Here is a 121896-nt window from a genome sequence, read left to right on the forward strand (position 1 = left end):
TACGCGGAGATAAAACGGCCTCTACTGTGTGCGGCGAACAGATGAAATGGTGCTGTGAGTAGATAAAAAAGGAAGTGCTCGCCGCTGATCCGTCCCTGTTGATGCTCCATTGACGGAGAGCAGCGGAGCGCACCAAGATCAGCGGGCTTTTTAAAACAACAAAACCAAAGATCACACCAGGTTTAAGAAAATATTATTATGTCTTGTAATTGGCAGGACTGAACCGAGAGGGGAGGGGGGGCTCCATCGAAGACAAAGAAGGAAGGACACGGCAGGAGGAAGGACAGGGGGGCAAATTGAAACGACACCACTTTGCACTTTGACAATCGGATTTGGAGAGTTTGTTTAACCCGACTGGCCCTCACCGAGCCGCCTGCTTTTACACACTCATTAAAACGATTATTCACGACCCGTCGAGTGTTTTCTTGCTCGTTCACATGAACCACCACCACCACCCCTCCCAAAACCTACCAACACACACACACACAGCATTACTTCTTATCTTTATGGTAGTTAATTCATATTTAGACTCCATTTCATATTGACAGTATGTTGTGGGTAGATACAGATTCAGGGTTTCTGTAGGGTTCAGCGAACTCAGTTTAAAACCTTTTTGTTGCCACATAGCTTCAATTTAGTCTCTGGTTCATAATCAAAGCAAACAAAGATCATCAATAAAACCTGCCGGGATAATGAAGCCTTTTGCCCAAGTGTACGAATTTATTGTCATTCATTAAAAAAATGTTTTATGTTTGTGTCAACACTTCTCTGTAGTTTATAACCATCTGAGTTTAAATAATTAGTTAATTAATCTATCAAATGATCACAGACTAACATTTTGTTGCAGCTTCTCAAATGTGAGAATTATTAAATTACATTATTAGATGTATAAAGATTTTCTGACTGGCTGTTAAAAGTTCTCAAATTGTCATTATTGATTACTTTATGGATTAATTGGAAATCATTAATTGCAGTTCAAATAACAATAATTCTAAATAATATCATTAATTCATCATTGAACAAAACTTGGGCTGAATGAATGGATTAATTAACCAATTAAAGTAGAACTAATTAATCTAAAGTCCATCTATGGATTTTATATGAAGCTCAGTCCAAGAAAAAAATATCCACTTTTCAGCCAGTTTTAATTTTTTTTATGAAGAAACTTGTATTTACCAATGAATACATCAGTTTGATTTTCAAACCTATCGGCCAAATAACAGCTTTCTTAGATTTAAACATTAAATACTTTAATTAAGGTATAACTTGCTCCTCCACCATCTTATATTCAGGTCAATACAGTATATCGTCACAGTAAATTTTAGAAATGGCGACCATGTGGATTCTGGTAGGTTACTAACTCTTTAACCTCTAAACATGTGATAATATGATGAATTGTTAAACTGTCCAGCAGCGTATGAAGCAGATATCGTCAGCTTTACGTCAACCAACTCCTACATAAAATGCTGTTTGCACAAATATGCACCAGATCCTTTCTAATAACAGAATATAGAACAACGCATGGGCCATTTAACTTTTACGCCATCCTCTGATGAAGGTCATGAGGCTATGAGCTCTGCAAAAACCAAATACTGTAAGGGCACTGTTGGTGCTCCCAGTCGAAACATAAATGAATGCTACGTTTACGTCATGCCGTCACGAAAAAATGAAGCATCATCTTAAATTTTAGTACCTGAACATTCTATAATCGGCAAAATATGATGATCTATCCATTTTTCATCCACAGAGGGCATAAAACATTCTATAATGCTTCTGCCCGATAATAATGACTGATAAATATCTCAAAATTCATGGCTACATGTGTCCACGAGTGTCCAGGTATCGTAAATTCTGCCATCCGCCTCGAGTGACGGACTGTCTGCAGTGTGACGTCTGAGCACGTGCCGGAAAAGTAAACTGGATGCTCTTTTAATGCTGCGTACATAGTTCATAATGTTTTCACGGTTTTCTTGTTAAGCTGTTGCACAATCTGTTTTCTCTTTTTAACTCTTTGGTGTCGTCCCACCCAACTCGGTAGATAAAGCGGCTCTTCTGAAGTCAGGAAGTCGCTGTCGTGTTTTCTCGTGCGCATTTGTGGAATCTAAACGTGTAGGCACAACCCCGGTTTTAGCAGGTATAGAAGCACTTCTATTTTGAGTCTGTAGACACCGAAGCAACAAATTGGCCTTCAGGCCTGACTTATCATCTTGACTTATCATTATTATGGGGTTTGAAAGTCATAATTACAAGGAAAGTCTCTTTTCTGAGTGAATGCAGCATTCCACTGTTGCTTACAGATTTAGAAAAAATAATAATAAAATGTCGTTTTTGGTTCCTCTTGCAGCTTCTGAAGCTTTTTAAGAGGCCCTGAACTTCCTACAAGGGAGAAGGAGTCACTTTTTAATTTCATTTCTAGGTTGGTGAAGTTTCAGGAAAAGCTTTGGCAGCTTTAAAAGGTTTTCACAACGATCATAGTCTTAAGACGCTTTGGGGAAACAGGCGATGATACTTGAGATGATACTCTTTTCTCCTTTTCCCACAATTTCGTACAAATATCTGCAAAATCTGGCCCTCCATGTGGCCATGCTGTCCAGGTACAGGTGTGAGGTTCAGTGTCTTGCTCAAAGACACATTGGCCCAACTCGAAGAAAAAGGAAAAGTTAATGTGAACTAATGTGTAGTATTTTAAATCCACCTCAAACACCAAGAATGTTAACTGGCCACACTAAGACTGAGCTCCTGCTGCTGCTGCATGCATGCGTGCGTGTGTGTGTGTGTGTGTGTGTGTTTCTCTTTCTGTCTGTCCAGGCCTCTTTCTGGACCAATCAAATCCAGATTAGCCATTTTAAGCAGAGAAAAATGGAGTGGTCGACATTCCCGAATCTTAATCATCGTTGATCGACAACCAGCCCGACGAGGCTGAAGAAAATAATGGAGACCTGGACACTTTCTGAGAGAGACACACATTCACACACCGTGTCCACACAAACACACACATCACTATACACTAATCCTAATCATTTTTCAGTATTTATATCCTGCTCTTTGGCCTCAAGTCAGCTTTTTTTCCACCCTTAGGTCACATAGCAGCAGCAGGCTACACTTAACACTAGAACCAGGAAAAGAGCAGGAAAACTAGTTCAAATTAAAGAGCTAAATGTTTCCCTGGGCAACGGAGAACACAGAGCATCACCAAACAGTCAAGAATCAGTGAAACTTCCTTCATCTCTTTGGAGAAAAATTAGCTGATTTCAGCTACAAACAAGGAAAATCCAACAATATAAATTGTATGTCAAGTGTAATTGCTCCCTCGGTTTCCTCATGCGCTGCTCCAGTTTATTAAAACCGCAGACACAAGTCATCTTCTTCAGTTTCTTAATCCGCATGCACACTTTATGAATCCATTTTCTCAGTTTATTTTCACCAGTTCGCACAGATTTGAACCTATAAATATATTTCTCTATGACCTCTTGGGGGCGCCGTACTATAGAAACAACGTTGTATATAAACATATTTTTTCTCCAGCTCCAACTGTTACACCGAAAATTCAGCTTTAACTGTTTCCTGTTTGTTCAGAATCAATACAAGAATAAGTGCAGCCAGAAACAAAAAATTTCATCCACAGAAAATCAAAAAACTTCATCACAGTCCCGCCCACACAATTTGATTGACAGGTGATCCCTGCTGCTCAGGACACAGTGATGTGTGGCCACTTAATCTTCAGGAAAACATCTGGATCAACTTGCTTTAATGTTTATATTTCAGGGTCAAGTAATAACTTTTGAAGATAGGTTCTACTATTGTACACCTGTCTTGCCGCAGTCTCTGTTTTTATATTTTGCTTTTTGGCCTCAAATCAGCTTTTTTTCTCTCCCGGTCTGAGGTCACATGCTCGATTACTCTAATAACCACAACAGTTACAGTCTTTCATGTAATCTGAGGTGTTTATTGTGCAACCGGATTTGTTTTCCCTGACTTCAGTCTTTAAGGAATCAGGTAAAACTGTCTGGAGTCGAGAGAAAAGCCTGAAGGACAATAATCAGAGGAAAAAATATCACCTCTATCCTTGATCCATAATCTGCCAGTGTTTTAGTACTTGGGTAGAAGTTTAAGTAAAAATACTTCAATAATAGTTTCTATGGAGAACACTGCTTAGGTAGTGAGTACAAAATGTTGCTTATTAACCACTTCACAGTAAAAAAAAAAAAAAAAAAAAAAAAAGAACGTTTCAATTTAAAAAATATGGGCTTCCTTAAGATTTTCTGTTAAGTCAAAAAACAGTGTTAGGCTACATGTTATGTAAATTTTTGTTTGGTTGATTTAGATCTTCTGCATTATTAAACTCTGCTGTTTGAATCTGCAAATCTATTTCAGCTTAAGTGAAATGGTTTGTTGCGTAAACCTCAGGGATTTTTATTTTTATTATTATTTGATTTAAATATGATAATTTATTAAATTAATTTGGTAGTTTTTGGAATTTAAACATCCACTTCAAAATAATTTGAAATTTGTTTTTTAAATGTGAAGACCGCCTTGCAGCTGCAGCACCTGCTAGAGACACTTTAGCACAAAGAAATTGTATAAAAGTTTACAGTTACTGAATTCAGTACTAACTGTGATTAGAGTTCACATTGATTTATTATAATTAATTTTTTTTTTTTAAATTATAAAATTGAACATGTATTGAAAACAAACAGCATGCCACATTCCACTTACGAGAGTTTAAGTCTCAAAGCATGCTGGGGAATAATGCTTTGGTGCTAGTTTCTTTAATAACTTAATTACAAGTTTAATCAAAATTATAATAGTGAACATTTACATTAAGTTCTTTTTTATTTTTATTAATTGACTGCACTAAATTACTGCATGATATTCTGGTATTTTATAAGATGCTTTGCTTTAAAATTGAAGAAATGAACCTGTATTTATAGTCACTATGATGAGGAGTCAGCCCTCTGACACCAGAAACATTCACGGTGAGACGGTTTCTGCGGAGCCTGAGGACACCTCTGAGCTCATGTTCCACGTGGTTTCCCAATAATTTTCTTCTAATGAAAATAAGATATTTATTTTGTAGAAAATGAAATGAAATGATGAATAAAATAAAAAAGTAAAATCGTGTGCAAGTAAAGAGTGAAAAATAAGTGGCATTAAAACTACCTGTACAAGAACAACCTACTGAACAATTACTGGGTTATTTCTGCTAATTTGACTGCTGCAGGTGCTCAAGGTGGAGCACATTTTATAAAAGTGCATCATATATCATCAGCTCATATTTCTTTTCTTGTAAAATAGGACTTATATTAGACAAATTAGAAATACTTAAGTTCAAGTAAAGTACATTTGTGCAGGTTAGGCTGAAGCCACCTGCCAGGACAACACTGATCACAACAGATGCATGTGTTTACTTGTTGACTCAGTTATTTGTAACTATATACTGTATTTTGGTGACAATGCATGAATTAAGAGGGGAGGAGTCCCACTGAGGCTGAGTCTTTGCAGTGAACAAGCAACATCAGAAACCAAGGGTTTTAAGCAAGGATGCATTAACTGAACATGCTGCAATAATAATACCACAATACCACAAAGAATAACCCAATAAATACCGGAATCACAGCCACACCAACTCAAACCTCTAATCAATAAATTAGGTCGCATAAAATTCAGACGTGAAAACTAGAAAAGACAAATGAGCTCCTTCTGAGGAAACCGGGAGCCTTTATTAAGTGATGGAAGCACAGCAGGGATAATGTGAGTCACAAAACGAGTCCGTTTCGTTTTAACTGTTTCTGATCATTAAAAAAACAAATTTAAAAATAAAAACGTGTCCACAACAGCGTGAAGGATGACAAAGCTGAGCGGCCTCAGCCCTCTGCCACTTTTTACTGTTATTCAGTTCCAGGAAGCAAATATTCTGTTTATTTGTTTGTGTAAAAACACCCTGACTTCATCTCTCCATGAGGAAATATTACAGCAAACACAGACTGATGGAGTTTAAGTGGCGCGTAAAGTCGCTCCGAGGACGCACGAAAAGGCTGCTGGATGTCACGTGCTTGGTGGTCACGTCACACACCTCCTCTCTGCGCGCAGGTGTCACTGAGCGACATATGAGCACGTGGTGCTCGAGTCATCGCACCAGACTGTTAATTTTTTGCAATAAATAAGAGAAAAGGAAGAAAACCAGGAAAAAGCGGTAAAGGGAAAAAACAACTTCACAAACCCAAACTGTTCACGTTATTAAGACATAAACACACACAGGCACACGTACACAGTGTCACTCCAGTCAGGCCGTGTTTCTTTCATTTTGCTCTAAAACACGCACATCACTTAAGAAATTATTTATTTATTTATTATTTATTTAGTTTATAATTTTTTGGGGGGGCTATTATACTATCATTATTTATTTTTTCAGATATGAGAATTATTTATAAAACTTAAAATTAAGGTAATCATCAAACCTGCTAATAACCAGACTTAAACGCCATTTCTGCTACTGCTGTCACTCGTATTTAAAAAAAAATAGAACGGCTGTTTTATATCTTTATACAAATAAAGATGAATGGACAGCAGACAAAAACGCCATGTCTTATACTGAAATTACTCCAAAATATAGACATCACTGTGTTTAAAAGAAATAGCCTGGAACATTCTATGTGTTTTAATGAAAATAAAGTTAATAAAACATAATAGCCTTGTTTAATTTAAAGCATTTCAAAAACACAAATCCAGTTGTGAAGAGTTGTGTTTATTTCCTGTTCAGTTTTCTGTCTGAGTGTCAGTGTGGTCAAATTATTGACCACTGATGTTGTCAGACCATCATTCCCACTACAAACACCAAAAACCCATCAGGTTTTTTTTTAATTATTATTATTTTAGTTTTTCTCCACATTTCCTAATTTTTTTCCTGATTTCAGCTGCTTCAGAACATCGCAGCTGCACAACAAATTTTCTCACATTAACTTAGTTTAAATATGCACATTTAAGTTAATTCAACTTAAAATCTAATTTTTTTTTAAATTTTGATTGAATAAAGTTTTTAAAGAATTAAAAAATAGGGAATAAACACTTTCTGTTTCTCTACATTATCAAATTATTTAGATTGTTGACCAGTAATTTTAAGGAATTCATCATTTCAGTACTATTAGCTTAAGTATTAAGCAAAATGTAAGTTACACAAAGATTTTCTGTTTCTCTCCGTTTCAGATGTCAGTAAATTCAGCGTCTTTTTGACTTTTGGTCGGACGAGGCGAGACATCTGAAGACGCTACATTGGAGTCTGGGAAACTAAAGGCTGCTCCAGGAAGTAGCCTGGTCCGGCTTCTGCCCTGACCTATACAGAGACTTCAGCAGGTTTAGTCAGCTGACCTTTTTAACCTCCAGGATTTAACCCTCCACACCCTCTGACTGCCAATCCCTGCAGCCAGAGCCAGTCCTGCCACAGAGACGAATTAAAGGCCAGGAAACCAGCTGGCGAAACAACCAAACAGGCGTGCTGCTTTCAAACTGAAGCTCCTGGTCTTAAGGATCCGTTTCAGGTTAAATCCAGAAGAACAAACATGACATGATGCACTGAAAACATTTACATGTAACTCAGTTCCAGAGGATTTACAGCACTCAATTAAACCTCCACTAAACTCTGGTTTGGACACATGTGGGTCTGTAACAGCTGATGGAACAATATTTATGAAACAACTGTCCCAGATGTCATGCAGTGTCTTTAAAATATGACGAGTCTGTCTGTGTTTGAATATAATTTTCTCCTGGACATGAGGAAAATCTGACGATAGCAACATTCACCTTTGAAATCTGTTCATCAAAAGTGATATTCTAAATCTAATTTGACACCAAAATGTCAATATTTGTTTTTAACTCGTAGTGTTTTTACAGACAGCAGTCTCACTTGTCCCACTGTGTCCTTACGATTTTCCACTTTGGTGCCAAAAAGCGAAGAGTATCAGTGTTTTGGGTGTAGATTTTCCTTCCTAAAGAACTTTCACAAACAAAGATTCATCCCAGGAGGAAACTTTGAAGAGTTCAGGAGCTTTTAATGCTGCCGAAGAAAAAATGTTTTCAAAAAATTAGAAACTTTATCAGCATTTGCAGCTCATACGTGAAACCAGAGTGAACTTCAGAAATATCTAACCGAGAGGACAAAAATCAGAGAGTATCAGAGCTGAGAAACAAGGAAGGAAGGAAGGAAGGAAGGAAGAAAGGAAGAAAAGAGGAGGAAAGAAAAGAAGGAATGGAAGGAAGAAAGAAGGAAAGTTTATCTCCACTTCCTCCCCCTCCTCCCCCGTGTCCTTCTGTTGCTTCTTTTGTCTCTTGACTGCTGGTCACCCCATTTAACATGGGGAAGATAGCATCAGCCTGACAGATATTGGGTTCCCCACAGCTCCATTGTTGGGGGAAGGGGGGTTGGGGGGCTGGTGAGGGGTGGTTCTTGCGTTACAGTGGGACTCGTTTAACTCGCAGCCCTCTTTTAGGAAACGAACAAATTGCCGCTGAAAGTCTGTCTTTGTTGTTCGGTCGGGCTGATCTGAGAGCAGCCAAGGTGTCCAACAGTCTGCAGAGAGAAAAGCAGCGCTCGGATCAGACGACGTTCTGCTGAGAGCCAAAACATCTGCTGGTGCTGCTGCTCCTGCAAACTTCACTGTGTCCACAGTTTCACTCTCTAAGAGCCTCTGAAGCTGAATTTAAACTTCTGATCCTGTACTGATAGTTTTAAGACGATGCAACATCCAGATTTCTTTTGGAATTTTGGACTAATTTCAGTTTTTGAAGGCTCATTCTGATCTTCTGAGGTCAAAAATCACAAATAAAATGCTATTATTTCTTAAATGTCCCTATTTGGTGCCAAAAAGGATTTAGAGCATCATGAGACACTAAGTTTCTCCACTAAAGGACTCAGTTTGGGATGGTTTTAAGGCGAATGTACTGAGCCAGTAGTCAAAAGCCAGAAAAGGAGCCTGTGAAATGGGATTTAGAGCATCATTGGACAATAAATCTCAACTGAAATCTTGAGCTACTGAAGATACCTTAGCATAACAATCACCAATGACTTGCATTTACTGTTTTCAATTTTCTGTTTTTGGAGTTTAAGAGCTGCAGGACAAGAGGCGTCTCAAATGAAACATTCATTTGGGTTTTGAAGACCAAAATATGTGAGATGGGAGTCACCATTGTTTTTGAAATCTTCTAATTTGGTGCCAAAAGTTCAGATTTCTTCTGTAAGAGTGAAAGTGGATTTAAAACAACCCTCAACACAAAAATTAGAAAGGAAAAAGGACATCCTGATTTATTTTAGGCCTGATGTTATTTATTTCAGTCAGCTTGTAAATGTTCCTTTTTGATGCCAAAGAAAATCCTCCAGAAGAGCCTTGGTTTAGTTTTAAATAAATTTTAAAGGAGAATCCTCCAATAAAAATATGTTTAAAAAAAAATACAATTTAGTGCCCAGATTTCTAATGTTTCCTTCAGGTGTGTTCACCTTGTCAGGGCTAAAAAAAACTGTATAATTTTCCAAATCATCATCAGTTTTGTGTCTGTGAAACAGTGTATGGAGCATTGAGTACAATGTGCCCAAAAATTCAAAATATCAAAGTTTTCTGATTACAAGAAACTATGAAACTGGATTTGGAGCATCGTGTGACAAAAAAAAAAAATTTGTAATCAAATTTGGTGCCAAAAATTCTAATATTTTTTATTTCTTTTTAAGTGTTTTCTTCTGGCCAGAGCTGAAAAACATCTTGCATGTTATGAGTCATATGTTTTTGTACCTATAAAACAGCATGTAAAGCACTGTATTGTGCATTTTGTGGTGTAGGAGATGCTTGAAATCAGCTGAATATCTCCTCTGAAAACAGAGACCGGATCCTGCTCTCTGATTTCTGTGCATTTTCTTCTCAAACGTGAAGAAAAAGCATTTGAAAACAAAAATCCACCTCAGCAATGTGTCTGGATCTCCAGCTGCAGCTCACCAAAACATTCAACCTGAACGTGCAACAAGTTTCCACTAAACCAGGCCACAGAGCATCATGGGAAACAGAGCAGCTCACAACACATGATGGTGCTTGGACCCCTGATATTAATAATAATGATGATAATATTGACGGTAACCAGGAGCCACTTGAAGAGCTTCTACTGGATGAAACCGACTCGAGCAGAACTGCGATTATTGATCTGAGATACAAATCTGATGTTTCAGCACCAACGCTGCAACAAAACACAACAAAGGGATGATATAGGTGGATAAAAAGGATTCTCAGCTTCAGTGAAACTAAACTCAGCTTCTTTCAAACGTTCCTCTGTATGAACGAAGGAGACCCTGAACCATCTGACCGATTCACAAACAAAAATAGAAACACAACGACACAAACATCCCCATCACATCATTATCATCCCCATCACATCATTATCGTCTTGTTGGACTTCAGTGTCTCCTCCTCTGACTGCACATTCAACACAAGCAGCCTCCAAACTGGGGTTGCACTTGCTTCGCGTGCAAACTGCACACAGACAGGAAGTTTGACCTTTGACCCCCAGCTTCAAGTGGGCTTCAAGATATTTAGTAAAAATAGAAGAACTCAATTTCTGCAGACCAAACATGCAGTGTTGTTTTTAGCTGAAGATAAGCTGTTATTTAGTATTTGGGGGGGAATACATGGTGGAATGAAGTGAATTTAAAAAACATGAGGCTTTTTTTTTTTTTTTTTAAAGAAGAAGAAGAAGAAAAAGAGAATGTGTGTTCGTTTGCAGAAACAGGAGGGTTTGACCTTTGACCTGCAGCCTGCAGACAGAAATCAGGACCAACAACCCCCAAGGTAAGAAACTGAATCACTCATGTGGTGCTGCAGCCAAAGAAGGCTACTTCAAATGAGAGATTTATTATGATTTAGATATTTAAATTAGTCTCAGTTACTGCTGAATATTTTTATTTGACCAAATGGAAGGCAGAATTTCAGATTGAATAAATAAATAACACTAAACTCGATCGGTTTCTACCTCGCAGCCTGTTTCCGCCATTTCAACGTCGTCACGGACAGAAAACGTGCACCTGCCTATGAATTATGAATTCAATTTCCAAGAAAGAACGAGAGGAGACGGAAAACAACATCCAGCACCAACAACAGTACAAGCAGACTGAGACACAGTTCAAATGTTAAAACAAAGACTCACATTTTCTGCGTTTTTTTCTGAGACAAAAGTGCAGTTTTAAAATAATGCCTGTGATGGAGCGGAGTGTGGTGATATTTTAGGCTGAAGATGTGTTCACATTTACCAAAAAGATAAGCAGGGACGCACTCAGGTGGGGGGCGGGTGGGAGAAGTCTGAAACCCAGCGGGGGTTCCTGCACGTAAAATGTATTTCACTTTGTCCAAAAACAGCCTGAAAAAAAATATAAAAACTCGTTTTTTTTTCTTCTCGCAGGGAACAGAATTTGGATTTAGCAACAAATAAACAAGCAGGAGGCTTCAGTTCGTCTGAACGTGAATTCTGGAGAATTTAAACACCTGAAAATGCTGCATTTACGCAAAAACGCGGAGAGGAGCTGGGAGGACGCGCAGCCTGCAGTCACACAGACAGGGAAGCGGCTCAGTTTACAGCTTTTCGCCACAACCTGCAGGAAAAAAAATATGAGTTGGTGATCAGAGCAGACAAGTGAGGATAGAGCGAGTCTTGATAAATCAAAAACCCTGCAGGCCGCAGATCAAAATCACATCATCTGCAACGACAACCATCACAGTGACGTCTGAAAACACACCGAGAGTCCTCACAGGCTACAGAAACGACACACAGGAGGAGGATGCAAACAGAAACACCACGTTTAAACCTTCAAAAAAGACGCAGGATTAAAAGTACACTTAAATTTTCAATCTGAGATTACAACAGCTGCACAAGGAAGGAATCACACGTGGATTACAGCAGCTTGAAGTCTAAAACACCAGAAAGGACAAAACATGCGCTGAAATTAAACCTTAAAAACTTTCTGGGGAAAAAAGGCAAATCTGCAGGTATTTTAATGCGTAAACACAAATCACAAACTAACACACGAAAGCTGCAACCAAGAAACGGTCAAATGCAGAACCCAGCAGCAAGACACGAAGACAGAAAAAGGTCCGCAGGTATGACAAAGAGGCTCATCTGTTGTTGGAATTAAATTCACAGCCTACAAATGCATCTCTGCTGCAGTTAAATGAATGTTTGTTCTCCATAAAACCACAAAAGTGTTGAAATCCAAAATGGGAAGCTGAATAGAGAAGAAGCCCAATAACAAAAGTCTGAAATTTAAGCTAAAATCCAGAAAAACATTAAATTCTGCAAAAAAAAAAAAAAAATCTAAAAAAAAATTAATGTTAAGAAAATAATAAAAATCAAACCAAACAAGCTGCACCCAAAAAATAAACCATTCAAATCCCAGAAGCATTTGAATGCTGAACAGACACCACAGACTGAAAACAACTGACAGGATCGAAAATATTCACGTTTAAGGTCTAAATTTCTGTCGTTTTCAGCCCTGTTTGGTTCTCAGCTGTAAAATAACACCAGAGAAGGCGGTATACCAACCACCTACGTCTAAAACACTCAAATCAGGATTACAGCAGCATCAGAAATAAAAAGAAAGAAATGAAGACACAATGTCTTCTCAAACTGCAAATAAGCCAGACTGGAGAAAAAACACATTTGGCTTCTGTTCAAGAAAATGCACAAAATATGCAAATTAGGGAGGAGGAAACTTCAGGTTTGAGCTTTAAGAAGTACAAAATCCACCAGATGCACCAAAATATTTCAATCAGTATCACAGCAGCTTCTAAAAAAAAGAGAAATAAAGTCTCTTCCACAGATAATACCACATGAAGGTGCAACAGGAACCAGAAAAATGGAAAATACAAAAGTCAGGGAAGGTTTCTGATTATTTCCAAACCAGTTGAATGTTTAATGTTTAAAAGCAAACCAGTGGAGACAGAATGAGGCAAAAACAAACCAGCTGCACCGGAAAAATCTGATCCCAGCACCAACTAAATATATGTTACCACAGATAAAGCGACAGGTTGAAGAAAAGGCAACTCGGAGCCAAAGCAGCGATATCAACGCTCAAAATCAATCTGAAAATCTGACTTTGTTCAAGTAAGAAAAAAGTAAAAATGTCCAAAAAGCTTCAAGTTTGAGGCATAAATAAACAAAACAAACAAGGTAGGGTGGAAAAATGAAAGTAGCTGTACCTAAAGAATTATTCACACACTCAAACATGACAAAAAGCTTAGATGTGGACTGATTTCTATGCAATAAATCTGCAAGTCTAAAGGACTAAATTGGACCTGGTTGCAGCGTAGTTTAAGGTTTGAGCTATGAGCAGCGTTGAAATGAACACATGATGTTAAAACAGTGCAAACATGACATTTGGGGAGGATTTCTGCACATAAACCAAGAGGCCGCAGCCTGCACCGCCTCAGATTTCACTGTTCAAACGCTTCAGCAGCCTGAACGCGACCTCTTGGTTGCATCATTTGACACAGTTTTTCCACCCAGACGCGCGTAAATCTTCATGCGTAAAAAGCTATACGCGCTGGCGCTGCGGTGCATTTTTCACTGTGTGCGTAAACAAAAACAACCAAAACTCCCAGGCACATAAACACACGACACTCATGTGGACGAGGTGGATTACTGATGTGGGAATTCAAATGACGGCCCTCAAATAAACCTCTGGTGATGTTTGCGCTCCATTAAAACCATAACAACGTAACATAGTAAAGAATCGCATCAACAAAACCCTACATTTAAGCAAAAATCCAGAATAACGGGAAAATTTAAATTTAAAATTTAATTGTAGAATTTTAAGATGAAGCCTGAATTAATTGTTTTTGTTGATAAAATCAGAGACAACACGGACGGCAGAAGTGAAGAAAGACAAAAGGATTTGCTTTAGTTATGAATGTAACCTATTCTTTTATTTTTTATGATTAAAACATTTTTTTTCTCTTTTTTTAACTTTTGTAAGCGACAAACACGGGAATAAGAATAAGACCACAATAGTATCACAACCATGAAAAATTGTTTTAGAGACGACAATTAAAGGACAATCATTCCAAGTAGTATTAGATAATGAGGCATTTTTTCTTCTGTCAAACAAACGGGTTTTTACATTGTTCCTCCTTTTCTAAATAAAAGAAAAGCAAATACCCAAATTCAAATTACAAATAGACATTTTTCTGTTTCTTTTACTAATTATACAAAAGAATAAAATTAGAAGAAGAAGCGTGAACGTCCGGTTTTTTTTTTTTTACGGCGATCACATTTACAGTCAAAGAAAGCACATCACGGGCTGCATTGCGGAAAATATCCACAAAACGAGACATTTACGCTCAAAATTCAGCCTTCAAATCCGAATTTTCACATGAAATGAGGAGTTGAATTCACAAAGTTTGACAAACCAAGCGAATTAAGGCAAAAAAAAAAAAAAAAAAAAACTCCAGCTGCACCAACAAACACTCGCCGAATTTTTTTTAAATTCGGCGCCACCAAACTCCATTCACATTTCCGTATTTTTAAGAAAATAAACTGATTAACAGCAATAAAAATCTCGTTAAATGGACATTTTCTGCATGAAGGAGGCATCATTCAGTCCTTCATTCACTCATTCATTCATTCAGTCACTCAACTCCTGCTTCATCAGGCCTGTCATGCTACGCAGCTGAATACTGACTCTAAATTTCCTAAAAACCGATTCTTTGGTCTATAAAAAAGTACATGAACAGTTTTTAAACTGGGAAATGAAGGAATGGAAAAACAACATCGGGACTTTAACTGCTAGAGCCAGAGTCGCTTTGCTTTCTGCTTTAAAAAAAAGAAAAGAAAAAAAGACACGTTTCACTGTATAGAAAATAATAATAAAAAATTAGTGTTTAAATGTTGTAAAATAAAATCGCTCTCCGCCGCTTCTTTTCTAACCCACATGATACCTGATAATACTGCAAACATGCGGGCAAAACCGGCTATTAGAGATATTATTATTATTATTTTTACCTTTTTTTAAATCTCAAAAATTAGACAAAACTATTTTAAATACACATTCTATAAAAGTAATGCCTCCCCCAACAACAACAGAAGAAAAAAAACAGCCTACAGCTCTCATCATTCTCGCTCTTTTTTTTTCTTTTTATCTCAGATCACATTGCACGTCGCTGACTGACAGTACTATATAGAGACAAACTCCGGACACTTATAGTAACAGACATTATGTACACAGAAATTAAAACTGCAGGAGAAGATGGAGCAGAAGAAGAAGAAGAAATAATAATATTAAAAAATACCTGGAAACTTCAGGGCTGCTTTCTGTGAGTTTCTCAGTGCTGCTCTTTTTTGTTTTGCAGTTTCCTCTTTTTCTATAGTAGGTAGTTTATAATATTTTGCCATTTTTTACAATGTAAATGTTCAGTGTAAAATGTTCGACTTACAGTTCCAGTCATTTTCACTCCTTCAGGGGTGGAATGAGAGGATGGATGGATGAAAAGGTGAGGTAAGGTGGAGAGGTGAGGCAGGGGGTGAGGGTTCGGGGGTGTTAGTGTATAAGCGGGTTGGAGGTCGACCCCTGGTTCTGATGCGTAAAATAGTCAGACAACCCCCCGGAAAGTCCCGAGGAGAAGGCCGGCAGAGAGCCGGACAGAGCCGGCCTTAGAGAGTCACAGGGCAGCGAGGTGGAGGAAGGCGCCTGCGGGGAATTGGAGGCCGAAGCCCGGGCAGCCTGCAAGGAGGCGACGCTGCTGCCGGTCTGCGTGGTCATGGACGGGTGTGGGACGTGGGGGAAAAAGTAACTCGTCTGTCCGGCAAGCAGGTTCACTGAGCACGGGTTGAGGGAGTAAGTGGCCCCGGAACAAGGCACGGAGAGGCCGCAGGGCACCGCCGAGGCCGCCAGGGCCGCCGCCGTCAGGTGATGCGTCGCATAGGGGAGATCCCCGCCGACCAGCCGGTCCATGCTGAGGCCGTTGGAGGACGGGAACGACGAGTGGTTGTTACTCATGTTCTGGGTGAGCATGGTGCTGTAGGACATGGGATGACCCGGGTATCCCGAGGAGGTCCCGTTGTAGCCCAGTGCGCTGCTGGCCCTCGGGTGGTGCAGGGAGAGGAATGGGGACATGGGCCAGTACAAGGAGCCGGCCCTGTCCATGAAGGTCAGCCCAGAAGTCAGCCGGGCACCACGCTTGAAGGCCAGCTTGGCCCGTGACGTGGTGGACCGCCGCCGAAGTTTCCCGGTGGTGCCGCCGATGAAGACGTCGTCGCTGCTGGGGTCCAACATCCAGTAGTTCCCCTTGCCCGGGTCGTCATAGTGCCGCGGCACCTTGACGAAGCATTTGTTCAGGCTGAGGTTGTGCCGGATGGAGTTCTGCCAGCCCTGCTTGTTTTCCCGGTAGTACGGGAAGTTTTTCATGATAAATTCATAAATGCCGTTGAGCGTGAGCCGCTTCTCCGGACTCTGCCTGATGGCCATCATTATCAATGCGTTATAACTAAAAGGGGGTTTTTCGTACTTGCCGCTTTTCTTTTCTCCGTCCTTCCCTCCGGCGCCGCCGTCCCCGTCTTTTCCGTCTTTTTTCTCCTCCTGCTTCTCCTTCTCGTCCGGGCAGCTATCCTGGCTCGACGAGTCACTTTTAGGGTCGGCTTTGCCGTCCGACTGTGCAGCCGGCAGAGGGGCTTTCTGCTCGGCTTCCTCCGCACCGCCGGGCCGGTGGTGGTGGTTCTGGTGGTGGTGGTTCTGGTGGTGATGCTGGTTCTGGTGGTTGTTGTTGTCGCTTTGCACAGCCTCGGGCACCAAACTGTTTATACTGAACGACGATTTAGGAATCATTTTCACCTCTTTGCGCTCTCCCATATCCAACATCACCGGGCAATGAGGGGGGAAAATAGCAACGACCAAAAGCGACGAACACAGCTGGGTTTCAATCTGTCCGGTCTCTGCCTGCGAACCAGGATGGGAAGGATGGAAGGGGGGATAGATAGGAAGAAAGAAAGTATAGCCCAACAAACTATTTCATGTTCGGTTTGGGGAGAAAAAAGGAAACACACACACACAACACACATGTACACACACATCGATAGGAGACAGATAGCTGCAATTAATTAGGGAGCCACAGCCACTAAAGCAAGTAAAAAACATTGGTTGGACCTTTCCAGTCCTCAACCAACCAGGGGAACATTAGTATTAAATATTAAGGCGTCCTCTGCGCTTTCAGCCAATCATGACGCACAGGGAAACACACACATCCACCAATGCCGTGCACGCTACAAAAAATGCCCACCTCCACGTGTTTTTACACGGATTCTCGAGTCGTAGACATTTTTATTTTTATTAAAATATAGCTAAAAACATGACAGCAAAGATCCAGTTTTTATAGTTTGTGAAGAGAATCGTTTGTTCTGGAGTTTTGTTTCATTTTCGTCCCTTAATTTCGAAATTAGTGGCCTCAGCTCTCATTTAAGGTTCATTTGGAAAAATGAACACGGGATTTGAATAATAACTTAAACTGTATTTTAAAAGTCAATAATTTTCGAAGCATATTGTGTATTTTTATGATATTTTTTTAAAGGGAAATCTGACTTTTAGAGCGTCTTACACGCCCTAATGCCTCTTTCAACGTGGACACTTTTTGCAGTGGAGAAAACACACTCACCCTTCTCAATACTGCTCTGCCTTCCCCTCATCCCTCCCCTCTCTCATTTTCTCCCCCCACCTAAACCAAAGAACCGTAGCTGAAAAACACACACCATGTATGCGTAAACCCAAATTCCCGCCGCTCCTCATATTTACACTCCTCTGATTCAAATATTTTCCCCATCGACGTCTCCAAAACTGTTTACATCCCGACTCGGAGGAAAAATAAACAGAGGAGAGGGGATCTGGAGGGCACGGTCAGGACACGAGGAAGTGATTTGTGTGTCAAGATCGCAGCAGAGTGCACGGCGCAGAAAGGCTACGAACAGTTTCTCCCAAACCGCTTCCCCGTGCGTAAAATGTGCGTAAAGTGTGCGCCGGGGAGGCGTAAACACGGTGTCATGTCAGTCTGCCGCTTCCAGGAAGGTTTCTGTAGTTACTTACTTTCCTCCCAGCAGAGGAGAATTTGACAACAACACAAACTGAACTGGAGGCAGAAACAGACTCCGTGAAAGTGAGACGTTGGAGATCCGGAGGCCGCCTGAGGACTAAAAACGATTCCCTGAACATTTTACCATTATTCATATTTAGAACAGCATGACATATTATGTGACTCATTTTTTTTTATTATTCGAACGCTTTATCAACAGGTTGTAGTTGAGTTTTTCTTTTGGAAAAACATATTGCAGCGTCATCTTCACGCCTGATATCACAAATATTGCTGCATCGTTTTAGTTGTGCCGTTTTAGGCACAACAACTTCCCCATCTCGTGTTACGGAGGGTTATACACTCAGGTCACTAAATGCTTATATTCTGAGGAATATAAGTTGTTGTTTTTTTCAACCTGAGGCCACTTTATGTTCATTTTAAAAACCAAGACGTGGTGGGTGTTTGACAGGCTGATTTCTATTTTATTCACAGTCAATAGACTTTCATTTGACTCTATATTAAAAAGCAAACTGTGAAAGCAATTGTACATCCTGATGATGTTAACGTTGGGAATTATTGGAATATATAATACACTCAAATATCCATCTACCTCTGCTCATACACTATCAGCTAAATATTTTATAGTATTATCTGATATTACTGGCTTTACCACCAACACTGCGGTACCACTTTCACCACCTCTGCTGCTGTTACTGCAGCTGTCACACACACGCCACAAATAAATACAAACACTACACAGATAAGACTCGAAACATGTTTGCAGACATTTATGTCGGTGCTGACTGTCAGGAAAATGTCAGATATTATTTACAGCCTCGTTAGAATTTTTTTTTTTTAAATTCATGCCACGACAACTACAACAATAACTGCACGACTACCCACTGCTGTAGTACCACCAACAGAACTGCAGCTGCTTCTGCATCTGAAACTGCAGTACTACAGCTTGTTACTGGCACTGCTGTTTATTATTGATTCAGTGACACACGTGTTGCAATGGCCACAAATACACCACGAGTAATCGTACTGTAAACGCCAGGTGATTCTATACGGATATCACTTGTATTGTTGCTGCTACAGTGAAGATTTTAACTCCACATCTGAAATAAATATAGCACGTTCCCCCTCAGCAACATCTTCACGTGTTGTCTGGAGCAGATAATTACCGAAAAAAACAAAACAAAGATCTGTGAAGTCTACCAAATAAAAGCCAGTCAGGATGCCATTCCACCTTAAATAGTTAAATGGAGACACAGGTATACAGATCTGTCAGTCTGTAAGAGCACAACAGTTGATTTAACACGTTTAAGGTGGTATGAGAGTCACAATCAATCTGTGTCCGCGGAGGAACAATCGACATTTGATTTCCATCATTTAACATCAGTGGAGCATCAACATGTCCCAAACCAAACCGCAGACAAATCTGCACCAGCAGAGCTAATTGAACACTTTTCCTATTTCTGTGTCTCAGTTATTTCAAGTCAAATGGAAATCTGCCAACAGCGAAAGAAAAACGAAAATTGTTTCCATCCAAAAAGAGATTTTTGTCTAGAAATGCGACTCAGCCATACTGACACAAAGAAAAATCCATCATTTAAGAAGAGAAAGCTCTTCACAAAACGCTGAAAGGATTTAATCCAGTTTAACAACAACTGAATGTATTTTTGGCTTCTAATAAAATTGCTCGTTGGAAACAGCAGCTCGGACCCACAGTGTGGGTTTTACCCAGCGAAACACTGAAGCGTCACGGAGCAGTTTGAGCTTCAAAGACCCACAGTTGACTTTATTTTCTGAGAGAGGATGTCTGTCAGTAAGAATGCGCTGTTAAAGAACATTTATTAAAACGTGTTTTAACGTTGAAATGAGGTGGAGGAACACTGAATTTATCTCAGTTTTAGAGGAAACTGAACACTGAGCCTCAGTGACCTGCAGGTCACGTTAACAAGTTTTAATACTCACTTTGTCTGAATTTCCATCCTGTGACACGTTTTATGAATCTTTTCCGTGTAATTTCATGATGTTTTGTAAAATGTTCCATTTAGATTAATTCCCATCATAATTACGTTTTTTTTATATACTTATAACGGGATTGATGAGGTTTTGTCTGGTGTCTGTTTTAGTCTTTTAATGCAAGAAATTTAGAATTGGTGTTTTTTTAATATATATTTTTTTTAAATAAACTTGCTGTAGTAACAGATCAAATAAATACAATTCTCTGACATAAAATTCTTATGTAAAGCTCCTTTTATTTGGCGTTTCTTTAGCTTTCAGCCATGGTCTTTACCAGACAGTGATTTGATCTTGCGATAAAATATACAAATTCTGTGTGTTGCTCAAGAGCACGCCGGCAGCAGAAAACAAACACCGTCTTTTTTTCGTGCGTTAAAACGTGCGCGTAAAAATGTATGCATTTAAAGGAATAATCACTTTTCTTCTGATATGCTTTTATCTTGATAGCGTGGTTCCGCTTGGTGGTGTTTGTTTTTCACATTCTCTGTGACACTCTGTGAACTAAACATACTGGTTGTTTACTGTTGTTGCTCTCAGAAGCTGAGGATGTGAGCGGAGTCTGGACCGTTCAGCTCCGCTTGTACGTTTTCTGCAGCGCGCTCGTGTTGCTGCCCGTTTCCTTGTTGTGTCTGCATGTGTTGAGGTAAATTCCTGCTTGTGTCTGTCGGGCTGTGAGACTCTGCAGCATCCAAACAGACCTGAAGAGGGGGGGGGGGGGGGGGGGGGGGGCGGTGCAGAGAAAAACCTCCATCCAGCCTCAGAAAGACAAAAATGTAAAAGAAGCTTTCTGCTGCAGGTTTGTCCAGGATCATCTGAGTGAAGCGCCTGATTCAGGATTTTAAGAAAAGATTTCACAGGATTAATTAAACTAAAACTAACTAACTAAAGCAGCAGGTGGATCCATCAGAGGGAAGAGAAGAGAGACGGTTCAGTGGTTGATTAAAAAAGAAAAATGTTGATACCCAGATCAAATTTATATTTTTTGAAGTGGAACAGCTAGGAGATTCAAATATATGCAAAACTTTTGAAGTTGTTTTTTGTTTGGACAGCTAACAGCTGGGATTTAAAAATCAAACCAAAATGTAATAACTCATCAAAATGCTCAAATGAATAGTGAAAACAAATAAAACCTAAAACCACACAAACATAAAAATTTGCAGGGCAAAGGAAGAGAAACAGGCTGACTAAAAACCTGGACCTTAAATGACACCAAACCAGATTCAGTTCATCTTTTGAATTTCAAAACATTTCAACACACAAATTTGCAGTGAAGAAGCCGGCAAACTCAACTGTTGGTTCAAATAAACTTAAACCAAACCAGACAAAGTTGAATTTTTGCCATTTGTAGAGCATAATTCAAATATTTTGAAAGGTAAAAAAAAAAGATGAAGCTCGAAAGTTATGCTACAGCTAAAGAGAAACATCAGTTTTGAGAACAATTTCAACAAAGAAACTTTCACATCAAAGTGATAAAAAATGTACATAAAATGCTTTGTTTTAAAAGTCGTCCAAAAATGAGCCACCTTTAATGAATTCTATAAGGAACTATTTTATATCTACAGCCTCCACATGTACATCAACATGACATAGTTTGCTAGCAGATTTCAACATTTGTATGTAACGAATGAATTTGGGAAATATTATGTACTTTATTTGTTTAACAGTCATTTCATGACAATCATTTAGACAATATGTGAATTAAAAGAAATCTGAGAATGTAATTATGACTGTAAAAACTTTCAACTTTCTACTTATTGGGGTCTATGAGTTGTTAAAGTTATTCTAGTTTTATATGTATATCTATATATCTATATATCTATATATAGATAGATATACAGTGGGTACGGAAAGTATTCAGACCCCTTTAAATTTTTCACTGTTTCATTGCAGCCATTTGCTAAAATCAAAAAAGTTAATTTTATTTCTCATTAATGTACACTCAGCACCCCATCTTGACAGAAAAAAACAGAAATGTAGAAATTTGCGCAAATTTATTAAAAAAGAAAAACTGAAATATCACATGGTCATAACTATTCAGACCCTTTGCTGTGACACTCATATTTAACTCACATGCTGTCCATTTCTTCTGATCCTCCTTGAGATGGTTCTACTCCTTCATTGGAGTCCAGCTGTGTTTAATTAAACTGATTGGACTTGATTAGGAAAGGCACACACCTGTCTATATAAGACCTTACAGCTCACAGTGCATGTCAGAGCAAATGAGAATCATGAGGTCGAAGGAACTGTCCAAGGAGCTCAGAGACAGAATTGTGGCAAGGCACAGATCTGGCCATGGTTACAAAATAATTTCTGCAGCACTCAAGGTTCCTAAGAGCACAGTGGCCTCCATAATCCTTAAATGGAAGAAGTTTGGGACGACCAGAACTCTTCCTAGACCTGGCCGTCCAGCCAAACTGAGCAATCGTGGGAGAAGAGCCTTGGTGAGAGAGGTAAAGAAGAACCCAAAGATCACTGTGGCTGAGCTCCAGAGATGCAGTAGGGAGATGGGAGAAAGTTCCACAAAGTCAACTATCACTGCAGCCCTCCACCAGTTGGGGCTTTATGGCAGAGTGGCCCGACAGAAGCCTCTCCTCAGTGCAAGACATATGAAAGCCCGCATAGAGTTTGCCAAAAAACACATGAAGGACTCCCAGACTATGAGAAATAAGATTCTCTGGTCTGATGAGACCAAGATTGAACTTTTTGGCGTTAATTCTAAGCGGTATGTGTGGAGAAAACCAGGCACTGCTCATCACCTGCCCAATACAATCCCAACAGTGAAACATGGTGGTGGCAGCATCATGCTATGGGGGTGTTTTTCAGCTGCAGGGACAGGACGACTGGTTGCAATTGAAGGGAAGATGAATGCGGCCAAGTACAGAGATATCCTGGAAGAAAACCTCTTCCAGAGTGCTCTGGACCTCAGACTGGGCCGAAGGTTCACCTTCCAACAAGACAATGACCCTAAGCACCCAGCTAAAATAACAAAGGAGTGGCTTCGGAACAACTCTGTGACCATTCTTGACTGGCCCAGCCAGAGCCCTGACCTAAACCCAATTGAGCATCTCTGGAGAGACCTGAAAATGGCTGTCCACCAACGTTCACCATCCAACCTGACGGAACTGGAGAGGATCTGCAAGGAAGAATGGCAGAGGATCCCCAAATCCAGGTGTGAAAAGCTTGTTGCATCATTCCCAAGAAGACTCATGGCTGTACTAGCTCAAAAGGGTGCTTCTACTCAATACTGAGCAAAGGGTCTGAATACTTATGACCATGTGATATTTCAGTTTTCTTTTTTAATAAATTTGCACAAATTTCTACATTTCTGTTTTTTTCTGTCAAGATGGGGTGCTGAGTGTACATTAATGAGAAATAAAATGAACTTTTTTGATTTTAGCAAATGGCTGCAATGAAACAGTGAAAAATTTAAAGGGGTCTGAATACTTTCACTGTATATAGATATATATGCTTCCAGCGACCTTTAAATGGTTCTTTAAGTTCTTAAACAGGTTTGTAGTTCCATTATAGGATCTGTTTGTTTTTTTAGTTAAGTGGAAGCCCAAGAGATTTAAGGAAGTTCCAGGGCTCCATTAGAGGAAATGCTTGCTTATTAAGTCTTAAGGAGGATTGTTAAGGGTGTTCTAGGATACCTCAACCTCTAAGGGTTTCTTAATTTGAGTCCAGAGTTTTGATAAACCCTGAGAGCTTCTTTGGGGCTTTTTAGGGTTCTTTTGGTTCTTCCAGAGGTTTCTGGTTCTATAAAGGGGAACAATCAGGTCTTTTGGAGTTTCTGAGTGGGATCCAAGGCGTTCTTAACTTCTTACAAGTTAGAAACCAAGACAGAATGAAGACAATGAAGAAGAAAAACCTTGGACACTGAGCAAGCATTTAGAGGTTGAGGGGCCTTCCTTGAAGCATTTTAGCAATTCTCAACCAATTTTTGGCATTCTTAAATTGAAACTAGCGCTTTGGTTTCTATATGGAGGATCTAGGACTTCTTTTCGAATTGTTGAGAATCATCAAAAGGGTTTAAGAAGTTCCAAAGGGGAACGCAACAGCTTAAGTAGGGTTGTTATTGGAGGTTCTAATAACGCCTGAGCGCTTCTTAATAAGGTTGATGACTTGTTAAACACATTCCTGTTGTTTATAAATGGGTTTCCAGTAACCTTCAAATGATTATTTTTGGCCTTAGATAGGTTTGTGGTGGTTCCATAAGAGGATCAATGAGTTGTTTAGGAATTACTGGAAGATTCAGGATCGCTAAGGAGGGTCAAAAGGCTCAAGTGGTTCTTAATAGGGTTCATAGGGAAGTTTTCAGGGTTCTTAGTTGGGGTGCATGAGGGTATTACATTTTTCTTGTGGTTCCACCTACCTTAAAGTGGTTTATTTGGAGTCTTTAGGGAGTTGTTCTGATTCCTACTAAGATTCTTGAGGTGGTTCTATGAGCAAAGACTTTCAAAAGGTTTTGAGTTACTGATGGGGTGACAGGGCTTCTTAAAAGGTTTAATGGGATCCTTCAGAGGGGTTCTCTGGCTGTTAACAGATCCTAGGATTTATTAAGGGGGTTCTTTGGGTTCTCACAGAGATCCCAAGGGATCTTAATTAGGAGGATTTACAAGTTCTTGGGGAGTTCCAGATAGTTAAAGTTAGGTCGGTGCGATTGTTCAGAGGGTTCATGAGGGTTCTAAGGGGTTTAAAGGGATCACAAGTGGGTTCCTGGGGAAGGTGTAGGGGTTATTCCAGGGGATTTTGAGAGGGAGGCCCCAGAATTATTGTAGGGTTCCTAAAGAGTTCTGCAGATTGTTCAGGCTCCATACAGAGTTATTAATTCTTTAGGGGTTTTGTGGGGTGTTTAAGGGGTTTCTTGAGGTTCCAACTGCCCTCAAGGGTTTTCAGGGACTTTTGTAACAATTTTTTTTTTTTTGGTTTTCAACTGAGATTGCAAACTATTTAGGGGGATTTCTCTGAGGTTACAGGGATTAACGGGGTATTAAGGGCCATCTGGGTGTTCTGCTTTTTTTTTTTAAGGGGGTCTCAGGGACCCCTGAAGACAATGATAAAACCAGAATTAATTTTTACACTGAAATTAGCTTCCTATTCATATTTGATGCTGTGTTTTTAAAAATGAAATCTGAACTTTGTTCTCTGGCTGCTTCAGATGAGAGTCCTGTGACCTTTGACCCCTGGACAGCCCTATAGAAGGGAAACGACAGAGTAAAGACCAACCAAAATAAACCCTTAGTGTTCCCTCAACGCTGCACAAAGACGAGAGGAGCGAAGACGTTAATGTTCAGAGTTTACAGCCTTCGAGTCTGAATGTTTGAACACAGGGAAGCTGTCATTTCTCAACATCAGTATCAATATTACTCTTTAAAGCTCAGAGGACAGAGGGCGCCCCCCAGCTGCAAAGACTGGAACTACACCCACACAAATCTCAGATTTCCTGCTCACATTTACATTCAGCCAATGAATTTTTAAGGTTTAATCCTTCATCAACTGGTGATTGTTTATACATGTGCAGACAATAGTGTGTTGTATTGATTTAAAAACAAAAAAACAAACAGACACTGTGATCAGCTACAAAAACCTGACATTTTCTTTGTTAAAAATTAGACATGTTAACACAAACTTTTGACGGGGCAAACTGTTTTTATTTCTTCACGAGCTCTCAACTCTTCAACATATTCCAACCAATAAAAATAGTATTGTGAGTATTGTGTGTGAAATAAGGATAATTTGTGACCAATAACTATAAAATGCTGACAGTGATAAATGTTTCTGTGGGTCCCAATCTGATTTAAAAAAACAACTCACTGTAAAAAAGTTTAACATCACTGAAATAACATTCATAAATGGTAATTTTCTTCATTTTTAAGTTGATTTCTTCTGGGTAAATAAAATCCTGACATTCTTTTTGTGGAAGCTTTGCGTTTTGTTGTTTTACAGTAATCTGATTATTTGTGTAATATTCACACCGTTTTTTGGTGCCACATTGTCGTTACATTTATTATGATCTTTATAGTATTTTTGTTTAAACCAGTAAAATGTTTCCTTTACAAAATTTTAAGATATTAGACCCTTCAGTTTATTAAAAGGAAAATTAAAACAAAACCTTTAATGAGCTCATGAGAATTCAAATTAAAAACAGAATACCTGTTTTTAATTCATATTCAGCCCCACATAACCAACAGAAATAATCATAAACTAAATTATTTTCCTGTAAATATTACCTCAATTAATGTTTCTCCACGTCAAGAAACATGAAGAAGGAACATGTTGTTGCTGTTGTTTTTGCATTCAAATTGTATTTTGTGGTCTAAAACAATTAACAACTCGACCCTGACTTTAAATATATTTAGCAACATTTAAGAATGGCCTGTGTGTAATTTCAGGTTGTTAAAAATCCGCTAAAAAACGCCGAAAATAGAGGCTAGTTATTACTATTTTGCAAAAGAAATGTGCGTTTCTTCTGCAAAGTTTGAAAAGTGGGAAAAAAAAAAAAAAGAATAAAAATCCACCAAGAAGCAGCTTCAGTCTGCAGAAAATAATCAATGAGAAAATCTTATTTCTTAAGTAAAAAACACTTTTTTTTTTTTTGCTTAAATTTGTCCTTTCTTAAAAATCTCTGTTATATTTTGGCACATTTAACTGGTTGAACTGGTTATTTTGAGCAGAAGGTGGACTAGTTTGTCACGGGGTCCCTGCTGCGCCTTTTCTCTGCTCGTTTCTGTTTCTTCTGTCGCCGTGAGCTGAATGTTGAAACGCAAATCAGACGGGGGGAGGGGAGGGGGAGGCCTGGAGGGACAAAAATGTGCCTGACACCGCAGAAAAATAGACATTAACAGTAAAGCCTGGCGGTCACGCACATGTTTCTACACTGACGCTCAAATTCAGCAGCACAAAGAGCCTCAGGAACGAGCAGGGGGCCCGAATAATGCTTCAAAACTCCCGCAACTAAAACTGCATTTAAAGCCTTAAATTCTCCTTAAATGTGCAGCATGAAGGGACATTTTACACCTTTTAATAGGCTATAAAATAGTTATCTTAAAAACAGAACTCAAGGTGGCGTCTACAAGATAACATTTGCATTTTATTAATTCATATTAAGGAATAACTACTAGATGTTTCCAGGTTTTATTCGATTCTTTTTACTTTGCTGTATTTTTTTTAATAGTTTTAGTGCCTTTTATTTCCTTATTGAATCTAATCGCGTGTATTTCCATATTAATCAAACCTATTTTTTTGAGAACATTTGAATTACAAATTCACTTTGGGATCACAATAAAACACATGCCTGTTGGTAAAGGTGCGTAGATTTCCTCACGTTTGTTTGAGTTTGATTTGAAACCGAAATCCAGTTGATATGTGAAAACAAATTAAAGAAAAACTCCAGCAGAATAAAAAAATAAAAATAAAACTTGAATTCTCGATGGTTAAGTCCCTGTTTCAGAACAAGATGATGAAAATAAAGGGCATCAGAAAAGTGAGAGGGGAGGCCGACAGACAGAAGTGCCTGCTGTCCTGCGCCTCAGCAACAAGCAGCAAAAATCATTAGCTGTGTTGGCGCCGCGGGGTTAATGGTTCAATCAATGTCAAGCGCTGAAAATAAACTTCTGAACCAGACAATCTGCTGGCTGGAGGCCGCAGGTTCAAACCGGGAGCACCGGGAGGAGGACCGGAGGCTCATTCCTGCACCGACAGCGACGCCATGAGGCAGAGAGGAGGTACTACACATGTTTACACACGCAGGTCTGGCAGAACCCGGTTCAGCTGATTTATTAAGTAAGATTCCACTTAAGGAGCACTTAATTAGGAACAACAGACCACCACCGGGTCTGGCTTTACTTGTCTCGCAGTTCTTTGATGAAGAAACCATCTGAGACTCTGCTAAATGTTGATGCTTTACAAAATTTCCGCAGAATTGTCAGCTGCACAATCATGCTGCTGAACTTACTGCCATGTTCATGAAAGCAGTCAGTGTGACCTGGTGCATCATCCTGCTGGAAGGAGGCCATTAGAAGATGTTCAACTGTGGTCACAAAGGGACGCACAGGGTCTCCGTCAACACTTAGATAGGCTGTGGTATTCAGACCATGACTGCTGGTGTTATTAAGGGGCTCAAAGTGTCCAAGAAAACATTTACAACATTACACTGTTGACAACAGGCAGGTTGTCTCCATAGATACCATCTGCAGCCTCAGCAGAAATGGAGATCCATCAGACCAGACTCCATTTTTCCACCTTAAACAGTCCAGTGTTAATGAGACTGTTCCCGCTGCAGCCTCAGATTTCTGTTCCTAGCTGACAGGAGTGAAACCTGAGGCAGTTTCCTGCTGTTATAGTCCATCCACCTCCAGGTTTTTTTTTTTTAAGCCTGGGTCAACAATTCGCACCACATCAGACTAATCATCCCCCCCATGAAGGAGTTTTGCTTTCTGGGCCACAGTGGAAGTGTCCTTGCAGTACCACAAGTGGCCACTATGACAAAGTGGCAGCGCAACAGCGTGTGAAATCCAAAATGCTCCCGAACCAGTGGTCACAAAAACGTGCAACTCAGGTGCTGATTGTTAATCAAGAGACGCAACTTGGAATACTTACTCGTGATATTTACAGCTTTCTCCTGCGTTGTGAACGCCACGGTGCTGCGCTCCGTTTGTGCACAACAGGAACTGTCTCTGAACTTTATGATTGCCCCTCGTAGTTGTTAGGATGATGATACTTGGTGCAGCTTTGGGAGTGAAGCCTGACATTGCGATTGCAGGCTCACTCGGACGGATGACCTCTGACCCCTGAGCATGAACACTCCACATTCTGGCTCCATGAATCAATATATTGACTGTTTTCACACGAACAGGATGAGGAGGTCAATTATGCAACATGGACATTTTTTTTTATTAAAGCAATCCAATCAGCTGTAAAGTTCTGGAGTTGAACAATCTGGTAGAACGTAAATGCAAAGCAGGAATTTCAGTAATCAATAAAACAGATAAAATATCTGTGCCGATCTGATCTGCAGGAACAGCAGCAGATGAAATGTCGGAGTTACATCAGATGTTTTTGACTCCTGAGCTGGAATGAGTTTAACTGAACGACTCTCCCTCAAACACTTCAATTGACTTTCATTTCATTTCCCAAACGATTTCTTCTCGTCTCAATCGAACTCGTTAGTTCTAATGATTCACTTATTGATCTGGTTGAATGTAGGAGAGGATGAGTCTGAAGATGTTTGGATTCGTCGCTCATTAATAAATAAATGGCATTCCTTCAGACAAAGGAAAACAACAACACTGATTCATTAAGCAAAGTTCATCTTTAAAAAACGTGTAGCATCATCCCCGCTAAACAACGTCTCCACAAACCTTTTCTCCCGCTAAATGTGACAAATTTGCTCGAATTGATTCGCTGTCATTTAGAGAGAGTGTCACTTTTGAAAAGGCAAAGATCGCGAATTCTTCTCGCGGAGTCACTTCAGACTATTTCAGACCAGGCGGGGAAGCAGATTCTCATTAGAGCCAATGTAAACACATCATTAAGATCCGTCTGTCGCTGCTGCAGAGACGATGACCCGTCGGCAGCCTTCAGGACTTTGGATCAGAGACGGCAGGTTTTCTGCCTTTCGACCCCGATCTGAGGGGACGTTTCGGAAACGACGTCGAGCCGCGATGCTCTGCGACTGTGCAGATAGTAACCTCTTGGTCTCAAACTGGGGCTTTAAAATCACCTCTGCACTCCACGGTTCTGTTGGGTCTCTGCTCTCATTCGTCATCTTGTTTTTTGGAAAGGTTATTTTGTGATGCCGCCGCGCTGTCCGAGTTCGTGAACGCGATATCTCAAGAACACCTTAAGGGAATTCGTTTAAATTCGGCAAAACCATTCACTTAGTACCAACGATGACCTGATTGAATTTTGGTGCTTGAAAGGTCAAAGGTCAAGGTCCCTTTCACCTCACATTAAATCTTGCCTGTGAACGCAATTTTTCAGGAACGCCTTGAGGGAATTTCTTCAAATTTGTCACGAATGTTCACTTTGGATCATTCCTGAGTCAATTCTAGTTTCCAGTAACATCAGACGGTTCAGATTAAGGCAAATTACAAAGCGACAACACATCATTCAGTTCTCTGTTTTCTGGAAGGCATCCTGTGAAACTTTGCTCAAAGCACTTCATAATCAAAGACATTTTTTTTTACTTGGCATCTGAAACAATTTTTATGACACCCCCTGTAGAGACATGTCAAGATGTTGTGTCACCATTGTCAGTGTTAAAACAAATTATTTTGATATTAATGTTAAAAACTGAATGGTGGGCGGGACGGTGAGGAAAGGAGAGGACTACTTCTTATTGAAAAACTTTCTGAAGACGCTGCTCCTTGGCTTGTCTCTGGTTATGGTGTCCTCTGTTACCTGGGGGTTCACGGTGGACGGGTCCTGGGAGTTGGGGGGGGGGAGGGGGAGGAAGAGGCGGCACTGACGGAGGTTGAACTTGGCGGCTCAGTGAACCTGCAGTGAAAAAAGTTCCAGTCAGAACAAATATCCACACAGATTCATCAGAATCAAATTCTCACCGATGATCCGGTCGTTGATGGTTTCATTTTCTGCTGTGTAAAAAGCAGGCGTCAAGTTTTAGCCTCGTTTGTCATAAATCTGCTTTTGATTTTAGGTTTCTCTGCGCTTCCTCTGACACTTGACTAAAAGCGGTTATTGGATGCTTTGTCGTCTCACCTGCAGTCCTGACCGCCCCTCCGTCAGGGTAGGAGTGTTGGTTGTAGTAGGTGTGGGGGGGTTTAGGAGGAGGAGGGCCCTCCGTGGATGACTGTCTGTCCAGGCTCTCTGCTCTCCTGCTGAGAGGTCGGGGCGAGGACAAATCATCCGGAGCATCAGCCAGCTTCTCCAGACTGAGGTTGACGGACGACGCTCTCCTGAACAACAATGAGCTGTCATTCATTTTTGAGTTTCCATCGTACAAACTGTATTCTGACTGCCAATTTATTTTAAGTGGTTCATCAACTGCAAAAGCTGCTAGTTTAGCTGACAGAGGAGTTAGGACACAGCTCTCAAACCAGCAATCCCACCATGAGCTCAGGACTTCAACATCTGGTCAGTCAACCAAACATCTCCGATGCCGAGTGCTGTGAAAACCACAGCGTCTCCTTTTCACAATTCTATTTCTACACCTCTTAAATAAAAACACCATATCCGTGCTGCGGAAAAAAATCATTTTATGACTGCTGTGTTCACGTTGCCGCCGCAGCCCTGTACATTTTATCTCCACGCCGCAAACTAAATCAGCGCATGCATGAGAGCCGACTAGACCTGTAGCTGCGTCACGGAGTGTTTCCCCACCATTGTGCTCCCGCTGAATGTAATTCACCTTGTCAAAGTACGTCATTAAAGAAAAATCCCGCTGGCAGCGAGTTTCATTTCTACGGCCTCTCACCCACCCGAGAGGTGCCCGCCGTCCCCCACAGTGCTCAGTGTGAACAGGTAGATGTGAAAGTCGAAGTCAAATTACCTGACTCAGTTATAAGGAAACCACTGCAGGCAGCCTGGGACCTCATCAAAGTCTGGTGACTGACAAACGTCCTCGGCGACCTCGAAAAATGCTTTTGTAGGAGCAGCTTTCCGTTGGACGCATTTTGTTTCTTGAGACCAAAGCAGGAATAATAAGGCTGCGAATATGGCAAAGATATTGTTGCGCAAAACCTCAAGTTGACACTGAACAAAATTACTAAATTTGTCTTGTACTTTCTTAAATATTTAAATAAGTATTTTTATTTCTGGTTGTTGATTAAGTTTTTTTTTTAATTTATTTTTTTGACATCTTTTAATGGTATTTTCAGGAGGCACATTTTGTAGAAGACTGTCCGTAATTAGTTTAACTCCTGTTAATTGACCCTCAGCTTTTCAACAGTTAGGCCTCACAGAAAATCTCTACATAAGAACATAGTCAAACCTTTTTTTGTATTTTTCATGCTCATCATATTTAAATGTTCTTTGTAAAGTATTGCATGTTTGTATGGTTTAGTCAATACATTTATTAAAACGTTGAAATGTTGAACCGTCCGACCAACAGACCAATCCTGATCGCGCTTTTATCGATTTGCTAACAATTTCCCCGAGTCTCCACTCAGGAAATTGACCTTCAGTCCGTTTCTCGCCTTTTTACTCTCGCTGCTGTACGTTCATGATGTCAATTCATAAAAGCCCGGGAAGCACAGGAAACAGGGTCTTTAAAGTGTACTGAGGTACGATGTTGGGTCTGCGCTCACCCAGAGTCGTCCGAGTCGCTGCTGGCAGATTTGGGGCAGTTCTGGAGCTTCTTCACCCAAAGCAGCTGGAGCTCCCTGCTGGATGCTGCGAACAGATACTGACTGCCATCCTCTAGTCTGAAGAAGAAAAAAAACCACATCACAGGTAAGGCAAAATAAACCTTTCACCAGAAAAAAACATATACAATTTAGTAAAAAAAAAAAAAATACAACATTAAACTAAAATGCTTTTGAAGAAAATGTATGTCGAGTTCCAAAGTTTCCAAACAAAATGGTGCAAAAGACAAGCACATTAATTCCAACTGATGAAACCGTGCAGCCGCGAGTGTAAACATCTTTCAGTTTTAATAATGTGCTGGAATATCCTGTATATCAAACACCGTCGTACAACATGCATGAGATGTTATTTCTAACTGGAAACTCGAACATGTTTACTTTGCGTAAAGAGTCGGTGGCGTTTGCAGCTCTTACATCAGTTTAAAGGTGTTCTCCTTCCTCCTGTAGAAAGTATTCTCTTTGCAAACCGCTCCAGCCATGTTGATAGGAGGCCACCTAGAGGCCCTCTGTGGAAACACAACACACAGTCACTGTTTCGAACCTTGGTGAGATCAGAGGATAGGAATCGTGGTGTTTGGGCCTCTTTTTTAAAATATTTTTGATGATTTGTGTTTGTTTGCATTTATTTTGTGGTCCATGAGGAACAACATTTCCTTTTCCTGTGTTGACACGCTTTAAATTAAGCGATATTAAAACCTTTTGCCAACTATATTTAATTATTCTTCATTTAAGGACTCCACAACTATCAAAATTAAAGGCAAAAAAGTATTTTTTTGTCTGGAAATATTGTGAACCACGATGCTGTGAATTTGTAACACTACGACCAAGATGGCATCAGCCTGAGACACTTTGAGCTGAGCTTCAAAACCGCTCTTCATGAAAGCTATGTGCGACGTCGCTGCTTATCACAGTAATACTGCTTCTACGCTACACATCTGTTATATGTCATTTCTATCACTCAATAAAAGAATACAGGTGCGTGTTAGTGTTTATGATGCGCTGTGTTTTATATTCGGTCTATGGTTTAGTGTTTCCTACCGCGGCGGCAGCTGCGGTGTCATTAAACAGGCTCAGAGTTTCTCCCTCCAGAACAGCAATCACCTCCTCCCAGTGCTCCAGACCCTGCAACAAATAGAGGAGTCAGCCGGCGCCTCACCTGCTTTCTTTGTTCTGTTTGAGTGTTTTTTTCAAGTGCACTGAAGAAGCGATAGTTCCCTACTGATTTCTTTTTAAGGGTAATTTAGTCTGATAAATACGTACAAACTTTGCTGCGGCTTTTCTCAAATGTCAAAGTTTTTCTTGACGTTGCTGAAGTTATTTTACTTGAACTTCAAATTAAAAGCATTCTTTGTGGAGTTTTCAGTCTATCCATGAAATTCCGTTGAATATGAAAACCGTTCATTAGTCATATCTGATGAGACACACAAAAAGTTTCCCACCTTGTTTGCTCCTTGTTTCAGCTTGATCTCCAGCTTCCCCTCCATCCTGATTGGCTGTACCGCCATCACCTGACACCATCACAGCTGTGAGTACATGTGGGTGACGATAATGATTCATGTAAATGATTATAACAGTTTTTTACCTCATGTTCCGGTTGTTCCTCTGGCAGATTCGACTTCCTGTGTCGCCACGGAGAGGAAGGAGGAGCAAAGTCAGGTGATTCAGTCTCCTCCTTTGTGATTGGTGCATCTTTCAGGGAGTCGGGTGGCATAACCTGTCGAGCAGCAGGTGCAGTTGGAGAATTAGGAACATCAGGCAGCTCACTTAGTTCATGTTTTCTCATCGAAAGCGTTGCCAATTTCGGAGGAATACGTCGTTCTGCGACAGGTGGAAGTGGCGGTTGAGTGGGAGCAACAAGAGGTCTGATCAGTGGAGGTGAGTCGGACAGTGTAGTGGGTCTCTCCGGTTGGTGTGGAGGTTCAGAGTCGAGTTTGAATGTCCGCTCCAGGGAAGTGAGTCTGGGCCAAACAGGAGGTTTGGATCTGGGATGAGGAGGTGTGGGAGACGAGGGTGGAGGAGACTGAGGAGGCTTCGGAGAAGAGGAGTCAGCTGATGATCTAAGGACGGAATCCGGATTTAGGCTGGAGTGTCTTATTGGATTTCTCCAGGTCTTTACAGTCGCGCTGGGACTAACAGGAGGACTGTCAGCTAATTCTTCTAGACTCTTTCTGGTAATTCGTCTTTTTGATTCTGGTCCGGGGTCCGGAGACGGGCTCGAAGGGGGGCTGACAGAGGCGGTGAGACCGTCTGTTTTCTTGTCCAGCGTGGACGGTCTGATCGTTCTGTCTGTCTGCCTGCCACTGCTGACCCCACGTACGATGTCTCTGGACGAGGACGTCCGCGGGGTCCTCGGTTCCAATGGTTTACTCCTCAGGGAGGACACTCTGGCTGGAGGCCGTCTGTACTGGAGGTCCTTCTCCTCGTCTCCATGAAGACCCAGTCTCTTTTCTCTCTGGCATCAAAAACAAAACACAAAGTTTGAGGATGAGAAAATTGTGTTTTACAGCTTCAGGTTCAACCTCCATTCTCTGCCGTTGTAAAAAAGTAAAGCAGCTAAAGCATGGCATTTATATGTACATTTAAGTTACTTATTTTACAATGAATATTTAAAATTCAAGTTCTGTTAAAATCAAAAAAATTAAAAACAGGAGAGGAAAAAAAAAAAAAGTGTATAAAACATTAAGACCAGAGTGAAATGCCTAAGGAATGGAAGCTCGGCATTTTCTGAACCTGTAGAATGACTGAGTCAACAATGAAAATGTCATTCACTGTAACATCTTTGTGTATCTCAATAAAGACAATATGGCACCCTTAACATTTCATTGTGAGGCACTTTCTTTTGTGAAGAAACAAAAGTTGGTGAACTGACCTGTGTTTTCTTCTTCTGCAGTGCGATGAAGCGCTCGCTCTGGGCCTGGATCATGGCCTCCAAGTCCTCCTGCCTCTTGAGGAGCTCCAGAACATCAGACACGGAGTCCTGCAGGAACCAGAAGAACAACCTGATTCTGAAAATCTTCTAGTAACGATAAGTTTTAATGCCACATGTTATGAATGTTGTATTTGAAACCTGCAGTCCTACTGTGTTCCCACAGTAAAGAACAGTATGTTTATTTCAGCCTGCTGTATTTCCTATTAATGTAGCTCGTTTCTCTATGGGTCGTCCAAACTTTTTCAACCTCCTTTGTACAGATTTTGTTCAACAAATAGTTGAACAAATAGTTGAACAAAACAGCATATATTGGGGCAAAATCCCTGAGCTTCCTGCAGATTGAACTATTTTATCGTACCCCGTAGTCCTCAGCCATCAGCGTGCTTTCATAGGAGCTCAGCCAGCGCTCGGCCTGCTCCAGCTCCCTCTGCAGGAGTGAAATCTCCAGCTCCTCCTCATACAGCAGCCTGGTCTCCTCCCAAACCTTCTCCACCCGTACCTCCAGCTCCTCCAGCTCACAGATATGCTCCTTCACCTGGGGGACGAAGAAGAGGAGGAATGCGAAATAGGATCGGATAACGACTGTTCTGCCTTCTTCATATGATACATGTGGCTGTGTTACCTCCTGGGACATGAAATTTCCGTCCTCAATCAGCCTCGTTCCTTCGTCTTTCACAGCCTGTGATTTGCTGAGCTGCCTGTCAATCTGGACCCGGTGCTCCTCGTGTTTTTTAATGAGCTGCTCCAGGTCGCTTCCCTCCCCGCTCTGAGCATCTCCTCGCACCAGAGACAGCATCTCCCTCAGCCAGGCCCTGGGACACCAGACAGGAAGTGATCTATAAAATACTGAACATCCAAGCCTACAAAACTGTTCCGGTACTGACATAAACATGCAGATTTAGTTCCGTTAAATGCATTTACTGATATAAAAATGATTTGCTTATTCTAGAGCTGAAATGATTATTTGATCCAAAAGTCAAATGTTTAGAGAACCTACATGAGTTCAGTCCACTGGGAAAGGTATCTCTGCACGTCTTCAGCCTGGCCCAGTCTGGCCCGGCGCTGGGAGGCCTTGTCCTGGATGCTGGTCCAGCAGGCCTCCAGCTCCTCCAGCCGCTGAGTCACGGAGGATCTGGCCTGAGGCTGCTGTCGGCTCAGGGCCCGGCCCTCCTCTCTGCTCTTGGTCACCTCCTCAGAGATCAGAACCAGGTCTCTCTGATGGGAGACATTGACAACAAGGCAGGTAAATTCTTGTTCTGCTGTCATGCCTCTGTGTTTGGGTGCCTGTTCCTACCTCCAGAGCCTCGTGTTGTCTCAGTAGAGTCAGGATGGAGTGCAGGTCGTGGCCCTGGTCCTCCGAATCCAGTACAGCCTCCTTCTCGGCCATCCAGCCCTTCAGCTCATCCACGTCGTGATTAAACTGATGAACTTCCCTCGCCGCCTGCAGATTCTGGAGGAAACAAGACAAGCCATCGCTCTCACCATCTCAAACCAAAACTGTGACTCATCCTGAAGTACCCTGCTCATCACATCTATACCTGCTCTCTGGTCCTGATGCTGCTGTTGAGCTCTTCCCACAGTCGGCTGAGGGCATCATCCCTCCTACGTGCCTGACCGTCCTGCTGCAGGCCCCGACCCAGCTGCTGCACCGAGGTCAGCCTGCTGCGACCCAAACCAGACACCTCCGACACCAGAACCTCCAGCTTCTTCTGAAGAACCTGCAGAACGAGGGAAGGGCAGATGAGAACATCAGCTCGGTTCAAACTTCAATAAAGTCATTCTTGCTGTCATGAGACTCACTTCTACATCCTCCAGATCCTGTCCGCAGTCCTCAGACTCTGCCACCGTCCTCTTGGATGTCAGCCATGTTTGTAGTTCTTTGGCTTCCCTCTCAAACACGTAGAGACGGAGTTGATCTTCCAGAGCAGCGCGACGAGATGCGGACAGTTTGAGGAGAGTCTCGAAGTGTTTGAAGACAGCAGGGAGAGAGTCGCAGATCAGGCGGCTGAAACGGGGACATTCTTCTGTTCTGTCAAGTTAATATTTAAAAAAAAAAAAAAAAAAAAATGGAAATATTACCCGGGATATTACAAACCAGTTGGGGTGTCCGAGGTGCTGCAGCGACACGCCGCTCTCCCGCAGCCTCTCCACCGTCCTCCTTTGGTTCTCCAGCTCCACATCCACAGAGTCCAGCTTCCTCAGCAGAGCCTCCGTCACCTCCTCGCTCCTCCCACAGTCCCGAGACTCCAAACCTGCCCGCTGCTCCTCCAACCACAGCTGCAGCTCCGACACCTCCACACACACAAACGCGCACACGCGCACGCACACACACACACACACACACACACACACACACACACGAATAACCAAATCTACTACATACCTCCAGACATTTCTATTAATTTGTTCAGTTTGAGGACAGTCTCCCACACGCTTCACCATTCATTATTAGATGATATGATCACATCTTGTCTGTCTTGCTGCTGTTACCTCTGCGAGGAAGGTGTGGATGCTGACTGCCTCCTGCAGGAGCTTCCCCTTCTTCTCTGCCTCCATGGTCAGCTCCTCGTGGAGACTCTTTAGGTCCTCCAGACGCTCCCGGATGTCGTGAGATGCAAAGTGACGACCTCTGACCTGAGGGCGTCGATTATATTATAAGATTCACAGTGCATATCCAAGAGGTTGCAGCTTTAGCAATGGCTAAATCTGGCACTGAAACTGAAGAGCTGATGCTCACTCACCAGACTACGCCCCGCCTCCTGGACGGCCTGGACCAATGGGGCGCGGCTTGAGATCTCTTGCATCATAGCCTGACAAAATAATTATGTAGAAACATTTCCTTCAATGAACAGAACATAAACAAGCCTAAATGTGGATCATTTAAATTTTTTTAGATGTTTTAACTACTCTCTGATCATTTATAGACCAAACAACTAATGAGCAGCGTCACTGAGCTGTCCGTGGTTTACCTGGTGTTTGTGGAGCAGATGCTGGCTGCTGCTCAGGGAGCTCCCCCAGTCTTTGGCAGTGATGGAGGGCAGCCTTTCGCTCAGCCAGGCTACCTCCTCCTCCAGGTCTCTGTAGAACTGGAACAGAACCTGCCAGGCCTCCAGGGTGTCCCTACGACTCTGCATGGGCCCCGACAGATTGTTGTACCTGACAGAGCAGATACAACTGATGTGAGTACATCTGGTGTTTTAAAATGAATATACACACTACAGTGACTTTATTGAGACAGAGTGTATATTTCCTGTTAGCTGGTATGCTAAGGGTATTTAAAAGAACAACAAAAAGGCCACCAGACAATACACTGATACCTACCAACTTTAAACATCATTAGTATGACTGTATGTAAGACGCTGCTGTTAAGTGAAACATTGTTAAATAGGCTTCAAACATTTGCTGTTTCTCCATTAGTGACATATTTTTCCTTTGTATAATATTAGGTCTTTTTTGCATCAGTCTTTTGAGTTGCAGCATGATGAGATCTAATGTGATCCATTCACTTAAGCAAGAAATGATGTTCCTCTTGAAGTACAGAGACAAACAACTGATGTTTATACATTACATATACAACCCAGTCAAATGTATCTTAGCTCAAACAACAACCAATTAACTGTTAGCAGACCTGTTGATGGTGAGCGCCACTCTGGTCTGGATCTCCTCAGCCAGAAAGTTTCCCTGAGAGTGGAAGCTCTTCGCTGTCTCCACCAGACCCTGATGAATAAAATGCACAGATTTATGGAAAATGAACTCCTTCCTGCTTCTCAGTTTCGCTATAGAAGAAGCAGACCTACAAAAATATTTACAGAAATACTCTAATCTTAATCTTTTGTGTGTACTGTATGTAACTCTAGTAGGAACTCTGAATGGCTGTTTAACTTTGGTGTCTTTAAGGAGTCAGATTTTGTCATGAATGCACGGGGGGGAAAAAAAGACGGGATGGTTTTGCATGTCTGCTTTGACTCTAATTAATAAAAGTCGACCACCTGGATTCGGTCTCTGTGTCCGTCCACTTCCTCCTCCAGCCCCTGCAGAGCCTTCAGCAGCCTGTTGACGGAGGGCAGGTCGCTGCCACAGTCCTCATTGGTCAGCTCCTTCGCCACCGACCCCACACACTGCTCCATGTCGTCCAACGAACGCTGGAACTGCAGCGCCTGAAAACACAAATACAACACTGAATACTTTCAGCAGTTTATGGCCCCCTCTGCTGACAACGTTCCACTGATCTTAGGGTCTCTGGTGTTAGTGTCTCTACATGCAGTACTCAAGTTGAGGAAACAAAATGCAAGTCCCCATTAAGTAAATAGTTCCAGTTTAGCAAGGTTTAAGTTAGGTAAGTTTAGGTTCAGGTCTAAGCCTCTGAAGCGATGGATACATGACCGTGTGGGAATGTGTACCTGGTAGGCCTCCTGCAGTCTGGTTTTCTTCTCCTTGCAGTTGTTGATCAGAGCGTCCCAGCTGTCCGTCAGCTCTCCGAGTCGAGGTCGAACCTTCATGTCCGCTGGCCGAGACTCCGACAGCAGCTTCTCTCCTTCCTGAGAAACATGGAGGATCGGATCAAACACACTTCCTGTCAGGTCCAGTTCAAATTCTACTGTCCCATCCCAAGAAAGTAAACAAACAAAGGTGTCCAAAGTGTTGGAAAAAAAAAAAACACGACTGTGAATTATGCCGCTTGTGCTCGTATTGCTCATTTTCACGTGCACAACGTGGAAGTCGTCAAACAAAGCAAAAGAACGCAAGAAATTCGGACGTCTTTTGCTCGTGAAGTCATGAAGCAGCACCGGTTGACGTCCACTATTATACACCAAACAGGATGAAATCATCAACGGTCCTGCTGACATCCTTTGTCCTTTCTGGCCGGGCTGTGATCATGCAGAATGTGAAAACACACCTTGGTGAGGGAGTCCACTCTGTAGCGGTTGGCGAGGATCTCGGCCTCGAAGCTCTGATGTTTCAGCAGCTTGGCCTGAAGATTTGTTGGTTCCCTCCAGCTCTCATCCAGCGCCACAGCGTTACGCTCGTTCAGCCAAACACAAACCTGAAAAAAAAAACAAAAAAACATTTACTACAGATACTTGGAGAACAATAGATATTAGACTACAGCAGCGTGCTGTGGATAAGAGGAGAGTCCAGTAGAGTACCTGGTAGCTGCTGGATAAGAACTGCTGCAGCTGCAGGGATCGATCCAGAGCTTTGTGACGAGATCTGCTCTGCTGCTGCAGCTGACTCCGCCTACACAGGTTATCAGGCAGACAGGTAAACACAAACAGACAAACGCAACAGCATTTTTGACTGGAAAAGAGTCTGACTGAGAAGTCTGATAATTACCTGGTGGCCAGCGCTCTGCTCTTAGCTCTGATGTTCTCCGCATCGTAGTGCTTCTGCTGGATCATCTGCTGGGACAGTTTCTCCACCTGGTCCAGCTGGTCTCCCCGAGCCTCCAGAGACTCCTCAAACTGAATCTGCTTCCTCTGCAGAGTCTCCACCTCCATCAACGAGGTCTAAAAACACAAACACAACAGTTTTAAAGAAGGTGGTGTCTCCCCACGCTGGCTAATTTCCTAAAAGAAAGCCCTCCTTACACCCAGGTCCTGATTGGCCAGGAAGGCTTCGTTGTTGCTCAGCCAGCTCTCACACTGCTCCACAGAGGCAAGGAAGACCTGCGGGACGGAGAGAAAAGTGACAATCAGCATGAGTCAGTCTCATCGCTGAAGTTGTGTATGAAAATTACAGATCCATCCTGTTCAGCCAGCAAACGTTTCTCAAAATGTCACAAATGTGTTGCATCACTATGAATTATAGAAACACAATAGAATGCAATTCAAATTTTGAGATTGTTGTTCTCGGCAATCACAGATATAAAGTATAAGCACATAATAATTTCAATATTAATAGCATTCATTGAATTCATTGCTTATATTAAGTAAATTTTTTGTCTGTAAATTTGTTTTGAGACTGATTTTCTTATTAATCTTAATATGATATAATACAATAATAAATATGTTTGGGAACAACTGTTCTAATTTGTTGAAGTTAATCTGAGATCATCACCTGCAGCGTGTGGGCCTGCTCCAGGGCCACGTTACGGTCCAGCCAAGCTCGGTCCAACCCGGCTTTAGCTTCCTCCAGTTGCTTCAGAGCATTCTGGATCTCTGCCTTTGAGCTGTGACCGGACCGGATCAGACCCAGACCGAAGTCCCGCACGGAGTCGATGCGCTCAGTGCGGGCGTCGATCTCCGTCTGGAAAACAGCAGAGTTTGTTCACAGTTTACTGTTACATGAAATGCAGCAAGTACTGAACGGATCTCACCTTCCAGTCCTGATGCTCCACGATGAGCCGGTCGGCCTCAGCTCTGGTTTTCGGGAGTCCTTTCTCTTTCATGTCATTGCTCTGTTTGACGCCCCACTCCAGCAGGAGGCGCTGGTTGGCCTTAAACAGCTGCAGCTGGTGAGCCTCATCCAGCTTCTCCTTCCTAAAACAACATTTTCCATGAGTCCATCTGCTCAACATCAAAGAAGATTTCCTTTTATATCAAAATCCCAATTGGAAAGAGCTATTTTCAAACCTTTAGTGTCTGGCTGTACCAAAATTTTCAACATTGACAACAATTAAAATTTGAATTACTGTTGCTTCTGCTAGTAATAAAATAATCACCGGTGTTGGACTTCCTTGTCCAGAGTCTTCAGAGCCTTCTGGACCTCCTTCTGTTTGACCTTCAGCTTGTCGCTCATCACTGATCGAGCCTTCATGTGATCTGAGACCTCTTCCTCCAGAGACTGGAGAGGCGGAAAGGGTCAGGGGTGTTATTTGTGTACAAATATAATAGAAAAAAAATTGTTTTAATTTTAGTCAAATTATATTCTTTCGCTGATTATTTTTGTCAGTTTTAATAACTAAAACTAAAGTTTTAAACAAATTGTTATATCTTCAAAGAATTTTGAGGCTGTAGTTGTCTTCATCTTTGTGTATGGGTACCATGGTTACAGGTGTTACCCTGGTCTATTGCAGGTTGATAAAAAAAAAAGGCTCCATATCCCTCTGCTCTGCACTGAAAATAGTCTCTTGGCATCAAACTCTGAACAATGATCGTTCAGCACAGTGAAGCTCAAACATCCAAGAGACGAAATGCCGACAGTTGCAGCCCTGCTTGCCTCACCTTTGACCTCTCCTGGATGACCCCGACCTCCCTCTCCGTTTCCTCATGGCGTCTGATCAGGTTTTCTACGCTCTCCACATCAGAGCCACAGTCCTGATCCTGCAGCTGCAGCATCTACAGGGAGAGGAGAGGTTCTTCGTCGAAATACAACAAAGAAACATCTTGATAGAAGTGTACTATGAAAGTATAAACAGGTGACGGACCTTCTCGTTGGCTCTGTCTCGGACCTCCTCCAGCTCTCTGATGAGGCCGTGGACCACCAGAGCCCCCTCCAGTTTCTTCTTGTAGTTGCTCAGATCTCCGTGAAACTTGCTCCACCTGGAAGAGACGAGAAGTTTAAACACGGACTGAGAAAAAAAAGAAAAAAAGAAGAAAACCCACAGATGTGAGATCACGGTAGAAGTGTCACCTGTCGTTGAGCTGCTGCCTCCTCTGTCTCACAGTCACCAGTTCATCAGCGCTCTGTCTTTTCTCCAGTCGGCCCGCCAGTCTGTTGATGGCTGTGATGTGAGCGTCGTCCACTGTTGCTTCCTGCAGATTAAATACACCTTCATCATTATCTCTGGCTGTCAGTCTGAAGCAGTTTGACCTACTGCTGCCCTTTTAATCAGTAAACCATGTTATTGAATAAGATAGAGAACACTGGAGAGCAAATGTAAGCAAACTGGATAATCATAATAATAATAATAAATGTAGACAATATTTCACTCTGGTTCTTTGACAGATATTCTGTCCGCCTCATTTCTGCTGTAAAGACGCCGGAGACACTTTGCACTTGTTTTTAGTAGTTGTGAATTAATCTGTGGCAGAAAAACACATTACAGGAGCCTTCAGAAACTCCTGCAGGTAAAACTGGTCTAACCAAACACCTTCAGTCATTGCCACCAGTATTATAGCAATAAAAAAAGCATCATTTTGCAGCATCTTTTTTTCAAAAACTGCATTGCAGTTTGGAGAGTTTTTGCTGTAAAATTGCGTGAACTGAAAAAATGTCAAGTCGAGGAAAAAATTTGAAGGAAAAAGTTGTAGACTCTGTATGCCTTAATAAAATGACACCCAACTAATTTGGCAGGAGTGTTCATGGTTGCTCACAGCTCAGTTCTGCCTGACATCCATTACTCACCCCGTCTCCACTTCCCCTGAACTCGTTGAGCTTCTTCAGCAGCTGAACTCCATGTTCATAGTCTTTTCCAACATCTCCAACATTCACCATCACCTCCTGACACACAGACAGGTCAGAGAGAACGGACGTTACAGACTGGAAACACAATCCAATACTGATCTAGTTTCATGTATGTCAGCAGAGTGATCAGTGTGTGGCTTTCCATCTGTCTTCTACCTTGTGTCTGATCCAGGCCTCCACCTCTTCCACCTTCTGCAGGAACTCCAGGAAGTCTCTGTTATCTTCCAGAGCTTTCCCTCTGGTGGCCACAGCCTTCTTCAGCTCCTCCCAGTGGAGCTCCAGCGTCGCGGCGCTCCTCTTTACCTCTTTGGCCCGCGGGTGGTGGAGGGAGACCAGCTCTCCTCTGGCCTGGAGGCACAGAAGGCACAGCCTGATCTCAACAGATCTCTTCACATTTCATTAAATCTCTTCATAATTAATTGTATCTGAACATGTCTTCACCTCTTCACTAAACTCATGTCTTACACCTCATCAACTCATCTCACCACGTGATCTCCACCAAACTTCATCTACTTGTCATCTCATCTGTCTCCACCGTTTCAGGTCGCATCATTATATTTATTACAGATCATGTTACCATCTTACCAGCAGCACAGAGCTGATGATCTCGCTGTGAGCCAGGATTTCGGCCTCGAACACCTGATGTTTCTGGAGGAGCTTCATCTTCGTCTGCAGGTTGCTGAGGTCGGCTTTACCGTCCTCCGCCATCTTCTGCATCCGCTCAGACACCCACTCCTCCGCCTGACAGGAGGACAGAAACAAGGACAGACATAGAGGAAACACGTGTGTGAAGAACTAAACCAGAATAGGGAAATACGGTCTTTGATTGGTCAGTCGATTACCTCTGCAACATCTCGGTTGAAGATGCACAGAAGCCTGGACAGTTCCAGCTCATCCCCGCGTTTGACGGACAGCTCTCTGATCCTATCACGTCTCTGGAAGAGAGCTTTGAGTTTGGTTTGGACGCGCCCGCTCTTCTCTCTGCTCAGCTGCTTCTTCAAACGGTCGGCCAGCTCCTTTAGAGAGAACAGCTGGACAGACAAGACGAGTCAAAATCTAGATCTCTTTTTGGGGTCCTTAGAAGATCCTGTCAGCTAATACGGGCCATAAATCAGATGTATCAAGTATTATATGACCAACTACTGAAGCTTCAATGACACCACGTCTGTTTTGCACACCTTGTCCTCCTGCGAGCTAAGCAGCTTCTCAAAAGCTTCATGGCGTTTGATCAAACCCTCCGTCTCATCCACCGTGTTTCCCAGAGTGCTGCTCTGCAATAGGATCTGTGGACACACCGCAGAGGTTTCACCGCCAATGACACAGAGTTATTCCTGCGGTGTTTTGCTTTTAAGAAATAAAACAGAGAATGCGTTCACCTCCTGTGAGCCGGAGGTCTTGTCCATGCTGTTCACATCTCTGTAGAAGACCTGCTCCAGGTGGACCGTTTCTAACCAGCGTTGCTTCTTGTTCCACTGCTCCTCCAGTTTATCTTTCTCGGCCTGCAGAGCCCCCAGCTTCTCAGACACCTGAAAGAACAAGACAAAGTTTAACATCTCTGACATCTAACGTCAACTTTATTCAATACCTGGTGTTGATGCACACTGTTCCTCTCAATAAAACGTTTGACATTTGTTTATGAACTGTCCCCCCCAGCTCCTCTGCACCTCCTTCCTGTTGCTCCTGTCCTGTGTCTGCAGCTCCTCTCCCATGTCCAGAGCCTGCTGGTAGGTCTCCTGTCTGGCCTCTATCTCGGCCCACAGCTGCTGGTGTTGAGCCAGCTGGAGGTCGGCGGTCGCCACGTCGCTGATGCTCTCCTCGGCCGCCATCGCGCCAATCAGCTGGCTGCACCACAGGAAGTAGTCCTGGGCCTGAAGGAGACATGTTGTTCAGGTATGAGAAGCAAGGGCAGTGAATTCAGTTTTTCAGAAAACCTGCAGACGCCCTGCGTCCATTCGTTTGTTCTCACCGTGTTGAGGAATAGATATCGCTGGCTGGCCAGTTTAAGCTCCTCCTCCCTCTGCTCGCTGTGAAGTCGGAGCTCCTCCCACCGCTCCACCACCTCCTGCTGCATTTCCTGTAGGCGGAGCTTCAGCTGAGGAGTGCAGAGGTCCAGCATGGAGTCGATGGCGTCCAGCTGCTCCTGCAACTGTAGAGAAAGAGATGCGGTAATACTTTAAACCCAAGTTCGTGCATCATCTCTCTGACTCACTCTCATTCTCTTCTTGAGCTGACTAATTTTTTCCCCACTTATTCACACCTATTGTGATAACAGTCATTATTCTCAGTTTGTACCTGTTGCTCTGTGAGGGCGAGCTCGTGAAGCAGAGCTTCATGTTTCCTCAGCTGTGACATCACTCCTCGCAAATCCTTCGCCACGTCATCAGGGATGCTCTTTTGTCGCTCCTACAGAGAGAAGTGGAGAAATTTTAGTGATACTAAGCAGGAACATACTCAGTTTGGTTGTATGATGTTTGTAGCTATGTACGGAGGAGTAGATGGATACCCGGATGAGAGTCAGCGCATCACTCAGGTCTTGGTAGAAGCGGTGACATTCCTCGGCTCTCTGCAGCTGATCCTGACGCTCCTTGGCCATGCCCTTCAAGTCCTCCCAGCATGCACTGCAGAAACAGAAATAACAAACACAAGACGACAAAGCTAAGTCTGTCATTTGTGTAAAACTGCCTTCAACAAGTAAAGTACATTTTCAAATCATCCCGTATTACAGTGGGATGGTCTGGCTGACTATCGTTGCTGCTGTGTGAATACCTGAGCTGCTGCAGTATCTCTCTGACTGCGGAGCGCTGTGGGTGTTTGTTGCGGATCAGTCGAGCAGCCAGGTCGCTGCAGCTCTGCAGTCTGTCCTCTCCGACCTCCAGCTGCTTCAGGAAGCCTTCAAACTTCCCACGAAGCAACTGAAACATCGCCCACAGACACAGTCTTTACCCTCACAAAAAGTATGTTTTTAACTATATTTATAATATTAACAATCAGTGTGTAAAGACATGTAACCTGAACATGTTGGTAGTCATTGCCCAGGTCCTGAGACTCCACTGTCTGTCTCTGCTGGTTCATCCAGTCCTCGAACTCCGAGGACTCTCGTCTGAACTCGTGGAGATGAAGGACTTCCTTCAACCTCTGACCCCTGACAGGAGGCACATGGACAGTTAGACACACAGGAACACAGACAGGTGGAAAATAAGGCCAAGAACAACAGAAAATGTTGAGGCATCACCAGAAAATAAAAAAGAATATCAACCATCATTTATCACTGATCAATCAGCAAAGATAACAATGTGGATCACATGATCACCCTTACAGAAATCTGAGCTATGATCCAGCAACAGGGCTTTAATATCACATATAATTCAAATCAAAACCTTTTTTCAACGTTATACCAGCCCCCAAAAAAACCAATAAGGCCTCTGGTTATTTATTAAGTACATTCTTGTGTAGTATGAGTGTGGATTTACCGGAGTGCAGCCTGGTGCTGCAGCTGTTGGTTCAGGCTGCTGAGGCGACTGAAGGGTCTGCTGAGCTCCTCCAGGCTCCAGTTCTGACACGCCTGCTCCACCTGGTCTCCCAACTCCTCCACCTCCACCTCCAGCACCTCCAGCTGGCCCTCCAACACCTGCAGGACCACGAGGGTACAGTTAACCGATTCGCTGAATGCACGTTTTGACGAAAAAGTAAAATACCCATAAATTTCTCTGATCCCACAATGCTGTTTACTTACTTTCTGTTGTTTCTATTAAGATGGAAACTGAAATAATTTCCACAGGGCACAATTACAGGTCCTTTATCGATTAGGTGAGCTGGAGACCAATCAGAATGTGTGTTGTACCTGGTGTTTGGTGAGGAGGCTCTGTGTGGCCAGCTGGTCTTTGCCGTAGTCGTCGGTGTTCACCAGACTGAGCATCTCAGTGAGTCTGGACTCCAGCTCTGAACAGTCCAACAGCAGCTGGATACCACAAGTATCCAGGGACAAATTAGCAATTTTTCAGCACAAAGTGCTTTCAAATAAAAAACTAACCGGTCAGTGAGGTAGCTGAAGTATTAATTGCCTTCTTTAAGGGTATTTTTGATGAGGTGGGACAAGAATCAGAATTCTCCTCTAAAGGAAATTTTGCTTTTTGTCTCACCTGTTCTCGGGTGACGGCCTTGCTCAGGTGAGCTGCTCTCCTGTTGCAGGCCTCCTCGAGCTCCTCCCACTCTGTACTCAGGTGGTTGCACCTGCAAAACCAAGAGAAATCTACACTTTCTTACAGAGCCAAAACACAGGAACTACAAATTTGGTCAACACCAAGTGAAGACTGAGCATTACACTTTTATCAACAATCGACCCTAAAGATAGACAAATAATGGAACCTCTGGAGCACTTCCTCTCTGTCTAATTTGCTGGATTTGGCCAGGCTCTGTCCCTTCTTCAGGACATGGTTCATGTGTTTTCGGTGGGCGTTCATTTCGGCCTGCAGCTCCTGGGTGAACACACAAACATGCCTGGCATGAGCATGAGCTTCGGTAAAGAAATACACCTTAAAAACAGACCTGCACGTGTCATAAATCATCCTTCTGTTTGTTTTCACCACATTAAACCCTGAAATGCTTCAATGAACAAATAGGAGAAAAGTTGACTTTTTACAGGTTAGTAAAGAACTGAACTCCAACTGGCACCTTGTGTTTCTGCATGAGGCTGATGGCTCCAGCCAGAGACTTGTCGTATCCTGTCGATCCGGAAGCAGGAAGGTGTTCAGAGATCCAGCTGAGCTCCAGGTCCACGTCATGATAGAACCCAAACAGCAGCACTGACGCCTCCAGCTGAGCTCGACGCTGGTCCAGAGGTTTCTGCAGGGATTTGAACCTGCAGCACACAGCTCATCAAGTTTACATCATCAAGTGTAATTATAATATTGACAAATAATAATTTGGCCAACAATTAAAAGCTGATTCGGATCAGCTAACACTCCTCCCCTTCAGTGTGTGCAGAGTGACTTACAAAGTGAGGTAAGTGTCTGTCTCCTGGAGGATCCGGTGAGAGTCGAAGTGGTTGGACGCAAGGTGTTTGGCCCTGCTGACGATGGAATTGATCTTCTCCGCCAGCTCCTTGGCCTCCTGCTCCAGCTGCTGATGCTCCTGCACACAAAACCACAGCACTTACTGACAGTTAACTATCAAACCAAAGCGTTACTTCAATATTACACTTAGCTCTTACCTTCAGCAACTGCCGACTGGAGCGGAGGTCGTGACCTTTAGCTGCGTTGTTCAGCATCCACTGGATGGCCTCGATCTTCAGCTTCGCATCCTGAGGAGGAAAGAAAACATTTTCTCAGACAAAAGCCCGATTTAGACGGGATGTGTGTCTCCAGGGAGGGTGGGGTGATTTCAATATTACCTGTACCCTCCTCAGTAATGATTAATTACTTAATTTCAATTATTCACATTTATCAGGCTACTCACTGGACCCCCTGTAGTTAAAAGTTTTTACTGCACTTGGATGGATGTTAGTTTCTCATCGAGTGATTTACCTGCAGCAGCTCCATCAGCTGCTCCTGCTGTCCCGCCTGTCTCAGCTTGTCCCCCCTGTCGGCCATCTTGTCCTGCAGTCTCTTCCACCGGCTGCTGAGCTGCGAGGACTTCCTGCTGATGCTCTGGCTGTTGTGGTGCTTTTCAGCGATCATATCCTGTCCAATCTGAACACACAGGACACACAAATGCACTCGAGGTGACAACTCAGTAAATGTGTCCTTTTTGTGTGCGTCATGCCTTTGAAATCCGGTAAACAGCTGTCAGACGTAACTATTTTTCTCCTGCAGAAGTCATCACACTGAAAAACCAAGAAGTTCTAGTTTACCTGAACCAGGCCGTCCAGCCAGACCTGGTTGGCCTGCATCTCTTTCTCCGCAGCCTCGTGTTTCTTCAGCTTCCGGAGGATGTTGGTGGGGTCGCGGTACGACTCGTCCTCGGCCACCTTAAACTTCTCCTCCATCCACAGCAGCAGCTCGTCTGCATCTCTCTGGAACTCCTGCAGCACAGAACACCAGGAAATGTTGAACTCTAGACCCTAGATGTTATGTTCAATGTAGGAGCTGAACAGTACAAACAACATGCAACAGCCTTCTTTGAGTAGCAGAGCTAAAGATCTATGGCCACACTGTTGTTGGTAAGATGATAATTATAATAATAATACCTGATATTTCTTGGAGGCCAACAGCAGATTCCTCCTCTGCCCGCTGCTCGCTTTCAGCCTTTTGTTGGCCTTCTGGATGCTCCTGCTCTGCTCCTTGATGCTGAACGATAAACTCAGTGGTTTGACAACAGTTTACAAGGACTGTGTGTGACCCCAATTTAACATTTATTTCACTGAGAAGCTGCATATTTTCTTTCCATTTAAACAGACGAACTGCTGGAGACATTTATCTCTTACTTAAAAAAAACCCCCCAAAAAACCAGACGGCTGCTAACTAAAGGCAGAGCAAGTATATGAAATTCGACCAAACTGAGAAAACTCAGAGGTTCTGTATTACAAGACACGGTTTAAATCTTACATATTGCACCCATATGTCATCATTTCTGCTTTGCTCTCTTACTGTTTTGATGCGTAGTGTTGCTGGTTGATGAGCTCCTGGCTGCGTTCCACAAAATGTTCCACTCGCTGGTCCAAAGCCTTCAGGAGACCTTCGAGCTCGTCCTGCCGGCCGAGCAGGCTGTGAACGCTGTCCACCGAGTCCTGCATCAATAAACACAAATGTGTTCATCAGTATCTGCATGTTTTAATGGCAAAACATATTTAGAGCTTCTGGATCTCACAGATTACTGCAAATGTATGTTTAAAGATTCATAGTCAATGGTTAAAATTTGAGGTTCAGAGGAGATGGACAATTGAGAGAGGAGCATCCTCACCCCGATGTCTTTGACCCTCAGTCGGGCTTCGTGTCCGGACAGCGCCGCCTCGATCCGCTCCCCTTCCTGGTTCAGCCTCTGGAGTTCCACACCCTGCTCCAAATGCTGCTTCCTAAAGGCCCACAGGTCGTCCAGCTTGGACCAATCAGATTTGAGATTATCCAGAATTTCTTGGATGTCGGTGCCACCTGCCTTCCCATTGGAGGAACCCTGCTGAAGAGATTTCCCCAACTTCTCCATCTCCTTCAGCCTGACAAACACAAACACAGTGGACACACACAGCTTATAGAGATAATAAACAATGGCTTCATACAATTAATTATTAAGAATAATAAGATACTGCTAAGTAAAATCAGTCTGAACAATGATGAACATCAGGCTAAACTCAGTTCAATTGCCTGGCCAGCAAAATTGAAATAAAAAATTTACAAATTGTGCATAAGATTGATTTTTAAAACAACAATTTTAGCAAGGATAATTACTCTGGTAAAATAGTATTGACAAAAAATGCACTAACATTAAAAAATGAAATTAGAAACTAGAATTTTGCATTTAGATTTTAAGTATTCCCTCAGTTCAGCTAGTAAAAAAATAAAAAATAAAATAATTGAATTTAAAGTCAATTTAAATTCCTTGTCATTACCGACTAACAATTAAAGCATCAATATATATTTTCTTGAAAAATCTAAACCCTGCCTCATCCTCTTTACCTGCTCCTCTGCGCCTCCATCTCCATCCGGAGCTCCTGGTGTTGCTCCAGCAGAGTGACGGCCGAGGCCACGTCTCCGGCCGTCTCCTCCTGCAGGAGGCGCTCCTGAACCGAACCCGCCCAGTGCTGCAGCTCCTTGGCCTGCTGCTGGAAGCGCTGCAGCCTGCGGGCTTCCTCCAGGAGGCGCTGTCTATCTCTGGCCTGCTGTTTCACCTGAGCAACAATGGAGGAGAAAAACTCTTACACCATTTAATAATACACTTTGGTGATGCCCACTCGCCGGAGTCGACTGCCCTGTGACTCCTCACCTGCTTCAACATGGCCTCCAAAACTCGAACCTCCTCCATGATGGCTGCACTCTCTGCTGGACTGCAGTCCTGCTTCCTGTAACACAGGAAATGACATCATGAACTGCAAGGTGTTCTGAAGCATCTTTGGGAACTCAGCTGGTGAACTCGAAAAAGACTGAATACGAAAATTAAGGAATTTCAGTTGATGCGTTTTTGTCCAAAACTTAATACAATTTGTTAAATAATACCAGAAAACAATTAATAAAGTATTTACAGTTTCCTCTCAGTCTTTTTTAAAGTCCTTAACCGCTCTTAAATTAAATAAATAAATAATTAAATTAAGAACATTTCTTTATACTGAAATTACCATATCGAGTTTGAATGAATTGTTATTAAATCATTTTCTTCAGGAAATTGTATTCAGGTTTTTTTTTATGACAGATACCCTTGTTTCAGCCCAAAGTCCTACAGTCTAATTCAGACACGTACATCTTGGCAACGCTCTTCAGGTAGGCGATCTTGCCCTCCAGCGTCTGGATGTCTCTGAGGGCCTGAGCCTGGTTCTTCTCCTCGGCCAGCAGGGTGAAGGAGCTGCAGCCCACGTCCACGGTGTCGAGCCGGGACAGCTGACCCTGCAGCTGAACTTTAGCCTCCTCGCAGCTCTGCAGGAAGGACTGAACGTCCGCTGTGCTCAGCAGCTCGTGTCCTTTTTCATCCTTCAGCTGCTGGATCCGATCCCACCTGCAGGACACGAGGAACCAGACTACCATGAACTCCTGGTGATTGCAGATACATCTTCATTTGGAGAGCTTCCGATATCGGTAAATGTAAACTCATATACCAGGCTTCTTTATCGCCTTGTCTGCATTTATTCATACCAAAAGTGAGAAAATCATTTTTGGGGTGTGTCACCGAGAAATTTTAAATCTGTATTATCTGTGTCACTTTTTAACCACATGTTAGTTTGTGGTTGTTTTATTTGGACTGTTGATGTTTTGTTTGCACCTGTTGGAAACTCTCTTCTGTCTGGCCTGGATCTCTCTCTGTTTCCTGTGTCGACTCTTCACCAGCTCCTCTGCCGTTTTAATGATGTCATCCAACTGACCACGCCCACTCACCAACTCAGTCAGGAAGTTCTTAAAAAAAATTAAGAACAGGAGGACATAGTCAAACAAGTCAATATTTTATTTTGAAAAACATCAATCAGACTTGCAGTGATGTGCCAGTCAAATAGAGGAATACCAAGGAATTAAGAGCTTCATTGAAATTGAAATACAGGTTTTGGACAAGGTTTGATATGTCCAAAGAAACACCATGTTAATCAGTGAACTTTAGAGCTATTGATGAGTGTATTTTGAACTTTGGAGAGAGCCAGACTATCTCTTTCTCACATTTCCACGTCTTTAAATCATAGGTTTCGTTTATGTGTCATTCCAGGTGAAATCCTCACCTCATATTTGGCTTGAACCACTCCCAGATTGTCGCCGTCAGTGTTGAAGGTTTTTAGGATGTTCTCCTTATCTTCCATCCACGACTCAAACTCCAGGCAGCTATTGTAGAATCGATGGAGACGCAGCATCTCCTCCAGACTCCTCATCTTCGACTGAAAACACAAACCAATATCAACAAATCTTCTCTGACCATGTCCATCTTTAAAGCATCTTAATAAAAACTCTGCAGCATTGACAGACTACATTTCCCATACACCCGCTCACTCACCTTCACCAGGTTGTACAGGGAGTTGTAGTCGTGGTCCAGGCTGGCCTGCGTGCTCTCCACAGTGTCTCTCTGGTACTGTGGGTCCGGCAGCCATGTTGTTTGGATCTCAGCTGTTCCACGACGCATCGAGCGGCTGCGCCGAGGACAACTCAGCTTCCCGCTCGGGCTTTCTGGCACGCCATTGGTGGAGACGGATGGAGTGGGAGGAGGAGCCTGAACAGGGCGAAAAATTATTTTTTGGTTGTTTAATGCTAATTATCATTCATTATTAAAACTGTACTTATATATATCAGACTGAAAAGTTGGTGATTATATATCGTACGGTAGCTGGCAGCAGGGCAAGGTAGGTTTTGGGAATGTGCTGCTGGTTTCCTCGACTATCTCGGGCCACAACTCGGTCTCCGTCTGGCTCATCGCTGACGATGGTCACAATCTCATTGCGATCCCATTGAAACTGACCTAAAATCAGTTCAAATGAAAGTCTATATTTTTAACATACCTGTTCATCTTTTCTTTTAATATCTTTGCATTTCCTCTCTTCTGAAGCACACAAATCATTCAAATTTAACTATTGTTAATCTCGTACAGAACTAAATGTCAGATCACAATTCTCAAGTCATCAGATTATTTGATTCAGTACCTCTGCTGTATCTGAAGCGGACCTTGGCCTTGCTCTCCTCACGCTGAGGCGGGGAGCTCACAGAGCCCCTGCCACCTCTGGCACAGGGTGGTGATGTCACCGCTTTTGGCCCCTCATCCTCCTCTCCGGAGGAGTCGCTGTATTGGGTCATCTTACTCTGCTGAGGCTCCGCCTACACAGGAAGAGAACATTACAGACAACTTTAGCTGTTTTCTCACGCTCACTGTTTTAGGTATGCTTATTTATCTTTCAATAAATTTGGAAACAAAAAAGTGTAAGTCCAGCTATCAACATACACTTGAAATTCAGCTTTTATTTAATGAAGCTATCTGATGAGCATTTTTAAACAATTATAAACACGTTGGTGCGTCTAAACTCACAGTCAGAGCCGTTAGCTGCGCCGCGCTCCTCGCCTGCTCTGACAGTCTCTTTATCTCTGAGGCGTAGGCCGCCATCTCCTTCTCCATACGCAGGTGTCGCTGCAGCAGCACCGCCGTGCTCGAATCATCCTTCCCATGATCCTCACTGGTCAACAGCGGCTTCCTGTCGCCCAGCCAGGAGTTGGCCTCTGCCACATCTGCAAAGTACTGGTCGGAGGAGAGGTAGTTACTTAATCTGTCTTAACCTACGGAGGTGAATGGAAACCTGGATCCTCTGGTGAGGATACCCGATTCAGTTGCACAAAACTATTTGTGACACCCTCACACTACATGAAAATCAATAAATTGGTGAAATGTGAAAACATAAATGACCTGAAAACTAAACAACACTAAAGAAAAAATGTGTGACAAAATAAACACTCTGCATTCAATACATTTGCAAGCATTAAAATCATTTTTCTGCCTAAGAAAAAGAAGTTCTGATAATTCTATATTTACCTGTTTTATGTTGGCGGCGGCCTGCAGTCTGTTACGGTGTCCAGTCACCTCCTCGGTCAGGTGGCTCCACTGCTTCTTCAGGGTCTTGACCCACTTCTGGACGGCTCGATGGTTGACCTGACTCTGTTTGGAGAGCAGATCCTGACCTCGACCCAGAACGCCCTGGTACAGAGACTCCTGGGCCTGAAGCTCCGCCTCCAGCACCTGATAAAATGTGGTCTGATTAATGTATTGAACTGATCGACTCAATAAACATGTTTTCAGATGGCCCAGGCTTCAGTTCAGGAAAATTATTTTTTCTGTCATGCATCACCGGGTAAACAATGATCAATTATCTTGGTAGTAATTCAAGCCTTCAAACTACAAGTTATGATGTTAAATCACTTATTTTTACACTTCAAATACTTTCATTCAGTCATCTGTACTCATAACTTTTGAAATGTCTCCCCTGTAATTAGTAAATCAAACAAAGTCAAGTGACACATTTGCACGTATGTGAAACAAACACAAGTTTGACCACAGCAAAGAGCCAAAACTCCACAGGTAACCTTTAAGGGCACACAAATGTATTGTGTGTGTGTTTATGTGAAAAGCTGCGTGGCTCACCTTGTGTTTGTGTTGGGCCAGCTGGATGTGGGTGAGGTCTCGTCCGAATCCACTTGTCTGCAGCCTTAACCAGCGTTCATACAGCCAGGCCTCCAACTCCTCACAGTCAAAGAAGAATTCGAACAACCTCAACTGGGCCTCCAACTGCCTCCTCCTGCAAAAGAGAGTGGGGACGAGGAAACAAGAAAGGAAAGGAAAAACAGAGGGAGGGATGTAGAGATAAATAAAGAGAGTAAGATGATGGAGGAGGAAGAGAGAGGAGGATGAAGAAAAACAGAGGTGTAAAGGAGTGGTGTATATTTCTATCTGCTATTTGATAGACAATCTTGAGAGAGAACCTGTTGCTGCTGAGAGACACCAGAGATTTGTACTGTGCGTCGAGAGCTCTCACTCTGCTCTGAATCTGCTGACTGTCTCTGACTTTTCCCTGAGAGAGAGAAAAGAAGAGAGAGGCCGGTCAGTTTGACTAACAGGCGAATCAATCACTACCTCCTCCTAAAAAAATAGGACACAAGATGGTCATCATAATCCTACCTTGAGAGCTGTGCTGCTGATGGCAGTGATGGCTTCACCGTGAGCAGAGATCTGAGCCTCCAGGAGATCCTGTTTCTGGAGGAGAGACTCCACCTCAGCCAGCTGCTTCCCCAGCTCAGAGGAATTGGCCTGGGACTGGAGACAGAGGGGGGGGGGGGGGGGGGGGGGAACGACATTCAGACAGTCATATCAATTTTATCTACAAATACAACAGATTGTAAACTTTGTAAAATTAGGACATGGTGTAACAGGCTTGGAAATGTGCAAGAAAATAATCAACAGCCTCTTGATGGCTTTATTTCCTCCCTCCATCATATTGGTTCCCAAACAGGCCTATACATTGGTATTATCAGATTCACAACAACATTTTCAGGTTTCCCCATTTTCACATTGAGCTGGTAAAATGCAGGAAGAGGGAAAGAAGATCTTCCTGCTGAGATTCACTTTCAAATACAACAAAAACTTAGCAGAGAGGTGATAAAAAAAATAACAAAAATGTTGCGCATGTGAAAATCACCCCGCCTTCACATGAGACACGTCTGAATGACGCTTCGGTATTTTTCCTTGATAACAAAATGTGTTGTTAAAGTCTAAACTCACCTGCAGCTCTTTCAGTTCCTGTGAGATGAGCTCAATGTCTCCGAGGATGCTGAGAGTTTCGATGATATTTCCCAGCAGCAACTTCTGCTCTTGGAGCTGCTGCAGCAAGTCCTTCCATCGATGACTGATGCTCTCCTCCCTTACAAACATAACATGAGTATAAAGACCCAGTCTTAAACCACTTCAGTCCATCCATCAGTATTGTTTATCTCACCTTCTCATGACCTGCTCCTTGCTGTGGTAGTTTCCTCTCTCGATGGACTCGGCCATGTCTCTGAGGGCTGTGAAGCGCGGCTCTCTGGCCAGAGCGTCGGCGGCCAGAGCCTCCAGACGCCGGCCGGCCGCCTGAGCCTCGGCCAGCATAGACAGACCTCGGATGTCCTGCCTCCGGATCAGACGCAGCGTGTCCTCCAGATAGCCCTCCCGGAGAGCTGCCTGAGAAGCCAAAACTGACCGTTTCAGATCTGAATATGCGAGTTTCCCTCCAAAGGATCAAAGAGCAACGTTAAGGTTATTCCAGTATATTTATTTTTCTGCATAAATCGATTCTTGTGGTTGGAGCCCAAAAAGAAAAAAAAAACACACTGTTTTTATAGTCGTATGGATACCCATATCCACAATATGATCAAAACCAGAAAAAAAGGCTCATAATTGAGATAGCCAGGTCCATGTAAACACACCAATTGTAGAGTAGATTTCATCATAGTCACAAGATCACAAAAAAAACAAAAAAAAAACAAGGACAGGTGTGTTTACCTTCCTGCCAAACTTCTGGGCGAGCTGCTCCAGGTTCTCCAGGCGGAGCAGCGCCTCCTGCAGGGCTCGTTCTCGCTCATGTTCAGCTCTCTCCAGCAAAACCCAACTCTTCTCTATGTCACTCAGGGTTTTACCTTCATGAACACACAAATAAATAAACTGTAAGAAAAGTGTTTTTAAACCCGTAACTTAATACCGCACATGACTCGCATCAACATGAGGACAATTATTTTTTATTTTTTTTGCAAACACAGCGAAGGTACACTCCTTATACTGCGATTGATTAGATGTGTTCAGTACCCTCTGGAGGATTGTAAGCCCATTGGTTGTTGGCGGCCAGCTGAGTCTTCAGACTGAACAGGTGAGCCTCGATCGCACCGCGCTCCTGAAAAAAACAAAAAACAAGATTTATACTGAACCCTTAGAGGTGAATCAAGGTGATGGTTGAAGTTTTTAGTGACGTCTGACCTGGTATTTGGGAGGTTTCTCCACAGTTCTGTAGGTCTTGAAAGCCGTCATCAGCGGCTGCATCTCCCTCAGAGAGTTTGGGAATCTTCTGTCATTCAGCTGCACCACCTGCAATCAGTCAGATGACAATCAAGAAGGTCAGCTCGGACAAACTGTCTCGTTTTCTTATCCAATATGAAGGTCTTGGATGTAAATCCAGTTCGTGCAAAAGTCGTGATTTGTGATATCGGGTTAATGTAACCGACTTATTACCTTGGTTTTGATCCAGTGAAGCAGATCGGAGACCATCCTCTCATATTGGACTTTCATGTCATCCAGCTCCATCAGCATCCCAACAATCTGAGGAAGATTTGTGAAAGAGAAGTAAACATGCATCACTCTGCTGCTTCACTGAACTCTTCTGAAACAAACGTTTTAGCACAAAACTCCACAGCAACATCTCTCAGCTGCAGACAGACTGAGTTTCAGAGTTTGGTTTTGATATATAATGATGAGATTTGGACTGGTGAATCAAAGAAATAAAAAGTGTCGGAGGATATTCCTTCCACGTGATTACAACTGCAGGACAGACTGCACAAACCTTGTGGAAGCATCTGCTGGACGACTCTCTCCTGTAGTCCCTCTTCATCCACAGCCCACTAAGACTTCCTCCTACTGACATACTGTTAACTCTGCGCACACCTACAGCACAACAACCAGCTGAACCCCTGCATACAACCTTCATAAAGCTTTTCTTTTCGCCACCAAAGAGAAACACTGTGAGCCACTAGAGATGCTTCTACACAACTTTGGTGCATTCTTCCCCACATGAAAGAGCTAGACCACCGTTATGTGACTCCAGACAAACCACTGGACCTGGACCTACCTGGTTTGCCAGCTGCATAAACATAAGCAGGCAATGTTGCCTGAACTCCGTCCATCATAACACAACATAGATCAATTGCACTGATTGATAAGAAAACCTTAGAAAAGCTACTTGAAAAGCTTTGTTCTGCATTTATAAGCAGCTATTCTGCATATCAAAAGGTGCTACGCCATGTGTCCAGTCACTTCTTACAATCCATCAATGAAGAGGCACTTTCACTCCTGCAGCTACGACAAAGACAACCAACAAATGACAACGACCCGAATGAGGCCTCAAGTTTCTGCTGCTGCTGCCTACAGCAGTGTCTCTGTCTGTGCTCTGATCTGATTAGCTTAGCGTCTGTAGCCCCTCCCACAGTGAACCACACAAGATAGACAGGTCAACAGCAGGCAGAAGGGTCCATGTTTCACCTGACTGACATCCAGCTAGAAGTATTCATGGTACATGACCCTGTGATATCATAGTAATGCTAAAGAAGAACAAAGGCTAAACAACACATTGCTGTCGCTGCATTAAATGATAAATATATTTTTGAATCGAGTCATGTCTGTCCTCATGACTTTTATTGTCAGAAATCAATGAAATCAAGTTCGATTCTCCTTTCAGCGACTACCTCCTCCTCTACCAGGAAGAATCCCATCAGCTGTATTACAATGTCAGAGTCGTGGTGGAGAAAGTGGTGCGTGTCTGTTCTGTGTGTTGTAGCTCTGTCAGCAGGTGACTTCCTGTCAGTCCTGAATCTAATCCAGCAGTAATCCTGACCAACAGGCAGACACAGAGGGGCTGGAGGGGGAGGAACCTGCTGGATTACAGCAGGTTATAGGAGTACTAAGAGCAGCCAGCAGAGGGCAGAAGAGTCCAACAGATGGACAGTGCCAATAATAAACTGTGTGGTGATGTAGGACAATTTTTGGATGGAAATTCAAGACAAACATATTTGATAAATGTTTGTAAAAACCCCTTTAGATCACATTTTCAATTAAATGGTATCAGCTGTATTGTAACCAGCATGTTTCTCTGTTATAAATGATCAGTTATGAGTTATCATAATTGAATAACAAGTCTGAAAGTTGGATAAATAATCTGCACAATAAATCAGAGACCCTTACACTTCTGATTCTTGTTGGAAATTAGAAGATAAAAACTATTCGTAAACAACTAATCGTTTCAGCTCTACTTTGTGTTGATACATGTTACAGCAGGGGTGTCAAACTCATTTTAGTTAAGGGGCCACATACTGCCCACTTTGATCTCAAGTGGGCCAGACCAGTAAAATCATAGCATACATAACGACAATATTTCTCTATGTTTAAATCATTGGTGAAGGTTTTTGGTTGATAAACCCTATTTTAAGGTCTTTCTACAATAAACTAGAAACATAAAGACCAAAAACTCAGACATCAGCCCACTGTTTATCTGCCTGGGCTCTCCTCTGCAGATTCCTTCGCTTTGTGACGCGTTTGACGTCAAACGCGTCACAAAGTGAGCAGCGAGCACTGCTGCCTGTGGCAACGAGCGCTTCTGCCTCCGAAGCAGACATCGCATTTACGCTGTTTTTGAAGCAATTACTGGATCGATTAAAAAAAATTACAAAACGTTTGTACTCATAAACCTCCATATTCTCATAGAAATGTAATTTATGTCTTTCTGTAATTTTCACACTTAGCAAAGTCATCCGGCGGGCCGATCTGGACCCACTGGTGGGCCGGATCCGGCCCGCGGGCCGTATGTTTGACATCCCTGTGTTACAGGGTCCAGTGCTGCTCCCTTCTGATTGGTTCGCACCTTGGCGAGTCTCTTCTGGATGGTCTGTCCCTGCTTCATCTTGGAGAAGTAGTGGTAGTACAGGGACACGTAGGTCATGACGGACTTCTCGTCAGGATGAGCCACCACCATGTCGTCCACCTCCAGCAGCTGCATGATGCCGAACTCCCGCTCCGCCAGAGTGAAGGCGTGCTCCAGGTTACGGGGGGCGTTATCGCCGTGGAAACGGCGGTAGTCAAAAAGGTCAGGGCTGAGACAGAGAGAGACGCGGAGCAGATTGAAGGAAGATAGAAACAAATTTAGGTGTGCTTGTATCTATGTGAGGGCCATGTTTTGGACACTTTGAGGGTCCTCACAAAAACAGAAGTACAAACGTGTGTGTGTGTTACCGGTGGGCATGGATGAGGGCATTGAAGGCGAGCCCATCCCTCCAGCTGGAGGAGAAGTCCTGCACGTTAACACCAGCGTAGCCCGCCGTTTTCCTCTGACACCAGATCAGCAGAGCCTCCTTCGCTGAGCGATGAGCCACGCTGCCTCCGCTATCAACCTTATCAGGAGGAGGAGAGAGGGAGGAAGGAGGAGGGGAGGACATGGGTATGGTCAAAAAGCGAAGGTGAAGGACAGACAAAGACGGCAAAGAGAAAGAAAGAAGATGACGCAGAGATGATGAGATAACATGAAAATATAATTTAGTTTGTCAGCAGCTGCACTTCAGATGAAAACAGATCACTGATTCTGTTGTGGGTTCTCCTCCCCACCTCGTCCAGGGTGATAGGTCCGATCTGAAACCTGAGGATGATGATCCACAGCAGACCCAGGATCAGCGTACGGTCGCCGTCCACCACATTCTCTGGACCAATCAGATCCACCCGAATCTGAAGGAGAGGAAATCAAGTGCAGACCAGTGTAAACCTGATGTTCATGAGACTGTGACTCAAACTCATCATGTGACAACTAGTAGCCTTCATCAGAACATAAAACCTTTGTGCAGAATGAGGCTTTAATAAATTCACTCCATATTCTTGAAATAATTTGACGTTAAAGTTTCAGTGCAGTTGGAAGGATGTAATACATAAACTTCAACACTAGATGGACCCAAACAAACACATTAAACCCATACATTACTGCTGTGAAGACAGTTTCTATTCTGGGTCCGGACTTTAAAGTCTGGTTCAGCCATAAAAACAGACGGCAGCAGGGTGGAGCTGGAATCTCTTATTCATGGTCTGTGAACTGTACGGCCCTCTGTGCCCAGCCTGCAGTCATTCATTTAAACAGCTAGTTTGAGCTGACAAACAATAAACAACTCCCCAATTTTTTTCCGTTTACAATCAGACACTGGCCCTCTAGAAGTCTGTTGACAGCACGGCGGACAGTCATAAGACAGTTCCCGGGGTTTTGAGGAGGCTGATGGGCACGGACAGGCGAATTACCTTGGTTTTGAGGAAGTTGATGGCGATGCTGTTGTTCTCCAGCCAGTGGACTCTCAGCTTTCGCTGGCTGGGCGGCGGCAGCTTCACTCTGGAGATGAGCTCCAGCAGACGAATCAGAGCCACTCCCGTCTTCAGCTCCGTGTAGACGTCGGTCAGCTCCACGCTCTCCTGCAGGAGACCGGGACAGATTAGTTATGACCGAAAAAAGTGTCCTTCTAACTGCAGGTCACCCAAAACCTCGATTTGGATCAATAACTGCCATTAAGTTTCTGTCATCAGATTATTATTTTGCTTTTATAGATGGTTAAAATGGAGATTGTACAGAATTGAAACATTTGCTTGGTTATTATGTGCCCCTCACAATTACCCAGAGCCTAAACCAAAACCTTCACAGAGCTTGTTTTTGTACAACTAAAAGTAAAAAATTCACATCTATTAAAAATATTCAAAGTGAAAATACGTTCAAGACAAAAGCAGCAAAAGCTGTGAGAAGCTGAAACAATGTCAAAAACGTTTTCAGTTATCAACTAATTGTTTTAGCTCCACTTGTATTGAATGTTGGAAAGTTTAGTTAATGTGAACAAATATTCATATTTTGCAATAAAATTTGCACTCAAGTAAAGCACTTGTGTAAAAGCACTTTGTTAAATTCCAGGACTGGGAATGCCAACACATTCAGGGGAAATATGAACACATACACACCCAATCGTACATAACGGTTGGGTGTAAACAACTGTCACAGAAAATATATTTGAAAGTCTTTAACTCACAGGAAGTTAAGTTTTTCACAAATCATTCTGCTTGTAAAGTGCTGCTTCCCTCTAAAGTGTATTGTATAACATCTCTGTCCAGTCAAGTTCAGGACTTCCAGGTTATCTGGGGGTCAGGGGCCCAGTTCACTCACCATCTTTAGGTATGAGCAGCTCAAGAAGTGGAAGAATTCCTACAAACAGCTTGAGTGTTTTTCCTGACTGATGCTATATTTCTATTTAACTTTACGTGTCTAAAAATATCATGTGTTGTCCCACCAACAGTCCGACACTCAAAGATATTCGGTTTACTGTGACATAAAACAGAGAAAAGGTCCACAATACTGAAATGATCAGACCAGTAATCCGATAACTGAAAGGAGAATTATTAAAAACAACTTTACATTAATAAACTGTTTAATTTACTAAAGAAAGAAATACAAAGTCTATGAAACGTGAGAAATTAATGATAAATGCCTTTAATAATTTCCCACAGACCACAGTGATAACTTCAGGTAACATGTATGACAATATAAAACAAAAACCGAACAGAAATTGATAGGTTACACAGGTTAGGTAACTTTATAGTGACGTAAATTAACACGAGTGTGCAAACTCAGATTATTTACAAAATGTTTCTGCTGTTAGTTTAAAATAAATTAGCATGTTAGCAGCTAGTTTAGCCTGACAGCGACCATTCTCATCAGTTTAGACTCAATCGGTGGGAAAAACTGGATTTACTGTCGATTTCTTTCTGGGCAAACATTTGCCTACTTTAAGCGGACTTGAAGACTCCAGCAGAATCACAAAAAATACTTTATAGACGCAACCTGTCGCTGCGTAACAACTGAAAATAACGTTTCTAACACAAATACTTCCGTCACTCATGCATTCATATTATTCGTTACGGGAACGACTTTTAAAATATAGACTCACCGTAGAAAAGGCAGCACTTGCCCTCGCACGCTCGCACGGTTAAATTCCTTTTTTTTTTTTTCTTTTCTCGATCTTGTTCCTTATCATTCTTTAAAGAAATTGCTTTTTTTTTTGGCGGCTTTAACATCTTCAAAAACTCATGAAAGTTGGTGCCTGACTAAAGTTTTGTGAGGTTTGGAGCATCGTTTGACCTTAAACATCAACTTCCTGTATCTTTTTGGCCGCCACGGGCACACCGATCTACGAAAACAAATTATTTTGATAACTTTTAATTTCAAACATGTTAAGAGTGCATAGACTAAATTTCAAGTCTGTCCGACAAAATCTGTAGGAGTTCGTTAAAGTACGTTGGACTCGCCAAAATGGCGACTAAATTGAAAATGGCGGACTTCCTGTTGAGTTGACGTAATGGTGCAATGTAACTTTTTTGTACGTCTAGGATGATACACATGTTCACCGAATTTCGTGCATGTACGTAAATGTAGCCGCCGGGGCATCTGTTTAGGGGGCGCTAGCGAGCCATTTAGCCACGTCCACTTGCGACTCCACTAAAATACGAATTTTTTTCGCCGGGAGAGACGCGTGTACCAACTTTCATGAGTTTTTGAGTATGATAAAGCCTCCAAAAATGCAGTTGTTTACGGAGAATAATAATAATCGCTTGAATAACAATAGGGCTTTCGCACCTTTGGTACTCAGGCCCTAATTAAACCCAGCTGTTGGCCGTCAGACTAAACGACAGGTAAATCCAATGTGGTGCAGGAAGTCTTCTACACAGGCCGAGTGGAGTTCTACTGCGCTGCCACGCGCTCAGTGCTGCCACTGGGGTCCGGAAGAGATATTACACTACGTGTACGTATTTCCAAAAGTATTTGGACAACTCCAGACACTTCAGTGTGCTTTTTGGTCCTCGTAGTTCCATTAAAAGAAAATCTCAGTGCAGCAGTTTACAGTGTCTTTGTCAGGGAGGGCCTTCTCCTGCTTTAGTATGACAATGCCCCTGTAGAAACACTAGAATAATCATAAAATAATATTAAAATCTTTGATTGATTTGAATAAAAAAAACAGTTGTAAATTAATTAAATATGCATTTAATTTATAGGCTCTATTATTAGATTATAAAATGGAAATAAATTAAAGACCAAAAACCTCCCTCCTGCCATCTTCCAGAAATCCCTCAGGAATTCAGGGAATGAAGATCAGCAGCAGGACTCAGTACAGCCAACATCTGGCATCGAGTTATCAGACAAAAAAACATGCATGAAATCATACCACAGCTACATGGGTTCTGTTAAGACCCTGTGGAGGCTGAGTTCAGCAGACATGGAGGGTGAAAATATATATCACTTATCATGACTGATGATTAATGTGTGTTTTCATGTCCGTTACCAGCTGATGGACTGCAGTTAATAGGTTATCAGGCAGGAACGTGGCTCACACATAACAAGAGGAATGACAGTGACTTCATTACAGCAATAACAAAAACAAAACAAAACCATGTCTGACCATTTTAAGACCCGATAAAGGAATCTGCTAAATGCTCCATTGTGTCCACTGTGTTTTTCCACTTCCTGTTTATATCATTTCTTTCAGATAAAAAGGTAAAAGGATGCAAGTAAGAGGTTAAATTCCTTTTTTTTTTTTTTTTAAGATAGCACCCCCACAGATTGCACAGAAGATCCAGATTCACTGAAGCTGGGTGGAGCATGGAAACAGCAAAGTGCTGCGTTGTCTGGATTAATGGATTACAGTAATAATAACACTGATGGAACTGCCTGCATGTGACTGCAGACTGATTCAACATCAAACAAACACACGGACAAACCACGAGCATGGAAACATGGCAGCTCGAAACCAAACAGAACAAGAACAAAGAAGGACGGCAGAGCTTTACTTCTGAAATCCAACGTCTACGTTCAGTATTAATAAACTTATTCATAACTAAATCAGGAACTGGAAACAGTTCTGGAAACTGTTGAAAATCACTGTTGTAAAATGTGTAAGTGACCCTCATGATGTACCAGTGTAAAGGTTTAGTTAGGTTTAGGGAAAGATCATAGTTTGGTTAAAAATGAATATTTTGTGAAAGAAAACCATCGATAAAGACAAAAACTTAAATTAATGTAGAGTTAAAATTTGTAAATAAGGAAGTACCAGGAGCTTTTAAGTGAGTAAGTGCACTTATTGAACAACAGATGATTATTTCCTCGTCCCTTTGTCTCACCCCGTTCTTGTAGAGGACACTGTTCATCCACTTGGTGAAGGTTTTCTTCTGGACCGACATCCTCTGCTCCTGCAGCTCCCGGACTCGCCCCGCTCCATCCTCCACGGCCTCCATCCTGATTGGCTGAAAATACACAGCAAATTTCAAACTTGATTAAAAAACTATCAAAGAATAAAAGAGCATATAGAGCCGTTTTGACCCCAAGAAAATCACTTTTGAATTTTTTTTTTTTTTTTTTTTTTTTTTAAACTTATTTAGACAAGTAAATCCCACTCAGATAAAACATCTTTTTTTTTAAATGGAGGACGTCAGCGCTACATGTCTCAGACAGGACAACAAAACATCAGGCACACTCATGAACGGGCCCCTGGACACACATGTCAGAGGATCCTTACACCTCCTTCATAGCGGCAAAAACACAGACTGAAACAGAGAGACACAGAATGACTACAAACATAAATGATGTCTTCTCTGTCTGTTGTTTTATGTCCCTTTGTGGTTGTTTTGTGTCTCTTTGTGACATTTTCAGGCCTCACTCCTAAAATGTCAACTCATATTAACTCTGCATTTCACCTGTGTTAGCGGTGCTGTCAGCTGATTGGTCTGGTTAACATGATAAGTCCAGTCTGAGTTCACTTTCACCGAGTCAGCGGTTACAATGGGACACATTTTATTCTCTTCCATGCTGATAGGAGCGGTCACACCTTTAATACAACACTGCTGTAAAAATTCCTGAGCCACCATAATCCAACCTACCATCAAAGGTGTCAGCACGACATTAATGTGCGTGTATGTGAGAGTGTGTGCGTGCGTGCTCTTTTAAGGCCAATAATCTTGCTGATCTTTGATTTTATTTTTTTTTGGAGCGACACCAGCACTCTGACATTCAGCTTTGAACTCTGAACTGTGAACTTCTGTGAACAGCTAAACACATTTTGATGATATTCTACATGTTTCTTCTTATCACATCTCATCCCCAGACAAGAACCAACAGTGAATGATTGCAAAGTGTAATTTGTTTAGGTCGTCCACAGCAGGCAAAATAGATGGCAAACCTGACAAGGTTGATCCAAAGTTGAAAAGTGAAACCATGTGATTTCTTGACAGAAAAATCACTATTTCCAAGTTTATTTTTTGTAAATTTTTGACTTCTCAGAGAATGAATAGTTTTTTTTCCCTCATAAATATAATTTGATTTAATTCAATCCAGATTTTTTTTTTTCCTGGAATATTTTCCCCTCCCGTGGCTTCGTCATTTTTCTTTTTACCAACAAAGGCCCTGATGCACAGTTGTTAATAAAGTATTTTAATATTTCCTTCCAAAATGTGCTGCTTTAGAAGTGAAAAGATGCTTTAATGTCAAATACTTGGTATACTACCTAAAATAGGAACTTTCCATCACAGCCTTTGGACAGAGACAGGCTAACTCCGTCCCCGTTTCCAGTATTTATGTTAAGCTAGGCTAACTGACTGACATTAGTCTGGTCTCTGAACTCTGTCGAAATGTCAAACTATTCCCTTAACCCTGCTTTGCACTGTAGTTATAGTTTATTTTCAGAATACAAACACTTAAAAAAGACATTTATGACTGTAACCATGCATTGGTTTGAACATTAGGACATGAACAGGAAACACAGACGTGCAGTCCCACAACACGAAAATAACCTGAAGGTAATAAATCCTGCAGAAGAATTTAGAAAGAACAAAAGACAAGAAGCGGAAGAGAAGCTCATTCTTGTAGATACATTGTCCTGCTCACAAAGACACCAGGAGAGGAAACATGTTCTTACCTTGTTTTTCTCAGCTCTGAAATCTCCAACAGAGTGAGAGGTCTGTGCTGGAATAAATACAAAAAAAAAAAAATCTCCTTCTGATCCAAGAAACGGTGACAGTCTGGAGGTGTGATGCTACCGTCTGCTTCCACTGTTACCATAAAAGAAAGGTGTGTGTTTTCATGTGATGTGTGTGTGTGTACATGTATAGCCCGCGTTGTGGGGACATAAATGTGTTTGCACATTGTTTCATGCTGTGGAGACTCGACAAGCAAAGTACATCATTACACATCATTACGTTCAAGGGTGAAAACTTGGTTTAGAATTAGGTCAAAGGTTAGGTTTAAGTTTAACATGATTATTTTGGTGATGATCAATCTGCAGGAAATGAGTGCAAGTTAATGAAATGTCCTCTGAAGTATATGGAAACAACTTTGTGTGTGTGTGTGTGTGTGTGTGTGTGTGTGTGTGAACTTTGAAGCCATTGGATTTACAGCATGAATGAGTCAACTCACCTGACAAGAGCAGAATTCTAAAGAGTTCAAAGTTCGCACAGTATAATACACACACACAGACACACACACACATACAGGCAGACAAACACACACAGACCTGACTGAATACATATATTCCACCATGTGATGCAGCTCTGCTCATTATTATTTACAGACCGTTTACGTTGTACATACCCTTTACGTTGTGTACAATTTTTGTTTTATTTATGTCAATTTTTTTTGGCACATTGAGCAACGACAAATGCAATTTTGTTTTTACATGACAATAAATTTACTTTAAATTTGACGATAGGAAGCAAATCACTTTAAAATTCGCGAGCGAAAGCATATTGTTAAAGAGTTAAAGAGCATATTGTCATGGAATCGATGTAACAATTGCTTTCTTCAGGTGTACGTCCTCAAAAAAAACAAAAACTCTCTCTAGTGAGAGAAAAGTTCTATAAATCAGGAAAGAATCTTAAAAACTGTTTTGGAAAGTGGCAGAAAAGAATCTAAAGTATGTAAAAGGTGCAGTTAAAAGGTCAAGAGTGCAAAACATTTGGCAATGCTCCTTTAAACCACCAACGCATCCTTCCTCCTTCCACCCATGACATCCATTTAAAGTCAAGAGCAGAAACAAAAAACACCTTCAAAGTCCCAGTAAAACAGCCCACATGCGTGTGTGCAGATCCAGCTTAATAGAATATATGCTCCCTGCTGAGTCATACATATGAAAGAGGAGTTATGTTTTCACGATTAATTGTTATTCACAGAATGGACAAAAATTAAACTGTTCTACATCCAATAAAAGCGGAGTTAAGAGTGTGTGTGTGTTTCCTGTGTGAATTATAATCAATGACACACATTCATCCCTTATCCTGCCAACACAACCTGACTGCAGCTCTGTGGGGAAACAGGACATTATGCAACAACCACTGTTTATCATGACTGACACGCCGGAGAAAACAGTCCCTGCTCAAAAGTAACTGAGTGACAATGTCTTAAAAATATTATCAGTTCTCCAAGTTATAGTTCTCAACAACCACAATGATCTATTTTTATGTTACTGAACGACTGGGGCACAAGTCGAAGAGCCCGATGCATCAGGCAATTACACTCTAAAAATGCTATTTTAACTTAAGTTTAGAAATGATCCGTTATTTAGTCCACACGAGGGCAGAACTAAAAACTGGTGAACCTAAACTCTGCAAAATCAAAATGAGCATTTGTTGAGGAAAACAAAGTTTACCAGCTGAACTTTTGCCGACTTTTAACTGTAAAAAAAACAAAAATCGTTTGGTATAAAATGACTGCATATATTAGAGGTAAACTCCAGCTGTCAGAAAACATGTAGTGAAACAAAAAGTGTCCTCAAATTGGAAGAACAGAAACTTAAGTCTAACCATTGCAACCTTGAGTACATGTATCGAATAAACTTTATTAGCCTCCAGCTCTGCTAACAGAATGAGAGGCGCAGCTGTATCTGAGCAGAGTAACGAATGGTTTATCACATCCACACAACAATACAAAATACAGATCAACAAAAATAAAAACTTTTACATTCAGATAAATGAAAGTTGGATTTGAGTTTTTTTTAGTCAGACTGAGAGAAGCATCTGAACACGGAGAAAACCAAAAAAGAGAATGAGATGATTTTCTGTTTTTAAACCACCAAATTGCTGCTTTTTACATGTTTCACTTTATTCACTTAAATGCTGAATTTTATGGACTCACGAACATCAAGGACTTTATAGATATACACTAGTGGAGAGACGACGACACAGCAAATACATTTTGTAGGAAACGTGACGGTACTTATATCATATTTTCTGTGAATATAATGAGGAAATCTTGTGTGTTAACATATTTGGGGAATATGTTCAGAGTGTTTGCACACTTCTAGAAGTAAATTCATGTTTTTTAAGGAAATTTTAAGACCGATTCTTCAGGAGAGAAAATGCACATCAGGGCTGAGTGACATGCTTTAAATATAAAAATAATTTCCAGTGATGAAATGCATCTCTACAGAACTTGCTTGAAATAGTTTTTAAGACATTTTATGGCCCTAAACCATAAAAATCAAATCCGAGACATTTCAAGACTTTTTAAAAATGCAGGTCAGAGCCAGATTTTGCCCTGATTTGTTTAGACAGACCAACAAAACTCAGACTGCCATCTCTCTGCAAGTAAAGGGTCCGTTTTCTGCTCATTTTGTTAAAAAAAAAAAAAAAAAGTATCGATATCGGTGAGATGGGTAAAAAGAGCGGTCAAAGAACTGGAGTTGTTTGCAGAAACTGATATAAAGTTGTGAATCGTCTGCATAGAAGTGACATTTGACATTATGGTTGTTTAGACTCGGCAGCTCTTGGCTTACAAGATTAATTAAAGACTCGGTCATTTTAAAAGGACAATTTAAGCCTTAGTTTTGCATAAATTAATTTAAGACTTTTTAAGAACTTACCACAACACAATTTGGAAAACCATAAAAGTAACAGACGAAGGTCATTTTTAGGATGAAATTTAGATGAAATGCACACAGTTTGACCAAAGTAGATCAAACACTTTCTTTGGATGTTGAAGTCACTGATGTGAAGCGGCGCGGCTGCTGAACCCTCGAGGACGACCACCGTCCCGTCATAGGAACAGAGTCCTTTAAACAACAAGTTCAACTGCAAAAGCACTGAAAGATTAAAGCTTTGAAACGTGCCGATTGAAGTCAAATAGAAACGTCTTCTCTGACAGAAACCAAGAGACAAACATTAACCTGAACACCTTTAGTTTTATCTCGAGAGGCTTTGAGATGGAGAAGAATTGCCATTGAAGAACTGCCTTCAAATGTGAGGAGGATTAAAGCGATGTTGTATTTCGGTTTGTTCTGAAGTGATATTTCAGTTGACTGTTGGTTTGTCATTGGAACCAGAAGCAGCCGGCGTCCTGCAGCTTCTCTTTGGCCTTGACGTTACAGCTTCAAGATGTTTCAATGATGAGGAAAGTCTGCAGTCGGCAGGAGGTCAGAGGTCACGGCTCCGTGCCTCTCCGCTGCCGTTTACAATGCGAGGAAACCGAAGCGAGCGGACGCAAGCTGCAGATTGCAACGCGTTTCAGGACACCGTCCGTCCCCACGGACGAATTTGCGGCGAGCTGCAGACTTTGACCTCTGACCTCACTGCGTCCCGGGTCGGGGAAGGAATCCACATTACCGAAGAATTTCCTGTTTTAAAATACAAGTGGTTTGTGGATTATTATGATGCTGCTACCTTTTTCCTTTTGCGTTTTGATCATCATCACAAGGACCGGCCTGTTGTGTTTATAAGATCTCATTGAAAAGTATTTATTCTTACCTTTTAATCAATCTAATCATTTTTCTTCCCGATAATGTTTGCTTTTATTTGACTTTTAATATATGCTCTATGAAGTGACTTATTCACATTTTACACATAGCTACAGTTTACTTTTTTATCATAATACTTTATTAATATTAGAGCAGAAACGATGAGAAAATAACTCCAGTGCCTACAACTGAATAATTGTTAAAGTTACGGCTGCAAGGATCACTTGGTCAAAAGAAAATTAATCTGCAACTATTTTGATAATTGATTAATAATTTTTAGGCTTCACTGAGGTGAGCATTACTGACATATTTGCTTTGACATATAATTAATGAAATGTCTTAAGGTTTGGACTGTTGGTTGGACTGAAGTTGCTGCTTTTACTTTTATTTTTTATAAATCGAATGTCGATAGATTTCAAATGTTGGTTTGACAAAACAAGTTTTTCAAAGACACTTTCTCAACTAAATAATTCATTAGGATAAAAAAAGAAAAGAAATCAACAGATTGTTTGAAGATGAAAGAGCTAAAATCCTAAATATTTGTCGGTTTCTACTTAAATCAAATATGAAATCAATTTCTGTTTCATATCATCGCGAATTAAAATCCTAAATTCCTTTCAAGGTTCTGTTTTTGTGGCGATGCAACAACCAGCAGAAGTTGGATATTTTGTGATATTTTGGTGAAAAAGTTGATTGAATTAAGGTAATGAAAAATAAGTTTAGAGTCTGTAGTTTGGTGGGAAGTGCGTTTTAGATTTTTGGATGGTCATCAAGCTGCTGCCTCTGATTTTAATCAGAGTCAAAGCAAAGGCACAGAAACAATGGAGTAATGTAATGCTCAGCAGCCAGCAGATGACTTTAAACCTAAGTAGTGCTTCATGGTTTCATGAAAACTCAGTTTGTGCTGGTTGCTGCATGACTTAAAAAAGGTCTTTAGTTTGTACAAGTAAGTAAAAATGTAGGCTGCATGAAGAATAATGCTTCAATACAATGAAGCAGTTTACCTCCACGTTTGACCTGAGCAGTAACTGTCACACACAAAGGACACACAAAGGAAAATGAAGGCAGAAAGTTGGTTAAAAGGTTAAATATGAAGATCTTTCATTGAAACGTTTCCCTTTTTCAAAATCAAAAGTCTCTAAACTGAAACCAGAATTAGTCAAATTTGGCTACATTGTGCAAGAACCTGAACCTCTCTTCTTATGATGCCTTTAAAATCAGCTGAAATAGTTCAATATCGAAAAATATTACCAGAGTAAAAGTACTATATCTGACCGTTTGACCTTTCCTAAGCCACTTGAGTCGTTTGCGTGCTGGCCATTTATTCACCATCTGTGTGATGAGCTTGTCAGCGTGTCCAACGGTAACCTTTGACCTTCTGTAGCCGTCATTTGGCTCAGTTTTTCTCCTGTCAGTCTGAACAGCTGCAGCGGGACCTTTTCCCAGCTCAGTCAGTCTCTTCCACGGCTTGCTCGGCACACTGCGAGCACTCTAGTCCTCGGAGTGGTTGTACAGGGCGTCCGCGGTCGGGTTTTTGCGGTGGGCCGGGGGCACCAGGTGGTCCGGCAGCTCGGTGGGCAGCTCGTAGCCCTCCAGTTTGACCTTGATGAGGTGCTGGGCGAGGGCAAACTCTTCGTCGTCCAGCATGCCATCCCGGTCGCAGTCGGCCAGCTTCCAGATCTTCCCCAGCACGGTGTTGGGCAGCCGCGAGTTCATCATCTCCTTCTTGGCGTTGACGCCGGTGATCTTGCCGTTGACAGGCATCAGCGTGTAGAAGATCTCGTCATAGCGGTGCTTGTCGCGGCTGATGATCCAGTCCTCGGCGTCGGCCCCGGCACTGATGCCCTCGCCGTAGCCCTGGCCGAAGGGCCCGTCTTGGGACCCTTCGAAGGCGCCGCCCGACACCATGGCGGGAGGGTGCTTGGACTCCTCCTCCCGGATCATCGTCATCAGGCCTGCGATCTTCGTGGCCAACATCTTATCCACCGACTCGATCAGCTTCATCTTCAGAGACGGGAACTTGCTGAAGTCGTAGTGCTGCAGCATATCCTGGAGGAGAAGAAGAAGAGACACGTTACAGTCAGCTGGTGGAGTTACAGTCAGTCAGGATCATGATACAGAACTGTTTCAGACACTTTAGACGTGTTATCCTACAGAAACTGGACTGGTTTGAGGTTCTTGAACACATCTCACCTGACATCTAAACGGCTTCTTCAGTTTTGACAAATTAATCTTGTGTCCAACTGGACTCCGGAACATTCAGTTTACAATGACAACTAACAAAGAAAAGCAGCAAATCTAATTTTTAAAATGCTGAAATGATATTTAAAATATTTTGCTGGTAGTTTTCTTTTGATCCAGTAACTGATTAATTGACTGACAATTTCAGTTCCAAATATGAACAAGTACTGAGAGCACTGGAACGATAATACTGGAGGCTTTTCAGACAGCTTTTGCTAAAAACCGGACACAAAAACATTTTGTATCCAACATCAGATCCGCCAGAGGGACAGAAAACAACATTTTAAGTAAAAAATAATCGTAGAACTTTGTGGCTCTTCTTCAGGACACGTGTGCTTGTCAGCTGAGCACACATCTCACCGGGGAGCTGAAAAATCGCAAACATCCTTTCGTGGCAAAAATCCAATAAATACAAGTGTAGCTGGGGAACAAACGAACAAACAAACATGAACAAACACACACACACACACACACACACACACACACACACACACACACACACACACACACACACACACACACACACGAACACACATAAACACCTGCAGTGTAGCATCTCTCTACAGGATTGACAGACCAGCTGCAGTTCAGTTCATTCTGTCCCGGGCCGTTAAAAGACTCCCTGACGTCAGGAAAACTGTTTTGATTTCTTCAGGTCACACATCGTTCTCAGGATGCTTGTGTCCGACACGATTCAGCGCCACCCAATTTCTGTTTACATCTCAATTTGGGCCTCAACTCATTTTTGGTGTGACAACGATTCTGCGGACAGACGACCTGGTTGCTTTTAGACGCGCCTCCGCGTTTGGTTTTGTACCTGCATCTTGGCAACGCTGGGGAAGTCTCCGGGGCTGATGTGGTGCTCTCTCTGCAGGATGGTGTAGATCTCCGGCAGCCTCATGATCAGCTCCTCCTTCTTCTTCTCCCGCCCAAACAGAGATGGCATCTCTTTCTTCAGGTAGCTGATGATGTAGGCGTGCACCTGTAGGGACGAGAACAACAAAGGATTTTAGCTTTTTTTTTAAAATTTATTAATTCTTTTTTTTATATATAATGAAAGGGGAGGCTCTGAACTCAAGTTTTGAAACTTAAAATGTATCTTTTTTGAAGAATACACTGTCTCATTTGGTTCACATGGAAAAATATGTTTATCCTTTCATCACACAATTCAGTATTGACTATGCTAACACAGACAATGTCTGATTAAACAGTAAAACTGAGCGCACAAAAGCAGCTGAAGGTATTTATGCTGACTCGTGAGTTTTTGCTGATCCCCTCCAACTCTGCTTGTTTTTACTCTCCCAGCATGGAGGGCAGAAAGCTGACAGTTCCTCGAAAGGGCGCACGACCCCCCCGCTGTCAGAGCTCCGTTCAACAACACCACTGTTTATACAAAAGTTTCCTCAATCACAGCACTGAGACAGGAAGTCAGAGCTGAGCAGGCTGCAGGTTAACAGAGACAGAGAGCAGGGAGGCAACCATTCAAGGACTTTCTCCCTCATGAGTTTCACTTAATAAATCAAAATGTTACCATTTAAAACTTTTCATTTTGATTTAGCAGAAATGTCACTAGAAACTGAATTTGAATGGTCCTTTAATATTCAAAACATTCGGCTCAGCAACCCATAAACCTTACTGATACATTTATTGCAATACTCAGAATTTAACTTATTATATCAGAAGTTGTACTTTGTTAAATATTTGCAGAAGCATCTACAAATTCTACAGAAAAAGGTAAAAAGAAAAACCAATGACTTGTTGTTGTTTTTTTCCTTTTTCTTAAATAATAACATCTTACTTCAATAGCTGAATTTTTATTTTAACTTTGTTTCTCAAATAATAAACAATTAAACAAACATTTTTCATCACATCTAACTTATGAGTTCTAAATATATTTTTGTTTAAAAACGTATTTAAATTTGTATTTTTGTGTCTTTTCTTGGCAGAACCGGCTTCCATACGTAGTGGAAAAGGTCATGAGGTCAAAGGTCATCAAAATATTTCATTAAAATCTGCCAGGTAGTCATTCAGATTTCTTACTGACAGTCAAAACTCCTCAAACAAGTTTCTTGTTAAATGAAATGTGCAAAAAAAACCACGAATGCATATAAAAACACACTTCACCATGTGAGCCTGTTGTTGGAATAAAAATATATCCTGAAGTCTGGAAACAGAAACGGTGCCGGGTTGCTAATGCTGAAGGATTAGATGAGGAGGAGGAGGAAGAGGAAGAGGAGGAAGAAGAAGAAGAAGAAATGTAGGAGTGCAGTCAGTCCTTCATACCAGCCAAAGACATGATGGGAGGGGGAGAAGGAAGGGAGGGGTAACAAATGGAGGGAGTGAGGTCACTGCATTTCTTGGGGAAAAGAGCCAGAGTACATCGATGCCATTTATCAATAGTTAATTGAGGAAGGAAGAACAAAAATATAACTGATACACGACCGGACGGTGAAAGTAGGAGGAAGCCCCGCCCCCGATTCAGTAACACAAACAAGATGTGTCAAGTTCATGTGAAGGAAAGTCAGAGATTTGTCCCGAAACACATGGTACATGTTCGACAATATAAAATAAAGTATGTAGCTGTGAATCGTGGAGTCAGAAAGTTAAACTGCTTTTCATCATTTTTGTGTTCAGGAGTTTTTTTTCAATTAATTAACAATACTTAGCATGACTCCTCCCCCTTACTATATAACGCTATACAAACTAGAGCGTGTTAGCATTAGTGTTTCTCCAATACGATCGCGAGTTACTACACCTACTGGCTGTTATGACATTCAAGGTCCGTTGAGTGGCTCAGGTTGGCTGAAAATGAACAGAATTCATTGTGTATTTGTTTGTCTTGTCTCCATGATATTGGATCTTCCACACACTCGTGCAAAAACTCAGCTGTTTTTGTCTTGTAAAACACGCACACATGCTCTCTATAGGCCACTTTCTTAGGACAGAGTACTTAATGGCTGGCTAGCTTTGTCTTTGTGCCAGAATTTGCAGAACAACTTGGTTTCCTTATCTAAATTTTCTAAGAACGACAACATGACAAGGAGGTGGACTTATTTTGTGAAGAGCAGAGTTGACGGAGAGCTGCTAATCATCACCTATGCCTGCAAAAATCCTGCGGTGGAGGAGGGTTCAGAAAGTCGATTGAAACTTTGCCCATGAGCAGCTGACCGCCGAGAAGTCCGACTTCCTGTTCAGCACATGAACGCTGCACCGGCGTTTCCACGAGAAGGTGGTCTTTATCTGTCGGTGGACCGTTCATAACTGGCACAATAACACACTGCTGTCCTCACAGGATTGTAAAAGCTCATGTGACGAAACACACATCTGTGTTTAGTGTGCAGCGCCGCTCACACAGGATCGCATCCAACTCGCGGTCCAGCAGCACATGACGGAGCTCCAGGCTGATGCTCCTAAAGCCAAATATTCTCAGCGCTCACGTGAATGGTTCCACCGCGGAGAGGAAGGGGAAGAAAACAATGAATCCTTCATAACAAAACAATCAACAAACAGGGCGTCACTTCACACGAACCCGCCCCCCAGAGTTCAACGATAGTTCGAAGTAAATGTCGTAAATCATTGTGAATTTATGCTCAAAATGATACAAATAAGACCAAACTTTGGTCTCAAAAGATTTGTACTTTATCTTCAAAATCTTACTTTGTTCTAAGATATTATAACTTAATTGAAAAAAATATATATATATATATTATTTTCAGAATATTAGGATTTTCTTTATTTCATTTTTTTTTTTTAAATATTACAAATCTAGTCTCAAAATAAAATATTTATTTTCTGCAGCATTTATGCCCCTAAAGGAGGTAAATTAAGTGTACAGAAAGAAATGAAGTAAGAAAAAGAAGTGAAGTGACCTAGTTTGAAAAACACGCGAGGGAAGAGAAACAGAGAGAAACGTGTGAAGGTGATGGAGGTGAGCAGTTTCAACCATCAGTCGTCATGCTGGTGTGAACAGAAACGCAAGAGAATGAAGGGTTTTCCTTCAGGAAGTTGTTCCGTTTAGAAACACAAACAGCAGAAACATTTAGCTCCGCCTTCTGCACTTCAAACACAACGCTAACACCGAGTGACGGAGCAGAAACAAAAGTCATGTATCCATATAACTTTTCTTCATAAAGAATAAAAACCAAAGCTTTCTGCTCCAGGATCAGTGTTTCAACATCGCCTATAAATTTAGCTCAACTTCTGCTTTCTGTTTCTCGCGAAGAAGAAAAGACTGCCTGTTTCGACTTTTCAAAATAAAACTTCCTGTCTCACCTTGGCCAGCCTCGCTCTCTTGATGAGGTCGTTGAGTTTGCGCAGAGCGGCGTTCCTCGGAAGACTCTGGATGTCCCGGAAGAGGTCCTGGGACTCGGCCTCGAACAGACGCCTGAGGAGGACCACGGATGAATGATTGAATGAAAGAAGGAATGAATGGCTCAGACTGGAATTAATGAATGGATGAATGTTTCCGACCTGTTCTCTGTGTTCTGCAGGGGTTTGGCCCAAAAGGAGCCCAGGTAAACTCTCACCACCTCGGGAGTATTGATCACCTTCCCCAGTGACCACATGAGGGCGCCGTACACCCGCATCAGCTGCTGCGTGTCCACCTGAGAACACAGGTGAGGAAGAGGAGGAGGAGGAGGAGGTCAGACTGACAGAGGAAAACACACTTGATGTCAGGATTGGTGTTGTCCGTCCTACCTGGTCGGCCTTGTTGAGGACGACTCGGATCTTGTCGTCTTGTCCCTTGAAGGCTTTGATGGCCTCCGAGAACTCGTCGGAGATGTCCAGTTTGTGGGCGTCGAACAGAAGGATGATCCGGTCCACGCGCTCCCCGAACCAACGCAGGACCTCTGCGAAGTCATAACCTGACGACAGACGAGAGGATGAGGGTCATTACAGCTCCCGTTTTTTAACTCATCATTTCTGTATTTTATTTGTGATTTCAATTACTTGGAATATGTTCAACTAAAAATCCACCACAGGAGCATGTTAATGGTTTACTTTTTGCTTTACTTTAAATACCATCTAGTCATGTGTGACGTTCAGTTTGAGTCAATTTGCTATCATTTTGTCTCTTTGTGGTCATTTTTTTTATCATGATACAGCAACTCAGAGGCCCATGGGTCCAGTAGGTGTGTGTGATAGGTCCAGTAGGTGTGTGTGATAGGTCCAGTAGGTGTGTGTGGGGGGTCCAGTAGGTGTGTGTGGGGGGGGTCCAGTAGGCGTGTGTGATGGGTCCAGTAGGTGTGTGATGTGTCGGTAAACCATCCACGTCAACATGTCCCATCTTGTGTACACTGTAAAAAAAAAAATCCACTTCCTCCAAATGTAAAGAAAACAAGCAGGTTTCTGAAAGAAGTCTTGCATCAAACTTAGTCGAAATGGGATTGTGAGCTGGAATTATGGGAGCTGTGAAGCTTTCCAACAATCAGCACTCCCACTTGTGCAACCGTGTGTGAGCTATTTTCTGCAGCCACACACACACACACACACACACACACACACACACACACACACACACACACACAACCCCTATAAATGAGCACGAGCACCAAGGGCAGACAGGCTGCTCTGCTGTGGCTTGCTTGTGTGTGTGTGTGTGTGTGTGTGTGTGTGTGTGTGTGTGTGTGTGTGTGTGTAAAGTGATCTGTGGCAGTCTGGGTGTGGTTCCTCTGAAACCGGGTGACACTGAGCTCAGATGTGGAAACTGAACGGACACAAAAGCTTTTAAACTTAAAGAAAGGTCAGACTGCTGTCGACAAGCCAAAGATTTCTATCTGTATTTGACTTTTCTTTACTTTGTCCTCCGACTAACTGCTGCTGCACTGACACAGTTTTCCTCAGCAACAATTTGAAAAATCAGCATCATTTCCTTTTTTTGGGGGACATTTCTGTCCCTCTATTTGACAGTAAACACTGACTGAAAATGAGGAGAGAGCAGAACATACGTGCCCAACACCGGGGCGTGCCCCACTGCTTGTCCAACATCAGCTGAGAAATCTTCCTGGATGGTTTGGAAGTTACCTCATCATAAAAAGTCAGAAGGAAGTTTTTCTGCAACAGCAACTTTCACTCGGGTTTCTTCGTGATAATCACATTCATGATTCGTCTCCTCCGCTCGCCTCACTGCTGTTGACGTCGCTCGGAAACATGTCCGTTTATCCAAGTCTTAAAAAGGTCACCTTTGGAGATCTACAGTTTACACTTCACGCACGCACACACACACGCACGCACACACACACCTGCCAGCCGAGTGTACTGCAGATCAGAGCCGGTCTACGTGAACGCACACATAAACACCTTCAGCAAACACTTCACCATCCTCACTTTCATTCCACACGCGTCAACTTCTAAAATGGCTGCATCACACCCGTTTGAATTCCTCAAGCTCAGGACGAGTTGTTCACTTCACAACCTCAGCTCCATGGTTTAGAGATACTCTGTGTCTCCATCACCCGGCCTGAGTGATATCTGACATACGAGCCTTACAAACTGCAGTTCAGACAGCATCACCACCGTGTTCCCACTCACAACCTCACTGTAGGGCGACACACGCACAAAACTGACTGTTTGTGGACACAACAGACACGCACATGCCCTGATGAAGGGAACAGGCAGGTTGTCATGAGGGAAATGAGGACCGTCACCATTATTTCCAACCCCCCCCCCCCAAAAAAAAATACCCCGACTCAAACAACTGTTCAATTTTCTGCTGACGGATTAATGGTTGTCGCTCAAGCTCAGGCCTTTCTTCCGGTTAATCCCTGTGGTGAATCAGCCACATTGGCGTTTTTCCAGCCTGGAATCATCGCTTCATGAATAAATGATGGTTCCAGCTTCAGGTTACACCGGCAGCTTCAGGTGTTTGGTTCGGGCTGCTCTCGGGAGCGGTGATGCCGAGCGGTAAATACAGCCATCAGGCGGGAAAATCTGCTGCACCTGCGAGACTCATTACAGCCGAACGCACACACAAACACACACGGAAAACACACCTGAGAGGCAGACAGAAAAAACACCCCTGCAGGGTTAAGCAGAGGAAATTCCTCTGATATGAGCTGGAATTGTTCTTCGCTGGTTCTATTACAGGACAAATGATTACTTCACATGTTCCATTTCCTTCAAAAAGGGAAATGCCTCCAGTTGAACAACAATAATACTTCCCCCCGCAGCGTTGCAACACGCTGTATTTACGTCTTCACGGTTCAACCTTGAGATGGAGTAGATGAGGATTGACAGACATTCTCGTTCCCCTCATGATGAACTGTAATAACTTTGTTGTTTACTTTCCAAAGCTGAATTAAATAGTCAAATGTAAAGAAACTAAATCTGCAACTATTTTTAAAACTATTGAAACGAGGCCATATTTTCTCTGATTCCAGCCTTTTGAATTAGAGGATTTCATGCAAAACATTTGAAGATTTCACATTCAGATGAGCATTTTTGAGGATCTTTCTAATGTTTTCACACACAAAAAAAGCCATCGATTTGTTGTTTAAATAATCTTGAATTGATCTAAAGTGAGTGAACTCAAACATTTTAATAAACTTTCTCTGCTTAAAAGTTTCACAAATGTTTTAAACTTTCAGTTTTTCTCTGTTTTGTATCACAGTAAATTTAATTTTGGTAAACTGGTGTTTTTGGTTCCATTTATTCCCAAGACATCACCTTGGCCTCTGGGAGGGAATTTCTACAATTTATTTTTATTGTCTACAGTTAATCAAACAAGACCAAGAACAAACTACACCCATGTGAAATCAGCTCTGTGAGGCACGACTGTGCTTCACATTAAATGCCAACATTAGGAGCGGGTTTATTGGAGGCAACTGAATCGTCTCCATGACAACTGAGCAAACTCCATCCGCTCATGAAAGCCAGTATGCGGACACTGGGCTACAAAGTCAGTAGCAGGAAGTTAAATGTTTCCCTCCGAAGTGCAGTCGGACTCCACCCTCTGATGACAGACTGGCAGCAGATCAGTCTGAGCGGGCAAACGGCAGCTCCACCCTGAAGATAATCTGCAGCCAGCAGCTCTGCCAAACATGCGGCTGTAATGTGTCCGTAAAAACACACACACACACACACACACACACACACACACACACACACACACACACACACACTGTGCTCACTGAAACACAACTAACAGCCACATTGTTGAGACCAAGTTCTCTCAAAAAAAGATTAAATGAAAAATACCTAAACGCACAACAAAACCAAGAATTCCCAGGCCGAACACGCATGTGCTTTTCGTTCTCAACACACGTCTCACATGCAGCTCATACAAAACAAACATGAATTCCAACACGTCTGCACAGCAGGCGCTTTATGACGTGTGTAAAAACAACCACACGCGTGTTGTAGCGCAGCTGCAAGACACAAAACACATTCGGTACCACGCAAACTGCTGAATGTGGCCGAAGCGGACGAAGCATTCCTGAGCAGCGGCGGTGATCTCACCGAGCCTTCGGCGAGTGTGCGTGGTGGAGTTTAATCTGTCGGGCGATGTGTGCGTTTATGTTGAGTCACCGTTGGCCTGTGCAGCGTCTTCAGGAGGAATTCGGCCTCAGCTGAGCAGCTCTAAAATGCTTCCAGATGGAGGGAAAGCACCAGTGCCCTCCGTCCGTCTAAAGCTTCCCCCCCTCCCTCCACCCACCCAGCTGAGGCGTTTTAACTAATGTTGTCATTTATCCAGGCTGACTCAATACGAGGGCAACACGGACACTGTTCTGGAGGAAAAGGAAAGGCTGGTTTCTACAGCAGGACTCAAACCAAAACTGCTCAAAAATACCTTTCTTTTTAGATATGAAGTCTACACATTAACGTTACAATAGCAGGTTTTTGGGATGTATTTCAGTCAGTGGCTGGGGTGCTTGCATGGGTGGAAATCTCCTCAACAGTGAGTCCCTGGTTCAATTCTCAGATGGCCGGACTTTTACTGCACGTCTTAGACATAGTTCTTGTCCAGATATACAATGTTTTGTGCGACTCCTCGAGGGTGCAAAGATAGCATGACCCAAAGATCTACAATAAAAACACGAATAGGAAATACAGCAGGTCTAAATGAAGCCGAATGATCCTTTAAGGGCTCAAAGGTGAAAGACTGCAAGGTCTGTTTTGTTGCATTGCAGTCTAAAGGTTTCATTTCTAGCAGGAGATATTTCTTCAAAGAATACTCACTCGATGCACCTGCTGCTAAACTGGAAATTTTTAGCATTTGATTCTGCACACATCAGTCAGCGCATCACAGTTAACCTGCTTCAGCTGCAATGGCCACAGATTTGGTTTCACCTGGTTCTGAATAAGGCTGACGTCAGTCATACCGAACAGACTCTGCAGGTCCAGCCAAATAATTACTGCAAGAGCTCTTCAACACACCTGACAATGCAAACACTCTGGAGACAGTACAGACGTCCCGAACTGCTGTCAAGCACCTGACAAGGTGTTCTTCCTGAAGGTTTCAGACTGCATCTTGTTACTTAACAGGAGAGCTTAAAATCAACAGATTTTCCAATGAAGTCTGGCACACGAGCAACATCCATATTTCCATTTTCTGCTCATCAGCTGAAGCTTCCTCAGTAAGACCTCGGACAAATCGGCCTTCAATCTGATAAAATGAATCTGGCCTCAGCATCAAAACAGGTTTTTTGTGTTACCAAATGAAATTCCACAATTCACAACAGCAAATTTAATATTAAAGTATAAATCTGAATGTATTTCGACATAAATTCTGCCCACACAGCATTATATTCTGACAGACAGCATGATAATGATGGTAGCTGCTAACAACCTACGAACCTTTGCCTTTGGGACCGCTTTGTGTGGAGCATTTCTCCAACAGATGCAGCTGTCACAGCTCACCAACAATAACAGGAACATTTTAGGATGTGGACATTACGATGAAACGATATTAATATGAAAATGAATAATTGAAACTCTCTCAGCTATGTCCGTCTTTGAGCAGCTCAGATCAGATCGAGGCGTTTCCTCCTTTTAAATGCTCTGACGGTTTGGAGACAGAAGCCCTTTCTGACCGGACTGGTAATCCAGTTTTGCGCGCCCCTCCACATTCGTGATGTCTGGCTTTATCGTTGCTGATTTCCTCAATGTTTGTCTTGGCACTGCGTTCTGTCAGATTTCCCCCCGCTCAAGAAATATCTAAATGCAGCTGCCATCAACCTCACAAATATTCTCTGTTCTCTGCTGACTTTCATTTGCCAAGTTTGTAACAACTTCTCATCTACGGCAGATGGATCTTCCTCTCGGTTTCCCCTCCCCAAGGGCTGCCTTGATTTCGGACAACTTCAGCATCAAGGAAAAAAAAAAAAGACCACTTTTGATACTTCACAGCACCATAACATGCAAACTTAAAAAGTAAAAGGTACGTTTGAGGACTTTTTTTCTTTATAAAGTTCCTCAGTGAAAACTGAAGGGAACCCCTGATGATTCCCTAAGGAACTCCTTTGTGATGGTTTATGAGCACGAACAGGACCGTTTCCCACAGAATCAAACAGGACTGTGCCAATAGGAATGCAGCGTTAGAAAGCTCAGAATGTGGTCTGAGTTATGTGACTGTAACCGTTTGGCTCCACACCCAACATCCCACTGCTGTCGTATAAAACCTGCAGCAAAGACTGCAAAACTGTGGGAATCATCAAAAACAAACAAAAAAATCATTTTAAAAATGAAACTACAGTTATACAAAAACACAAACAGACAAATTCTCGTTACGAGAGCAGATTCTTTCTCACACGGAAGTTTAAAGAAGCGACAGACTCCTTATTTGAGTGTCTGGAGCCAAATCTCATCGATTAGTAGTCAGCGCAGATATTTAAGAAAAATTTTTTTCTCGTAAACATCGTCTTTTAAAGCTTTTGATGCCACCAAAATGTTTAATATGTCAAATCATATGTAGATTCCTAATAACAACAAAAGCCAAAATGCCTAGTCCTGCACAGTATGACCCTAACTTCTGCATTTTTTTTTTTTTTTGCCTAAATTTATTTAAAGTTTATTACTGTCCCCATGCCGAATTGGCTATTAGCAGCTCCTGTTTGCAGTGTACCTAAATATGTAACGACAACTAACACGAGGCTACTTTGACACTGAAGTAAACTTAAAAACCCGATGATTCTAAAGCAGGGGTGTCAAACATACGGCCCGCGGGCCGGATCAGGCCCGCGAATAGGTTTAATCCGGCCCGCGAGATGATTTTGCAAAGCATAAAATTGAGCTGCAATTTTTCAATGAATGGAACTGCTGTTCTAAATGTGTCCGGTGGGTGTCGCAATAGCAATTCTGTTAAGCAAGCAAACTGTTTATACTGGGGCTGAACAAGTAGGCTACAGCCAGTCCAGAGCTAGCTTGTCATTCTGCCTGACCAATTTGAACATTACGTGCTTTGGCACCCTCATTGCCCCAAAATGTCTCTGTCAAAAAAGAGAAAAGTGGACGCAGAGTGCAGAGTTTTCCAAGAAAAATGGACATCCTCCTATTTATTCACAGAAGTGAATAAGAAAGCTGTGTGTTTGGTGTGTTCACAACATGTTTCAGTGCTGAAAGAATATAACCTTCGTCGCCACTATGAGACTCTTCATGCCGACAAATACAACAACTTTCAAGGACAACAGAGAAGAGAGAAGGTGAATGAATTATTGGCGGGTCTGAAGAAACAGCAGTCTGTGTTTACTCGTAGGCGAGAAATCAGTGATGCTGCAGTGAAAGCCAGCTACATTATAGCTAATGAAATTGCAGTGGCTTCAAAGCCATTTATTGAGGGGGAATTTGTAAAAACATGCATGCTGAAGGCTGCGGAGATTGTGTGCCCTGAAAAGCGCCAGGCTTTTGCAAATATCAGCCTGACAAGAAATACAGTTGCAGACAGGATTTCTGATCTTTCGGCGGATTCGGACAGCCAATTGAAGCGCAGAGTAAAGTCATTTATTGCTTTTTCAGTTGCAACTGACGAAGGCACGGACATTACTGATGTTGCGCAACTGGCAATATTCATCCGTGGAGTTGATGACACTTTGACTGTCACCGAGGAGTTTGTGGATGCCAGGTTTCAGGAATGAAATAATGGGTAACCCCGCTTAAAATGCTGCATGAGATACTGCACCCTGATATAGTTCTGTGAAAATGATTGTCTTCTCTGGAAATTTAAAGAAAATGAACAGTGTGTGATTTACTGTAATAAGGTTAGAAATTTCAATTCATAAGTTTGGTTTGTTGAAATTATTTATGCATTGCACAACTTTTATTTTTCTATCAATAAATAGTTTAATTTACATGGCAGAGAGTAACTCAACCGTCTTGAATAGTTTCTACCTCAGTTTTTACGTTTTGTTGAGTTAGCACAGGATTAATATGTGGAAATGACAAATGAGGTATTTAATACCTAGAAGAGTTGTTTTATTTATTTCGTATTTTGTTCAATCCCAGATAGACTGTGACTTAAAGTTTAATGACTTTGTAGACACACTGAGACGAAGTTTAAGTTCCAATCATTGAAGCATTGTGTTCTTGAAATTGCACCTATTTTTTCCTCAGAATTTTCAACTAACTTGAAGTGTTTTGTCAAGAGGATTTTTTTGTGTTGTGTACATTTTCAGAATGTGCTTGTACTATTTTGGACCTAAGTAAAACAAAGAAAACAATCTGAAGTTGTCATTATTTTTAAGGTATTATGCCATGATTTTATCGGTCCGGCACACTTGAGAATAGATTTTTCTCCATGTGGCCCCTGAGCTAAAATGAGTTTGACACCCCTGTTCTAAAGCAAGTTCTGTACCCATAACGAGCGTCTTTTTTCCCGTGTCTCTAAGTGACGTTTTCCTGAGAAATCAAACTGAAGATAATGGTTTCACATCTGTAAGAACACTTCTTCAAAGCAAAGAGCAGAATTATTGGAAACTTGTCAATCAGTGTATCTGGTTTCAGATCAGCACCACTGATTTATTAGAGGAAACTGAGACGAAGAAGGAAATGAGACAGAAAAGAGGGATAAAGAATTTCACAAGAACATTTCAGCATCTTCAGTAAAAATTTCAAGTTTATCCTGAGGACGGTGGTACAGATAAGATCTTTCTCAGACTTTGAGGACTAGAAATGAGGACTGTTAAATTGAATGGAAATCTACCCATAATACAGGATTTCCATTTTGTTTGTCTTAAGGTGGTGCAAGAAAAAAAGGGCAAAAGGTCAACTGCAGATGTTGTGAAAATCTGGCCAGTTCGTTTGAAATATTTTGCTGTTCAAGTGTCTCAGGGCAGCAACTCTTCCTGATTATTTTCCAGATTAGCTGTTCATTGTTTAGTCTAGAAAATGTCCACACACATTGTTTGGTGCAAAACTGGATTTAAAAGTTTATCTGAAGCATGTCTGTCTGATTTAGTGAAACCCAGCAAGCAAGAAAAAAACATTTTTTTAGTTTCAAACAGACTTCAAAAATTGAAAACCTGTCCTTTAAACATGACCTTGTCCTTAATGTTGGCTGGTGACTAATTGCGGAGGTCTAATGGTCTCTGACTTCATACAATATGAGGAAGTGAAAGAATGTCAAGGACTATTATGTAATGACGCAGCGAAGCAGTGGGCCAGAACGAACACACACACACACACACACACACACACTTAATACCTCTGCTGATTCGTTGCTTCTCTCCAGACAGGATGCCGGGTGTGTCGATGATGCTGATGCTCTGAAGAACCTGATTGGGCATCTGAGAGCAAATAAACCTGAAAACACAAACAAACACCAAAGACAAGAGTCAGAATTCAGGCTAATGTTTCACTTTGTGGTCAGACAATGGTTCTCTATATAATCTGTTTTAAGGATGACTTTAATGTTTCTTTTTTTTGTCCAGTCTATATTGAACTCTGCTATAAAAAAAAAAACAAATCCGCCAGCTTGTGTTGACAGTATTTGTCGGACCTCCCTGTCACCATGTATCACATACAAAAGATCATTTTGGTCGACAGCAGCTATAAATTGTCTCAGTGCGTCGACTTGGGGGGCTGCAGGCTGGCAGCAGGGAAAAAACAAAACCAACGCGCTGACACGTGGTGACGCACACACACTTCCCCCTGGAAACAATAACTTATTGTGGAGGGTTCCTCTGTCGCACGGGGATGAGATGGGATTCCATGTTGGAGGAGTGTTTCAGGTACACACACACACACACCCACCCACCCACCCACACACACACACAACACACGAGCTGTCAGATTCCGGAGACAACAGAGTTCAAATTGGAGGTTTAAATTTAGCTAAAAACACGGCAGTCGTAACGCATTTCCTCTGTCCAGAAATATTCCTAAAAGGAAGTGGAAGGACAGTCGACCCTCCAGCTTTGTGTTTGTGTGTGCGTGTGTGTGTGTGTGTGTGTCAGTGCGGGATCACAGAGGTCACTTCCCACGTTGTAAATGTTTTGAGGAAAGCGGTGACAGGAGTGGGAGGAGCTGCCAGGAGGTCTTTGTGTGCGCAGAGACTGGTTTTAACGAAAAGGGGAGTGAGGTCACATTTTCAGACCGACAAAAGCATAAAGAAAAATAACTTGCATCATGTGTGGAGGCATTTAAGCTCTCCTTGTGGCTTCGAACAAACCCTACAAACTCATCTTTGTCCAGCAAACTGACATATTTAGGAGATAGAAAATCATCCTATCATACCTTAAAGTGGCCGAGATGTAACTCGGCAACTTCGCCTTAATTCAGTGCGGATCTATGAATATGCAAATATATGTCGCCGCCCTTTCCTCCATCAGTCGCCTGCAGCTCGAGCAGATGGATGTTAGTGAGGTTTAAAAATGGTATTTTCATTAAAGAGGCTCTTTTTGGTTTAGTTTTGTATATCACTTTTCTTCTGGTCAGCAGTTCATATCTTATATGACGTAACAACACACCCCAGCATCTATCTAGAGACACTATCCAGAGGTTTCTAAGTTCAAGTCACTGCAATATTGAAGGTAGCGTGGCCCCATTGTACTGTGGGCGTTATAGTGTTTTACGTCCCTCCTGGATTTGGTTCTTGGGTGTGTGTGTGTGTGTGTGAAAGCAGTGAAACGGATAAACGTGAATCTGCAGCGGCTCCAGAATCAACCATCACACCAGCAGAAACCGAGACAACGCGAGCGAGGCTGGAACTAAAGAGGAATTATTCTTAAAAGGATTCAATTTTAAGGGTCGAGGTCTTCGGGGACCGGGTGGAACTCTGGAGGTCTCTAATGTTCCTATTTGTCAAAACCTCCCTGCTGGGATTGCGTATTAATAAAAGTGGAGAGAAACAGCAGCATTAAAAACACCATCGAGCTCAGAAGCAGTTTTAGTTTTTAGTTTTTTTTTCCTTCTCGGCTCCGCTGGGATTCACTCGGACATCAGACGTTAATTCACCAAAGATTTCACAAGCTGCGCAATGACAGATGAAATTAAACCTCATGATCACTGATTAAAAATGATGAATGAGCCCGGAGATCAGCGGGCAAACATCCAGAGATCTTTTCATCGTGATAAATCAGATTACTTACGAGTTGCTGTTACACAGTACGCCGTCTGTTAGATTGAGTCACACTTTAGTCAATCAACTATTGTTTGTTTTGGTCCTCGAAAGGTTTTAAAATTTCACCTCCTTTTTCAGAAACACGCTGCCAGCTTTAAGTTCAGCTGAAACACCAGTGCAGCCATCGTCCTTTAGAAAGAGGAAATCTATCTGATTTACAGCCGACGTTGATCTGCCAATCATTTACCCGATAGCCAATAAAAACACCCACGACTGAAAGTAGCATCACCGCTAAGTTAGCATACCGTTTCTTAAACATCACTCTGCTGCTTGAATGTTTTTATGGTTTGTTTAAGCCGTTATGCTGCTGCTCCTTGAATAACTGTAGATAGAGTCAGACCGATTTATAAAATATATCGGTAGCGTACGTGTCCAAAATCGATTTTTTTTTTTTTTTACAGAAAAAGATGCTTTTAAAATGGTTCTTTTTGTTTTTTTTGGTGTATTTGTCGTTAAACTGTAACATAATCTGCCTCCATCGCATCTCTGAGGCAAATCTCTGATAACCACATTTTGTCCGATGTATCGATATCAGAATTTGTGTACGTGTCTTTACCTGTTGAGGAAGGAGTTTCCGAACGCATTGAGCTTCCTGAAAGGTTTCTTGGGGTCGACCACCAGAGCGTTGCCGGGGATGACGCCCTCGTTCTCGCCGTACATCACCGCGATGAAGCCATCGGTGGTCGGCTCCGGACCGATCCGCATCCCGGGGAAATCGTGCTCCAACAGATACCTGGGACAAAGACGGAAGGAGGGTTCATTTCATTGGATCCAAAGGTAATAAAGATCCTTTGTTGGCAATTTATTAATAAATTAAGAGCCGCAAAAAGGTCACTCAGACAGGATTTCTGCAGGACGTCATTATAAAAGAAGCAGCAAACCTCAAATCTGACATTTCTGTTGATATGTTTTTATACAGATGAAACGAGTCGGACGATTATGCCACATGATCGCGGCCCATCAGGTCATTATGTAATAACTGTGACTGGCCTAAACACATGATAGCGACCTCCTGACAGCAGGAAGAAGAGCTGCTGTTTATTGAGTTTGGCTAGACAGCATTTCTAAAGAAAAGCAACACAAAGAATAAATAAGAGAGAGACACCCATCATGTAGAAAGGGACACAACCAAACTTCGATACTCAAACGCTCCAGGTACAGTCGTGCAATGTGTTGAATTCAATTTGATATAACAGCTTAATATTCCATTTTTGATCAGGCACAACATCAACGATCTATCCATGCGTCTTTAGATTCAACAGCAATTTGAGCTTTTGAATTGATGCCACAGGAAATCAGATTTATTGCCACAAACACCTGCGATTGGTGTGTTTTCCTCCACTTTTGTTCCTTCAGCTCCTCCGAACTCTGTCAGAGAAAAGCGGTGTTTGCACAGATTAAAAAAAAAATATATATATATCATTTTCCTCTCCTTTCATCCTAACACCGACCTCGTCAACCTCTCACACGCTTTCCCTCGTTAAAGAAAAGTGAGAAAGGAAGGAAGAGAGCTAAGGCGGCCGCTGCGAGTCTCTATCCTCTCGCTTCCTGCCTTTCTGGACACCGTGGACATCAAAGAAGGGACGACGGTCAAAGATGTAAAACTAGCAAAGAGAACATTATCATTAATTCTCTGAAGCTGTCACACATCGCTCGGCCCGGAGTTTAGTCGTCATCATCAGTCCTCCTATTTTCACCTCAGCTGCAGCAGAGTCCTCCGAGTCCTGCTACACATCCAAATCAGACTTTTTCAAACTTTATGAACACAAGTTCCTCTTGTCCTGTCAGAGACCACGCTGCGACCCATTTGTGGCCCTCGAGCCATCCGTTGGAGCGCTGTTCCAGCTGCAGGTTTCACTTCACTTCCATCAGAGACGAAGAAAAAAAAGAAGAAGAAAAAGAAGAAGAAAATATGCTGATCCTGCAATTCACTCGTAACACGTTCCAATGATTCATAGCCTTCTTCAGGGCAGGGTGGGGCCTCGGGAGCGCACCCCCACCAACACACACACACACACACACACACACACAACTAGGAGCTCAAAAAGAAGTTATTCCAGCTTTCATAACCGTTTGGTGACAACATGTCAACCTGCCTAAGCAGAGGTTTAACTCCTGCGGGGCGTCACTCCAATTTCTAACATACCTTCAAACACACAGCTGTCTCATCTCTCTCGCTTTTGCAGTTTTGAATTGAAACTTTGGCTACATTTTGGAGGACCTTCTTCTTCTTCTACTGTCTTCAGTTTTCTGTCATTTCTTCAGCTTCTGTAACCAGGCTAACACCATGCTAATCTCTCTATGCAAATGGCAGCTAAAGGGTGTAAATGGTTTGTAAGAAGCTGCTTCTTGTCCAGATATACAATGTTTTGTGCGAATCCTCGAGAGTGCAAAGATAGCATGACCCAAAGACATACAATAAATACGACTAGGAAATACAGCAGTTATAAATAAAGTGGAATTATCCTTTAAGGGCTCAAGGTGAAAGACTGGAATGTCTGTTTTGTTGCATTGCAGTCTAAAGGTTTAATTTCTAGCAGGAGATATTTCCTCAACGAATACTCACTCGATGCACCTGCTGCTAAACTGGACATTTTTAGCATTTGATTCTGCACACATCAGTCAGCGCACCACAGTTAACCTGCTTCAGCTGCAATGGCCACAGATTTGGTTCCATCTGGTTCTGACTGAGGCTGACGTCAGTCATACTGACAGACTCTGCAGGTCACAGCTCGTCGCTGCTGTCAGAAATTCAGCAAAATAATTACTGCAAGAGCTCTTCAACACCTGACAATGCAAACACTCTGAAGACAGTACAGACATCCCGAACTGCTGTCAACCACCTGACCAGGTGTTCTTCCTGAAAGTTTCAGACTGCATCTTGTTATTTGACAGGAGAGCTTAAAATCAAAAGATTTTCCAATGAAGTCTGACACACGAGCAACATCCATATTTCCATTTTCTGCTCATCAGCTGAAGCTTTCTCAGTAAGACCTCAGACAAATCGGCCTTCAATCTAATAAAATGAATCTGGCCTCAGTATCAAAACAGGATGTGATGTCACAGGTCTGGTTCGGTAATCAGGAAGTATTAATTAGCTTGATAGTAGGGAGGAGTAAACAGTCTGCGAGAGTGATGCTGTAGTTTACAATGTAGTGCCGCACAAAAGACAGCAATGAGACATAAATGGAAATATAATCATATTAGAATGACTCATCAATTTTCAGCAGGTCTTATGGTCTGGCTTCAGGCTTGCTCCATCTCAACCAGCCACAGCAGAAACACCTGGAGTCTGACTGCTGGAAGGACATGTTTCTATGTTGTTGTTTTTTGACATTTTGAAAATAAAAATGATTAAGCATAAAATCCAGAGGAGAATATTTACACCAATTGTCTGTAAAAATAATCATTAGTTGCAGCTCTACGTCTAACATCTATTCTCTTGGCTTCAGACAAAAAGTCCGAAAATATCACAGCTGTCTGCTGGAGCCTCAGAATAAAGGCACCGGCGGTGCAAATACACAACACAATGGAAGATCTGTTAAACAGAACTGATCCACAGAGAAAGGGTCACTGAACGCAACACACAGTCCACTGACGAAGCTGTGAGTCCAATAGGTTACTACAATACCCAAGAGTCTCAGCAGCTGCACTGGAGTTGTGACTGAAGGGTGGGTGGTTCAAAACCTTCCAGTAACACCCATAAACTGTATTAGCTGCTTTCCCAATAAACTTAAATATAGATGTTTCTTTCATCTTATTAAGATAAGGTAATGTAAAGAAATGATTTACAAACTTCATTGAAAAAAATGGCCTGTTTCCGATTTTTCAAAGCTTCACATACTAAAGAAAAACGTTGGACTTTATCTACATACTTAAGGGCACATTGTAATCTTCGGCACAGAGCTGAGCCACCAAACTGCTTGTTTTCTAAAGATACTTCTTTAGAAGTTTAGCAGTTTAGCAGAACGCACCAATTTGGGGCGTAGCAACTGAATATGAATTGATATATTTACTATAATAAAAATGGGCCTTGGTTGATTTCATTTCAGACGAATTTGCCACAAGACTCCACACATTAGTTTGACACATTTGATTATTCTATTCAACGTCTCTATGCTAATTTATAAGCAAGAGAGTCTTAAATTGAGGTTATTGTATATGCCGTCTGGCATAAGGTTACTTTCAAAAAACGTTTGGTGATTCAAAACTTAATAAAAGGGATTTTACCACATGGACTCATGTCATATTTGATTCATTGATCTTATAGCCCGCTCCCCAGCTAATAATAGTAATTATAGGAGCCGGTTTCGCAGGTGGTACCGGGCCCTGGTTCGTACCTGATGAATGTGGTTTTCCCGGTGGAGTATTGGCCGACCAGCAGCACCATGGGTTTGCTCTGGAAGTCGGCGGGCTCCAGGGCCGGAGAGTGGAAGTCATGGAAAAGGTATGTCTCCTCCAGAGGCAGCAGCTTCTTGGTGTAAAGGGTCTGAAGTCCCTCGGTCACCGTCTGGTACATCTCTCCTTCCTTGTTGCGGCCACCTTGCTCCTGTTTGACCCAGCTAAACATGCTTCCCTCTGCACACAGACGCGCTCGAGTCCAACTTCCCTGTTTCGATGTTTCCAAATGTCGCGGCTGTTTTTTTTTAAATGTTTTGGTTCCCTCTCTCCTTCGCTTCTGTACGGTGCGTTCTTCAGGCTGAGCAGAGGGACGGCTGTGTTTGGCACCTGGGAGTCTCCGCTGCTGTGGACACACTGCCTCTTCTGTGCGCAGCTCCGGGCGTGTGTTTATGGTGTGACCGCTGTTGGTGCGCCTACCTGGGGGCACAGCCCTTCCCCCCCCCTGTGACGCAACCTAAGTGAAAACACAAACACACTTATTGATTTGATATAACTAAAATCTAGTGGTGGAGGTGGGAGAGCTTTTACTTCAGCAGCTCATCAATAAACTATCAGCAATCAGTTTATTAAACATTAAATAAGAAAGAAAATATATATTTTTTATCATTAAATAGTCTCATCTCAAGGTCCACTTACTTAAATGTGCTAAATCACCCGCTTCTCGTGGTCTTCATCTGTGAGCGAAGAGGTCAAAATACATAAAATACAACACAATAAGTCTTTTATTAAATAATCTACTCAATGATCATCTATGGGCTTTTAAAAAAAAATTATTTGTTTAGCTATCAGCTGCATCTCATGGTCTTCATCAGCTGATGGAGTTGCATTACATTTTAAACAGAGAACATAGGCTACAATTAAGAAAATTATATTTAAAAAAATATATAAATAATCTTACCATTAAAGTTCACGTGTTTTTTCTGCTTTCGACCATATTTCACGGTCTTCATAAAAGGAGACTTGCCACTATCATATCGCTAATCAATGCGCCCCCCCCCTGCTGGTCAGACTCTGACACTGCATCACAAACACTGACCTATTTGACAGGTGTCACATATTATCTCACAACCTGTCGACTTATCTGTCCTGTGATAAACTCCTTTGAATTCAAAACAAATGTCCAAAAGTGTCACCAGTTATTCTGTGGAAAACAAACAATGACCTGAAAGGGGATCGAGAAAGAACATAAGAAATATCACAAATCATGTTTTCGATACCAACCAACAAGGGGCGCTAATGTTGCTACCGGGAGCCAAGGGCGTGTTAAAACCTGAGAAGAAGAAGAATCAGCGGAAGCGGAAATTAGGCTTTTTTGTTTTGAAGGAGGGAAATTTAAAAACTCGACGGCGTTAGTGAGAAGTAAACACAAACAAGCGGAATAAATTTACCAAAATAAATGACACGAAAATTACAACAAAGTGACATTCATCACCACTGAATGTAAAGTAGGTTTATGGACAAATATTTTCTCGTTTTTAAGGTACGTTTGTTGATAGTATTTTATTCTTCAACGGGATCTGAGCCAATCTTGTCACTTAATATTTAAATACCTTTTTTACATTAATCTTTTTGTTCTTTCCGTCAGTACATGTCACATTGATTCATATTTTCTCTCGTATATAAACATTTCATAACAATAGCCTTTAGACTTGCAACAATAATTTGTCTAATCGATTGGTGACTGACAATCAGAAACTATTTTGATAATTTATTAATCATTTTAATTCTTTTTAACAAGTAAATGGCGAACATTTAATGGTCCCAGCCTCTTAAATATGAAGATTTGATGTTTTTTTTGTAAATGGACTCAATAGCTTTGGGTTTTCTTTGGAGATCTATTTCATTGTTTCTCTCTACTTTGCCTGGTTGTTAATCCAGCCTCGGCTACAGGTGGCCCGAGTGGTTCTTCTTCACCTTCACATTTTTTCAGCATGTTGCCGACTGAAGCAATTTGTGATAATAAAGCTTGTTTGGTGAAAGCTCAGTAAATGTGACCTTTAATCCCATGTAGTGGTGCTCTTGCAGGGTTGATTTGCACAAACATGAAGAAGAAAGCGAGGAGGTTGCAGGAAGCCGACATCGACAACCTCCAGGAGAACTGTGAGTGATGCACACACACGTGTCTGAAACCTGTCCAATGTTTACATTATCACTTAAATGTTTCACCGTCACCACTGTTTCTGAGCACATTCATGCTGTCAAAAGATGAAAAAAAAAAAAAAGTAAACTTATAGCAGCGTCTTTGCGTGTGGAGGGAAAAAGTCATTAAAAGAGTGTCAGTCAAAACTCAAACGGTAAAAACTGACATGGAAACAGTGACGGTGACATTTATTTCTGTTTCATCTAGCTTTTTTGTTTATACAGATGAATGGAAAAGATTTTAATGATTAAGTAAAATGATTGCTGTCAGCTCAAATAATCACAATCCGGTGATGTTTGTGTGTTTTGTGTGTGTGTTGTGTGTGTCCAGGCTGTGCTCTGTGCAGGTCCAGCGATGACGACCCAGCGATGTTTGGGGAAAAGGTCACACTCAAAGAGCATAAACTCTCCGTCCATTACTTCTGTTTGGTAAGTCGACAGGTGTCCTTTTTCATACGGCACATTTCAAACAAGCCCAATGAAATTCAGAGTGCTCTAAAAGTGACAGAAAAACACATGGAAATAAACTGGGAGATGAATGCATACCAAGATACACGTAAAATGTTTAAAATGACTTGATCGTCAAAATAGTTGCAGATTATTTTTCTGTTCAAAGAAAACAACACTTAATGTGTCCTTCCATGTTTCTCGGTTATTAACAAAATCTCCTTGTTTGTTAGAAAGGTGTTCTTACTGAAGAGGAGCCTACGTCCGGTCTTGTGTGATGGATGTGATATCCAGAGTGTGTGTTCGTAATATAATACCTGTGTGTTGCGTCTCAGCTGTCGTCTTGTGGGTTATACCAACGGGGAGAGGAGAACGAGGGCGTGTTTGGTTTCCTGGTGGACGACATCAAACAGGAGATCCGCCGGTCGGCTTCACTGGTGAGCACTTAATTATTATTATTATTATTATTTAACACTCGGCACACAAGACGTTGTGGAAACAAGACTGATACAGCAAAAACTTGTGCCAAAAGCCTTATTACACCACACTCTGTAGAAAATAGTACAATGGAGATCCAAAACCCTGTTATGTTTAGTCACGGATAAAACATATAGCTGTGCTCACCATGTGTTTGTTTTGTGTTTGTGCTTTAGACGTGTTTTGGCTGTAAGAAGAAGGGAGCATGTGTCGGCTGTAACGTCAGAAGATGCAGGAAGAAGGTTCACTTCCCCTGCGGGAGGAAACATATGTTTGTTTCCCAGTTTACCGGATTCTTCCCGTGAGTGCTGACGACACGTTCAACTTGGTGCTAAAGGGTGGGAATAGATTTCTAGAAATAAAAAAAATTCTGAGGGTATTAAGCTCAGACGTAGTTGGTGTCTGTTGAGATGAGGTCCAGACTGACCAGGCGGCAAATTTCTGATCTATTTATTCCGAGGAACAGTCAGCTGAACAATTGGATCGTAATCCGTCCAGGCCTCTGCAGAGCTGTAGGTTTAAAACACAGCGACAACCGTAGCGGGTTAATGTGGTCCGACCCTCCGTCTCCGTGTGTCCAGGTCTTACTGTCCGAATCACAGTCCCTCTCAGTCTCTGTGTGTGGATGCAGACGTCAGCCTGCCTCAGTCCTGCTCCATCTGTTTGGACTCCATCGAGCCCGTCTTGTCCCACTCCGTCCTCAAGTGTCCGTCCTGCCACGCCAGCTGGTTCCACAGAGACTGTGTGCAGGTAGTGTGCAAAAAACAAACAAAAATGATTTAATATGTGAAGTTATATATCTGTTCCAGATTCATAGGTCAGGGGAGTGAACGTTTTGAAATATTCTCTTTGAACTTTCGTGAGGCGTTCGTGCAGATACTGGAAATGCATCGCTTAAAATCCTACAGGACTGACTCTGACTTTCTGCCTGTGTGTGTGTGTGTGTATATATGTATATGTGTTAGCGTCAGGCCCACAGCGCAGGCCTCTTCTTCTTCAGATGTACGCTCTGTAACAACAAGGAAAGCTTCCAGGAGGACATGCTCAGGATGGGAATCTATATCCCAGAGAGGTGAGGTGACCGTTTTTTTTCTCTCTTCTGCAGCGTTTCGTCCCCTCAGTTCAGTTTGTCGGTTCATTATTTAGTGCAGAGGACGACTGAACTTCTTTTCATATCTGGTATGAATTGTCTTGTTGACTTAGAGCTCCAGGTACTGGATTCAAATTCTTTTTCTTTTTTTTTTTTTTTGCATTTGGTTCCTGCAGAGATGCATCATGGGAGTTGGAGGCAAACGCGTATTCAGACCTGCTGGAGGTTTACAATCACTGCGATGCTCTCACCTGCCTCTGCGACAACGGACGCATACACTCTGCAAAGAGAGGGTACGACATTGACTTTTTCTTTTAAGGCAAGATATAATATCATGTGATTTAGGTGATTGAAATTTAAAATCAGCGCAATAAAAATGACCATAATAGGAATGAAATGTCCGGAATTCAGCGGCAGATATAAAAGCCTTCGGCCCTGATTTAAAAGAACTGAACTGAGCAGACCTCGAGTTTTCTAGGATTTTTTTCACATATGTGGAGTGTAAACTTTGAATGATGCTTCTCCAGGGTTTATTGTGTGGCATTTCTGTTTCTGCGTGTCTCTCAGCTGGTTTGAGGTGATCCGCTGCTGGCTGTGTGGATCCAGAGGGACTCACAGGAAGTGTTCGGGGCTGAGGTCGGACACCAGAGACTGGGCCTGTACCGACTGCACACAGGCTACTGACAGGAAAGGTCCGAGTGGTGTTTTTGAAACTGTTGTTGGGGCTTACCATTTACCTTTTGAAGCATCTGTCTCCTCTCTGCTTTACAAACTATTTTAAAGATGAATGAACTTCATACACACTGTGAACAAGTGTTTTTGTCTTCTCCAGCCTCCCTGGTTGTGTCTCCTCGGGCAGGTCAGAGGAGGAGTCGGCTGTCCAAACGCCGTCTGTCCCCCATCTACTCCTCCATCAGCTGTAAAAGGTACACGAATCCAACCCACGTTTCCCCCACCTCGGACACAGAATTGGTTGTTTACGGTCTCTGTCTCTGGCAGACCATCTTTACCTGTGAGCTGTGGATCACCTGAGGAGCTCCTGCAGTCTTTGGTCCCTCAGGTTCTTCCCCTCAGCGTCCAGGTGGAGGTGAGCGGAGACCAGGCTCTGTCAGCTGGTCTAGACCTGGTCAGGAGGACCGACTTTGACCCCACACACACTCTGTCCGTCAGGTCAGTGGAGCAAAAAGCTCACCTCCGCCGGGATTAACATATTTGCTTCTGCAGCTCTGCTTCAGGCATTTTTCATATGTGTCGTCTTCTCAACCGTCCACCAATCTTTGTCCAGGTTCAAAGATAAGCTGCGGACTACATTTCTCAGCAGCCTCCGGGACGGCGACACAGCCAGGCAGTACTTCCTGAAGCTGCTGGTGCAGCAGATCCAGGACTCTGTGATGTTTGAGGGTCCAGATGGATCCAAGAATCTGGCGCTGGACTCCCAGGGTAAAAAAAAAAATTACTGAACAAAACCGTCATGCAAGCAAATAATTAATCATTGGTCGACAGGTGTCTTTTACAATCTTGTATGTGGACACTTATAACATCCCACATGGGATCGTGTGTGTGTGTGTGTGTGTGTGTGTGTGTGTGTGTGTGTATGTATGTATGTATGTGTGTGTGTGTGTGTTTCAGCTCTACGTGAGGACCTGTACTTCGACGTCGGCTGCCTGCTGGCTCTCTCTATGGTCCACGGCGGTCTGCCTGTCGGCTTCTTCTCCCGAGCTCTCTACCAGTGTCTGTTCAACCACCCGTCCAACCGCCCACTCACCGTCACACACATGACCCCCGACACACACTTCACCCACCAAGTGAGCCGGGTGAGTGCAGGACCAATTCCCCGGTTATACGTTCTTTCCTCTCAGCCGATAACACCGGCAGTGCACAAGTCCTGTAATAATCAAAAGGTCGATTTCCTCATCTCAGATTGCAGCGGCGGAGTCTTTAGATGAGCTGAAAGAAGTCATGGCAGAGAGCTGGGAGTACCTGGAGCTGGCCGGCTGCAACCGACCAATCACAAGCCTGGAGGAGAGGGAGGCTCTGGTGGAGGATCTGGTCGGCTTCACCATGATCACCAGGATGCAGCTGCCACTACAGAGGTAAAATAAAGGAATGGAAATGGAAATGTCAGCAGTTTTTAAAGGCACAGTACATGTTATTTACAGTATGTGACATTGGCCAAAATATAAGATTATAAAATGGCCTTGATAATAAGACTACCCCACTTTACCAATACAGTAATAAATGGATTAAAACATGCAAAACCTCCATCCACCACCCAAAGTCAATCACTTTACTCACAGTAAAAATAGTTTTTATATTACTTTAAATATATTTTTATTATTTTACATGGAAAGACATCACATCTAATTTCTTTTTAAGAAATCACTGGTAATTCATGCACATTTTCTGTAGTAATCATTGTTAAATTGTTTCTTTTTTTAAACTTTAGATATGCTTTTCTAATCCCATTGACAATGTTCCTCAATTTCCTTTTTTTTGTTTGCATTTTTTTTCACTTTGCTTGTTTTTGTCCTCCTTGCAGGTTTCGGAAAGGTCTGCAGACTTTGGGTGTCTTTGATCAGGTGACTGACGTTTTCTTTTCTCCCCGCACACTGTTTGAAGCTTTATCAGACACAAATATGCAGCTGTTTGTCTCCACTATCCTGCAGATTCACATCACTAATTAGTTGCGTTTGACTGAGCAGTGCAGTGTTGTGAGATGACACAGCATTTGGTTGTGGTGAAGATATTATCATTACGTTAGTTTTCATTTATTTAACCGGGTAAAAGGTTTCCACTGTGGGATTTCAATTGAAAACTCTGAAAACAGCATTTCACACTAAATTGAGTTAAAACAGCATCATCAGCATAAAGGTGTGTTCAGGAGTTGATCCGGAAAAAAAAGAAAGAATCGAACGATAAAATGATTAAACTGAACGGTGCTGCGTTGCAGGTCCAGCTCTTCCCGTCGGTCTTCTGCGGTGTTTTCTGCGAAGCCGCAGATCATCTCACGGCTCAGACCGTCGGCCAGCTGTTCACCGTCAGCTTCTCTGAGCAGGAGGAGAAACTGAGACGAGAGATGCCCGTCGTCACCTTCTGGAGACACTTCCTGCTGGAATGCGAAGGTAGGATTTGTATTTAATCCTGCATATATTTGGATCAGGGATCTATTTTTTTTTTTTTTAAGAGATACCTGTGCTAATTCAAAATCACAGAATTATGCTGGCATTGAGGAAAAATTAGCAGCATTAGTTCTGTTCTCTGTGGCTCTCAGCTCCAAATAAAAAAATTAAAAAAAAAGTTTTTAGTCATATCTGGTAATAATGATAAACTCCCCTCCTCCTCCTCTCAGTTGGAAGGAGCTCTGTCTCCCTGCAGGACCTCCTTCACTTCGCCACCGGAGCGGAGGCGCTACCAGCAGTCGACCTTCTCCCTCCTCCATCCATCTCCTTCCTCCACCCTCTCACCTCCTCCCCACCAGGACTCGAAGAGGAGCAGCAGAGGGACGAAGGGCTCTTCCCTCAGAGCGAGCCTGCGTCTAAACACCTCCTGCTGCCCGTCACCTCCTCCTACCAGGCTTTTAAGAGCTCCATGGAGCAGGCTGTCAGCCACCACGTGCACCTTCTCCCCACACGGAGTTAGAGGAGGACTTTCCAGCAACTTGTTTATGACTTAAAGATAAACTCTTTGATTTTTCTGATGTTTTTGACATTTGAACTGTTGTTGGAGCTGCAATTAACAATAGTTCTCAATCGATGTAATATATTGATTTCTTTTGATTGTTTGTTTGTCGGAAAGTAGTTTGAAAAATGTCCATCTCAGCTTCTCAGAGATCAATATATCTTGTCGTTTATCTAAAGTGCTTCAGTTTTGTTGTTGATGTTGAGAAAGATCGATATTGATTCAAAACAAAATCAAAATGTTTTTTTTTAAAGACGGGTATTGTTTGTTTCTCAGAGAAAAGCGTCCTTTTAACTGGAGTTATATGAATATATTTACCATGACACGATGTTAAGTTGTCTATAATGTGGTAGTCATTGTTGCTAATGATAAGGACTGATTTATGGGTATGTTAATTCTCCATCTTGGATTTTTTTTTTTTTATTATTGTTAATCATGTGATTTTGAAAAGGTTCAGTCTGATGTTATTCTATATTTTTCTGACAGTCTGCAAATAGCTCAACTGAGGATTATGTTTTTTACTACGTCCATAAAAATATTTCAGTTACATTATATTAACTCATCAACAACAATGACGTCCAACCTGGTAAATCCAAGAATTTTCCTTTAAATTGAAACCTCACATAGCATTAAGATGTCTGAAATTTCTCCTTTTAAAATCTACATGAATGATGACATGGTCATTGCATTAACTAATTTGATAAACCTCTTTTGTGATTTTTACAGTGCTGATTTTATATCTTTGCCTGAAAAACTGCTTTTAGGTCATTCATATTTTCTATTGTACATTGTTTATTTTTTTAAGGTTTTAATGTTGACTTTTTGCTTTGCTTTTGTATTTCACATTGCCATGATTATGTTTTTTAAAAGAACCATTTTAAAAGTGTGTGTGGATGTCCATTGACGTTATTTGATCGCTATCCCTTCCTGGGAATGAAAGTGAAATGTTCTCCTGCTGTGTCCTTAAAGGCGTTGAAGTGATGTGAGTTCACTAAAACAAAGTTTCAGATTCTTTATCACTTTTTATTTCTGCTTTTACTTTGTTCTTTTCCACCTCGTTCAAATATCCTCATATATCCTTTTCTTTTCGTTTGTCCTCTTGTGCCTGGGAAATACTTGCTTTTAACTGCCTCATAAATTATTATATTACTTTAGTTTCAGAGTGGTAAAAATTATAGCCTGATCGGAAAGTTGTAGGGTGTCAGCAGGAGGGTTAATGGCTGTTCTCTGTCTTTCCGTCGTGGGAAACTGCGAAAGAGTCACACCTCTTCTGACATAACGCCTGTTTGACGAGCAAACAGCGGCAGAGTGAGACATCCTGTTTCTCCAACACCTCTGTCACGGAGAGCTGACGTCAGGCTACAGCCACGTCATCATTCGTCCCGTCACCACCAACAACATCAAACATGGCGGCGTCTGTCCGGGAGAAGCAGGCAGGTCTGTAAAACTGATTTCTTTCCGTCGACAACGGTTACTTTCAGCGGCAGACAACGGCGGTAACGGGCTGCAGAGAGCTCCGCTGACCCCCGGTGTGATTGGAGAGGTTTACCTGCACTGTCAGGCCTCGAACCAGCTAACTTGCCAGTCTTCATCCTAAACTAGCTGCCGGTTGAGCTGCTTAACTGGCGTTTCTGTTTCACTACAGATACAGGAACTCGTTCAATTTTCCTTCCCTTACAGATTGGTTAACAAACCAAGCAGACCGTTAACGTGTTAAAGAAAGGGTTCAGCAGCAGCTTAGCCTGTTCGCTGTCCGTGCTGCTAGCTTCGGGGCGGAACGGGACCAGCTAATGCTACCTGCTGCTAACGGCGACGTTTGCAGGTGCTTAAGTAAAAAAAAATATGTCTTTTAGAAAGCAAAAATAAAACTCTTTAAATCACGCAAATGCAACGCTGTGGCTTCTTAAAGCCTCTTTAATCTTAGTTGTGCGTTCAGAAAATGTTGAATTATTTCCCACCAAATTACAACTGACGCCCCAAACAGACTGAGCAGAAAGAGATATTTGTGTGGTTGCAAACCCTGCAGCTCTGAATGTGGAAACAAAAAGGCAGAGACCTTTAGTCAAGCTACGCTAAGAAGCATTGCATAGGAAGCCCCTGACAACGACTTTCAGAGATAACCAACAAGTTAACAATTGTGATTTACAGTATCTTCACGTAGAACAGATGTCACAACATCTGTAGGAAATACATTAATAACCTCGGGTCAGTATAAACACATCATGTGATTCATGTCAATACTATGATATGAATCACATAAATGTCCATAAAATATAGTTACATACTGACCAGTGAAACAACGTATGAAAAGTCATTCATGCCCATTTAGCATTTTCATGTACAATTCATCAATTGCACAGTGATACACTTAACTGATACAATAAGTGCTCATATCAAGCCTAGTCACGCGTTCACAACTACTGTAACAAGCAAACTCACACACAAAACGGCTTTGTAGACTGTGAAGAGATTCATTAGCTCTTTATGTTGCTGCTGGCTGTTTAACTTACAAAACAAACCGCTTTCATGTCTCCTTAGTGTTGCAGTTGTACTCTGTACGTCACCTTGACTGTTAGCAACAGGTCCGTTAGCCTAGCATTTCAACTTATGCATTAGGCATTTCAAACATTATATCAGAATTACTCAACACCGCACGTTATCGGAAAATATTTACTGTACTCTTATGCCGTACACTGAGGTATGTGCATTTCATTTTGAGGAATGTTAACCCACCTGAATGTAGAAACAAAGAGGCAGAGACCTTTAGCTTCCGGGCACCTTGATTTCAGAGTTGATTCTGGCGCGCGTGCCTCCAACATGTATTGGGTTCCTCCTGAGAGCTCTACGTCATCTAGTGACGTCTCTGGGTATTACGCTGGCGTTGTACCAGACAACATAACTGCTTTTTAAAGACACAATGAAATCTAACAAAAAAAAAAAATTGTGGGGTGTCTTTTTACTTTATACTATTTTTAACTTATTATCTCTGCAATTAACTGTGTCCATTGCTTTTTTTTAAACCCGAACATGATTTATGTGGAGAGCTGTGAAACTGTATCTGAACTGATGTGTAAAAGAAAATCTGGAAAAGTGTACCGAGATTTAAGTGTAAACAATGTTTGTGTGTGTGTGTTATTTTTTTACAGTCGCTTTAAAGCGAATGCTGAACTTCAACGCTCCTCCTCTGAATAACACAGCAGCCGAGCCAGTATGGAAGGTAACTCAGACATTTCTTTTGACGATATAGTAGGAGTCACAGAATTAAGCGGGGAGTAAATTATGAGCATTTTGTAGTAAATTGACTGCTTGATAACCGACACATAAAAGTCAGTTTTAAAACTGTCCTGGTCTGACAGCTGTGTAGACGTGTGTTTAGCTTCTTAGTCGTCTTTTTATATTTCTTTGAGAAATGTCCTCAATTCTTACTGTAGTCTGTATTTTAATTGTGTATTTTATTTATTGGGTAAATTGTAGTCCATTCAAGCAGAGTTTTCTACCAGATACCTTTGACCTCTGTGTTCCCGCAGGTGTTGATATACGACCGGTTTGGCCAAGACATCATCTCCCCACTGCTGTCAGTTAAAGAGCTGCGAGACATGGGCATCACCCTGCATCTGTAAGAGACACACTAAAAAATATGAAAGAAAATACAACTTGGGTTTGGGACTGAAGGATGCTGGGAAAAAAACTGTCACACAACCTAATTGATAAGCCTTGATATCAAACATTAACCTACCTTGAAATTAGAAAATCTTTTGACATTTTTTATTAGTGTATCTTTGTCCAAAAAGTCAAGACTCAGTTTCTTAATATGTCAAAGTCTGAAATTCAATCTGACGGATGAAAGTAAAAAAAAACATTGACACGCATAGAAAGTGAATAACATACAAAATATGTTTTTGTTGCGGTGTGAGAGTATTTTTCCTTCCCGTGTTGTGTTTTTAAGTTCAGAGACACACACTAATGGGATGTTTGTGTGTGTTCAGGCTGCTACACTCAGACAGAGATCCCATTCCAGAGGTTCCAGCCATCTACTTCATCATGCCCACAGAGGAGAACATCGACAGAATCTGTCAGGTGCTCTCACGTGCTCACTAAACTGCTGGCTGTATAAAACATAGAGAGACTGCTTTGACTAACTTTGTCTGTGTGCTGCGAGAATGATTTTTATTTTTGCTGAGAAAACTGAATCTTGGAAGCCAGAAGCTCAGAACTGTAATGTGATGTCCTCTGTGTGTGTGTGTGTGTGTGTGTGTGTGTGTGTGTGTGTGTGTGTGTGTGTGTGTGTGTGTGTGTGTGTAGGACCTGAGGAACCAGCTGTACGAGTCTTACTTCCTGAACTTCATCTCTGCCATCAGTCGAAGTAAATTGGAGGACATCGCCAGCACCGCTTTGGCCGCTAACGCTGTCAGCCAAGTCACCAAGGTTACCATGGTTACCCTCATATTTTTATAGACAAATCTTACGGCCGATTTCGGTGTTGCGTTCACAAGCGCTGCATCCATTCCCTCCTCCACTATAAAACCGCATTTATATTGTTTTGCAGCACAAACTGCAGCCTTGTAAAGCCTTTGGTGAATCAGCTGAGAAGGATTTGTTCACATTATTGTGTCCTGCAGTAACTAATCAGTGGTGCTATCCGTGTGTCTCAGGTGTTCGATCAGTACCTGAACTTCATCACTCTGGAAGACGACATGTTCATCCTCTGCCATCAAAACAAGGAGCTCATCTCCTACCACGGTAGGACACACACACACACACACACACACACACACACACACACACACACACACACACAACCAACAGTGAGTGAGTGTTCCTGATTGTCTCTGTCTCCCCCGTGCAGCCATCAACAGAGCAGACATCCAGGACACAGACATGGATGCCATCATGGACACCATCGTGGATAGTCTCTTCTGTTTCTTCGTCACTCTGGGTGAGTGCAGCTCTCAGGTTCATACATTGCGAGGTGTAAAGGTTTTAACCTGATCTGCTTGGTGAGCAGGACATGAATCTCATTTCTAATTCGGGTTGAGGCAGTTTAGTGATTCCCAGCTCAGTGTGTTACTGTTTCAGTCCACTAGATGGTAATGTCATCTTTTTTTTTTAATTTTTTTATTAGGGTCAAAACTCCATAGATTGGAGAATGACTAATTTGGAAGTAGTTTTTGTTTCTTAAAAGTACAAGTCTGATTAAAGCAATTTCTTTTTAATTCTTTAATGTTCTCAGTTGGATGAAACTTTACTAATATGTGTTGGTGCTGATCAGGTGCGGTGCCGATCATCCGCTGTCCTCGAGGAAACGCAGCAGAGATGGTTGCTGTGGTGAGTTCACTCTAACATGCTGAACTGGAACCTTCCTCTCTTTCTCTAGAGCATGGGTGTCAAACATACGGCCCGTGGGCCGGATCTGGGCCGCCAGGGGGTCCAGCTCGGCCCACCGGATGACTTTGCTGAGTGTGAAAATTACAGAAAGACATACATTGAATTTCAATGAGAATATGGAGGTTTATGAGTACAAACGTTTTGTAATTTTTTTTTTAATCGATCCAGTAATTGCTTCAAAAACAGCGTAAATGCGATGTCTGCTCCGGAGGCAGCAGCGCTCACTGAATCTGCAGAGGAGACCCCAGGCGGATAAACAGTGGGCTGATGTCGTGAGTTTTTGGTCTTTATGTTTCTAGTTTATTGTAGAAAGACCTTAAAATAGGGTTTATCATCCAAAAACCTTCACCAATGATTTAAACAGAGAAATATTGTTGTTATGTATGCGTTATTATACTATGATTTTACTGGTCTGGCCCACTTGAGATCAAAGTGGGCAGTATGTGGCCCCTTAACTAAAATGAGTTTGACACCCCTGCTCGAGAGTATCAACTTTTTAAAGTGTTTGTAACTTTAACACAATTTAAAATGGTTTTCGTCCACTTTGGTCCCAAAGAGTCTCAACTAGGCTTTGGAGGTGTCACTGTATTCATTTATACCACAATATAAATATTGTTTGAGCTGTATGTTTTCAATATATCTTGTTACTGTGAAATACACAACATCATATGTATTTTACTTTTTATATTGCCATGTTGATATTTTACTAAATTATTGCGTCTGTGCCGAACTGTGTGTTCAATGTGTAGAAGCTGGACAAGAAGCTCCGTGAGAACCTGCGCGACGCCAGAAACAGTCTGTTCACTGGAGACAGCATGGCCGCTGGACAGTTCAGGTCAGTGTTCTTGTTGGCTCGGGAATTTGATTGATTAGTAGTTTCTGTCTTCTTGGTCAGGTCTGACTCTGTGTTTATCTTTTTAAAGTTTTTTTTAATCTTCTCCAGTTTCCAGAGGCCCCTGTTCATCCTGGCAGACCGTAACGTGGACATGGCCACGCCCCTCCACCACACCTGGACCTATCAGGCGCTGATCCACGATGTGCTGGTGAGCTGTCAGTCATCTGCCTTTGAATGTACTTGTGGAAACAAATCAGTAGCCAGTGTTGTGATGCTGAGAGCAGGCCGAAGGGAAGCATTCATAATGAGAATAAAAAAAAAAAGGTCCTGAAATCGAACCCTGGGGAACGCCACATTTCATTGGTGCCAGAGAAAAGATGCTGAATCGAAAATGTATGTTATCGGGTCTGTTAAAGTCGAGTCCCCACAATGTGAAATTTTTTTTCCCTTCAACTTGAGTAATACAAACACGCACGATGTTCATCCTCTGCCATCAAAACAAGGAGCTCATCTCCTACCACGGTAGGACACACACACACACACACACACACACACACACACACACACACACACACACACACACACACAAACGCACACACACACACACACACACAAAATATCATCCAGAGCCAGAGAGCCGTCAACTAGTGAGGTGCTGAGGTTAATACTGACAGCACTGGAATGTGGAATTACAGATGTGTTATGTAACATGTCATCAGCATGCGCGCACACACACACTGGCTTTTTAGAAAGGACCAAAGTTTGGCACACCGAGCCCAGAAAACATCCCTCCTAACGAGTCCTTCGGTCTCATATTTATCCTGCAGGATTAATATTCCTTGACCCAGGGTACCCAGTTTGTTCTACAGTCGGACTTGTGCTTTATTTTCGAAGCCAGTACTAATAATTGAGAGGTTAATAAATCTGATCGTGGTGGGCAGCAACACATGAAACATCACCTTATTGCTGTTTCATATTAGTGTTCATGTCAGATGTTGAATGACAAAAAAGTGACTTCACTGCACCAGAGTCAAGAAAATGACACTTTGAACATGATTTGTTTTAGAATAAGTGAAATAATTTTTAGATTTGGATCTTTTAAGGTCTTCCTGGTCCGGAGTCCAGACCGATCTGGTTTGTGTTGTGGTTTGGTTTTGCCAGCTCTTTCTGCCTCGCCGCTCCAGATGGCTGCAGAGTCTCCACATCTTCCTCTTTTTTTTCTTTTTTTTTTTCCTATAAACATGTCTACCACCCAGCAGGAGACGGGATCCCAACACCAAATCTCCCCTCTCATCCATCTGCTGTTCCCATGGCAACATTAATATTATGGTTCACGCGTTGAGGACAGGGATGTTGTTTCTCCCGTCGGCCTCGGTCAGGTTCCAGCGTGGTGTAATTAGCTGTGATGTGCTGTAGGACAGGCTGTCTTCGCTCTGGAGCGCATCCCAGATATCTCCAACACAGCTGCCCTCTCAGGGCCGCTGCTGATCTTGGATCAGATTTTATGTTCACGAACTGTCTCCGAATCACTGCGAGGATTTTAGCACACTCAGAAGCAAGTTGGATGATGACGTCTTTGGTTTTTCTTGATTGGTTGCACTTTGTATTCAGTGCATTTAAAAGACTTAAAGGGTGATGTAGATCATTTAACACAAGAAAAATAGCTTGTATTACATGAAGTTGCATCAGTTGTGGTTTTAAGATGGACCAGTAAGCAGCCAAAATAACCAATCGCCGTCAACGATCACAGCATCTGGACAACCGATAAACCAAAATCCTGACCCAGTTCGTGAAAATATGTGCCTTACCGTATCCACCAGGACTTCCATCTGAACAGGGTGATGATGGAGGAGGGCGCGGGGGCGGAGCCATCACCTGCCGGCGCCAGACCGAAGATGAAAAGCAGGAAGACCTACGACTTGACTGCCGCCGACAAGTTCTGGCAGAAACACAAGGGCAGGTCGGTTTCTGAAGAGGGAGGGTTTCATTTTCAGACCACATCACCTGTCATTCGGAGCTGAAACTGTTCGACGGATCGCAGATTAGCGGATAATTGGTGACTATTTCAGTCATTGGTTTAAAGCGCTTTACAAGCTAAAATGCAAACTAATCTCTAAATCAAGTTTAGGATTTGCTGATTCAGTTTGCTATTGTAAATCACAAAACTGTCACAACTGCTGTGCTGAACTGTGACCTCAAAACTGATATTCCTACCAAACCATGATCATTATTTTGTACTGTAACGCCCCTAATTAGTTGCATAATTTATTGTATCTCTTTATATTTCCACAAGGCAAAAAACAAAATCAGAGCATTATGATATAAATCTATATGCTGATGATATCTTGATGGCCCACCCTTCATCTTTTTTTTTAGTAGAATCTCAGACCTCACCAAGGTCGTGTCGAAAATCTAAATTCTGTCTTTTATCAACTTGCAGTTTGCAGAATATTTGGTTTATTATTGTTGAAGGCTGTTCTCAGTTCAGGGAGATTTCAAGCTCATTTATTCTGCCTTGCTACAGTCCGTTCCCAGAGGTGGCGGAGTCGGTCCAGGAAGAGCTCGACACGTACAGAGCCCAGGAGGACGAGGTGAAACGCCTGAAGAGCATCATGGTGAGACACTCTCACATTTCACACCAGTCATATTCAAAGTTCAAAGTCATTAAACTTACGACCAAAACATTTAAATTCTTGAAGCCCTGAAAAATCCCAGACATCATGTCCATGTCATCATGTTTGATATTGAAGCTTTTAAGAGCTTTACGAGTGAAATCATCAAGTCTCAAAAATAAAAAGTCTGCGTCAACAATGCTCCGGATTATTTCACATGTTTATTCACGTCGTATCTGTTCCGTCTGTAGGGTTTGGAGGGGGAGGATGAAGGAGCCATCAGCATGCTGTCAGACAACACAGCCAAGCTCACCTCCGCTGTCAGGTACTGAACACAGTGGGCGCTCAATCGACAACCGTCGGCACAGGTTGTAGTTAGATACAAACATTTTAGGGAAAATTTTGAGGAAAAACAAGGATCTGTCATCAGCTGTCAAGACTTAAACATGATTCAAGCGCACAAAAGAAACAAAGCCAAAACTCAGGATTGTTAAACTGATTTTACAAATAGGCAGCAAGAGAAAGGGCCCGAAGGAAACACACCAATCGAGCTGTGGTCCACTTTTCATACGGGTCAGTCTTTCCTGTAACGTCTCTGCAGTGTCAGTTCAGCTGATGTAAGAGTCACCGTCTCCTTTCAAAATAGTAAAAGTCAGATTTCAGTGAATTTCTTCGGTTGCTTGCGAGTCGGTTCAAAGAAGGAATTTCCATGAACTTGAGAGGACAGATGGGTCACAAGCCAGAACACATCTGATTTCCCCCTTTTTGAAACCCTGTTGCTTTTTCTCTGAAACTACGCCGAAGGCTCACTTCTCAAACAACCTGTTGTCTGCATCGAGATTTAGTAGAATAGTAAAATTAAAATGACAGGGCTGTTGTGTTTGGATGTAACAGCGAGCGTTGGAAGAGGATTCGCTCCCGTTGACGGCATTTTAGTTATATAATTCCCACACGGTGATACGCGTGACAGTGTTCAATAAAAAAAAAATTTAAAATTAAAAAGAAACGGACTGAAGTGGTTTCTTTTGGCTACATTTTAAAATCTTCTGCGTGTTGCCTGCAGCTCTCTGCCCGAGCTGCTGGAGAAGAAAAGACTGATCGACCTGCACACCAACGTCGCCACCGCAGTACTCGATCACATCAAGGTACACTACAGTCAACATGCTAATGGTACAAAGTTAGTACACTAAACATTCATGCAAGATTAGTGCACATGAAGAACATACAACTTGCACCAGTATTAGTATTCATTATATATTGTGGTTGATCTTTTTTTTTTTTGTACTAACCTGATGCTGTTCTGCGTCCTCAGAGTCGTAAACTGGACGTTTATTTTGAGTACGAGGAGAAACTGATGAGCAAATCGACTTTAGACAAATCACTGCTGGACATCATCAGTGACCCTGATGGTACGGACACACACACACACACACACACACACACACCTATATATAAATAATACAGTATTAGACAGTGATCAAAAAGCATGCTGGGATATGTAGTGAATCAGTAACTGCAGGTTGATGTGAAGTAGTTTCACTGCTGGAACGCACAGATAATATTTATTCTATTGTTGTCATTTTTCACATTAAGAAAACAACCCCGTCAGGTAAAAAAAACCCTGAATAAACTGTGTGTAAATGTTTCTGTTTGTCAGCTGGGACCCCCGAAGACAAAATGAGACTTTTCCTCATCTACTACATCACCGCTCCGCTGGCTCCTTCAGAGGTAGTAACACTCTCACTGACAATACTGTACAATAACAACAAAAACACAAACTAACCAACAATACAACATGCTTACCTGTCGAAACGGACAACAAATAAATGTTTTCACAGTGCAGCAAAATCAATAAGGAAAGATCTACTTTCGCCGATAGTGGTCCATTGAAATATACCCAGATTAGCACCGACGTTCTCTACGTAAATGACCTGAAACCTTAAAACCTGTTTTTAGTTATGATTTTGTATTCAAATCTGTGGTCATAAAGCGGTGAGAATTAGCATCAGAATGTTGTTTTTCAGAGTGTTTTATGGGATGAGTCAGAGGTTGTATGAGTGCACAGATGATAAAGTGGAGCCCCGGTGATGGGATGATGTCCCACTGTGGTTCAGTCCTGTCAAAATGAAAACTCACACAGATGGAGGAAAAGTGACTCCAGGGAATTTGGATCTTTCTGTGAACCTCCTGCGGTTCAGTGTTTTCTGCGAGGAACAAAACGGGGACATGGAGGACACTGGAGGATCTGTGGGGACAAAAGAAATTAAAACCATAGCAGAAAAGATAGAAATAGATTTCCTGTGAACCAACGGAGACCTTTTAACACTCACCGTCAGGGTGAAAGGTCAGGAAGGTGTTGTTGTCTTTTTTGATTGCGGGTTTATTCACTTTGTTGTGTTCTTGTTTTGGAGGGAGATGTGATGGGTTCACGTTCGGTATGGAGTTATTTTTTACTGAATTAGAGAAAAATTTATGAAACGAGCAAAACAAGTTTCTAAAATAGCAAATCATCTAAGAAATTGACAAAAGGTGGAACTTTTCCTTGACAGGGTTTTCAGATTTATCATTGTAAACTGTTCTGACATTTTAAGCTTCAGAATAAAAGATAGTCTCCAAAGTAAATTAGGTGAGTTTGTACCAGCCACCTGTTTTTATGTAAAATTTGTGCAACGCTGGACAACTTTTGAAACATCAACAGTTGGTGTATCAAGCGTCCACTGAAGAGATGAAAACCATCACGTGTGTGTGTGTGTGTGTGTGTGTGTGTGTGTGTGTGTGTGTGTGTGTGTGAAGCGGCAAGGAAACTGGAACCGCCCAATATTAATACATAAAACAAAAAGAAACATCATATTATGTGTTTTAAAATAAACACATGTTGGTGTGAATGGAGTGAATGACAATTCATTTTGCGATGCAAAACACCACCGAACCAATTCGGTTAGCGCCATGAACATATTGAAGTTCGGTAACCTGACCATCTCATCCAACATCAAATGGATTAATTTGATTTATACCTCATGAGTTTACTGTTATATAAAAAACAGTATTGTGCACAACTGATCGCGTCTTTTCCAGGTTTTAGAAGTAGACGCTAACCTAAAGCCAAGCTTGCAGCGTCTTGCTGAGGACGTTTTTGGCAGTACGACGGGATGAGATCGCGATGGCAGAAATTCCTCTTGAGATTTGTGCCGTTTTCTATCCAAAACAAAAGTTCACTCATCATCTCAGACAGCAAGCACTCCAGATCTTCCCTTCGTCCCCGCCAGGCTTCTTCCTCTCCAACGCCCACAAAGAGCTCAGGGGGGACGGTTACATCACCAGCTGTGGATTGGCAAACAATAGACACAGTTTAGGCAAACGGTTTGAAGTCAGCGAAAACCTCAATTTATTGATCAATAGCCACATTCTGGCCTCACTCGACCAGAAGTATCTTCTTGGCTTTGCCATATTTCATCGTGAGCCAGTGAACAAAGACAACCAGTCAAAGTTTCCTTCAGAAAACGGAGACCTGGTTCGAGTCATTGTGAAGGGAACACAGCTGCATCAGGTTTAGTTTGGCAGCGAACGCCTCTCATCATTTACAATCCGACAGGGACTGTGATAGTTATTAGTTTGCTCCGAGCTAACGCATCAGGACTTCATTCCTTTTTATTCATTATCACCTTTTGATGGGAGCCCTGACGCAGACACGGGGATCGGTAATCTCCGACAACGACCTGAAGTGTCTCAATCAGTCAAGACCAGAAAAACACCTGAAATATCCCCGAACCTTTTTTTTTTTTTTTCTTCTCTCTCTCTCCTTTTTAAACGCAGTCACTCGGACGTACCCGTCCAGGTCTCCAGCTGCTGATGTGGGTAGAGCGCTCAGCTCGCACACCTGTAGAACTCATTACAACAATCCATCTCAATTATTCAAGCCGGTGATCATTCAACATCGGTAAAACAGAAACGGGCCAAGATCTCAAAGCAAGAAATCTCATTTAGTCGTGGACATCCATCAACACCGCTGTTAAACCTCTCCAACAAAAACTCGTAACGGGGTTATCGATCGCCGGTGACATCACAATTGGGAGAGGGGACGTTTTCAAAAAGCTAAATATAAAGTTTTGGCAACTGCGCGTCATGAAGCGGAACGTCTTTGTTACTTTATCTGACCGTTTTTTTTAGCCGTCTGCCATCACTTGTTCTACTCGTCGTTGGCAAAAGACGGGAAATGGTTGTAAATGATACATTTCAACAGACACACATTAGTTGTGGGGTAAAACACTTTGCATGCAATTTAAAAACAACAACAACAACAACAGCATTAAGCTAATTTAAAACGACCCTAAAGCTCCCAGAATGCCTCAAACAACCTGCGTCGCATCATGAACGGGCAGACGACATCTGAACGGCCACGCCGGAGAGTTTCTGCTAGAAGACGCAAGTAATCGTTGAATTCGAGATAATGAGTCGCACTTAAAAGACTCCTGGAAGACATTCGTGGTGTTGGTCGCAGGGTTAGTGACAGAACTGGATTTGACCAACAGTAACGAGGCGGTTTGATGATCGGAAAAGCTCTTTTCTTTGTGGCCTGCGATTCTCAGAATTTCGTCCCATTTCCTCCGTCCGACGGATGCTGAGACGGTTCTCCCCTCTGCCAAAGACATGAGCCTTTCTTTTATCTTCGGTCCAACGGAGAGATAAATCCCCCCTCCCCCCAGGGATTACCCCCGCTCAACCTCCTTCGCCACCCACTCCTTCAGTTCTTCCCTGTCATTTCTGGTCATCCCTCCACCTCTGTGACCAACTCTTGGCCCCCTGTCTGTTTCTTTTTGTCTCTCTTTCCTTCCTTTGATCTCTCTCTTACCCCCACCCCCGTCCTATGTGCTGCTTGACTTTTCTGGGATTTTTACAGCTCTACAAAAACACCCGCACGCACACTTTTTTTTTTCCCCGTACCCACACTCACGTGGCTCTGCGACTCTTCGGTGGCTCCCGCTGAGCAGCCAATCAGGAACTTATTAAAGAGGAGACTGCGGGGAGATGATCCACATTACGTCACCTTCGATAGCAATACATACGAAGGAGGAATCGGGTGGAATGTTTTCATATCACCGAAACCTATACGGCAATGTGTTTTGGGGCCCACTTTAGGTGGGGCCTTTAAAACAACTTCTAAAAATCAGTCTGATGATGAACTCGCAACCGAAAACCACTTTGATGACATATTTCAGGTGTTGTTATATATTTATATTTCAGTCACTGTGCAGGTTGGAGAATTGCAAATGCACATCAGTGACCAAAAGACAAAACCACCGCACGTATCCCCTCGTTTATTGACCCCTTAACACTCATCGGTTAATTCTAAATCAAATTTGAGCACAAAATTCAGTATTTAAAAAGGTGTGAACTATGTTTAATACCACAGCAGCAATAGTCCCTTACATTGTAGTGAGTGTGGACACTTTTATGTGGTCTATAGGGGGCGCACTGTTTCCACAGTAAGAGTCCAAAAAACGAAATTTTTCGAAGCTTTTAGTCCTTTTTAATTTAAAAAAAAAAAAAAGAAGGTGTCATTTTATGTAGTAACATTTTCTTCTACAGAGAGTGTTGCATTATGGGTTGTCTGTAGCATTAACGTCGCTATGCCAGCGAGTGTTGTTTTAGTCCATTTATAGTGAGGCATTCTTTAACCTGCAGGAGTTTCTGAAGGTTCCTGTTTTTTGCTGAAACAGAAATTCATGATGAGTAAAAACGAGTTCATAAAATCCCCCAATGTCAGAAAAAAAAAAAGCAGAGAGAGAATCTGTCAAACCGCCAGTGAGGAAGAGGTCACTTCCTGGAGCGTCTTCAGTTACGCTGCTTTTTGAGAAACAAGTCTTAAGTTTAAGAGGTTTTGTAAAGGTGGCTTCTATCATCATCTTAACCTGCGAGTGTTTTTCTGTGTTTCAGTCGGACTTGGAGCAGTATAAGAAGGCGTTGTTGGACGCAGGTTGTGACCTTTCACCTCTCAACTACATCAAACAGTGGAAGTGAGTCGGTCTTGTTCTGTAAAAAAAAAAGAAAAAAAAAAAAATTGATGTTCAGCAACATCATTCATAAACAGCGATACCACATCTTAGGATCTATATATTATCGGAACAATAATGAAAAATGCACTTTATTATTATAAAAGCCCAAGGTGATGTCTTAAGATGTCCTAAAAGCAAATATTTTAAATTTACGGTCACAAACATTTTGTCAATTTTTCTTGAAAACAAATTACTTGACTATTAATTAGCTGTGACTTGACTAAGAATTTCCAACGAAATGTATTTATTGCTTCAGGGTTCAGGGATAATTGTATTTGATCATATTATGTGGATGATAAAACTGACAAGACTGTAACTATGTCATACTTATTTTTTTTTAAGGGCGTTTACAAAAATGGCCGCCACACCAGCTAACTACGGGAACAGTGGAGTCAAACCCATGGGGTAAGTTGACATTAAAAATGATTTGTTTATAATAATGTTTTCAACTGTTTTTGTGCCTTTTTTAACAAAACAAAAAAAACGGAATATAGTTTTAAAAGTAATTTAGTCAAATAAATGCAAACGGGCAATTTCTGAAACTTTTCATGCAAGTGAAATAAAAAGCCATCGTTTGTTTGCAGCTTTGAGACTTTGTTTTTCTAGACGGAGCTCGTATCATATTGAAAACTCTGCTCTTCGTCGACTACCAGCCTAACCCCGTCCTCCTCCTATTGCTTCACTCCCCCCTCCTCCTGCTCCTCCTCTTCCTCCTCCTCCCGATCTTCCTTCATGTATTTCTCCTCCCTTGTTTTCCTCCCTCCTTCCTCTGCAGGCTGTTCTCCCGAGTGATGAATACCGGCTCGCAGTTCGTCATGGAGGGTGTGAAGAACCTGGTGCTCAAGCAACATGTGAGTCCAATTCTCTCTGCCGCCGTTAAACTGCTGGAAAAGCGGACGGAATATAAACTGTACCTACGAACACCAACCAAACGTACACGTTTGTAAGTCATGAAGAAACAATCGAAATGACTCCATCTTAGTTAGAGCCTGGTTCGTGCTCATTTGTTCTTGCTCAGAGAGCGAACACTTGATTTGACCTGCCTGCTCCACCAGAACACTCCACCCGGCCTGTGTCTGGCAGGAGGTTAAATCAAGCGTATCTAATGTGATGGACTCCTCATTCCTGGACCCCAGGGATGATGATGACAACAAGGATGATGAGGCTGGGGATGTTTCAGGGTGAAACTGGCACCGACCCGAAGTCATTTATAATTGTCAGACACACGAACGGGGGAGGTTTGTCTGTTTTCTTCACCCAGAAGCTGAAGTCAGGCTCATGATGAGCCGCAGAGCTGACAGAGCATTACCAGACATTCAACATTCAGTCTGGATGCAGCTCCTGTTGGGGAGGATTTTAGAAGTTTTCTTTCACGCTCACATCTCCAGTTTTAAAAAAAATAGCTGCTCATGGAAATTTTTGAGAACAAAATCCAAACCAAACACAGATTCCTGTAAATCTGCTCGATGGAAACCGACCAGTCTAAACCTGAAAAAGACTTTCAAGTCATTAACACATTAAAACACATTTAAAATACTCAAATCTGTGATGGAGGAAAATAACGCTGAGATTTCCTTTTGAAACTGGTGAAATAAAAGTAACATTATCCCAAATAAAATCATGCAAAATAAAACTATTTGAAGTTAAAAAGTAAGTTTGTGTTTAACTATTTATTTGTTGTTAAAGTAAGTTTTTAAGGTTGATTTAATTGTTCTCTTTCAGAACCTCCCAGTCACTCGGATCCTGGACAACCTGATGGAGATGAAGTCTCATCCTGTGAGTTTATTGTTGTCTGTCCGTTCTGTTTTTTTTTTTATTATTTTTTTTTTTTATCATTTTAAACAATTTCCGAGTTGGTGCAGTTTGTTATTAATTTTTGCCAAAAATGTGTGCATTTTTATTTTCTTTACAACTTCAATTTTTTAACTCTCAGCTCAAAGCCCATTGGTTCCTACTGAAGATGTAACTCTTTAAAAACAGATTACACTACTCGCATGTGACCACACGTGAAGCCGTCAATTCAGCGCACAGAACAAAGAGGGGAATTTTTGATTTGCTCCTCAACTTGTAGTCCATTTGGGAGCAGACAGACAGACAGACAGACAGACACACACACACACACACACACACACACACACACACACACACACACACACACAACCTGAAACTGGTTCTAAAACCAACTCTTAACCCTCAAACAAGTCCCAAATGTCCTCCCTCCTAAAATCTCAAACTGGTCCTCACAGTGATAGACGTACACACACAAGCACAAACACAAACACACACGCACTCGCGCACACACAAGCACGCACTCTCGCGCACACACACACACACAAGCACTCGCGCGCGCGCACACACACACACACACGGCAGGTTTCTCAGCGTCTGGAGTTACAGAGGACCAACAAAGATCCTGTTGTTGTGAATGTGAGGCGGTGTGTGTATGTGTGTGGAGGAGGGGGAAGTAGGAAGGGGGGGTGAACAGGCCTGGGATGAAGATGAAAGAAAATAGAAGAGCACATTATCCCTCTATCAGATCGTCCCTCCGTGTGTGTGAATGTTGTTCCTGTTGCATTTTTGGGGGTTACGTTGGGGTTAAGGTTTAGGAAACCGTCAGGAATTTCTAAAGATTGACGTGGAGCATTAACCTCAAAAATGCATCGGCCACTTCGATGAGGCAGACGAAGCCACATATTAAAATCCGACAATTTCTCAGAGTAACGCCTACCAAACTTAAATCACTCAGCACAGTAGTCGCTGGTCGCGTGCTCGTGGTTGTTGCAGCACAGCAAAGCTTCACTGTTCGACAGTCGAGAACGGATGCACAGATGAGGCGTCGGTTGATTTGTGATTTTTTTTTTTTACCAGCTACCATGGCAATTACAGTAGTTTCACTGCGAGGGAACTCACACGTGTATGATGCATTCAGTGTTTTATAAGCCTAAAATTCGGTCAATGACTGGATGACTCTCTGGAGGTTGAGGCTGAAGTCAAACAATAAAGTTTCCGAACACTAAGATTCTTCTTGCTGAGTGGATGAAGTGATGATTGGATTTGTGGTCGTGACCAATGATGAACTAGGATTTCTGTTTTGTCAGGATGTAACTGAAGAAAGTTTGCAGCCATCCAATGAAATTGTTTCTTAATATGGAAATTCAAATATAATTTTATGTTTTGTTTTTTTTCCTTGTATGATCTTCCAGGACACAGACGACTACCGATACTTCGACCCAAAGATGCTGCGAGGCAGCGAGAGGTACGACTACAATTCAGTAATCGCATCTGCTCGGTGGCGGCTGAGTTTTAGCAGAGCTGCAGCTTCTCCGTCAGTCAGTCAGTAAAACACAGGCTGCCGTTGAGTGATAGAAAGTCCAGGAATGTCTCATCATCTCTTTCTCGTCAATCTTTTTTTTTCTTCTTCTTCTTCTTTCAGTTCCATTCCCAGGAACAAGAACCCGTTTCAGGAGGTGAGTTTGTGTTTCTGGACCAAAGTTTGATTGTTAAGATTCATTTCGGGGTGATTTTCCAGGACAAACACAAATTGAAAAGGAATACAAATCATACTGGAAAGGATGTTGCACATCACAAATCCTGCCGGGGGCAAAGTTAACTGTTGCTTCGCTCTGATAGAAGTTACAGACTTTAGGATATTTATCTCTTTCTTAAAATGTATTTGGACTTGGACCTTAGATTTAGACCCACAGGGGAAACTAGTTTTGTCTTGCGTGTAAAATGACTTGCAAATAAAATAGAACAGCAAAAACTATTTTAAATTTCATATTTCTATGACACATTTTTCATTCAGATTTCTCAAGTTCATACCTTCTATTAAAATGTGTTTTATTTAATTTTTTGTCCTAGCCCTTAATTTTCTAAATACAAATATTCCCCTAATAAGTGTTCATTTTCTGTTTCTTCATACAAATGTGTTTACAATATTAGAAACCGACACATTTCTATGTTCTGTGAACATTACATGAGAATTTTATTGCTTCTCTGTCTTATTTTAAATATTGAATAATGGGGGTTTAGAGAAAATAAGACATTTGATAACTACAAATTAGACTTCAGAATTTTGTGCTGGAGGATTTCCTCCATTTTCTGTAGTTTTATTGGTCAGCAGACTAGTTGATGCTTAAATATAATCATTAGTTGTCAGTTGCGTAGAAGCTGCAAAGACTTTAAATGCATCTTAAAACACAAGTTTGAATTTCTACCTGCTGCTCTGTTTCAGGCCATTGTGTTTGTGGTAGGAGGTGGAAACTACATCGAATACCAGAACCTGGTGGACTACACCAAGGTACCGTAATACTGCTGTCCAGCGCACAATTTATTTGAAACTTTCCCATAAATAATTTACAAGAGATTTGTTTCATCTTTTTGATGAATAGAAATTCGCTATGAAATGGGAATTCTCCGATTTGTACTGTTCGGACCAGGTTCTGCTGCAGGAAACATTGTTGGTGTAATTTTTTTGTATTTTTTTCTAGTCTAAACAGGGGAAGAAGATTGTTTACGGCTGCAGTGAGCTCTTCAACGCTCCTCAGTTCATCAAACAGGTGAGAACCCGCCCACCATTTTTTAAAATCCTCTTGTCTGTTATCGCCACCTGTTGACTTCCTCCTCCTCCTCCCTCTTCTTCACAGCTCTCCCAACTTGGCCAAAAGTGACATGGACACCAACAACATGTGAATCTCTCTCTCTCTAGGATCTGATCTCTTTATTCCACTTTGTTTTATATCATCTCTGTTCTGTAAATGGACTAAACGTTTTCTGTCTTCATTGTAATTTCTGTTCCTCCCGCTCAGCGCTAATAAAACTTAACTGTTCCGGCTCACTGCGGCCTCAGAGTTCATTTGTTTACTCCGATTTTTATTATGAATAAAGTTAAGTTTAGCAAAAGAATCTTCTTGAGTCAAAAGTGCATCTTTTCTAAGCATCTGTATCATAAAATAAATACAGCTCTCAGAATTATTTGCAACTTTTAAACTACGAATATATGAAAATTTAAGTTTATAAGTGCATCACGTGGACATGAAAATGCTGTACTTTTGCATATTAACCTGAAATTGTGTCCACCAATGGACAAGAATTGTGGGAACAAGGAAATGCCAAATTAAATTTTTATAAAATTTTGTTTTAAAATAAATTTTTAGTACGTTCAAAAGTATGAGGTAATTGTTTATTCTATGTAAATTGTGTTTTCAATGTCCTAGGTTTTAATTTAAATATAACTATTTATGCTTATAAATTTGTCTCCTCAGTTTTTTTTTTTTTTTTTTTGCAGGCTGGAAAAGTTCTTAAACTCAGAAGAGTAGGAGGACACCTGTGTGGGCGCGCACGCGCACACACACACACACACACACACACATATCATCCTTCACTTTTAAAGACAGCCCAGCACAGTGTGGTACAGCTCCATGTTCGTCCAACACCACGGCACCAAAAACAAAGAGCTTAATCTGAGGATTATGTCAGCATGGCATTTTAATCTGGGTGTGTGCGTACTTGTTTGGCTAATGTTGTGAGGACCAAACTCTGGCGTTTTTAAAGCTCAAGAGTGAGGACATTTTGGGACCTTAAAAAATAAGGGATGTTTCAGGATTCGGGTGAGAATTTT

At 42.1% G+C, this 121896-nt stretch overlaps 5 protein-coding genes across 5 annotated transcripts; 2 read left to right on the forward strand and 3 right to left on the reverse strand.

Moving 5' to 3' along the window:
* Positions 1-13903: 13903 nt before the first annotated feature.
* On the reverse strand, positions 13904-17150 carry foxg1a (forkhead box G1a). Its single transcript, XM_069152831.1, has one exon. The coding sequence runs from the start codon at positions 16871-16873 to the stop codon at positions 15557-15559; it is 1317 nt and encodes a 438-aa protein (XP_069008932.1). The 5' UTR covers positions 16874-17150; the 3' UTR covers positions 13904-15556.
* An 11862-nt stretch (positions 17151-29012) lies between these two features.
* Positions 29013-66452, reverse strand: sptbn5 (spectrin, beta, non-erythrocytic 5). Its single transcript, XM_069152863.1, has 80 exons — positions 66342-66452; positions 65769-65891; positions 61860-62027; positions 61185-61301; positions 60816-60973; positions 60448-60676; positions 58050-58136; positions 57798-57905; positions 57630-57714; positions 57330-57463; positions 56788-57008; positions 56574-56712; positions 55974-56108; positions 55778-55866; positions 55440-55593; positions 54834-55037; positions 54336-54542; positions 53956-54127; positions 53638-53774; positions 53316-53528; positions 53047-53199; positions 52602-52732; positions 52086-52337; positions 51615-51690; positions 51308-51519; positions 50598-50847; positions 50285-50424; positions 49885-49984; positions 49549-49719; positions 49223-49387; positions 48910-48999; positions 48694-48830; positions 48372-48558; positions 48066-48175; positions 47840-47930; positions 47542-47658; positions 47171-47328; positions 46710-46842; positions 46467-46612; positions 46204-46318; positions 45993-46103; positions 45667-45846; positions 45365-45568; positions 45077-45226; positions 44879-44983; positions 44543-44731; positions 44286-44441; positions 43857-44048; positions 43641-43736; positions 42927-43048; positions 42721-42835; positions 42518-42631; positions 42016-42137; positions 41671-41833; positions 41412-41600; positions 40943-41020; positions 40689-40861; positions 40502-40592; positions 40252-40398; positions 39755-39892; positions 39344-39511; positions 38983-39071; positions 38324-38510; positions 38096-38164; positions 37845-37988; positions 37450-37646; positions 37155-37359; positions 36893-37072; positions 36649-36804; positions 36352-36569; positions 35977-36166; positions 35713-35889; positions 35295-35402; positions 34008-34877; positions 33865-33933; positions 33464-33547; positions 32840-32931; positions 32369-32485; positions 30822-31018; positions 29013-30599 (listed from the first exon to the last, which is right to left on the reverse strand). The coding sequence occupies exons 1-80, from the start codon at positions 66450-66452 to the stop codon at positions 30439-30441; spliced, it is 12438 nt and encodes a 4145-aa protein (XP_069008964.1). The 3' UTR covers positions 29013-30438.
* Positions 66453-69452: 3000 nt separating this feature from the next.
* On the reverse strand, positions 69453-94014 carry ehd4 (EH-domain containing 4). The gene is made up of 8 exons (XM_069152832.1): positions 93500-94014; positions 89716-89892; positions 87243-87340; positions 78305-78471; positions 78077-78210; positions 77879-77990; positions 74424-74588; positions 69453-73414 (listed from the first exon to the last, which is right to left on the reverse strand). Exons 1-8 carry the CDS (start codon positions 93727-93729, stop codon positions 72857-72859), a joined length of 1641 nt encoding a protein of 546 aa, XP_069008933.1. The 5' UTR covers positions 93730-94014; the 3' UTR covers positions 69453-72856.
* Positions 94015-95602: 1588 nt separating this feature from the next.
* g2e3 (G2/M-phase specific E3 ubiquitin protein ligase) lies at positions 95603-101701 on the forward strand. The gene is made up of 16 exons (XM_069151832.1): positions 95603-95660; positions 96031-96128; positions 96482-96583; positions 96800-96924; positions 97205-97373; positions 97589-97695; positions 97890-98006; positions 98281-98405; positions 98546-98639; positions 98713-98883; positions 98999-99153; positions 99343-99527; positions 99634-99806; positions 100253-100292; positions 100664-100835; positions 101063-101701. Exons 1-16 carry the CDS (start codon positions 95603-95605, stop codon positions 101350-101352), a joined length of 2181 nt encoding a protein of 726 aa, XP_069007933.1. The 3' UTR covers positions 101353-101701.
* Positions 101702-102776: 1075 nt separating this feature from the next.
* On the forward strand, positions 102777-121113 carry scfd1 (sec1 family domain containing 1). The gene is made up of 25 exons (XM_069152833.1): positions 102777-102828; positions 104538-104608; positions 104919-105007; positions 105378-105468; positions 105694-105816; positions 106044-106131; positions 106238-106327; positions 106661-106716; positions 107526-107611; positions 107720-107819; positions 109432-109571; positions 110136-110226; positions 110475-110548; positions 111287-111368; positions 111536-111632; positions 111881-111951; positions 116158-116237; positions 116619-116681; positions 117052-117127; positions 117999-118052; positions 119480-119532; positions 119710-119743; positions 120511-120576; positions 120767-120835; positions 120923-121113. The coding sequence occupies exons 1-25, from the start codon at positions 102798-102800 to the stop codon at positions 120944-120946; spliced, it is 1899 nt and encodes a 632-aa protein (XP_069008934.1). The 5' UTR covers positions 102777-102797; the 3' UTR covers positions 120947-121113.
* Positions 121114-121896: the final 783 nt, after the last annotated feature.

The sequence above is a fragment of the Embiotoca jacksoni genome, unplaced genomic scaffold, assembly GCF_022577435.1.
Source record: "Embiotoca jacksoni isolate LCO1_2020_lvr unplaced genomic scaffold, fEmbJac1.0.p SCAF_18, whole genome shotgun sequence".
Lineage (NCBI taxonomy): Eukaryota > Metazoa > Chordata > Actinopteri > Embiotocidae > Embiotoca > Embiotoca jacksoni.

Bases quoted from the DNA above. Each gene is read 5' to 3' on its own strand.
- foxg1a (XM_069152831.1), bottom strand. From the start codon at position 16,873: ATGTTGGATATGGGAGAGCGCAAAGAGGTGAAAATGATTCCTAAATCG.
- sptbn5 (XM_069152863.1), bottom strand. From the start codon at position 66,452: ATGGAAGAGAATAAAATGTGTCCCATTGTAACCGCTGACTCGGTGAAA. The intron at 48,831-48,909 runs GTAAGAGCTAAG...TTTTGTGTGCAG, and splicing joins CCAGTCGGCAGTTGCTGAAG to GAGCATCAGCAGCTGGAGCA. The intron at 44,442-44,542 runs GTAATCGACTGA...TCCTCCTGTCAG, and splicing joins TCAACCGAGATGTTGCAGAG to GCGGAGGAGTGGGTGTCTGA.
- ehd4 (XM_069152832.1), bottom strand. From the start codon at position 93,729: ATGTTTAGCTGGGTCAAACAGGAGCAAGGTGGCCGCAACAAGGAAGGA. The intron at 87,341-89,715 runs GTAAAGACACGT...TTGTGTTTTCAG, and splicing joins GGAAACTCCTTCCTCAACAG to GTTTATTTGCTCTCAGATGC. The intron at 74,589-77,878 runs GTGAGACAGGAA...TCGTCCCTACAG, and splicing joins AGAGAGCGAGGCTGGCCAAG to GTGCACGCCTACATCATCAG.
- g2e3 (XM_069151832.1), top strand. From the start codon at position 95,603: ATGAAGAAGAAAGCGAGGAGGTTGCAGGAAGCCGACATCGACAACCTC. The intron at 96,925-97,204 runs GTGAGTGCTGAC...CCGTGTGTCCAG, and splicing joins CAGTTTACCGGATTCTTCCC to GTCTTACTGTCCGAATCACA. The intron at 97,374-97,588 runs GTAGTGTGCAAA...TATATGTGTTAG, and splicing joins TCCACAGAGACTGTGTGCAG to CGTCAGGCCCACAGCGCAGG.
- scfd1 (XM_069152833.1), top strand. From the start codon at position 102,798: ATGGCGGCGTCTGTCCGGGAGAAGCAGGCAG. The intron at 106,132-106,237 runs GTAGGACACACA...TCCCCCGTGCAG, and splicing joins GGAGCTCATCTCCTACCACG to CCATCAACAGAGCAGACATC. The intron at 116,682-117,051 runs GTAAGTTGACAT...CTTCCTCTGCAG, and splicing joins AGTGGAGTCAAACCCATGGG to GCTGTTCTCCCGAGTGATGA.